General features: G+C 38.7%; 4 protein-coding genes across 4 annotated transcripts; 3 read left to right on the top strand and 1 right to left on the bottom strand.

The window, feature by feature from the left end:
• The first annotated feature begins 3,854 nt into the window (after nt 1–3,854).
• On the top strand, nt 3,855–9,779 carry ACTR6 (actin related protein 6). The gene is made up of 11 exons (XM_088532874.1): nt 3,855–4,072; nt 4,377–4,494; nt 4,822–4,890; nt 5,482–5,605; nt 6,269–6,404; nt 6,513–6,569; nt 6,976–7,074; nt 7,252–7,330; nt 7,893–8,064; nt 8,504–8,642; nt 9,439–9,779. The coding sequence occupies exons 1-11, from the start codon at nt 4,005–4,007 to the stop codon at nt 9,566–9,568; spliced, it is 1,191 nt and encodes a 396-aa protein (XP_088389000.1). The 5' UTR covers nt 3,855–4,004; the 3' UTR covers nt 9,569–9,779.
• Nucleotides 9,780–13,010: 3,231 nt separating this feature from the next.
• On the bottom strand, nt 13,011–24,192 carry DEPDC4 (DEP domain containing 4). Its single transcript, XM_088532872.1, has 9 exons — nt 24,108–24,192; nt 22,943–23,366; nt 22,073–22,224; nt 20,570–20,756; nt 18,576–18,802; nt 15,885–16,027; nt 15,544–15,669; nt 14,239–14,317; nt 13,011–13,228 (listed from the first exon to the last, which is right to left on the bottom strand). The coding sequence occupies exons 1-9, from the start codon at nt 24,190–24,192 to the stop codon at nt 13,011–13,013; spliced, it is 1,641 nt and encodes a 546-aa protein (XP_088388998.1).
• A 3,346-nt stretch (nt 24,193–27,538) lies between these two features.
• Nucleotides 27,539–57,596, top strand: SCYL2 (SCY1 like pseudokinase 2). The gene is made up of 18 exons (XM_088532871.1): nt 27,539–27,671; nt 28,665–28,869; nt 35,655–35,812; nt 39,216–39,360; nt 39,946–40,095; nt 40,651–40,872; nt 41,517–41,633; nt 43,841–43,966; nt 45,432–45,608; nt 49,304–49,426; nt 50,095–50,208; nt 50,617–50,749; nt 52,417–52,535; nt 53,755–53,855; nt 54,578–54,644; nt 54,772–54,861; nt 55,794–55,913; nt 56,305–57,596. The coding sequence occupies exons 2-18, from the start codon at nt 28,693–28,695 to the stop codon at nt 56,947–56,949; spliced, it is 2,784 nt and encodes a 927-aa protein (XP_088388997.1). The 5' UTR covers nt 27,539–27,671; nt 28,665–28,692; the 3' UTR covers nt 56,950–57,596.
• Nucleotides 57,597–70,356: 12,760 nt separating this feature from the next.
• Nucleotides 70,357–95,894, top strand: SLC17A8 (solute carrier family 17 member 8). Its single transcript, XM_010218635.2, has 12 exons — nt 70,357–70,457; nt 78,276–78,528; nt 80,111–80,229; nt 85,107–85,221; nt 85,572–85,659; nt 87,443–87,529; nt 88,408–88,547; nt 89,961–90,110; nt 91,754–91,886; nt 93,142–93,252; nt 94,670–94,797; nt 95,392–95,894. The coding sequence occupies exons 1-12, from the start codon at nt 70,357–70,359 to the stop codon at nt 95,728–95,730; spliced, it is 1,764 nt and encodes a 587-aa protein (XP_010216937.1). The 3' UTR covers nt 95,731–95,894.
• Nucleotides 95,895–108,292: the final 12,398 nt, after the last annotated feature.

The following is a 108,292-nucleotide window of genomic DNA, read 5'->3' as shown; positions in this document are numbered from 1 at the left end:
AACCAGAAGCCTTGTGCTAAGGACCTCATCCCTTCCTTGGTACAGAACATCTGGCAATTCTTCTCAGTCTGATACCATTTGAGACCAGGATGATGTTTATCAAGACTGTGGACTGATTCTCTAGCTCACAACTATTTGTGAGGAATCTTGTCAGTACCATCACCTGTCACCTGGACATGTTAGCCAGGAAGAGGAAAGAGGAGTTTAGCTCTCTTCCTTGCTTTGTGCTTTAAAACATTACTGTGTGGGATTATTTGCATCTTTGTTCTTGGGCTTCCCATCCATTGAGGAAACACTGCACTCCAGGAGAGGAAAGGAAGGGGAGGTTGTATGGCTGCACCATCACATGTATTTTTGTCATTGTAGCACCACTGCTCAGCAGAGATCACTTTAGAAAAAGTAGTCCTGATCAGCAGGAACGGCACAGCCACGTTTGCAGGGCCCAAAGACAAAGCCTGGCGTGGTGGGTGACAGGAGCACAGACATTTGCCCAAAGATGGACAGCCAGGCCCATAGCTGGGTCATGGAGAAGACTGGGCCCTCCCAGGCCTCCATGTCGCTGTCCTCTGCATTGAGCCTCCCCTGTCCATGCCCGGATCCCCATCTCAGCCCGGTCCAGGGCCATCAGAGTAGCGCAAAAACAAAACAGAATCCTGAAAGTCACAGAAGAATTAATATTTTTATTATTATTATTTTTTCCCTATTAACTGCAGTAGAAAATAAAGAGCAAATAAAATGTGATCTGAGAAGTTCTGATCTGTTTTTCATGCATATTTGCAAAAGGAGAAGTTCAGCCTGGCCTGGTATATATAATGCAAAAGACATACACACATGCAAAAACTCTTCAAATGCTGACATGCAAGGCTGAAGAAGTCTCATGGACCCGTTACTCAAAAGATAATCACAAAATATCAATGTTAAACTATCATAACAGGCAGTGTACAAGGCTTGCTACAATGAAGGTCAAATTCATGTCCTTGCTATGTTACTTTATTAGGTGTCTATCAACAGCAACAACATATTGTGTCACATAATATATGGTTGCACATATGGTGCACATATAGACAAACAGTGCATATGGATGTAAGCAATTCATTATCGTTAATGATGATAAATATATCAACTTTTGTTCCCAGAGATTTAAAGTATTCATATATAATCAGTCACTGTATATTAATTTAAGTGTGACTGTTGAGAATTCAACACTCCTGCTCTGTAGGTCCTAAAAAGGAACTACCTGTGAATTCAATACAATTTGTTAAAATTGTGACATATGGTATCTCACAGAGCTGGAGCTGTTATCTAGAAAAGAGAAGAGAAAAGAGAATTAAATTATCTCCTCTTTGTTTTTTCATGTTTAAGATCACAATAGAAAAGCTAGTAGTAGCTATAATGAATTTTTGTTTCTACATTCTTCTAAGAACTTTCTATTGTCAATAAAAGATTAAAATGACTTAAGAGTAACATTGTTTGTATATAAGCAGTTTCATATTAGCATTGTGAATACCCAAAGCAGTTATTACAATTACATGGTGTGTATCTTTGGGAGTTTAACTACAAAAACAGAATTTTACTATTATGTTGCCCATTTACAGGTATAAAATGAAAATGGCAACACTTTAGAGGGCTTTTGTTGTTGTAATTGTTTTGTATTGCGTTGTTTTGTTTTAAGAATCCAGAAACTCTTGAACTGGAAAATAGCCTTCTGGTAATTCCTGTGACCTCTCTTTAAAAGCCTAAGAAAATATCTGCTAGAGCAAGGATTAAGGGTACTTAATCATTAAGATACCACCGAGCACATGAGGAGGATTGATCTAAAACCAGATTGTTATGCATCCTGCTGAAAATCCTGGTTTATGAAAAGGATTTGGTATTTGCTAGGATAGAGTAATCATATAGAATTATAGTTATTTATTGCAGCCACCTCCGCAAAGTCTAGTGAGGTTGAGAACCTCATATGACATCCTTTTCATGTGGTTTGCTCCGGCTTTTGTCTTTATAAAAGACAAAAAATAAGATAAATAAACAAATAAAAAAGAAAGAAAGATAGAAATCGCCCTGGCTTTGTGGAAAAGTAGAATCCTGCCTCACAGCTGAAGCAGCATCTGTTGAGAATGTGCTTCCTACGGCAGCTGGGTCTCCAGGGCTGTTTCTCCTTCTAGTGAGACCTCCCAAAGCGCAGCTCATCTAGCTGAAGTTGAAAAGACTTTGTGAAGACTCTGCAGATGAACTTGCTTTGTGGCTTTAGCCAGCTGTCCAGCTGGGAGAGCAGTCCTTATGCGAGCAAAACCTAGCAACCTACTACAGCTCCCTTTAGCCCCTAGCCCTAATCCCTTGCTGTAATCCCTCACTCGAATCCCTAATCCTAATCCCAACCCATTGCTCCAAAACCACACTCTAACCCCAACCCCAATCCCTCACACTAACCACTCCCTACAATCCCATAATCCTAATCCCTTCCTCTAATTCCCAAATCATAATCCCTTGTTTCAATCCCTCGCTCTACTCCCCAATCTCAATACCTCACTCTAATCCCTCGCTCTGATTTCAGACTCTACCACATCTGCTTGTTCTATCAGCAGGGCACTCTGCACCATGGTACTCAGCTAGAACAGCAACCAGTGCAGTAACGCCCAACACATGCCAGGTGATACTGTGGGTCATGCTCTAGAAGTAGGTCTGTCCTATCGCCTTTTGTTACAATCAGGTGATGTTACCTCATGTTACCTGTTACAATCATGGATGGCAGAGCTGAATGCCCAATGAACAGGTATTTTTTTGGAAGCAACCTGCCAGGGCAGAGCCTTTGCTACTTATTCTTCTAGTTTGGGGTGACGTCTGAACGTGCAAAACTTGTAGATGCTTCTAAGTTGTATTCTGCACGGTGTATCTTCAGTGGCCATGCAGTCTCTGTTGTCTCTCTCATTCCTTTAGCAGTCTAAAAAGTCTAATAAAAGCCCACCACTACAGAGATGCTATCTGGCAACCACACGTGAAGCCCAAGCATTCTGTAGTTTGCCTTTTTTTTTTTTTTTTTTTTTCACACTAAGCCAAATAAGCCACTGTCCATCATCTATCAGTGGTCCTGGTCAGCTAGGTTGACAAGGTTGGTCTCACATGAGATCATCCCCCTGTACTTGGCGCTGATGAGACTGCACCTCGAATGCTGTGTTCAGTTTGAGGCCCCTCACTACAAGAAGGACATGGAGGTGCTGGAGCATGTCCAAAGAAGGACAAGGCAGCTGGTGAAGGGACTGCAGCATAGATGTGGAGTGGCTGAGGGAGCTGTGGTTATTAAGCCTGGAGGCGACTCAGGGAAGACCTTATCGCTCTCTACAACTACCTGAAAGGAGGTTGTAGTGAGGCAGGGGTTGATCTCTTCTCCAGAGTAACTACCGAAAATAGGACAAGAGGAAATGGCCTCAAGTTGGCCAGGAGAGGTTGAGGTTAGATATTTGGAAGAATTTCTACACAGAAAGAGCAGTCAAGCAGTGCTGATGGTGATGATGTGGATACAGTTGGCCTCGACGATCTTGAAGATCTTTTCCAACCACAATGATTCTCTGACTCTGTGGTTTTTAGGAAAGCCAGTTACACCAAAGGGCACCAGGCCGCGACGCCTTCGCTCCCGCCGCCCCCAGGGACACCCGCGCCCGCCAGGGGGCGCCGCCGCAGCCCCCCGCGCATGCGCACTGAGGTAGCTGGGCAGGCGCACGGAGACGGCTCTCCCCGACGTGACCCCGCCCCTTCTCTTTGGCGACAACTGCCGGGTCACGCCCGACCAATCGGCTGGCGTCCGCAGTGCCGCCGCCGTCATTGGCCACGTGACGGGGGCGCGTCCCGCGGCAGAGGCCGGTGCTGCGCGGAAGGCGGTTCCCTGCGGCGCCGCGAGTCCCATCAGGCAGCGCGCGCGCGGTGCCCTTGCGCTCTATGGTAACCATAAGAGACCCACGGCGGTGGCGGATCAATACTGGGACGGCGGCGGCCGTGGCGCCGTGGGCAACATGGCGACGCTGGTGCTGGACAACGGCGCCTACAACGCCAAGATCGGCTACAGCCACGCGCACGTCAGGTGAGGGCCGGGGCGGCCCGGGCCGCCTCACCTCTACCGTCCCCCGCACCTTCTCGGGCCGCATCTGCGCTCGCGGTGGCGGCGGCTTCGCGCGTCGGGACTGCCTCCCCCATTCCGCGAGCGGGGTGCCGGCCCCGCGTGCGCATGCGCTTTCCGCAGCGCCCCGCCCTCCCAGCCCCGCCCCTGCGGCCGTTGAACGGTCCGCGCGGCGGTCGGTACCGGCGCCTGGGGGCCGCCCGGGGGGATGCGTCCCGGGCCGGCCCTTCCGCGCGCAGCTCACGGCCGCCCTGCTCGCGCTCCGCAGCGTTATTCCCAACTGCCAGTTCCGCTCGAAGACGGCGCGCCTGAAAACCTTCACGGCCAACCAGCTCGATGAAATCAAGGACCCCTCGGGCCTCTTCTACATTCTCCCTTTTCAGAAGGTAAGGAAGGCGCCTGGTGAGACTGCTGCAGTGAGAGCTTCAAACCCGCTTCCCTAGCCTGCCAAGCAGAGAAATGTGTATAGGAAACATGAATTTTATGACTCCTGTGTTGAAGTAGTTAAAGTGCTGATGGCGGTATTAAGTGTATCATCTTCTTTAGTTACTTATCTAATACTTAGTTTTTAATATATTCCTTAGATATTTTTTATTCTCCAATTTCTTTGTAGTACCAGTCTACTGCTCATCATTTTTAGGTTTATTGTAACTCCTAACAAAGGTGTAATTATATTTTCTAAATAATGGTTTATTTTTTCCTGTTTATTATAGGGTTACTTAGTGAATTGGGATGTCCAGAGACAGGTTTGGGATTATCTTTTTGGAAAGGAAATGTATCAGGTAAGAACTGTTTTTATTGAAGATTTCTGTAAGCTAAATATTGAAGAATGGAAAGGTCATAAATATTTCAAATACTGAACAGATGGAGCTGTTGAGCTTACTCATTTTTTTTTAAGAGACGTTAGCTGGATTTTTATTTATTTTTACTGAAGAGAACTATGACTGAGTTCTGATGTAATTATCTGTAATGCTCAGGATGTCACATTTAGTTAATCAAAAAATAATGTCTTGATAAGAGTGCTGTTAGAGATTATTTACCTTTCTGTCATTTAAAGGATTTGGGGTATTTGGTGTTTCTTTACTGGTATCCCTTTGTTTTGTTAAAATCTGTAAGGCTGGTAGCATTAAAAACAGAAGCAGAGTACCTGTGAAGATATTTGTTGCTATTATGTTTTAATCCATTAATACACATGCTAAAGTTGAAGACTTTATGAGCTGTGATACAAAAATAAAAATAGAACTTTTAAGTCTAGCTTCTACAAATAGATCTAGCAAGTGGTAATTAATGATCTTTAATTGCTGCAATGTGTGGTAGTGGGGTATTCACTTCTAATTTTTGTGTAATGGCACTCTTAATGTATTTTTTCGCAGGTGGATTTTGTAGATACCAATATTATTATCACTGAACCTTATTTTAACTTCAGTTCAATACAAGAATCTATGAATGAAATCTTATTTGAAGAGTATCAATTCCAAGCAGTTCTTAGAGTAAATGGTGAGTGTGTTTCTTTCTAGTTTGTATACAGCTATCCAAATTAAGTGATATCTCTATTAAAAAAAATAAAGGAAATCTCTTCATACCCTTTCCTGGCCCTCTGCAACTAAATTAAATGTTTTTATATAATTTCTCTGTGTATTCTCATACTGCTATTTAAAGGCTAAGGGAGATCTAAGGAGAGACAGAGGACAGAGCCATTTGGATAATGCAGGAAGATTTGCAGGGAGATTTTTTACAACGTTTCTTTTTCCTTTTGTAAGGAAAATATTTTGTAAATATTTTGTAGTGTTATTATAATGAACTACACTGCATCATAAAAATTATGTGAAAATAACATCACAATGACCCTTCTGAAAGGGTTCTGAAAATCTTGGTATAAATCGCTCTTAAGACAGATTTGATAAACTGTGGTGTTTGCTCAGTTTACATGGAGTTTATGAGAGGAAAACAAGCATAGACCAGAACTCCAAAGGGGTTTGGGAATAAATAGCACTTTATCCACTGTAAGAACTAACTCATCTGGCTCTAGCATTCCATTTTAGGTTAAGTCTGTCAAATGCATGCAAAGCCTTGCCTGAACCAAATACTCTTTCATATTGATATGAATTCTAGAAATCATATATTAATATAAAAATCAATTTTTGTGTGTGTATGTTTCAGCTGGTGCTCTTAGTGCACATAGGTATTTCCGGGACAATCCATCTGAGCTATGTTGTATCATTGTGGATAGCGGATACTCTTTTACACACATTGTACCTTACTGTCGAAGTAAAAAGAAGAAAGAGGCAATTATCAGGTAAACTTTGTTGCTCGTTTACAAGAGTGGTGAGTTTGTTTTTGTTTTGTTTTTTTGCTATGCCTTTAAGTTAACGATGACAAAATATGTGTTGTTCCTTTTTTATAGGATCAATGTTGGAGGAAAGCTCTTAACCAACCATTTAAAGGAGATCATCTCCTACAGGTAGAGGATGATGGTCATCATTTTAAGACCTGATATGAAATAAGCCAGAAGCTTCTGGAGTTACCGTCATTGATTCTGTGAATTTTAGATGAAACTTTTGTTTTATTTATTTATGATTTTGCCAGCACTTTTGAAGTTGTTGAGGTCATCTGCATTTTCCCCTTTATGTCCTTGTATGTTTTCTTGAACTCTCAGTAGTAGATCATCAGATTAGTAGGTCATCAGTGTATCTACCAAATAAGTTATACAGTTTGATTTGACTCATACCATAAATAAAATTCAATAGAATTAGTACAGAGTAGCTTTCTGCAATTTGAGAACTTCAATTGCCTGTTGCTCGTGGAGAACAGTGTAGCTAATACTAAGACTTAGTTATTCTCCAGTAACTATTTTATCTTTTGTGTAGGCAGCTACATGTTATGGATGAAACACATGTAATTAATCAAGTGAAAGAAGATGTGTGTTATGTATCTCAAGACTTTTACAAGGACATGGAGATTGCCAAGTATGTATGCAATACTGTTACATATAGAAAATGTTGCCTCTGAATAATTTGTTGCACAAAAGAAAAATGTATATTCCGATGAGAAAAGTTTCCAGCCAAGCCAAACAAATTATTTTCAGAATAAAGCTGTTGGGATTTAGAATTTGTTATCAACTTTTCTATACTATTCCCTTTCAGATTGAAAGGAGAGGAAAATACAGTTATGGTAGATTATGTTTTGCCAGACTTCAGCACAATCAAAAAAGGATTTTGTAAGGTAACGAGGATAAGACTTTTTTTTTTCTCCTCCCCACTTTTTTTTTGTAAGAGTCTAGTCTAGTAGGAAAAAAGTCTCTTTTGTCTTTTCTTTTTTTTTCTTTGCTTGCAGCTTTGTATGCTTTTGCTGTTATAAGAGTTCCCCTTAACTATCATACAGCACCATTGTTTGTGTTTTCTTCCATAACTAAGTCTCTCTCTGAATAATATGTAAATATTTTGAAAGATAGAAAGTTCAGTGTAAAATTGAATTAGTAAGGGCATAAGTTGCTTCCAATTTAATACCAAAGTACTTTGAATAGAAGCGATAACTTCATTCTTAAGTATATGTGTATATATACACTATATATATGCTATATATAAAATAGAGTTTTCTTTCTAAATGATTAGAGTGAAGACTAGAAGGTCTTCTAGAGCATATTTTCAAAAGATTTGCTCATAGTAGGACTTAACTTAAAATGTAACTAATGTTTTATGTACAGCAGTGATAGGCAGTAAATTAGCTACTCAAAAATATGTTTATTTTTCCTAAACAGTGGTTCCTATTCGTGTTTTTATTATAGCCAAGGGAAGAAATGGTGGTAAGTGGAAAATACAAGGCTGGTGAACAAATACTTCGTCTAACAAATGAAAGATTTGCAGTTCCAGAAATACTCTTCCATCCTTCAGATATTGGCATTCAAGAAATGGGAATTCCTGAAGCTATTGTTCATTCCATTCAGAACTTACCTGAAGGTACAACTTCCTTTTTTTTAATTATTATTTTTAAACCATACAACGTGTCTTAGGAACTTAGTAACAAACATAGTGAGAGTACTATAGTGTAGTGATGTAACTTCTGGTCTTGTACACCCCGAGAAATGATAACTGCCTAAAAGATTCCCTCTTATGTAAACATAGGTTTCCTGCTGTTTAGTTATTTTCCACCCCTATCCCAGTTAGTCAGTGTAGACTGAATTCCTCCCAACCTTTCCTAATGCAACTAAAATACCTTTGATAACTTGAACGTAATTTTTGGTTTTAAAATACATTTCTTTTTCATTCAAAATAGAAGAAGAAAAAACAACTTGAAGGGATAGTAAATTAAGCATCAGCTATTTGTGTATCTATTGTTACAAACAAAAAATGGAATAAATAATGATGTAGTCTCTAACTAAAATTATTTATTTTCAAGAAATGCAGCCTCATTTCTTCAAGAACATAGTTCTGACTGGAGGAAACACCCTTTTCCCAGGCTTTAGAGATCGTGTCTATGCAGAAGTTCGATGCCTTACTCCAACTGATTATGATGTTTCTGTTGTTCTTCCTGAAAAGTAAGTCTCAAACAGCAGAACAAGCTTTGTTCTTCTGGCAGAATCAACAGAATCAAATCAAGTAGGATTTTTTTTTCTTGCTGATTGACATCTTTATTCCTTTTACTCAGCCTAAGTATCTTTTCAAAGTTGTACAAGAAGCATGTTTTTATTAAGTGATTTTCAGCTGAACTGAACAGATTAGAGACCACCTGCTTGTGTTGTACTTTGTCTAGTAAGTCTGATCTTTGAAACACTTGCAGATAAACTTAAGGCTATCACTAAGTGAAGCAGATATCCAAATACTTTAGAGAAGAGCTTAAATCTTTTTCTAAGAAAAACTTCAATTATATGAATTGCTATTCATGTAGCCCTTTTAGGAATTTGTAATTTGTAATAGCTATGCAAAATGAACAGTTGAGGCAAGAAAAACAGTTGACAATATTGAACTGTATAATACACATATAAAGTCTAGACTTACAAATGATGTAGTTTATGAAGCACTAAAGAGTAAAAATAAGTGGTTTAAACTCCTAATTTCACACCCCTTCATACATGTCTCTAGATATCACTGTGGGTCAGTTCTGTTAAAATGTGAAACTTCGATTGCCAAATCAAACTATTCAGCTCTTGAGCTGTTCGGAGACAAAATTATCTTGACAGTCTTTTCTAGTTTTATTAATGTTGTCTTATTAAGGCATGTGGTTAAATGCATGTCTTGTCTGCAGTATGTTTACTGCATACTTCATTTTAAGGGAGTTTACTGGAAACTAATGTTGTGTGTGTTTTTTTTTTTTTTTTTTTTTTTCTCCTCCAGTCCTATTACGTATTCCTGGGAAGGTGGGAAACTCATTTCTGAAAATGATGATTTTGAAGATATGGTAGTAACCAGAGAAGATTATGAAGAGCATGGCCACAATATCTGTGAAGAGAAATTTGATATATAGCATACTTAAGTATAGTGTTATTCCAGTGTTTCACCAAAAAGGAAAGCTTTCTGAGCTATATAAAACTTTTGTGGGTTAGGACTGTGTTTTAACTTTCCTTCCTCTACTTTGTGAAAATATTCTTTCAGGTTTAAATAAGATGTTAAAGTCTAAAGTTATGGCACATGTGTATTAGATTGTTGCATTTTCATCTTTTATTGACAGCTTCCTTGTATTCTTAAAGAGTTCTACAGTAAGAGCATGAAACAATAAAAATAGTGAATGCTTGTTCATATTGTGTGAAGTTATGGGGTTTTCTTTTCCCCATCTATTAAATTCTGATTTTCTACCATGAATAATTTTCAAGTTGCACTTGCCCTGGATGTTGCTCCCTTTAGAAAAGGAAATGCAGAAGGAAGCTCCATAAGGAGGATGGTAACAGTTAGTAGAGTAAGTAAAAGGAGGTAGATGGTAGATCCTGGGCCCAAACAAAGGAGCAAATTCCAGAAGGCTACCCTGGGCTTAGAGATCAGCAATGATGCAGGTCAAGATGCTAGTTACCTCTTTATGTAACTCAAGGGGCACTTGAGGGCCTTTGCAGACTTATGGGGGAGTGGCAGGCTTCTTGGAGGCAGGGGGGAAGAAGCAGTGAAGTTAGAGGAAGCTAAATAAGCTACTCAACTGCACTCTCCACCTATACACACCTTAAAATACAATCACTATTCACTTAACCACAGCTCTTTAACAGTGGCCTCTCTCATTACTACATCCAGGAAAGGGTATGGCAGGGCAAGACCAGACTAAATTGCTGAGGCTCAATCCTTCCCCTTCCTCACCCCATTTGTTAATGCTTTGGAGGCTGTGCTGGAGCTTAGGATCCTAATCTTGAGAATAGGGTATAATAGGTTTTATGTGGCCTCACAAAAGTGAGAAAAAGAACTTCAGGATACCTTCACTAAGCCTATTTCCCTAAATGGGTTAGAACTGCTTTTTGCACCACTGGTGCTTGATTTAGTTAGCTCAGGGTAGGAGGAAGAGCTCTTGAGAGCTCTACTTTCCTTGCACTATCAGTTATTTCATTAGTGGGGGTTCTCTTTTTTCTGTAAGGGACATTGTTACATGCTATATCATTAAAAGTTTTAAAAAGATAAAAAGTACATTTTCAAAATTGTGAAACTCCAAAAGCAGAACAGAGACATTTAAACACCCTATCTTCTGTCAGATCAGAGAGATGATGTAAAATAGAAACAAGCTTCAAAAGCTAAATTTAAATGTAGTTCCTCTGCCTATAAAGGGGCAGTGAGCATCTTGTGCCAGCCTGATACAGGATGACACCCCCTTTGAATCTTCAGTAGTCTTAGCCAGTTTTTGTCCTATGAACTGAAGCAGGGCTCAGAGCTGCTGTGAACCCCTTCTGCTGTTCACCTGAAGCATTTCCCTACTTTTGTCCCTCACCCTTATGAAAGGCCTATAAAAAAAATAGACAGGTTCACCACTTAAATCACGATTTATTACTCATCATTTAAATTAGTACAAAAAAATTCCAATCAAGTTGCCATTCCCATTTCATCAACCCCATAGATTATCACATCATTTTTCCTTGTTACCAATTTCAGTAGTTAGACCTAATAAAATGCTTGAACAAAACCAAACCAGACAGCAACAGACACAAAAGAAATGAAAACCTCATTCAACCATTATTTAAATACAAGAGGCATTTAACTGACCAAATACTTCCCCTGTTCACAATTTCACAACAACCACACTGCTGCTTCTGGGAGAGGGACAACAGGACACAACAACAACAAGCCACCACCAACAGCAACACAAACCCAACCCCCATTTCCCTACCCCCCAACCTCCCCACCTCCCAGTCAAAAAAAAGAATCCAGCTAATGTGGCTCCTGTAGCTACTAATTGCACGGAGTTTGGAAAAGACTGGTTGACCTGTGGCTTGTTCCTCCTCTAGAAGCTATTTCTGTATTTCAGACCAGCCAGGCACTGCTGAGAAACAAGTGTCTAAACAGCAGGTGGACAAAGGTTTTGGGTCTGGCACCTGACTGCCAGCAGGACTAAAACACTTACCAGGGCTACTTAAGATATGCAAATTTAGCATTTGTAAAAGAACAGCAAACAGCGCTTGTTTTCAGAAATCTTTGGTATCCTGGTTATTTGATCAGGATTTGAAGACCAGTGCAAGATGTAGAAGGCAGCTGGGATTACTTGATATCAAGAGAGGCTTCAGGGGCTCTTTGTGAACATATACAAACGTGTGATGGGAAGAAGTGAAAGATAAGACTCACTGTCCTCAGTGATACCCAGTGAAAAGACAAGCACCTCAGATGAAATACAGGAAATTCCACTTATGCATAAGGGAGAAAACGAACAAAACATTTTACTGTGAGTAGTCAAATCCTTAAAGTCAAAAGAATCGACCAGGTTGTCCAGAGAGGTTGTGGAGTCCTTATCCTTGAAAAGCCTCAAAACGCTATTGAACACAGCACCAACCAACATGCACTACCTGTCTCTGCTTTGAGCAGAGGAGGGCTGGACTATATGATCTCCAAGGATCCCTAAAACATCTCAATGATTCTACAATTCATGTCCTATAAAAGATTAAATGTTTTACATGATGACTGAAACAAAATCTCCATAACATTATGTTGTGTATTTCATGATTTGAATCAACACTTCCTTGCCAATGCTTATTCATCACTGTGTCTAGATACAGACTGACACCCTGAACTCACTAGCTTTGGGACAAACAGAACCTCATCATAGTGTTTATGGTAAATTGTCAGGTCTAGAGACACCCATCAAAGTCTCCTCATGCTGAATAGCCTGAACATCAAGCATAGCAGAAGACCCAAAGCAAGATTTAGATTTCTCAATTCCCTCTTCCCACAAATGTCTTCTTGAACTTGCTCTTAGGGAATTAGTAGCATAATTAGCAGCAGTTAAGTCTGTCTCCATGGGGAGGCGACATAAGCCGATCTCTCGCACTAGTCTTGCCCACTGACTAGCTAGGGGCTAGCTGCCCCTGATGCTTTTGACACTCTTCATACACTTCTAGGATACTGCAGGCACACATACAGTTTGAGAATCATATTATATTATGAACTAGAGATAAAAGGTCAAAAAATCTTGCAGATCCGCAATCCAAGGAAGGTTCTGAATGTTATCTTCGTTCAACTAGAAAACCATATCAAGAGAGAAGGAAAAAAGTGCCAAACCTGAACTCAAAGCAGCACAAGCCATGTGCCATTATTGAGTAACTAGATGGATGCATAAAAGTACTTTTTGTGCAAAAAGATTCATTAATTAGTAATTATTCCTCTTAACTGCACAGTAATTTGTGATAGTTTTCTGCAACTGCAGATTGAGATATAAGCAGAACATGATTTGTATCTAGAAGTAATAATCATGAGCATTTTTCATACACCTTATTAAGGTGCACCAATGACTAACCATTTACAGTGCAAAATTTACATCCAGTTTTACAACCACTACAGAAGTTGAGAAAATGGTATTTCTGAACTTCCTTAATTATTTTCTTTTTCTGCTTCAAAGGAATAGTGGAATCATTGTCCATTTCTTGAAGTAATGCCAGAAGATACTGATTCGTTTGTTGTTTTTGATCTTCATATTCTTTAGGTGTCAAACGCTGACAGAAGGTGAAGCCTTTAAAGAAACCAGAATGGCCAATTAAGTTTTGTACCTCATGTAAGAGTCTCTATGACTACAGAAGTTATCAGAAACATAGGTATGTCACTATTCCAGTTCAGATACAGTTACAGTTCTCTACAAAAGAGGTTAAATGCAGAACCCTGCATTGAGCATAGATGAACATATAAACACTAATTGCAAAAATAAAATTGGAAGGCAGTGTTAGAAGTGTGAGGTCACAGGTGATTTGTATGGGAAAGAGGTCTTCAAAATAAAGAAACGATACAACTCTGCAAAGAGGAGCCATCCAGAAAAAAAGCTGCACAAGACAAGACCTGCCATTTTGCAGTCATCATGCTCCTTGGGAGTGCATCAAGTCCATGGCAAGGCCAGTACGGTGCACAAATAAATGGCAGGGCGAAAAAAAATTGCCTCCATACCACATGTATGAATGAGAAGAAAAATAATTTTAATTCCAGTCACGTAACGAAGATCAAATGGCTTGTTTTTAGGCTATACTACAATCTAAGTCTGAGTTCTTAATAGCCTTTGTGCTAACCAAGAAACAGAAAAGACTTTTTAAATCTCTGAACAAAACCATCAATGTCTAAGCTCTAGACATCTATTAGTACCTCCGTTGAGCTATGAGAATATTAAGTACCTCATGGCAAAAGTCTAAGTCAAATACACAGAAACCAGGCTACAAGTAAGGCACTTCAGACAGTTTTTTCCTCTATTTTGAACTGTTTTCTCAGAAACTAGTTACTTAATGAAAACGTCTGTAACACGTTCAGACTTGATTACAGAATTCAGATAAACCTTGTTCCCCAGTGTTCAAAGTGCAGTGCTTTGCTTTACTTTAAGCAGCCAATTTAATTATTTGGTGAATTGGCTATTTATCTAGTCACTTCCATTTTTTTCTCACAATAAAGGATTGTATTCAATGTGAAATTTTAGCCAATACTGATTGTAACTAATTTTTATAGAAGTGTTTGAATAAGAACATGCATTATCATATAGTCTACCTGAATTTATATCTGCACCTTGTCCTTCCAGCAAGCCTTCAAGTCTCCTGCTAGTTAGTTCCAGAAGAGTTAAAGGAGTCTGAAAACACAAATCCCATAAAGAACAATCACAAAAAAGGCACCTTCTGTATTTTAAGAATCCATGGCTTTTAGATTATCCACCTAAGGCAACAAAAATTAACTGCTGATAGCCTTAGGTTTATCATATTTAATCAATTATACAGTCAAAAGCTTCATAAAATTGCAAAGTACACATGCATTCTCAATTATTTCTGAATTTCCAAACAAAGAAGTAAAAGTTACTGTCCCACACAAAGGCAAGAAATTATGAGCCTGACTTAGAGAACTTGCACAAACCCCAGAATTTTATCACTTAATACTTCCAAACTAAACTGAAGCTAACTTAAAAAATAAAACTCAGCAACAAAAAAAATCCTACTTCTAAATATCTTAACTTTAGCAGAGGGCAGAAATAGAGATGAATATCTTTGTACAAGAATTAGCATTAACATTTTATTGAAACCAAACGAATATTTCTGTGAAGCTTACTTGTAATGACAATGCTGTAAATACCTACAATATTGTACATATATTATGTAATAGCAAAGATAGTCTGAACTACTATTTTAGTGGTTTATTGAGAAATTTTGTAACCAAGAAAAGAAAAAGTAAAGAAATATTATCCAATTTATTGGTTAAAATGCAGAAAGTTAATATAAGATCTGGGAAGGCTGATCTTTTCATATATTTGATGAAATACATTGCAATGTCACTAAAGCAGGCAATAGAATATTTACATAACCAAACATGATCAAATAGGAAGGCCATTTCATTTTACTTATTTGCTTTAATTTAGAAGTTACTTTTTCAAAACACCTAAGGAGTTCCTGGAGTTGACAGAACTCTGAATGCATACTAAGACCAAGAATGTTTTTTGATATACAACTCAGAACATGTGAACAGATTTCTGAAAAACACTGCAAGACAGCCAGAAGTGTAGCAGAAAACTAGCAAAAACAAGGTGCCAAAAAGTTTTTTTTTTTTTTTTGATACTCAAAATACTTTAATGAAAATGAGGTGAATATAAAGAGAGAATATTGTATATCACAGATTGTAAAGTCATCAGAAAAGCATTCTCACGGCCTGGGACAACCTCTGACCCTGCTTGGCTATACCATATACCAGACTAACAGGTAGAACTTCAACCCCTCATTTCTGACCTCCCATCCCCATAAAGCCACTATGTGTTACTTTACATTAAAAGTGACAAAGTCTTCAAGGTAAGGAGAAAAATAATAATAATACCTTGAAGAGGTCAGAGTGATTGTCCATCAGAAACTGAACCAGCTGGTCTACCTGTGATTTTGACAATGTCTTGCTCTGTAAAATGAACTTTGTACACGTCTTGATGATCACAGATCTATTATCAAACTAGAAAAAGAACATAGATTTGGCATTATATTTGCTGCAGGGAATTAGCCAAAGATTAAATGTAACAGGAGGCTTTCAGTATAGGAAGAACATATTGAAACTTGCTTTAAAATAGATCACATTAGAAGGCAACAATAAGACTTTTTTTAACCCTTGACAAAAAACTATTAGCTTCACTATGGCTAGTTCCCACACTAAAGATAACAGATACGTACTTGTTTCTGCAATTTGTAGCCCTCAGATTCTGATGCAATGGCTATAAATGTCAGCAGTCTATGAAGTTCTTCTCGGATATTTGGTGCTAATAATCTTAAATAGAGCTGTGATGCCTCTAGAGCTTGTTCTGTTTTTCCTTTTTCTGCAATGGAGTAAAATAGCGTATCCAGTGCAATTGTGTTTTCAAAGTCAAGAATTTGTACTTAAAATATATTTAAGCGCAAAGTTATTCCTGGTTTATTTCAAAGCAGGTTAACTCAGTGTCTTCTAAAAAATCTTCTGAAAAGACTCCGTACAGTATATAATCCATATAACCTTAAAGCCCTCATGTATAGCTAGACACGTAACAGATAAGCTTGGAAAATATCTTCAACAATGTTCTGTGTAAAATGTAAAAGCGCTGAAGTGACATTTGAACTACTTGTGTTTCCACATTTATCTGTGTATCATAATCCAAGATTCATCTCAAAGCAATTGGTGAACCTGAACAATTTTGTCTTGCCCATTGCTCTGAAGCCCTCCCTTCCCAGTCTCTTTTGAAGGCATTTACAGAACAGCAATACTGTGGAAATAACTTTCTAAATAATCCTTTCCATTTATAATTATACAGTTATATGGATTTTGAAAGTGAGAAATCATCAAGAAGCAAATAAATTTGCTTAAGGCAACAGCAAGGTACAGGACAGATAAAATAGTATAAGACAAGTATAGTTTTCTGGCCTCCATCCTATTACTAGGACAAGAAATAATCCAGGATTTTCAGGGGTGTGCAACAGGCCACTTCAAAAAAAAAAAAAAAAAAAAAAAAAAAAAAAAAAACTTGGATTTAAATCCAAACAACAACAAACACACAAGAGAGTGAGGAAGAGACCTACTTGGAAAAGAGCAGACAAAAAGCAAGAAAGAACAGCCTAAGAAGGTGAGCAAAAAAAAAAAAAAAAAAAACTAGAGTTCAAAAGATTCTGATTTAATGGACCACCTGGGTTATTTTGACTGACTGCAATTGCCCATTTCATAATTAGACTAAACCTGATGTTCTGTTTATTTTAGGCAAGAAGGCACAGTAGCATGCTTTCCTACAACACATCTGCATGGTCACCCATCTTAAATCAACTTGCTTAAGAATTTAGGGATTTTCTCCATAACTATACACACTAATAACATGAAAAATAGAGTTATACAAAATAACATATAGCTCGGTACAAAAAAAAAAAAAAAAAAACCACACACCTCTGTACAAAATCTCCCTAAATTACTTGTGAAAGAATTCTAAATATGTAGATATTCATGGCTATTTTGAGCTGGAGTGAGAAGACCAGCACTTTATCCAAACTGATTGGACTGGATCCTAGCTGAAAACCACTGCTGGAATGCAGGCTGCTGTGCACGACAGCTGTAACCAGTCTCATATCCCTAAGAGGGCAAAGGGGATGTAAGCAAATTCAGCACCATCTTCCAAGCGTGGTCTAGAGAGGGCAAGCATACAGCTGAGACAAGACTTAGGAACTCAAACTGTGTCTCAAAAATGGGAAGTCATTTCCTAATGACAACTTTAGGGTTACTTCCTCAAGAAGAAAGTCAGTTAGAAACTGCTCACAAGATGTTTTTACACAAGTTAGAAGAAAGATATAAGAATAAGAAAATAAAGTTAAGAATAATAAAGAAAATAACCAGAAGACATGTTTAGATTATAAAAAGCTAATTAAATAACAAAAAGTGCTACAGACAACTAGAGCTTTTAACTAAGCATGAAGAATTACGGAACTCTCAAATTGCCCAGAGATTTTTACTGTTTTGATTCTCTAGTTTAGCAGTAGTCTCTTTTAGCAGTTTACATGTTTTCTATTAAAACTGCATATTTAAGCTAAAACATCTTAAATGTAAGGAAACACTTAGCAGAAGTTAGCTGCAGCTAAGTCAGTTATTTCAAAATAGCATTCTTCTCTTAGAACTAGGATATGTAATTTTGCCATAGGTTTTCCTTTCATGGCCCCTGTATTTTCACTCATTTTTTCATAACAAAATATGGTTAGTAAAGTTGTCTTTTGTATTTTCATGAGTGTTTGGACACAGCATCTACCTCTGCTCCAACTTTTACAAAAGACAACAGTGTTCCTATGCCAGCATGCTCTGAAGAGGTCTCTGAACACTAGAGTTTTCATTAATATTGTATAAGCCCTACAGTGCTGAAGTAGTAACAGGACCTAAGGCAGGATTAATCTTAAACTTTAATTAAACCCTTCTGCATTACTTGTGAAAAGCAGTGGGAAGCTGAGGATTATAGCCTGAATGAAAACTTCAACAACTCCTTGTATCATTCTAAACAATTATTACTTAATAAAATAAATCCATAACTGGAAGGTTTTGTAGGTTAAGTAAACCATATGACAGACTGATTTTAGATCTGTGTTACTGGTCAACTGTAGCAACAAGGGAAATTCTGACTAGACATAAGACTTTTTCCATAATGAGACTAGTTCTGTATTAGACGAGGTTAACCACAGAAATTGTGAAACCTCTAGCCTTGAAGTTCAAAACTCACCTGAACCTGACCCTGCACAGTTCCAATCTAAATTAAAGAACATCTGCAATAACATAGCAGATGCGATCATTCAACCTTGGTCAACACTTAGTATGTTTTACCCTTTAGACAGCTTTGATTCTTACTTTTTGTTCAAAGATGCTCTTACCTAGAAGTTCTATAATTCCTGCATGAATATCGAGATCCTGAATGTCAAGAAGGGAGTCCTTCTTTTGACTATAATATTTAATTATAACATCAAATAGAATCTTCTTGTAAGTATCCAGATTGCTTGGTTTGTTATTGCTTTCAGGTAACTGCTGACTAACCATCACTATGAACTGGTCTGGGAAATACTCCAAGCATTCAATTGCAGCATAAAGCCATTTGTCAAGCCTGCAGAAGGAAAAGTTATTTTTAGTGCTTATTTTAAAATGCACTATCTAATGTTATTTCACCCCTTAAAGAAAATCAGACAGAACCATGCAGGTACCACCATTTATTTGAGCCACAGCATTAACTTTGCCACTCATTAAGCAATTTATGTATTTTACTTCATGACAGTAGTTTGAAGATACAGATAACATGCCTGAGACGTCCGTATCAAAAGACAGCTGCAATCGCATAAGGTCAGTGACAGTCTTATGACATTAGTCAGATTCTCCCAACACACACTATGGAAAACCCAGAGCTAATCAGAGTGTAACATCCAGGGACTGGAATATTTGAGGAGGGAAATGATACAACCAGTCTGAAAACATGATCAATCAAAAAAATTTAAAACCTGGAAGGCTGTGGAAGTTAATAAGTAATTGGGGCTGGGGAGGAAGACAGTTCAAAAAGATTCTTACAAAACAGTCCTGTTGCTCAGCTACTTATTGTAGGGCCTGCTTGTAACATTAAGCCGTGTAGAAGGTCTTCTAATGTAGAGCCAATGGAAAATAGCTTTTCTAAAAAAGTCCCTATCCAAAGGTGAGTAAGATGACTAAGGGACTGGACCATCTCTCTAACGAGGAAAGGCTGAGAGGACTGGGACTCTTCAGACTGGAGAAAGGAAGAGTGAGGGAGGATCTCATCAATGCATATAAACATCAGAAGGGGGCATGTCAGCAGGATCAGGGCCAGACTCTTCTCAGCAGTTACCAGCAATAGGATGAGAGGCAACAGGCACAAATACACAGGAACTTCCTCATGAACCTCAGGAAAAACTTTACCAGGAAGGTGATGGAGTGTCGGAACAAGTTATTCAGAGAGGTTGTGCGGTCTCCTTCTCTGGCAATATTCAAATGCTCTTTGGACAGAACCCTGCGCCATATGCTCCAGGTGACCCTGCTTGAGCAGGGCAGGCTGGATTAGATGATTTCCAGGGTTTCCTTCCAATATCAACAATCTTTGATTCCCTTGCATTTTTTCCCCTCCCCCCCTTTTTTTTTCCTCCCAGAAACATTGTTTCAAAGCATGCCTGAATATATTCATTAAAACTACAAACTAAGCCAGAGAGATCGGCCCAGGAGCAATTAACAGAAACACTACAAAAATAGAACATTAAAAAAACCACTGAAAGCATGCAGACATCTTTACTTTTATATATCCTTCACATCATAAGCATGCTTCAGTGCTACAGCTTTGCTTCTTGTCTGGTACCAGTAAGAACAAGTAGCTTCTTGTTTTTACGTCTTCACAGCACCAGGATATGTGACTAAACCCCCTTGAGCCCTAGCCATTCTAACTGTAAAGATCCCTTCAAACAAACAAACAAAAACCCCACAGACCCAGAACAAATCTGTTCTTTTTTTTTTTTAATCTGGTATAGGGACCTAAGAGTGAAATAAAATTCTTCCAGTATCTGGAATCATTCAATGCTTGCAACATCATTTCTAATGTACTTGAAAAGCTTCATACATACAATCACAAAGACATAACTTTTGTGACCTCCTTTACCACTTTTGAAAAGAATCTAACAAGGGGAAAGCACATCTCAGTTTAAGATTAAGTTTAAGATTTAACACCATCCCAGTTTAAGAATATGAAAGTGTAACAAGATCTTATTTTGCTCACAAAACAGCAATCTTAAAGGGTGAAATAAAGTGTTTGCTAATTAACTTCAAAACAAACAAACAAAACAAAACAAACCACACACCCACACACAGATGTGTAACTTACTCAGGCAAATTTAGGCTAGCCATAACCTCTCTGTCAAGGAAAGTATTTGAGATCACCAGGTCCTCTTCTCTGCCAAAACACTCTGGTTTTGACTTCACTGAAGACACCAGAATATTTTCCAGAACTGGAACATCAATTAATTGCAGTAGTCGTAGCAGAGTTTGCTGTTCCCAGATATCTTCTATAACTAACACAAATAAATCAGAAAATTAAGCCACCCAGAAGTGCCATCTAATATAAAATTATTAACCTGTGTTTCAACTCAATCAAGAATCTTTTAAGTTTTAAAAGAAAGCAAAGTAACAATAGCTTGCAAGTTTCTTGGTTGGGGAAAGAAGGGATCAGAACACAGGTACAAGCAAGAAGACTGCTAAGACAGTATCTCTTCTATCATGTCAGATAGAACTAAGCTACTCTAGTATTTTGGTAAAATGTACAAAAAATGCAAGTGAATTGAAAAGAAACTGCTTAACAGATATTTAAGAAAGAGGCAATTTAATCTTACAAAAGCATTTCTTTTTCAAGTGCTATTTGCCAACCTACACAGCTCTTCCACAGTCCTACAAAGGGTTAATCCTGTTTCATGTCTTTCAGTTTACTTGCTATGCCCCTTTAACAATTTGATATTCTCTGCTAACTAATCATTAGTGACACTAAGTTTAGCACTCAGACAGGGGAGCAACAATTGGAAGAAATAATTCCATTTAATCGAAATCACGCCAGATGAGGAGTTGTCATGATTCTCAAATTTAGCCACTACCTGCCTCCCCCCATAAAAACAAAACAAAACACTGTCAGCAAACAAACAACTGTAAAAACAGGAAAAAAATAGAAATATTGATTAGAGATTTTATTTCTTACAGGATTAAGACCATATTTTAGCTTAAGTTTTCTCCATTTACTGAAGTCCCTAATTTGATATCTAAATCCTATTTTTATTGTTTTGCACAGTTATGTTCTTTTAAAGGTAAGATCGGCCAGCTAATGACCTTTTAAAAGTGTACAAGCTATGCCTGATATGCAATATTTACTAGTTTGTAGGAATTGTAAGTATGCATCCTTAAACTATGAATAAGACACTTAAATATTTAAGCATTCATATTTTTATTTTGGGAAAATAAAAATAATAGAAAAAGAAGCATAGTACCATGCATAAGCTGCACTCAGTTGGAACATGATTATATTCTAAGCACTGAATTTCAGTAAGGTAGCTGAAGTAACATTTTTAGCTTAGTATTCCTATGTATTATGTTCTTCCAATCTTTAGTATGAAAGAATGGACTGAAGCTCATCAGGGTGAGAAGAGCCTCTACTAACAGAGCAACCCCACTGTTTTTGGATTCACCCCCTTCCAAATGTCGGTTCCTGAAGTATTCAGAAGCAAGCTGCTGCATTACAATCAAGACTTAGCTCCTGTAACACTGAGTGCCCAAATAAAGATAATTAAAAAAGCAATGTTGTTACATTTAGAGCAAACATTTTAAAAAAAGCTTCACCACTCACCTTTTTTTGAGAGTTGTTGAGTTGGTTCACTAACCCTGATCTTTGGAGGTAAAGTTGGATAAATATTTATTGATTGAAGTAGCTCCTCTATCCACTTTTTATCAGCTGCTTCTAAGGCTAAGGGATTTGAGAGGGTTGTTTCACACTTCATCCTGACACAGAAAATAAAAAGACCAGATGTACACAACTACAATCAGTACACAAACTCTCAGTTTTCCACACCTCAACCTTAGGGCTTTATCCTGCTGCCAGGAAAGCAGCCACCTACGTTTTTTGGAAGGGGAAGGATATTGCCTCGAAGTTCTGTTTAAGAGTTTCCTTTCACTTGCCAGCTTCTCACCAGCAGTTCATTCATATCAGCGCTCAGGGGTCAGCTCTATTAGGCAGGCTCCATGTGACAAAAGGAAGACATAGCATAAAGAGGTCTAAAATTTGTTTTTTTTTTCCTTAAGTCTTTGCAATGATTATTTGATCAACACAGAAAACTGCACAAAGACTTCTAACAGGCCACTTGTTTTTTTATATGCATTACTATTCACTGAACAGATGTCAGCTGGTGAGGTCAAGAAACAGAATTATAGTAGGGGAGGGCAGTGCGAGGAGAGAAACAACAAAAAAAAATCCTAGGGCTATGCTGCTGTGCTAGAATGGATCTAGATAACAGTGGAGTGGTCAGTTTAACATTACAATGAAATGCTAGGTAGCATCCAAGATTCAGGCAAAAACATTTTCCAGAAGTGGCACACACTACTAGTTTCAAAGGTCTCCAACACCAGACAGGGCATAAATTTCCATAATTTCAAAAGGGAAAAAAAGCAAATAAAAACAGATGCACACACAAAAACACAAATCAAAGTTCAGAATGCTCACTTTGAATGACTTTTTGTCTTCTGCCCATAAATTTGTTGAGGGGACAAGCTCTCATTGTCTTTATTCTTTCTCAGAAGAGGAGTGATATCGCTATTCACAAATTTATAGAGACTACTACTTGTGTCTTCAAACTCCTGCTCTTTTTCATTCTTGAAGAAGTTAAGTTTTGCTCCAACTGGCTCAAACACCTTGTGATCCATCAGTGCTTGGCACACACGGATTCCCTTCAGTCGGGAAATATCATTACAGCTTAAGTACATGCTTTGCATAAGATGACTCAGTACTACATCAACAGCATTTGAACCAGTAAAACAGTTTTTATATGTTTTCAGATGCTGCCTACGCCTTTTGATTTCCACCTGGCTTTGAAGAGCATGAATAATGCTATTCCACAACTGAGTTGCTTGAAAAGGTCCAGCACAATCTGCAATACATTGAGATAAACATTTTTACAATTATGTGTGCTTTCATTTTAACATTTAAGCATACTACTTTACTGTGTGAAGTCAATATTATCCAATATTCTCCAGAAGCTAATGTTGATTTTACAGGAAAAAAAAAAAGTAGAAAATATTACACCATAAATCCATCCTTTAAGTTGACTTTAACCTGCTAGATAAGTACTAAGTCAACAAAAAGAATTTAGATTTTGCTTATAAAGAGAGAGGAATAAGAGGAAAGCTTTGTTGTTGTTACAACTGCATATTGCATTCTCAATACCACACCAGAGCATCACTACACATTGCTGAGTGAAGTGATCCAACACCTTCCCCACACTGTTTCTCCTCCACGTTCACCTCCAAGGTCAGCCGATGACAACCTGACACCCACAGTAAATTAAACGTCCCTGTTCCAATTTTTTCCTTTATTCTGAACACAAACCTAGACCCAGCCCCAAGCTCAGCCCGACCAAGCTCGCTGAGCAAAGGGACTCCTTTGCTCTCCTTACATCAACTTCTTCCCGCGCGCCCACAGGCCAAGGGCCTCCGCGCCGCCTCCTCCCCCACCCCCGGGCGCCGCGCGGCACTAACGGCCGGAGGGAGCCGTTAAACCCGTGGTCACGAGGCGATCTCCATTCCCCTCCCCCGCCCGGGAGGAACCGCCGGCAGCCCCAAGGCTGCTGCAGAGGGTAGAGAGAGGGGAGGAAAGTGCTCTCTGTCCCCACCTCGCCGCCCCGCGCTGCCGCCCCGCAACCCTAACTCGCTCCGACTGCGGATCCGCCTGAAACGCGGGGTCAAATAAACCGCCATCGCCGCGGCCGTTAGCGGCGGCGCTGCGTCACTTCCGGCCCGGCGCCCGCCCCGCGGCGCCCGCCCCGGCCCCGCCCTGCGGCGGAAGCGAAGGTGGCGCCCCCGCCCCGCCCCCTCTGCCCGTCCGCCGTCGCCGCCGCTGTCGCCATGGAGTAGCCGGCCGGGACGGGGCTGGTCGGGCCCGTAGCGACACTCGCAGCGCCGCGACGGGCGCCTCCCGGCCGCGCCCGCGAGCGGCGGCGCCGCCCGCGCCGCCCCAGGTGAGCGGCGGCCGCGCCGTGACCCGCGCGCCCGGCGGCCGCGGCTGCCGGGGCCTAGCGCGGCCTCGGCGCAGCGCCCGGCGCGGCAGCTGCGGCGCCATCGCCCGCGGGGAGGGACCGGCCCGGGGGCGCCGGGCGCCGTCCCGGCTCCCGCGGCCCCGCGCGGGCTGCGCTGCGGGCGGGCGGGCGGCAGGTCCGCCCAGGGGCCTCCTGCCGCGGGGCTCCCGGGCTCTCGGCGGCGGCTCAGCACGGAAATCAAAACAAAAAAGAAAATAAAAATTAGCCACGAAGGTGGCACTGAGCGCGCCTGGGTCGGTGCATCAGCAGGGGCTGTGAATTAATGATTTGGGTCGTATAGTTGCTTCTCAGAGGTGAGAGCTGAAGAATGCTAAGGATCGTTGCTTGGGTTTGATGCTGATTTCAAAATCAGTAGTGTTTTTGCCTCGTTTCTTCGTGCTGACCGTTGCTTAGTACCTGTCAAAATGGTGAGGTCCTCATCATGCTGACGTGTTGTTGCTGATGTGGAGGGGCATAAACGCTATTATTGATTGTTAGTGAGCTTCATGAGGACAACACAGTGATCGTAAAGCAGCTTTCCTTGTACAATTCATTCAGGTTTCATGTACTTGGTATCAGTATCAGCAATATTACGCTTCAAACAGGAAGAAAATAAAGTTAAACATTTATTGCATGTCCCGTGTTGCTTGCCTGGGTGCTGTTCCTGTGAAGACTATGCGCTCTGCACATTTATTACCTTTTAACTTGAAAGGGTAATTAGTTGTCACTGGGGGTGACTGACGTTACTTTATGATCTTGGCTTATTCATTTCTCTATAAATTGTAATTCATTTAAAAATAAAATAAATAAACTGTTTTTCTTAGAATTGAGAACTAACTTTTCATATATCAAAAATAGTTGATGCTATAGTTGATAGTTGAATAGAGAATAGTTGATTCATGGTATTACGGTTAGCACTCAAAATAGTGTTTTATATTTTTCTCATTTCTTGTGGATTTTCTTGGTATTGTTCCTGATGACACATATTGAGTTGGTACCGAAGCTGGTAACAACACAGATTTTCCTAAAGCAGGAAAGCTTTCCTAGCTTGCAGTAAGTCTGAACAGACACAGGAGGATTTTATACAAATGTACAGACAATGTTAGATGGACATAAACTTAGAAACCAAGCTATTTATTGAGAAATTAATCTCTCTGTACCTCTTTCCCTTGGCTGAGTGAATCAGTGGCTTGCACAGTGCCAGGCTGGGAAGGAACAGGTTGGACAGGGCTGCTTCCTCCCCAGCCCGACTTTTTAAATCAGAACCCTTCTGACAGTGGGATTGTGTGAGTGTTCTCACCTACAGTCATTTCCAGCCTTTTCGCTGCAGTTTGTCACCCACAGCAGAGGCACTTAGAATTTGGTTAGTAGCTGCACCATCTTTCCACCCTCCCTTTAGAGAAACTCTTCTTCCAACTCATACAAAGGCTTTTGAATGTGCATGGGAAGTTTTTTGTTGCACTCTCTCTGGAATTAATTGGGTGAAGCCTCTTTTCAGTATTGAGAATTGTAAAAAAAAGACTTTACTAGACTGATACTAGAGAAGGAATGTTATTAATGGCTTCGATGTCTGGGAGTAGGTAAAACACAAGGCAAATAACAAGGTTTAAAAATTAATAAATCTGATTTGTTGTTATCTTAAACTAGTTAGGATTGATTTTATACTCCTTTAGCATATAGAGTTTCCCCCATGGAATAGCTGCAGAATAAAATCTCAGAGGGTTACAGTTGCCTGTACCTCTTCTTCAGAATATTGCATGATGCTTCTTTTTCCCTGTTTATCAGGTTAATGAAAAGTTTCTTCATTTTGGGAATTTGGCTTGTGTCTAGTAGCTGTTTGGTCTTGGGCAGCACAGCTAAGAGTTGCACATATTTTATTGTAACAATTCAGAAACTAAAATTAATACACTAATACGGTATCACACACTGTCTTGAATCTGCTTGCAGTGATGTCTCGTTCTGATCCTCCTGCTGAAGCTGTAACTACTATTTCAGTTTTCAAGTTGAGCATATGCAGGACTGAGATCACTTCAACTGATATCTTTTTTTTTTTTTTTTGTGAAATTCCATTTCTTTGGTGAGACAAAACTCCTAGTCTGGTTCTCAATTTACAGGTTGTTGTGTCACCGTGCTTACATGGAAATGGGAGAAATGTGTACAGGGACACGGGATTCGTGTATTTCTACAGTTTGCTCTGCTGAAGATGGCTTATCACTGCAACAGTAGTCAGGATGAAGCAGCGTCGCAGTGTTGCTTCTAGCACTGTGCTAGAGTTTGCCCAGGACTAGGACTTCAGCACTGGAATGATTTGTTCAGTAACTGAAATAATTTTAAAGGAAATTAGTTTGCTAATGTTTATTACTTCTAGGAATCAAGTGTATCTTTCCAATATAATCAGACTTTATTTTCCAATATTGATTTCCAATGGAATCAGATCTGTTGTACCATGAGAAGAAAATGTGCGTGTCCCAAGGGCTCACAAGTGTGTTTGGTTTCAGTCAGGTCTGACAGGGGTGCCCGCTGGCAAGGGTAACATCCTACAGGTGTTGTGAGGAGCTGCAAAGAGGAAACAAACCCCATCGGTGTCTTCAGTGTGGGAAAAGCTCTGGCATAAATGAATAATTCATTAGACACCAGAGAATCTATGTAAGCCAGAAAAATACCTTATGAACAGTGGAAAAATAGTTTAGTTTTTACAGATACCTTGCATTAGATTAGAAAGATTTGGGAACTCGTTAGTCCTCGTGCTCACTGAGCAACATACAAGTTTCTTTTGCTTCTTTTGTCCTTGTGTCCATGACTTTGAAACCTGCCTCTTTATCACAGTGTAATCTTGTCTCTTCCATTTGGTTGACAGTGACGTTTTTTATTTTCCAAAGAAATCACTTTGAATTTCCTGGTGCATAAATTAGATATCAGTGAATCAAGTATGGGGCAAATTAGGCTATAAATGAAAACATCTCTGCATATCTCAACATCTTTGCTAATGTACTATCTACTTTTTTTCCTAGGTTGAAGAAATTAATATACTTCGCACCTTATTTGAAAGAAAATGAAGAAATGTCTTTAAATGTTGCTTTTGAATATACCACCTAATTCGGATTCCGGAAAATCGTTTCTGCTTGTATTCTCTTTTCATCTTTGCTCACACTAATAAGGAAGGTGAATATCTGTCTTTTTTCAGTATTCCTTTCTTGTCTCCATTCTTTCTTGCTTATCCTGTAACAGAGAGACAATATATAAATGGGACTTAGGCTCTAGAGCTTTTGCTAAGCACTGTTTTCTTAGTGCCATAGGTAAAGCAGATTTTTTTTTTTTTTTTTTTTGGAAGGAATTCTGGAAACTTAGGAAATAATGGAAGTGAGAGTACAGGGGAAGATGGGCTAAGTTGTAGGTAACAATGTTTTAGCTCTTAAGTTTGTAAAGTAATGTAAAAAGCTTATATAATCTTGCTCTAAAATAAAGTGTATAAAGACAGTTTTGTGTTCCTTTTCCCAGTGGCAACTGATTAGCTCATTATTACTTACATCAGATAAATAACACTGTCTGCGTGTCTGATGGGTAAAATAATTAGCTTGCAGCTTGACAGGTGTGGTGTAAGGAAATAACATGTTTTTAAATTGTCTTCTGTGTAATACACATCTGTACTCTTGCTGGTTGGGATCTTAAGAAAGCTTTTCTGTCTGAAAAGGTGTAGTTCTGCGAATGCTGAAATTAATTGAGGCTAGTTTCTTTGCGTATGACTCTCATGTTGACCGATTTTTTGCTGCACAAGGTAAAGCCTTTCCTTTCATGAGTACAGTTTATAGGCTCTCTCCTTTATTCAATCATCTGTTTTTATCAATGATTGCATCTTTCACTCTGTAATCTCCCTATCGGATCTAATGAAGGGCAGTGAACAGATTCAGAAGTTATCAAGGAGGTGGAGGAGCAAGGACGTGTAATGCCCAGGCATGCACGCACAGATATGTGTGTGCAATGTGAGCAAGTGTAACAGCAAAGCCTTTTGAAGAGCTGCATTTCCTTGTGTTAGTTACTTCTTTATCCTCTTGATTCCTTGGTCACATGTCCTGTAGCATAATAATTTGCAACATGCGTCTTATGTTAACAGAATTTCTGGGGCATTTGTGAAGCTTTGTCTTCTCGTCTTTGCAGGATAACACCTCGGTGTACACCTGGGACGATGGAGTCCATGCTGAATAAACTGAAGAGCACCGTTACGAAGGTGACGGCCGATGTCACCAGCGCCGTCATGGGAAACCCTGTGACCAGGGAATTTGACGTTGGCCGACATATTGCCAGTGGTGGTAATGGACTCACTTGGAAGATATTTAATGGAACTAAAAAATCAACAAAACAGGTGGGTTGTCAAGCTGAAATAGAACTTTGTAAGCATTAGATATCATGCTGCGATGCGACTTGCTAGGAAGCATTTAAAAACAAATTCCAATTGGGCAAGCTAATGGTAGGAGTAGAGAATGAGTGAATGATGTCAAGACCCCCAAATTACTGAAATAAAATGTTCTCAGCTCAGGTGATAGTTTTTGAAAGCCTTTACTTTAAGCTTGCACAGCTTGAGATAGAATTGCTTCCATGTCCATGGCATCCTGTTCCTTCCAGACTCTCTGTTAATTTTTTTCTGTGTTCTGTCCAGAAGCAGATCAATAATTATTCCAAGTTAAAACTGATCTAGCAAGAAGAAAGATACTTGGATTATTTCCCCAATTTGGGGTTGCTTTGTAGCTTTTTTATGGCAGTAATGCTGACCTTTTACAGTTTTAAATGATCATGATAACATTATTTGATTTCAGCAAATGCAACATTTATTTTTTTTTTTGTTCCTCAACTGTCACACAAAAATAGAAGGGCTACAAATGTTGTCACGTTGTGAATCAGCTTGCTACAGATGAACCAAAAAGAGGAGCACAAGGGAATGACTCTGTAAACCATACACAGTCTGTCACATGGTAGGAAAATACGATGTTGCAAGTGAGGAAGAACTATACTAAGCAGGATAAATAATTTGTGGTAAATGTGTGATCTGGTTGTCCAGAATTTGAAGAATAATCAAGGAAGCACCTGGTATTTACTGAATTTGCCAAATGTACCAGTTGGATTTTTTATTTGTCACATTTAACCAGATACAACATTAAAAGTGTGGCAATTTTAGTACTTTACCCACAGTCTCTGTGCACAATAAGCAGGTGACCTATAGGAGTCATGGCTTTGAGGATCTGAAGAGAAGAAAAGTTTCTTTCACTCTGGCTACTTGATACAGTTCATGTAACTTTTCTCCCTCTGTCATGTTTACAGGTTTGGAATGGGTGTTCTGGCCCCATATTCTGCAGTGTTGGGTTTAGGTGTTATCACCTGTCAGCCTGTATCATTTCTATAAACCCTGACTAAACAGCGTGTCTGTGTGCAATCCCCAGTCATTAGAAATACAGTGGCAGTTGTATTGCAGGGGATCTCACTTGGCTGGTGGTTTGACATGCAATTACCATTCATTATTAATGTTGCCAGTTAGGTAACATCATGTCAACATTCTGTCTGACATTGCTAAAGAAAACTACCCAGCATGAGAAATACATTTGTGGGGGATTATTTTTATTTGTTTGGTGTGTGCCTCCTGAACGTTATTTAACGTTGTTTGGCAACATGGAAGTGGTTGGCTCTCATTTTCCAAGTGACACTAGTCACTTGTAAAGTGTTGTACACATTTCCTGTATTGCAGACATAGATATTTAATTTGAAACTGCAAGTGCTTAGGGTGTTTTTGTTTGTTTGTTTCCTATAGTAAGTGTATATTGTGCATTCATGTGTAGATTCAGATTCATTTATAAGAATAGGGCTTTATTGCAGATAACACTTTGTGACAACACAGATAGTAATTTAAATCCTCGTAGCCAGGTATAACGGCTAAAGTTTTAATACTGTAGCAGTGGAACTGATCTGGAGTTTTTAGTTCCCAGGACAAATAGAAGTCAGCTTTCTTACAGAAGCTGTTCAACTGAATTTAGGATTTCAACTTTGGATTACTTTGGCTCGAATTTTAGATGAATAGATGGTGAAAAAATATCTGTCTCTAGTGAGAGTAGCCATGCATTTTGTTCTTCTTTTCAGAGTTGCACCTGATTCATGCCTTGTTGTTTTTCCTGGCTTTCCAGGCTTTTCCTGCCTTTCCTGGCACTTTGTGAGGAAATTATATGCACAGGTGCATATGATTGTATGCAAAAATATGCACTTGTGTGCATTTTTTGATGCTGGATGATAGTTGATTTGCCATTTGATTTGCTGTGAAATGCCGTTTTTGTTTGTTTGAAAGATTTATGAATCTTTCTAGTTGTATACATGAAGTAACATGTTTCTTGTTCTGCCCATCTGGGATTTGTTTGCTTAGTCTTTAAATGCATTTATATTTTTCTTGGCTGTGGTGGCAGTTGTCTTTGTTTGGAAAGTTCAGTCATAAAGAAACAAGGTAAGATCAAATAAGACTATTTTTGTGAGCAGCTCAGTTGTACAAAAACTATCAGAATTGAGTGAGTCTTGGATTGCATTTCTGTAGTACTACAGTCTTAATTCATGTTGTACTATATTTTGTACTTAATAAATTAGCATTAGGTAAATCAGCTCTTTGTCATTTTTGCTGTTGTCTGTATAATATGTCTGGAATTAGTATTTCCTAGTAGGCAAAATTAAAAGGCTAATTTGTTTCAGAACTGAGATATTGTGTTGTATACCTTAGGACTGAAATGAACAGATGGAAAGTAGGATTATATTAAAAAGGCAAAATTATTGAAAAAAAACACTAAACATGGAGGAAAATCTTCTCTGGCAAAAGATCAGAGTGATACTGGTATTCTATCCAATATTTTAATTTGGAGAATATTTTGCTTTGCATAGTAGGAGGTTTTGGTTAAACATCATGTGTTTGCATATTGAGTTGCATTTAACTATTCTAAAAAAAAAAAGTGTGTGCATATGGGGAAAACAGCTAGCAAATATAAAAGACAAAACAAATAAAGTTTCTAAAATCAAGCACTGGCTACTGTAAGATTTCCTTTGCTTTTTAGCTTATGACTTAGTCTTTAATGACATGATCACATTTTTTTTTTCCACAGAAGCACTACATCTTTTAGTTCACAGGATAGTTGGTGAATGCAGTTGTTCTTTTTTTTTTTTTTTTTTCCTTATTGTTCTATTTTCAGTCTTTGGCATTATCACTACAACCTATTCAAAATTCACTTGAAAACAGAAGAACTGGGTTTCTGTGATATTTATCACTATAGTGCCTGAATGTTTTAAGTATTTTTAATACACTTCCTCAATATGCATTGAGGTAGATAGGAAGAAATATTGCTCTTATCTTTACATTTTTATAGCTTTTAGAGATTTGTCCTTAAAAATATTTTCTAGCTTTGCTATCATCTTTATATCACACAGATTCAGGGTGCTCCTGCAGTTTTTGTACAGCTCATTTTCTCTTGGTAGCAGGAGAGGACACATGGCACGACTGTCACCTTTTCCTGTTTAGGAGTACAGGCCGTCAGGAACTAGAATGGAAGTGATGGGTCCCAACTTGCTTATATACACATATTATGTGCAGTATTTATGTTTTCCTTTCCTTGGTCATAGCTCATGTTGATAGTGTTTTTTTTTTTTTTTCCTCCCCTGACCAAGAGCAGAGTGGGACTTTTCTTTATATGGACTTTTTACTCTTTGCTTTCATAAGGTTGAGGATGTTTTTTTCACCTATGTGTGGTGCTGGATGAGAGGGAGACAGTGTTTTTGCTGTCTCTGGTTTATAAGGTGTTCAGCTGAGACATGGTTCAAGTTGTCAGTGTTAGCAAGTCTCCAGAACAGGTGTCTGTTTTGCACGGAGCGCAGATCCCATGTGAAGCAGGATTGGAGGTGGGTTTGGAGAACTGCCCAAAGAAAGCAGGAAAAGGAAATGGGGCTGTTTTTGGGGAGACAAAACTTTTATGAAGGGGTAGATCAGTGGATGACAGGTCTTAAGGACAGCGGTCAACACCCATCCAGTGAAATAGATGAGCACAAGGAGAACTGATGTCTACTTTTTTGTTGTTCAGGGTCTGGTCGTGTTACAGGTGCCTTAGTACAATTATAGCCTAACTAAACCATGTCCCATGTCTCATGTGGTGTGGACGGTTTTTAACTCCTGTTTGCACAAGTGCCAACAGTTTTATTAGTTGCATGCAAAACAATTAGAGTGTTGTTTAGTTGCTTGGTAAAATGATTGCAAAATTTACACCCTGCTCTTTTCTTTGATTCACGTTAAAAAATCTGAATTCTTGGCAGTGACTACAGGTGAATTCTTTAACAGTTTTATGTTGGTAAATACTACCACAGGACATGTCATAATATATGGCTCTCATAGTCACAACAGAGCTTTATCTTTCTGACATCTTTTTGAAGTAAAGGCCTACTGAATTAAACATAGCAGAGGTGAGGCACAAGGTGTGGATTAGATTGTGTTTGTAACACAACTGAGGATGAAATTTAGATCCCCTGACTGGCCAGTCTAGGACCCTAGACACTTGTCCCTACTTCTCAACCTAGTTTTGGTAGTAGAGCTACCGATATTCTGTGTTAAAACAAGAGCACATTGAGCAAGGTATGTTTGCTTCCTATCACATAATGAGTGGAAATGTTTATCTTTAAAGATAATAGCTCCCATTTTTTCATTTTCTTAGCTGAGAGCAGTTGTAGTTTGCTACATTTTAATCTCTTGTATGCTAATTTTATTTTTATATTACAAAGATGGAATTATGAGACAAGTATTTAAATAACAAATAGTTGTCCGCAGGAGGAACTCTCCCTTCACCCTCCTAACCTTTCAAACCTATGAAATGAAAAATGCAAAGTGGAAGCTCCTCTAAAACTTTCTATTAACTTTGTGTAAATGTTTGCAGGCCTTCATCTCAGTTGGTTTCCACAAATGTGATTACATCACCAGCAGATGGAATCCCTATAAGCTAGAGTCAGCAGTCCTTCTCTTTGGTTTTTAATATCAGGTTGTGCAAAACAGAAAAAGAAAAACAAGAATATTGTGTTTGTAAACAAAATTTGGCAGGGTTATTTGGTCCATGCAGCAAAAAACCCTAAAGGCCTTTTAATGTTCCAGGTGTTTTATGGTTTTAGTAATTACTGTGCAACAGAGAAGGTGTGTTTTAGGCCCTTCTTCTATACCAAAATTTCTGGAGACTTACGGGATTTAAAATATTATATTGTTGATGTCAAATTCTGCATATAAAAATCAATGTTGGTTATGGAATTTAATAGCCCATTTCAGAATGCCATATTTGAGTTATTAATATAAGAGCACATTTAACACATTAGTGTTAAACAAACAGAGATTGTGAGGACTCTGCTTTTTTCTTGCATCAGAAGCGTTATGTGAAAATTAGAATATTGAGAGCAAGTTGTCACACAGTTCTAATTAATTTTGATTCTTGAAATTTATAATTTACAATTATATTGTAAATTGTATTTGTCCCTGTAAAATCAATGTGACAGCAATCATCTTCACACCTCAAATACTTGTATAAACTTCATATACAGATAAATCTGGAGATGTAGAAATTCTGTCAAACTTCAAACAACCATGCAGTATTGTAACAAGCTCTCATAGAACTTATTTATAGCTATCATAAGATATTACAAATGTGGCTAATGTCCCCAGATATCTGTTTTAATTTAATTCACATTCTGCTACTTTTGACTTATCATTAAACACAAATGCTTTCAGAAGTGTTATATAAGTTTGAGATTTTGTTGTTGGTCACTTATTGCTCAATATATTCACACTTTGTACTGGAAAGTGTGTATTTTTTAAGTAATTGGTAAACATGTATTTGCCACCCCCTGTGACTGTTGGTTTTGTGTGATTGTTAATGTTTCCTCCATCACCCTTCAAGCCAGGACAGAGAGCTGATTTGTATACAAGCAGAAGTAGTAGAGTGGGTTGACTGAATTTTAGGTGTTCACTTGCTGACACTGTAATGAACCAGTCAGATACCTGCTGAAAAACATAAATCAATTTCTGTGTATCAAAGTGAATTCCTTTTTTCTGTAGCCTGTGTGTAGCTTTTCTTGAAATTAATAATGTAAATAATAATCAATAATATTCCCGGGAGATTTTAGTTAGAATAAAAGGTATAAAATGTGCTATACAAGAGCATAGATTTCCTCTTGGGACTGAAAACTTTGCACTGCCAGATTATGGTCTACTAGTTTTCAACATTTTTATTTATTGTTATTCATAATCTGGTAAACATACAAGAAAGTCTCAGTTTTGTTTCATGATAGAGTTTTAAATTTCTTTTTCCTTTCAGAGATAGAAGGTGGTTAATTTCCAGGAGTATCAGCTCCTTCACTAGTTTGTTTTTTATGTCCTCCCTTGAAACAACTTGAATTATCTCTCTTTAATGGCTTCCAAGATGTTACTGTAATCTCGTTGTTTATTTCATATCTACATCTATAATGTCTAAATTTCATATGACTTCCTTAGTTTCTTCCCACACAATTTGCAGAGGTTGATTGGAAATACTGTTTCCTCCAGAATGTCTTTTAACACATGTTCAATCATGTGTCCAAAAAAAAAATTTTATCATGGGAACAGTTTGATCATATTAATTAATTAGTCAGATATTGTTGTTTGACTATAAGTTATCTCTCAAGAAAGTGTAGTTTAATACAGATCATACAACCTTGGAACAGAAGACTAAGGATGTGGCTTAATAGAGCACCATATACATAATATATGTATGTAACGCTAAATGAATACATATATCCTCAGAATATTTTAATTGTTCATAGTTAATATAAATGCACTCATTTCCCTAAAAGCAAGCAATTTTTTTTCCTGTGGATGTTCTGCCTTGTCGCCGCATAGACAGCATTCATGCATTATTGCTTGTAAGGTAAGGGCAGTAGTACATTAACTCTTAAAATATATAATGTGGAGGTTAATTGCAGCCAGGAGGATTATGACTGTGAGAACGTGTATGTAACTGTACACTGAAATAAATTAGTGGGTCTGTGCTCTGGATGCGTATGTGACTGTGTGTAGGCTTTGCTTTTTTGTCATAGCTATACTGAGTAAATTTTGTTGCTTGTTTCTAGGAAGTGGCTGTATTTGTCTTTGATAAAAAGTTAATAGACAAGTTTCAAAAATATGAAAAGGATCAGATTATTGATTCTTTAAAACGAGGTGTTCAACAGCTCACCAGGCTTCGACACCCTCGGCTGCTCACTGTTCAACATCCATTAGAAGAATCCAGGTAAGTGGTACTGAAATTATGAACAGAACATTCTCAATCATTGTTTTGTTAATGGTTCTAAATATCTGGAGCATTTAGCACATATATCTAATGAGGTTCATTTATTCTGTATTTACTCACATAAGAATAGAAGTGATACAATGTGTTCTTGGTGTGGATCAAATCCATAATTTATTGCATAGTTTTAGGCCAGGTGCAACTACAAGACTACGCATATTTCTTACAGTATGAAAATTTGGTATTCAGTTAATTTCACTGTATCTATTGTGGCCACATAATGTGTTGTAAAAGTCCTCAAATGCCTTTGGGAAAGGGAGACAAAAGGTAGTGTATTTTTGTAGTGCTTATTTGATTTCATGTAAGATCAGTCACTAAGCACAATAATGGATTAATCTTATAGATTTATTATTGAGCTCTAGCAATGATAGTACAACACACTAAAATCAGACAAGCAAGTGTCTCTTGTTGAAATAAATATTTCTTGATTTGATTGAGGAAGCTTGTTAAAATCTTCAGGTTCTGCCAGCAAAGTGGTGTTTCTGAAAGGTGACCTAATAAATCTTTGCATACATTGCCTTTCGAAATTCTACATTTTTGATAGGTTCTGTCAATACATATGTTTCCAAATGTACCTAAGGTAGTTTTTCCTCAGTTTGTAGGAGCCAGGGGTACCTGGGGACTAAATCTGTCTTTGCTGTGTCTACTTTGAGAAAGATTTTTTTCATCAAATGACACTTGTTTATTCAGATATATCTCTTCTCCAGTTCTAAACAAATTTTATTGTAACAAGGATTCAAAGTTGTCATTAGCCCTCTGGTTCTGTGTACCCTTCACAAAACTCTAAGGCAGATAAATTAGGTAATTGAAAACAATTTTCAGTACTCTACAACAATAACTAGCTATTAAAGGCTAAATAGCCCCAAGCCTATCCAGTGGCTTGTGTGCTGGAAGTTACTGTAGTGATATTTGGGGAGTACATAATAGAAGGGTTTGCTCAGACTGTGCACATCACTGTGCAAGAGGATTGTAAGACAGCTGCATTGCTTTAGCATTTCTGAGGGGCTTTACAAAATGCTTCTTTTGGAGAAGCATTTTCATTTTTTTTTCCCATGTGTGTCTCCAAAGTGACATATGATGATGTTAGATGCTTGCAAGCCACTAAAAACAGGATAAATATCCAGGTGGTTGGGCAACCAACTTTCACCAATTTGCACTGGAGAATGAAAAGTGCTGACCCCTGTCAGCACTTGAACTTTGTGGTTTCATCTTTATATATTCCACTACATTTTTTTTTCTTTCTCTTCTAATTTGTAATCTTCCAAACTTTTCATTCTGCAGTGTGCTAGAGAAACAATTTAACAATTTATTCCCTTTTTGTGGGGCAAGGGAATACTTGGTGTGCCTGCACAGCTGCAGTAGATATTACAGGCCATACAGTACAGGACTCCAATGTGTACACAGCTTTTCCGCTATTGGCAGAAAATTTCTACTCAAAATATGTTAAGTGTGATTTATATAAACATTCTATATATTTATGCATATTACTTTGCATTAATTTTACATGCAATAAATATATTAAATATTTCAACACTTTGTACTAAATATTTACTATAAATATGTCTATATGTACAGCTTATCTTCAAATCCTTTAACAGCACAAATGAGTAATATTATTCTATATTTAACTTGTTTTTGAAGAAAAGAATAAAAAGCCAAATTATGACTCTATTCATAATGCCATTGGTACTTACTAAAAAAGGAGTAGTGTGAAGAGTCCCAAATATTTAATTTACTACACAGTCCATCTGTTACAGTTTTTCCAAAGCATATGCATTTTTTTTTTGCCATCATCTTTCTTTTTAACTTGTTTTATTTTTATTACATTACTGTGACTGTCATTTTGATGTTATTTAGGGAACTGCTTAAACTGCTACAGCATATGACTGACTCAGTTCTTCCAATATTAATTTGCTTTAATTGGATTTGCCCTGTCCTTCTGCAACTGTAGCGTGGGTCTTGATTGAATAAGCTCCCAAAGTAAAAAACAAGCTCTCTTTCATGCCCCAAAACAACCACAATCACCTAGTTTGCATTTTGAAGTCTGATTCTTCCTCATGATTAGTATAGAAATAAATTTTGTAAACATAGGTTTATTAATAAAAAAGATCAAAGTGGTGGAGTCAGCACAATGGGAAGGGAGAAAGCCAAGTAGTAGAAATTCCCTAGATTGGCTGACATTTATGAATCAATAGATTTTAATTTCAGTTGGTTTTCCTTCAGAAAGCTAAAGTGATAAATAATGAAGATAAAATTAAAGTTGTCTCCCTTAATCTGGATGAGTAATAAGAAGCTTACATGTTTCATCAGCTTTTTTTTTTTTTTTTCACTTCAAAACCCAAGCTTGTTAATTAATGAGATATGTAAAAACTAAGTGGTAGATTTTTGCTGAGGTGTGATGTCCTCTGTGGTATTTTTAAGGAATAAGTGAAAAGTCAGGCTCCTGTCTTCTTGCCTATAACTTCATAATTGAGAAATATATCTGTATTGCTGTTATTAGGTCTCAGTTTTCTGTGTTGTTTCTGGGGAAATGTTTCAGTGTTCACATATGAGATAAACATTCTTAAACCAGCTGTGGGTACTAACACCATTGCTGTCTTCAAAGAAAACTCTGGAACATCTCACATGTGACGTGCAGGGACAGCAGGGCCTTCCGTGCTGTGCAGGCCAGTTTGAAGGATGTTGATACATGGAACGGCGCTGTCTGTGCTACCTGGAATTGGCAACACTGAGACATGCAGTGTTTTCCGGGCTTGAAATTTTGAAGGCTTTCTTTTTCTTTTTTCTTTTCTCTCTTCTTTCTCTCTTTCTCTTTCTCTCTTTCTCTCTCTCTTTTCTCTCTCTCTCCCCTCTCTCTCCTCTCTCTTTCTTCTCTCCTCTCGCTCTCTCTCTCACTCTCTTTCTTTTATTTTTTATTATTATTTTTTTCCTTTTCTTTCCTGTAGAACCAGTCATTTGTATGTTTCCAGGATTGTTTTACTTACACTTTTCAAACATTGTTGATACAAAAAGCCATTTAACTAAACCTGTGATTTTTTGAGGAAGAGAAAAAAAATGTTGCTTCCATAGGCAAATTACAGTTCATACAACAGCTATATTTGTTAATGTGCTTCTTGTTGTACTTTCATTTTCAAAATAAAGGACTACACGTATTCATACTAACTTGGCTTTTATTAGTTTTGTTTCTGATTACAGTCTAACCACAGTAAAAGCTGATTCACCTTTAACCACAGCTAAAAGCCTGATCCTACAAGTTATAATGATAGAATTATTTGTTTGATATTGCTGGTTCAGCCCAAGACTGATGTTTTGTAAAGCAAATGGTTTTTGTTTGTCTCCTCTGTAGAGATTGCCTGGCATTTTGTACAGAACCTGTCTGTGCCAGTTTAGCTAATGTTCTTGGCAGCTGGGACAACCTACCTTCTCCTTTACCATCTGAAATTAAAGAATACAAACTTTATGATGTGGAGACCAAATATGGCTTGCTTCAGGTATTGCGCAGTCGTACTTTAAGTTTCATGTGCTTTTAGTATTAATCATAGTTTAATGATTTTTTTATAATTACATAGTTTAATCCTGCACAAACGTAGGCCTTATTTCCCTATCTTTACTTTCTAGTTTCCACTGCTCTTCTGTATAATTGGAAGGCCTTCTTGTTGCCTTCCTCCTTGCTTGTAAATATGCAGTGATGCAGAGGTCTCTCCATCTTCCTTTCCTTAGTCACTACTTCATTTTTTGAAAAGACCAGACCAACCTTTTTTTTGATTTACCCTTCAGGTGAAAACAAACAGTGCTACAGCCTATGCTACAGCTACTGTCACTTCCATTTGTGAGTCATTTTTGTACTTTACACTGCAGTCTAGGACTACCTGCTGATTACCCACCCTTCATACAAAATTATTAAGACATAGTCTAAAATTGACAATGAAGAATTGCTTCTTAGCCAATTTTTCTACTTAACCATGATAACAGGGAGAAAGGTTGTAGTAGTAACAGAAATTTTGTAAATGGCTGATGGCGTGTTTAGGGAAAGAATTAATCTGAAAGAATATGTATATGTATTTTTTAATTAACAGGTTTCTGAAGGCCTGTCCTTTTTGCATAGCAGTGTGAAAATGGTCCATGGGAATATTACGCCTGAGAATATAATTTTGAACAAGAGTGGAGCGTGGAAAATTATGGGCTTTGATTTTTGTATCCAGTCAACAAATCCATCTGAACAGGAGGTAACAGATCTTTATATTTGTCTTCTTGAAATTTCAAGCTCAGATCCATGTCTGAAACTGGTTTCACGAGCTTCAGTTTCAAGTTATTTAATCTGCAATTTTGTGGCAGAAAGGATAAGTATATAGCATATACCTGGACTGGTATGGTACTTTTGGTCATTACAAAAAAAGAGCCAGGGCTGGCTCAGTAGACTTAAACTAGTGATAATGTCAGGCAGATGCAGAAGCCTGGGCCAGTTTATCTGTTGGCAGACATGCTCAGGTTGTTCCAACCCCTCAGTGCCTGGTTGCTAACTGCTAAATGAATGCCTATCATAACTTGTATTTCCCTCTTACAGCAGAGTATTTTGACATTTTATAACCAGGTTTAACAGCATGGGCTAATTAATCTGTGTTACAGATAGACATGCTTATCAGTTTTGCCTTATTCCATTTCCGTTTTAGTCATAGTTGAGTTTGTGTGGATTGATTATCTTTTGCTGCTTGAGTCTCTTACTTGAATTGTTCTTTAAGAATCCCTAATCATTATACTTCGTTTTACTGTTCTCTTTGTAGCCAAAGTTCCCTTGTAAGGAATGGGATCCAAACTTGCCGTCCTTGTGTCTTCCAAATCCTGAATATCTGGCACCTGAATATATTCTCTCTGTGAGCTGCGAGACAGCCAGCGATATGTATTCCCTAGGAGCTGTTATGTATGCAGTATTTAATAAAGGGAAGCCAATTTTTGAGGTCAACAAGCAGGATATTTATAAAAGTTTTAGCAGGCAGCTGGATCAGGTATATCCTCTGTTCATAAATGTTCTGCATTGATTTTTCATATTTAAAAAGTAGCTGGTTTAAAATATATTTAAGTTTTTAGAGCATAGTGTCAGTGCTCCAGTGTAAACAGTCCTATAATGATAGCTTACCATCCATGCTATCTTCATAATAAGAAAAGATAAATGCTAGTAAAATAAGGGAAATAAGAATATATAGATGTATGCATATATAGAGAGGACTATGTGTACCAAATTTATCAACTACAAAGTTGATTTCTCACCTAGTTTCCTTGTACACCTTAGTAATGATGGGCACGTGTGAGCAGGGCAAACAGCATCAGACACAAGGCAGGGATCAGTGAATGATCAGTGTAAGATTGGGGGAGATTCCAGTGATTCAAGTGATTCAGTCAGTTTCCTGTATTCTCCAAAAACCTGCAAACAGAACAGTGAGAAGCTGTGAGTAGGGGAATGTGACCAGAAGCAGGTATTCTGCCTGGGGACAGAGGGAAGGCTATGAGGGACCAGAATCAATGGGGAGAAGGGAGGGATATTAACGGTTTGGGTAGGGAAGCCATCAAGTATAGCACTGATGTATATTGGAAAAAAGTTCTGTGCAGGATTTTCTGACTTCATGTTGCATGTGCTTAATTCCTTACGCAGCTGAGCCGTTTAAGCTGCAGCACTCTTCAGAATATACCAGAAGAGGTGCGGGAACACGTAAAGCTGCTCTTAAATGTTGCTCCCGCAGTAAGACCCGACGCAGATCAAATGACTAAGGTCAGTTCATGGAAAATAAGGCACATGCAGAAAAGAGAGAAGTAGTGTTTGATTTGTGGAAATAATAGAGCTATTTTTTCCTTTTAATCTTTTTACTTGAAATGCAAATATGTTTTGGACTTGAAATAATGATGTTAGCTGATGTCCAAAGTTGTCTTTATGTTGACCTTTTTCTATTAATATGAAAGAAGGATGCTGAAGTAGAACTTTGAGCGGTCACTTCAAGAGTATTTTTTTGCTTTCCACTACAGTCGCAGTATTTTCTGGAGTATATTCTTATACAATTCGATTTTTAAACCTCTGTTAGAAGGAAATTATAGCCATAAAATATCAAAGGTCAACAAATGTAAAGATTAACTTTTGGCTTATTGTTTATGGTACATTCTTAAATGTATAGAAGAATAATTGAAAATATATTTGGAGCATACATGCCATAATGAAACAAAAATTAATTGCAAATAGTCAATTTAAGTTTTAAAATGACTAACTCTTCTTCCTCCTTCCTGTTTGAAAGTAGATCTTAAAAGCATGATGCTTCTTTTGCCTTGTATCTTGTTTTCTTATAGCTGATAATATTTCAGGTTCTTGCTTATAGATTTGCTTAGGTAAGAGTTTTCTTATTTTTCTGTCATATAAAAAGTTTATGTACAAAGAGAAAAATCAATCTCTTAGCAGTTGGAAGAAATGAGGAGTGAAGAAAGGAGGGAGTATGAAGAAAGGAGGGAGTACAAGTAACATTTTGCAACTTATTCTGGAAGAGGGAAAGTAGGAAAATTGGCAAATATTACTCAGATATCAGCTCACTTGTTTGAGAGACTACAACAAATGTGAAAAGAGATGTCTATTAAGCATTCTTATTACATAAAGATCATGTTTATCTCTTTAGACTCATTTGTATGGTAGAGATATTTGAACTAGCTTGAGTGCTAAAAGCAGTCTGTCCAGGCCAGCATGCCATAAGCTAAAATGGAGCTTAACGCAGGCAAATTTACCTTGCTAGTTTTAAGTAAGGTGAATTAGGCCGTGTCCAATTCCATGCTGTCGTGGTTAGACTCCTTTTTGGTATATGAACTAGAATACAGAATTAAGTTCACATAGAAGAGAACTGAGTAGCTTGAATTCTCTGTTGGTAGCTTATATTCTGTATTGCCCTTCACCAGCTCACCTCTCTGCCTCGCAGCACAGCTGCATTATGTTTTTATAGCCTTGCTCTTTGCACCAGTTTTTCAACTGAAAACAGTTCAGACATGGTCTGAGACCATGCTCTGTCTCTAACCATGACAAACCCATGAGATTTGATGTATCCCTGCCTGAAATGCAGAGTGGGAATGAAGGAGGGATCTTACCCGTGTGGAACTTTTCAAACTTTTCATTCCAGTCTGCACAGGTCCGAGATTCAGCTACTAACTGAAAGCTGCGTATGCGAGGAATTCGAAATAGTCTTGGCATCAACATACATATTTAGCAACCTTCATCAATGTTGAAGCAGCTGCAGCACTACTGCTGTGATACACCACTGCTGTTGATGAACCTCTGGTGGTTTATTCCTGGCATGTTTATAAATCCAGCCTGTGTATACATTGTTACACAATACTGAAGAAACCCTGTCTTTGTTGCCAGCTGGCAATGCAGGTGAAGTAATGCAAACACGGGGAAAAGATGTAGAATATGATATATAAAAGTGAGCCTGCAAACATGCACATTGGAGAGGAATTTGTATAATGACCCATTTTTTTTGCATATAAATGGTTATTGATTCATTATAAGCTTCCAAAAATAGTAACCAGATATGGACATAACTAGCAGGAAATCCTTTTTTATATATATCTATATCCATATAATACTAAATAGTGTAATTATTCTTAGGAGAACTTTTAATCAAGATTTCTGCTTTTAATTCTTTTTGTGGATGAAAACATTATTTCATATAGAATAAATTAACACAGAAGAACATAATGTGTGTTACTGTTTACTTCTTTAAAATGCCAGGAAAATGAGCTGTCTTAATAATCAATCTTTATCTGTGTGTGTTATACTGCTTAGTAGGTAAAAATCTACTTTTATGGTTCTTACTTGCATCCGCTTCACTGTATAGATTTCCTATAGTGCATTGTAAAGGTACATATATATTATTACAGATGTGGAGTCTTTGTATCAACATTAGCATTGTCTTCCTCCAAATTATATGCGTTTAATCTTATTTTTAGATACCGTTCTTCGATGATGTGGGAGCAATGACACTTCAGTATTTTGACTCTTTATTTCAAAGGGATAACCTTCAGAAGTCACAGTTTTTTAAAGGGTTACCAAAGGTTCTGCCAAAACTACCTAAGGTATGTCTCTACTGTCGTGTGGAAATCATGAGTTAAAAATACAGCAACATCTTTTAATAATCTTAATTTGGGACTGCTGGATTGTGTGTATCGTGATTCCACACAAAACTGCCATACTCTGACTGAGACTGTCAGAGTAGAGGAATAGGAAGAGGAAATATGAAAATAATTTACGTGGAAATACCCCTCAGCTCTCAGTAATTCTGGAAGCAGAAAGTGGCATCTTGTGTTATCAGTATATGAGAGGAACCATCATTTGCCATGTTCTCTTACAGTTCATCCCACTTTGGGAAAAATCTTCTCCCCACCTACAAGTTTTCCCTCTTTATTTATAACTCAGAGCTTTTTGAAGTCATCCTGTCCAGCCTTTTCTCCGAATCTATATGTACGATTGCCTCAACTCTTTTTATAGCCAGGCAGTATTTTAATGTTGAGTGATGCAAAGTTGCCTTCCCTCAATGGATAAAGCACTTTTTTCCTGCTAGCAGTGCCCAGACACCTCAAAGGGAAATGTCTGTTTTCAAGAATTCTTTTGTGCAGTGGTAGGCATGATGCAGGTCAATATTTTTTTCCCTTTTGTCGTATTCTCTAATTTATATAAGACATAACGCACATGGGATGGAAAAATAGTGGTCATTTACTTTATGATAGAATAGCTATAGATTTCTGAATCATTACATTAATTTTATTTATTTTTATGTAAATTTTATTTTGAACTGTACAGTATTGAAGCACACTTTTATTATAGTCTCCTTTTTCATTTTGGAGTTTTTTTCTCTTGATCAAAAATTGTTGATGCTTTGGCATTGGGAGTAGATGGGATTTATTCCACCTTAGTCAGTCATAAACTGACTTAATAATCTTTAGGGTATTGGATTTTTGTTTTGTTTTAAAAGATTTCTTATGAGGAAATGGACTGTGCCTTGGAGGTGTGTATTTCTCTTCAATGTCTTTACAAGCCTTTCAGGTTGCTTAACTTGGATGTAGACATCCATAGTATGTATATGTGTATATATATGCATTTAGTCAGCTGAATCCCATCTGGGAAATTTGTAAGGAGTTTACAGTGAGGTATAGTAGGATTACAGGCACATTTAGTGAGTGAGAGGATACCTCAAAACTTGTCTTTCTGGTGGTAAATGTTTTTAGGTTGTTTTTAAAATAAATGTATGCAATAAGATTTTTATAATTCATATATATGAGTTAAAATTTTATTTTCTGCACAGTTAATAGCTCTTACTGGCCTGCATGATTGCTGTATCAGTTGTGTCTTGAATGCAAATAAAATAAGCAAAGCAGCATAGTGTGTATTGACTTGAGTATACTGTGAAAATAAGAACTCCGTATTGGAAATTGTTGGCTTTTGTGTTTCTGTATCAGGCTATCACTAAAGCTGTTGAGCTGAGATGATAATAACTTAATGCAGCACGATGCAACATGATAAATTCTTGTTTTTGTCTCTTAGCGTGTTATAATTCAGCGCATTTTGCCTTGCTTGACCTCTGAGTTTGTGAACCCTGATATGGTACCCTTTGTCTTGCCTAACGTTCTCCTTATTGCTGAAGAGTGCACCAAAGAAGAATATATCAGGCTTATTCTGCCTGATCTTGGTCCTGTTTTTAAGCAGCAAGAACCAATACAGGTACGTTTATGTTGTTCACATGACAATTTTTATCCTCAGTGCTTTTTATCTGAAAAAACATTGATTGGTTTCATTCCCTTTATCGAACTGTCACATTGTCCACCATCAAATCAACTTGTTTTATAGTTGTCCAAGCAGTGGGCCTTAATTACTCGTGCAAAGCAGTTTTTTCCAGCAGTTTCACTTAACGCTGCTATTTTACCTTTTTGTTGTTCTTGTTTTGTTTTGTTTTTGTTCTTGTGGAGCTTTAATTATATTTATGAATGAGAATAGATTAAAAAAAGGAAACATACAATTTATCACTCAACTCTATCTTTGGTCAGTTGTAGCAGGTACAGTTGTGAGCTTTTTGTCACTTATCTAGATTATCGTAGCAAGACTGTACAAAACAAATTTTAGCACATATTGTACCACTAACTAAACCTGTGATTTTTTTTTTTTTTTTAATTCCAGATTGTTAACAGTGGGATTTTGAGGTGGAAAAGTTCTCACTCTGACATTCTCTTAAGTGTGTCTTGTTTATTCATGATAATAAAATAGTGTTTATTGGCAGGCTAGATAAATTTGTGGAAAATTTTCATTTTATTTTGACAAGTGTACTGTGGTAGTGTCAATAGGATACCTGTTTTTTCTGTTGTTTACATTTATAAAAGCAGTGAGGCACTATTTTTACTATGAAGGAGAAAAGCATTTTCATCCTTCTGCCAACACCATATGTATGACAATACTTGAGGATTTTGTCACTAGGCTAGGCACCGTGCCTCGGCAGACAGCAAGGCAGCTATGCATTCCCTCTGGCTCACCATTTTTTACTGCAGACTGCTGTTATTTTTCTGCAGAGAACTTAAAGGGCAAGATAAACACTGCGGTGAACGAGAACAGTTTTTATTTCTGTGGTCTGGCAAACCACAGCAGAGAACTCTCAGTATACGGGAGGAGGAGGGAACATCTGTATTTGCAGATCTATTAGATTATTAGAATTAATACTATTTTTGGTATACCAGAGTTTTATGTTATCATAGAAAATGTGAAAAGGTGCTTGCTGACGAAAAGCTGATAAACCTGACGCTGTTTTGCTATTTTAATAGTGGATCTATAAGAGAGTCTTCATTCCAAAAGCCTTTAGATTCCTTTGTCTCAAGGCCATCTAGAGCCTAGGGGGCCCAAAGGCTCTTTTATTTCTTAAGAAATGAGGGAAGTATATATTTGGGGTTAGCTTATATAAAAAAAAAGAAGTTTCTGTACCATAAAGTATGATGTAGTCTGTCAGTTTTCCAGATACTATATATTAAATTCTCATGTTGACATTTTTGATGCACTTTAGGCAATCGCCCCTTGTTCAACTTTATTTTTATGGCCTTTTCATTATGGCAAATTTGCCTAACTAGTCCAGGGCAGGTTTCCAAATTAATTGCCAGATTAATTCAGGGAGAAAAAAAAAAAAAAAAAGAGTGCCATGTGATAGAATTTCTGATCTGATCAGTGGTATCAGAGGCACAAACTCCCTTTGTGCAAGGCAAAAGCTTTGTAACCCGTGGGGCAATGGGGAGGCTGAGGGCAGTGCATTGACTTTTCTTCCAAACCCACTCCCAAGCATTGTGCTTGACATTCATAATCTGTATGTCCACCAAAACATCCTGATAGTTGAGTTAGGAAACAAATATATCAGGAGGAGGCAGCTGTAATTCATTACAAAGAAATTGTTATCCAATGTTGATAATGTCTTTGTATAAGGCAGATTATACTAAGAAAATGGAATATTTAACTTCACATCACATCATGCTTTTGGGGTTAGCATAACGTCACTCATGTACTGTAACAACTTAATTAATTAGCAACTTGCTCTGCAATAACTTCCCCGTGTAGATGGTCCCTTAATTTATGCTTAGGTTATTCATAAAGAGTTAGCGTGCGAGGTACTGTGAATTCATATTCTAATTCAGTATGCCAGAATGTGTCCTAACAAGCATTGGGCTCTGTGTTAATAAATGAAATAAATCATCAGTATTATTGTTTACAGTACACTGCTGCTACTGCTTATGTATTTATAAGTGTTGTCTTTGTTATTGTGTCATCTTAATTTTTTCTTAAACAGATAAAAATTTCTTAGAATAGAAAAGAAAAAAGAGCGCACCAAAGCAGCATAAATTACGTTCTTGTTAAAGATACAGATGGTGAGAGATAATAAAAACAATTCAGATTTATGTTATCATATTTGAGAAGAATTGACAGCTAGAGTAGTGGATAACATCTGCCTTGTTCTGTGAAATCTAGATGATTATACAGTACTGTTTAGCTTACCAGCGGTCTATCCAAACAGCTGCTGCTTATTTTTAGCAAAGCTTTTAGTTGTTGAATAACAGACTTTATTCATCTCTTGTTTTTTCAAATTTGCAAAGACAAATCAAGTCTTCTCTCTCAAAACTCTCTGGCTAACCGAACGTAGAAACTATCATGTCACAGTATTATAGGGTTATAGTAGTTAATTTAGGTTTTGAACACATTTAGGACAAATAAAAATTCATTTCTCAAGAAAAAACACAAAATCTAAATTTAAAACTGGTCTGATCCATCTTGCCCTAATTTTGCCAGGTTTCAGGGTATTGCATTAGAGTCAGTGTCCACAGAATGAGTGAATGAATTAGAGACTGAGTGTGGGCACACACACACTCATGTCTGTAGATGGTTACATAACTATGAAAATGCAGCAGCATACCCTGCATTAACCATCCCTTAAAAGAAATTGATTCCCTTCCCTCTTATTTTTATTTTTGTTCTTCCAGATTCCAATGCAGCTTATTTAACATACAAGCTCTGTTTGCTACATGTTTTTATACTTAAAATCTTTCCTTCCAATGAAATATTTGGTTTTTGATTATGAATGTGATTATACCATGATTTTATAAAAGGAGTCTAAATTTCAATGGAGATGTCAGTGACATCTGTGGAAGTTGTCTCACCCCTCTCAGAGAGATAGATTAACTTTGGCAGTGCAGCTCTCCGTATTGAAGACTGAACCTGGATATTTCATTTAAAGTGGCAGCTTAATTTCAGGCAGATAAACATAAGCCAGATAAATCCCTCTTAACCTGATGTGAACTTAACCTTATGTGAAATTTTTTTTGCTTGTGATTTTTCATGTTGTGATATACTACCTCTGTGTGAAATAGAATAAAGCTATTTTGTGTCCATATAACAATGATGTTCTTTGCCTAAATTTTGATTCCAAATACAGAAGGAATCCAGCTTTTATAAGTGGATTTGCGATCAACTGCCTTGAAAACAGCATTTGATCCATAGTTTTTGAGGAATTTAGCCTTTTCTAATAATGATGTGTATATCAAGATTTTCTGTGGGTGGATTTTAACAGAAGACAGTGTTGTAAATAAGACTCTCAGTGTTGAAATAAGACTCTCCCCCCAGGCTTCCCCAACCCATTACAACTTCTTATTTCAAAAAGATTATTCTAAAACATATATACTTTGTTTGATCTGTATGTGCTGTTTCTAAAACGCAATAATATGTCAAAGTGTTTTTTGTCTTCCATGCCTTCAGGCAAGCAACATGGTAAGTGATCACATTTACTGAGTTACAAGTAAACTTCTGAAGTTTTAATGATACGGTGCAATAAACTTTACATGTTTGTTGGTGAAGTTAAAATCTTTTGGCTCCTGAACTGTCCTTTTTTTTAATAGATCCTGTTGATTTTCCTGCAAAAAATGGATTTGCTTCTAACCAAAACTCCACCAGATGAAATAAAGAACAGCGTTCTACCAATGGTTTATAGAGCCTTGGAAGCACCTTCAATTCAAATTCAGGTGCCATACTTTCAGCTTCTATTTAAAACTGGCCAGCTAATCTTTTTTCTTCAAGGAAAAAAAGAAAGGTTTGCTTTTGGAAGTCATTCTTCAACTGGAATTAGTTTTTTGTTAGCCATAAGCAGGAGTGTGTAAGGGAGGTAAACAAATAAATAATTACATAAAGAAAATTTGAATAATCAAATGTCACTTTGAGCCTTGCAAAGTCTTTCCAATTGTGCATGAAGTTTTTGTTTTTAAGGAACTCCTTGAGATTTTTCTACAGGAGGAGTTACTCAAGTATTCCTTGAAATTTGTGTTAATATTGCTGTCTATTTTTTGAGATTTGGCTACAGCTGGGTATTTTTTTTCCTTCTACTGCTTAAGTATACTTAATATTGATACACTGTTTTATCTTTCAGTGTTAGATTGTTCTCCTGCAGAATGTTACTGATAATATTTATTTATGTTCATTTGACCCATTTGCCAAGATTCCATCTACATATCATGATGTTTTCTTATTGTAGCGATTTCTGACTCTGATAGCTCCTTTCAGTGCATATGATGAGTCCTTCCTTAAAAAGAATATATGGAAAGAGTAATTGATTTTCAACTTAAATTATACTAGTATTAATTCTGTAGTTAATATGCATATTTCTTTTTAAATGTATATGGATTTTTTTTTATAGGAACTTTGCCTAAACATAATTCCCACATTTGCCAATCTAATAGATTACCCATCAATGAAAAATTCATTGATTCCAAGAATTAAGAATGCATGTTTGCAAACTTCATCTCTTGCTGTAAGTACCCTAATAATTTTATTTCTTTCTCAGTCTTCAGAAAATTGAAAATTACCTGCACTTACTTTTTTTTTCTGCTGTTGCTTCTTTACAGAAAAATATAAATAAATAAAAACCACATAAACATGCCCCAATTTCTTTTCAAGATTGTTTACTCTAAAAATATATGTTCCAGCACATTGTATGCTAACAGTGTTTGTCCTGCAGAAAAGCCAAGGTCTTGTGAGCAGTATACAGCTCTATATTTTCCTTTTATTTTTTTTATTTTGTTTATTTATTTAAAACTGGCCCTGAATTTTCAGCTGTGAGGGTTATAGTTCTGTAAGTACCTTGCTTCTCATCTTAAGTGTTATGTGCCTTTTTTCTTTAGGCAAATGAATAGTTAAGATGTTCTTTAATTCTTCATAGGTCCGAGTAAACTCACTAGTGTGCCTAGGAAAGATTTTGGAGTACTTGGATAAATGGTTTGTGCTTGATGATATTCTACCTTTTCTACAACAAATTCCATCCAAGGAACCTGCAGTGCTAATGGGAATTTTAGGTAACTAGTATTTTCAGTTTCTCCTTTTCTCTTTTGAGGTTGTAGTCTTGGAGCTGTCCGTGTAATCACTGATATTTTTTGCGCAGTGTAGCTAAAATGACTTGTTTCTCATTCTTAGGTAGGTCCCTGTTCAGTTACTGAATGTATTGCTGGTACTTCTGTTGCTAGTCCATACATTTGTAGCCCTGGGGGCCCAGCACAGCTCTGAGTGCTCTTTGCAGTTCTTGGCCTGTGACACTTTGGTGGTCTCCATGGCCAACCCAACCAGAGAGGCCACTTCCCTCAGAGCAGCTTAAAGGCTCTCCCCTGTCAGTTACTGTACCCTTTGCCAGAGCTTTTAAGATGCTACTGTTGCTTTCACTTACCACCCTTGCATGTCAGATGCTATGAATGATCATCTGTTATGAACCCATTGCTCTTCATTGCCTATTTGCCTTTTAAACACAAAGACAAGGCTGCCTTCGCTCTGTAGTGGGGCATGCTCTGGGTGAGATTTATGAACAGCCAACAGAGGCAGGTGGTTTGCTGCTTCTGGAAGGGAAGGCCTCACCCCTTGTGCTTCCCTGCTTCCACTCTGGCATTTGTCCACTCAGAATACATGCTTTTAACTTGAATGGGCTCATAAGAAGACCAGGTGACCAGAGTCGCCACCAAGGAGAGCTGTGACTCTGTTATCAAGTGTGGGAGGCAGTGACCATCTCTCTTAAAGCAAAGCAGTTGGCAGAGACTCTTTGTAGCTGTTGAGCTGGAGAGGCAGCAACCCTCACTGGAGTGCTGTAACAAGTATGTGATGGCAGCACTTTATTACCCTCAGTCATCAAGAATGCATCTGCCTGTACTAAATTAAAGTAGCCCTTGTTCCCTTCAGGCCAGCAGCTTTAATCTGTACTTGATGTCTGAGAGTAGGAATTTGGAAATGATGAGCTGAAGTCAGTTTGGCTACATTGGGTCCTCTTTTTTTTTTTTTTTCCAAAGTACATTGCACGTTGTGTTTGAAATCTTCTCTGGTTAGCCGGCAGCTCTGTTCTGATAGTCGCGTGGAGAGTGAGGAAAGTTGTGCTGTTCAGCATTCACCAAAAGTGACTGTTTAAGCACATGGGAATCCGGCTGTCAGAAATGCTGTAAAACTAGGAAATGTAACTTTGGATCCCCTGTGCCTCATTCCTTTTATACTGATTTTAAAACAGATAAGGCCTATGCACAGTGTCTGATCCTATGTATAGCACAGCCTTAACACCCTGAGCTTCCAGGTAAGAGCCTTTGGCAGATGCAGAGGGTGAGCAGCCGCTGAGGGTGAGCAACGCCTCGCTGAGGGAGCAGGGCTGAGAGGTCTTAGCTTGCCAATTTGTGGTAACTCAGTTGCTTGTGATGATCTTCTCCAAGACCCATATTCTTGTATAATAGACAAGAACAAACCATTGACTTCAGGGCTTCATTACAGCAAAGCGTTATTTGGGGCCTCCAGGACTTCTCAGTGGTTAGCAAAGTCTTGCGTTACATTTGTGTTGTGAACAAGGACTCATTTTTTCTGACTTTTCCATCCTGTTTGTGCTTGGCTGCACACAGAACAAATGTATGGTCAGATTGTCTGTACCTATAGAAAGTGAAACTTGCTTGGAGTGTGTTCACCTACTTTAAATTTACCAATTTTGTTATTTTAATGTCAGGTATTTACAAATGTACATTTACTCATAAGAAGCTTGGAATTACCAAAGAGCAGCTTGCAGGAAGAGTATTGCCTCATCTGATTCCTCTCAGTATTGAGAACAATCTTAATCTCAATCAGGTAGGAGCATGACTATTTTGCATGCTTTTAATTGATAAACTGGTAGAGAGTTAGCTTAAACCGTTGTCACAGAAGAACTTGTAGGTTTCTGTATATCTGTGTCTGCTGTGAAAAATTGTTCATTTAGTGGATTTAACTGATGAATACCATTGTAGTTCTAAAGTAGCATCAGTTGTCTATCTGGCTTTTGTATTTCTACACTTTTGTACTTTTGTACTTTTTCCATTTTTTAAATCTTTGAAAATTTTGAAGCTGCATTGCTAACATTTTCACTAGTAAAGACTTAAAAAAAAAAAAGTTAATCCTTTAAACTGAAATGTGTTTTTTAAATGAAGAAATGCATCACCTAACAGACTTGTGTTATGGTGGTAGCTGTTTTGAGTCCTTAGGTCAGAATTGCGGAGTTGGTTCTGAGATTTTAGGGCAAATTTGACTGCATCTGTCAACACTAAGGCAGCGACTTAGCCTTCAAGAAGTAATTAAATGTATCAAATTGTGAGGCTAAAAATACAGGAAATTAGAACAACTTTTAAGTGACTTGATCTTTTCCCTTCTTCTTGCATATTATACACTACTAAGTGGAGGTTACTATTGAGTTGAAATGTTAAATCTGGTGATATTGCTGTAGAATATGAAGAAACATAAGGAAAATAAAATGATTGTGATAAAGTTAGCAGGACCTTTAAAATGGATGGATGGTCCAACTTTTGAAATACACTGCGAAACATTTGGGACAAAATCAAATGAGATTAAATCAAATGAGAGACAAAGAATTTCTGGGATAAGAGTATACTGCCTTCCAAATACCATGCTGAAGAAGAATTACAGTCCAAATAAGCAGCTACATTACAGTCTTAATCTTTTTTTTTTCTCTTAGTTTTGTTTGTGAATATAACATACAGTGTTGAAGTGCAATCATGCTGGTCTGAATTAATTAGGAAATAGAATACCTAATATGATTTTTCTGGAGAACAAATCTTGGAATGTTAATTGTGGGGTTGTTTTTTTGTTTGCTTGTTTTGTTTGTTTGTTTTTGGTTCAAGTAGCCTATACTTGCCACTTGTAGCTGGGTATGTCAACCAAGGCAGTGAAGCTGGATTATATAAAATTATTTAAATGTACAGTTTATCTGACATTGTATATTATAAACTGTATTAAGCTCTAAGTGCTTTGATTCTGTCACTGCAAAATCCTGACTTCCTCTATGTTTCTTTTACAGTTCAATTCTTTTATTTGTGTTATAAAAGATATGCTTAACAGACTGGAGGCAGAGCATAAAACAAAACTTGAACAGCTTCATGTCATGCAAGAACAACAGAAGTAAGTATTTGCTTGTGTGCTAGGAAAATAGCAAGTGAGGTAAGATGAATTTCAGTTAATCTTTTTAGTAAACATGAGAAAAATCTATCTGCAGCCACACAAAATCTTGGTATTTCTCACTTCAGTAACTGGCAGTTTCCTCAGATAAGCATGGTTGTCAGCAAAGATTTATGAGTCTTAGAATGACAGTATTATGAGATCAGTGATTTTATTACCTACAGGCCTTTACACTTACATTGAAATGCATATTTATTTACTCTGGGTAATTTTGAAGTGAATTAATGAAACATAAAAGTTCATACTGAGTTCCAGTAGTTTGATTTTAGGCCTTTTGTGTAGTTATTAAGAACACACACCAAAGAGGAGAAAACATAAAAACGGCAGCTCTTTAGGCAAGGGTTTTTGAAGATATCTATGCCTGTTTTATGGAGGCTGATACAAGCTGAGGAAGGCAAGTTAACTTTGAGGCAAATTAATTTACTCTCTGAAGTCTACATTAGCCACTTAAAGCATTAAGTCAAACTATTTAAAAGGATAGTTAGATAACCTTTCTATGTTAGAATATTAATATTTTCCACTCTCCTACAGCTATTCTGAATATGGCATTGCTTTGATATAACATTTTTATACTGTTTATATGCAGAGAAATAATTTGTCCTGATGAATTAATATTGTGACTGTATAGTTGTCATTTTGTAATCTATATACTCTGTACTGTATAGATCTTTGGATATAGCTAATCAGATGAGTGTATCTGAAGAGGCAAGATCTACCAGTACAAATAATCAGGTAAGAGACAATATTTTATTGCATTAGTTACATTTAGAAGTTTTAAAGTCTTCTAATCAATATTTATCTCACCTTAAATTACAACATTTCAAAAAACGTATGATTTTGTTTCTTTTAATTTAAACAGATTGACAAGGTATTTGGTAATACTGGAACTGACCTTCTAACTAGTGGATCTGACAGAGAAGAGAACGAGTTATCATCAAAACAGAAAAAGGTGTGGGATTTGTGTTTGGGAGTTCTGTTATATGCATCTGTCTAGTACAAGGCTGATGGGCGTAAGAAAATATGTGTAAATATTTGTCATACTTGAGGCTTTAAAGGAAAAAATAACTGCTTTTGCCTAGCACAAATCTGAGTAGTCACATGTGAAAATGCACTGAAAATGTTTAAACCACAGCCTCGATTTTCCATGTAAACATGTCCTTGAAATTAGCTTTGTGCAAAATATGCATCAGTTGGAATTCTATATTAGTGATCATTTTTTCCTCCCTAGTTCTGGGTATAATGAGCTGCACTGAACTTCAGTAGTGAATTTAACTATAAAAATTAAAATGCTCAGGCAACTTAATTATAAAATTACAGAAGGAAATGAAGATCAAATGTAGAATTTTGAGCAGTAGGAATAAGATTTACTATCAAAATTAAAAGTTAAGTGAAAACAAGTAGTAAGTATGGGGATAAATAAAAGAAGCAAAGAAAAGACATGACTTGAAATAGCTTACCCTTTATAGGTGATATTCAGTTATAACATCCTTCTCACGGTTATTAAATTATTTGCGCTTGTACTTCTTTATCAAATGCCAGTTGGTGAATATTCATATCAACATACAAAACAAGCAGAACACTTTCTTATGCTCAGCATTAAGAAGTCAAAGCTAAAATGGTTTTATTATGATGAAATATCTATTTTTGATTTTTGCCCAGAATTTATCATTATGTCGCCTTTAATTTTGTATTTGTCTTAAGTGCTTTTTAACAGTATGGTAGATATAATAATAGATTTTGTGCTTAGCCACTTTATTTTTATATGAATGATGATTATTATTACCACGCACTGTTGAAGTGACAGTGCTATTTATTAAATAAAAATAACAACATAAATACTTATACTGTCCAGCTTATTGATAGTGCTTTCCCTTTTCAAAGACATCCCTTACACTTGAGGAAAAGCAAAAATTAGCTAAAGAACAAGAACAGGCACAGAAATTGAAAAGCCAGCAGCCTCTAAAGCCACAGACGACTGTGATAACACCTCCATTGAAGCAGGTGAGAGCTGATCACTACTGTTATTCTAAGTGTGGAAAAAGCATGTATAAAAACATTTTGTTCTGAAGATTTTACTAATTAAATATAGAATCATTTTGAGGGATAGGGATGAGGCATGTAAGCAGATGGGCACATTTGTGCTTGGTGTGTATAGTCTTAGTAGTGAAACTACATCTGAAGTAGTGAAGAATGAACTACATCTGAAGTAGTGAAGAATGAAAATAATGTAATTACTTTTGTATACAATTGCATTAAATGCCTAATTCAAAGCAATAAATTCCAGTTTCTTAAAAATCAATGCCACTTTTATATTAATTGCAGGAGCAGTTGCTAAAGATTGTTGCTAATGTCTCTGTAAAGAAAATGTTTCTAACTATATTGTGTTTTTCAGACAAAGGACTTGACAGATACCCTGATAGATAATATGTCATCTTTGACATCTATCAACAAAACTAAAGTTGCATCTTCAAACAGCTTCTCTTCTGTCCCTTCTGTGGGTGTTGGAATGGGATTTTCACCAACTGTTGACAGCACAAAGAGAAATGTAACAAATGGACTAAATACTAGTATGGGTTTTCAGACTGCCGGGTTCGGTGTGGCACCTGGTCCCACCACTCAGAATTTCTTCAGTAGTCCAAGCACAACAGGAACAAGCAAGATGAACGTTGCACCAACTGCCAATATGCCAAACTACAGTCCCATGAGTGCTACATCTGCAGTCTCTCCACTGGCACAACAAAACAGACCCCCAGATATGTCTGCTTTAGATAATCTTTTTGGTCCTCAAAAGCCCAAAGTCAGCATGAAACAGTTGGCTCAACAGAAGTCAAACCAATGGGTTAATCAGTTTGTACCCTCACAAGGGTCCCCAGTTGCAAGTGCTTCAGTCTTGGGACCTCAGATGAACATGATGGGACAGCCTGGCTTTGGTATACAGGGTAATCCTTTCTTTTCTCCTCAGAACTTTGCACAACCAGCAAACACGATGACAAACAGCAGCTCAGCTAGCAATGACTTAAAAGATCTTTTTGGGTAAAACGTCCTATTTTCTTCTTTCGGTGGTTGGTGTGATTTGAATCATGGGTAAGCTGATTAACATCTTTTTTGATTAGGAAAAGTATGACTTGGGGGAAGTTTCCACTCAGCAAAATAAATAATTTCACACTAGAAAACTGTTTTTACATTGTCCTGGTAATGTAGTGGAAAGCATAAGTGCAAAGTCATCCTGTGTCATAATTTTCCTGTCTCTTTACCCAACTTCAGAGCATTGGAGGTAGGATGTATATATTCACTGAAAAAAATAAGCTAAATGTTTCAAAATTACTCAGAAATGTATTCAATCAACTCCTGCATTTATGTGAAGTTTTATTTCCTAATTTAATTGAAAATTGTTAAGGGGTAATAATGCTAGTATATACAGTTTTAATGCTATCCTATGGATCAGTCTTTTCAGTGTGCTAAATTCAACTCTCGATGATTTTTGTAGCCTGAATTTGGCACAAACTGTCATTATGCCTTATGACAGTATGTGAGAAGTAAACTCGTGCTTCACCCGAATGTTTTGTTAGCCATGTTACATAGAAATACCTCTAGTCCACAACTGTACAGCAGGCTAAGCAAATCAAATATTCTGACTTTCTTCTCTATGAGGAAATTAGGATTAATGTGGTAGTTGACTACCACAATACTTAAGAGGCATAAGAAATGATTTTAAAAGGTGGTACAAATCTAGGATAGAGGAAGAACATTGCTCCAGAAGACAATACTGGTTTATGTCTTGTTTTATAACATCAGACCATAGTTACCAGCCCCTGTGCCGCTTACATGAGATTTTAGAATACTTGATCACATTTATTATGTATTTCTGTGTTTTGGCTATTTTGGTATTGCTTCCAGCTATTATGTTTGGGGAAAAAAAAAAAAAGATAGTTATGGAACATCTCTGAAAAGATCCAATGCTGACCTCCCCAACTTGTTACAATTTAGTTGAATTACACAGAAATATTTTGAATTACTTCGTAGTTTTTGGATTCCAGTGGGAGGACGGAAAAGGATTGGCTGATAGAAGTTATTGTTGCACACGGTTGTATGAGAAAGCAGATTGCCATTTATTGCCTTGATTAGAATAAACTGTTACTTTTTAATTTTGTTTTAACTCAAGTCCTTATGAAGGATAGATGAATATGAAGTGAGTTCTGAAATGCAGATTTGTAAGCTGTAGAATATGTGGTAAATACACAGATATTTCAAATCCTTTTTATTGTATTACTCCAAATTTAATAAAGCTCTCCAGAAAACCAAGCAGTAGTTTCTTCTACTTCCCAGCAGGTAGATGTTCAGCTTGCCCATGATAGAATCTCTGCTCTGTCAGATATTACAGTTGGGTTTTAACTTTCTCTTTCCTAGGAATTTCAGGAACTTTCTTACATAATATTTTGAAGACTATAGCTGGCTATTTTGAGAAGGAAAGAACTAGTTACCTTTTTTATGGAAAGCCTACCTACTTTATTTTTCAAAGCCTTTCACTGAAGAAATTGTTCTTTCATTTGCTGCTTAAGAAACCAAAGGGCCTTATGCTGTAAATGTGAATTGTATTTTGTTATATTTCCACGATTCTCAGCATTAAGTGTATTTCTTAAATAATTGTTTATGTATTATAGCTCTTGCCTTAGTCATATTATTTTAAGATACCTGGGACCAGTGAAATTGTGGTTTAGAAAACAATGCCTAACACGTTGTGATGCTTATATGTTCTTAGTATTCGTGGTAAATGTTGTAGGTTATGTAAAGATACCCATGTAACTTAAATACAATATTAGAACTGTTAAAATATTATTTAAATTTAGATCTACAGTTACTGGTACTTTACACTCTGAATCACACAAAGTCTTTTTTTAATGTCAGTTTTTGAAAGCTACACTTTTTAAGGTAATGTAAGGCAAAACTTTGAACAATTACTTGAATCTGTATTCCTCTACCTTATTTGGAAAACTAAGGGTATATTAAAATAACACATCTTAGGACTTGACTGTGCATTATATTAATATATCTGTAGTAAAAGCAGGATTAAACTCCAATTCCCCGATCTGGACTGTGAATATTCAGAGTTGGATTTGGGTGCAACTAATTGGAGGGAACAACAGTTAACTACAAAATTTTTATCCCGTTTTATATCCTAGACCTCTTAAATGATGCGTTTTGGGGGTATGCCCTTTTGGCATGGGCTATTTGAGAATACAAGGTATACGATGCAGGCTCAAATGCAGAGGGACTCTTCTGTGAGTGGCAATGTGTTAGAGTAGGATCTTTTATCTGTCTCAAGTAATATGAAAATGTTTTGTATTTTGTATTTCAGAACATGATTTTGATTCAGAATGGCCACAGTAGAAGAATAACATCAGAAAATTGAAAAGGGCACTCATGGAAATGTTATGAGTTTTTTTCCAGTTATCTGAAAATAAAATTTGAAAAAGATTTCGGTTGAAATCAAAGGGCCAAATCCATTTTCCTTGTAGGTACTCCGTGCTTAGGCAGTCAGGAAACTGTAGGTGTGTGAATTGAATTATTTCTGCTTAACTTAAAGGGAAAAGAAGTTGCAAGAGGTAACTCACCAAGGCCGCCTGCCTCTGGGCTCCTGCTGCAATAGCTTTTCCTTAGGAAACCTGGTCCAGTTGATCTCTCCACTTGCAAATTGTCGTTTTGAGGTTCTGCAAGAGCCTGGAAGATTTGCGTTGTGGCCAGAGCAAATTGCAGTGTAGGAGAGCAAGGGCTGTACTTCAAATCCAGTGGGAGGTGGGGAATGAATGGGAGGAAGAGACGATATTATAGAGTAGGGACATTCCAGAGGGCCCTCTGTGCCTGGACTTGGATGGGAAGCAGCCTTACATCACGACCATGCTCTTTCTATTATTTGATTTTTATCTTTTTCCTTGCTGAATGCTGAAGCAGAGGGGCTTGTTTAGCCCTAATGCAATACAGAATGGAGAACATGTGTGGGAAGTTATTATCCAGTCCGCAAAATTGTAAATTCTTTCCCTGAAAAAAGTACCTTAATGTAAATATTATAGTGCCCTGAATGAGATCATAAATTATACCAAATCTCTGCCTTTTTTATTTTTAATTCAATTATGTTTAGAAGAAAGACGTGGAAGCCTGTCAGGTTGTCTCATGATGTTACAGCCGCTCCACCCTGGGCACCAGTATCATCTTGAGCTGATCCTCGTTAGCGCTGTAGATGGGAGAGCAGCTGGGGGCCCAACCGCAGCCCACTTGCTTTGCCTGGTGTTTGTTTGTAAAGGGTGGATAAAAAGGAGGAGGGGGATCAGTTCCCTTTTTTTTTTTTTTTAACTAATTTAGCAGTGCGTACCACAAAACGAGACGTGCAAAGGAGAGAGATGAAAATAGCTGCACATCCTAAACATAAACGTTAGTTGTCCTTTGGCTATCCTGGTGTGTAACCTAAGTGAATGCTTTTATACTAACCCAGTAGACTTTTCCACGTTAAAATTGTTAATTCAGTGGGTTTTTTTTTCTTTAAGTATGAAAGTCTCTGAAGCTTTTTTTAAAAAAACTAATTTTAGCAAACCCACTAATCCTCTGAATGGATTGACTTGTATTAAAGAGGCTTGAAAAACCTCCTCTGACAGGGCTGACTGAGAGGACCTTGGAAACGACTGACTTGCTGATTAGCTTAGGAGCCCCGGGCTCCTCAGGGGAGAGAAGGAAGGAGTGAAATGGCAAGTGTCATTCCGAGGAAGGACGAGGGAGCAGGTTTTTCCATTCCTTTTCGCACACGTCCTGTGAATAAAGTACAGAGCAGCCTATGGAAAAGTCCAAAGATAACCTGCTTATTTAGGAGGACAGCAGCACCAGAGGAGCCTTTGGAAAGGTAAGGGAGTCCCTCAATTATAGAGGAGGGGGGGAAGCTGAGGGGACAAATTTTATGGGGAAATTGGATAGGATTCACTAGTTTTTGTAAATGGATATCCTGTATCTTTCTCCCTCAGCTGCAATGTGAAACAAAAAGAGATGCCTCGTAGGAGTGCTGTGGCCTTATAGGGCTGCCCAAATGTTGAGTACCCCAAATGAACAGCAGAATTTTTGATGTAGAGGTGTGCAACTTTTCCAGCCTTATCATTTAAAACATTCCTTTTTCTGTTAAATTTTGTATTGCTAATAACAACTTTTCCACTTGTTTCACAAATACCCCACTAGCCTTTAAAGCAAGAAAAAAGTGTACTAATTTTTGTACTGTAGCCTCAGTTGCGTGTATGTCAGCAACTAGGAAGGTAAGTGCATGTTTAGATTACAGGGTAATACTTGATTCAGTTACGCTGTGTCGGGAGAGCAAAAACTAAATGAGAAGTTAAACCTGAGTCCAGTTTTACAGGACTTCCATACACAAAATGGTTTATGTGATCCTTTTGTTAAGTATTACAAATGTATATGCTTCGTGCATCCATATCTGCATGAGTTGAACAGAAAAGGAAGGTTTTTTTTTAAAAAAACAACGAACAGTGGATCTCTCATTGCAGATGAAAATTTTGGACTTTAGAATGACCTTTGTTCGTTAACTAGGAGTTTTGTATTTGGGCGGGGGGGGAAGTGTAGGGGTATCACTGCTTTGTGCCATTTCAAGTGACAGAAGTGATGGAGAAGGACAGCAAGGTTGCGTTGCATATGCAGCCCTTTTTTGGTCTTTGCTAAAATAAGAGTTATGCCGCCTTTTATATACTCGTTGCGAACTTTTACTCTGAAATATTTGTGAGGAAACCAATGTGGAGAATTTGAGAAGCGTAAGCTAGTTCTCAAGTGAGGCCCTGCCTTGGCTGTATCCTCCCACGAGGTTTTGACTGCTGTCCAAGGAATTACCCAAGGCACTAAAGCTTCGGATTCGTGCACCAAATCCCCTCGAGCCCCAGGCCTCTCACTTACATCAGCAGAACCAATAAGCCCCGGAAGCCGCCTTGTCTTTAAGTTCTCTGAAACGGTTCAAGCTGCTGTACAGTTTTTTGAGATGAAGTTGTAAATCGAAACTGCTTTAATGTGTTATAGTGAACTCAGGCCTTGTGCAAAATACTTGTTTATTTGTCTAATTGTACGGTCTCTATACTAGTGGCAGCTTTATGTTTAGGTTATAAAACGTTGAAGTTCTCCTGAAACGTATAAAGTGATGTTACTGTGATTCGTAACCAGGACTGTCATAGCATGGCATTAGTGTATCTCTGGTTTGTTGGACAACTCTTCAAAATCAAATTTATTCTTGTAACAACTTTTAAATCAGTTACTTTAAAACTATGTAAAAGCTACAGTGACCATTTCAAGGAATTCATATCACTTTGTACTGTGAATGAGGTTGCCTATGGAAATAAATGAACTTTTCATATTTTCATGTTGGAAGACATTTATTTTAAATTTCCATAAGATTAACTAATAATAACTTATGTGGAAGACTTACATATGACTTTATATTTTGTTTGAGAGAGTTTAACCTGCAGTAAATTCACTTTGAGTTTATTTCTTCCAATTGTTGCTGTCTGAACATCTGTGGGAGTGCATACAGCTGTCATGAAAAGAGTAAAGGGGTTCTGGGGGAAAACTGACTTACTAGATGTCTCTAAAAATGGCATTTATCTTTTCTGGAAGGGTTCTGACCCCAGAAAGGTCTGACAAGGTGGATGCTGATTTGTTAATCATGCAAAACCTACTCTCAAACGTACAAGCCAGGGATTCAGTTAAATTCCTCCCCATGCACAAACCTGTGATAAGTTCAACAAATCTATTCAGCATCTGTAAAATAATTTAGTATGTATTTTAGGCATTAATTTTAAACTAGAGCCTTTTTTTGATCTTTTACTTAGCAAAGCTCTCCTGAACAGTATCATGGTGGCACTAATCCTTTGTTACTGCAAATTATAGCAGTTGTAGACACAGAGCAAATACTCATGATTCTGGAAGCAGTAGAGATTTAATTAATGGCATTCTTGTGTTTACCTACATATTCTGATGCTTTTCTTAGGTTTTTTGCTTATGCCTTAATCATCATTTGGTGTTTTTTAATAGAATTTGTTGAAGTGTGGTAAAGAGTAATTGTTCGCAGAACAATTAAAAAACCAGGTTTTACGCTGTTCTGCAGTAATTAGCCATGAAAATCAAGGGTAGTTAAAGAAGAAGCTTCTTTTGAAAGTGCTCACAACATCAATGATAACATTTTTATCATTGACCTGACAACCTAGGACTTTGGAAAGTAATTGTATATAGTTATCACAGATGCAGTTTTTCTTGTCTGTCTCCCTAATGTTAGCCTAAGGCCATGGTATGTAAGAATAAACACCAAAAAAAAAACTTCAAAGAGCTCCCTTTTCAGCAGGTGTCTTAAGAGCCAGACACTGTCAGAAGAAATGACTGACTGAATTTCCTTAGAGAAGAATTGAATATTTAAAACTAGAAAAGATGTTTCTGCCCCGCCATGCTGATAAATAGATGCTTGCCTACAGCTAACTGCTGTGCTGAGGTCACAGAAGTGACTTCAAACAATTGCAAATGAGTAAAAATGTTAGAGAAATAATAGATAAGTCCATAGGTAGAACAATAAACTTTTATTTAAACAATATCTCCCAACACAGCACTAGATAGATTTCTGTAAGATTTACTAAAAATAACTGTGTCTTACAAAATTGCACACAGAAAAAATGGAAAAAAAATCAGAAAAAAGACACTAAAAAATGTCATTTGTCATTTTCACACTTTTATATCTGAACAGAAATCTTAAATGTAATTGTCCCTCCCCAAAGACTTCATGCAACAAACACAGGCTTTATTTAGTTACAAAATAGAAATAATCTGAAGTGAAAATATATTTTATGATATTTGGAATGCACAACACACCCTTCAGTGGCTAGAGATAGTTCGCAATATGGAAGCCGTGCTCAACGCTTTGATCTGTTGTATAAAATTAACTATGTAAATATTTTTGTGTGCATTTGTGACTGGATAGATACTAGATTTCACTCCCACAGTTCAAGTGATTTCAATGTGAAGTACTATTATATTTTCATTGTTATCGCATGCGGGGTTAAATGATTGATCATTCTGCTTTTTTATCGTTTAACTTGGCAAGCAGGAGACTATTTAAAACCAGTTAAAATGTCTGTCGTTTGACTCTACATCTGTGCTTTGTTTCCTGATCAGTTGGTTCTTGCCGATTGACACCCGCTACAGAAAACACGTCCGCAATGAAATCTCTTCTTTGCATTATATTCATTGCAAACTGGGACAAACACCATGTGAGCTCTTTGACTGTTTAAACAGGCACTGTGGTTATTACTTGTGTCAGTCAGAACATTTTCCTCATCTTAGAGGAATTAAGGAGTGGGAGGCCTGTGCACAGGTAATGGGAAACCTGTTGCACGTACGTGTTTTGCTTCCAGGGCAGCGGAAGGGGGGACGGGAGGGAGCCCCTGCTGCTCTGCTGGAGCGTCTCTGCTCAAGCAAGACGCAGGCCGCAAAATGGAGGCCCCGGAGCTGGGCCGCCCACGCGCTCCTTCCGCAGCTCCTCCTGTGGTGGCGCAAGGCCGATTAGCGCCGCGGCGGTTAAGTAACCTGGATTATGGCAGCGGATCCCAGAGTGGTGTGGGCACCACGCGGAGCAGCGGGGAGGATCCAGGGAAGGGCTGGGACATGGGGAGAGGAGGGTGACGGCAGCTCTCTGCTGCGTGCCGAGGTAACCTCATAGTGATAGACTCAGTTTTCCTTGAAAAGGGTCCCCTGCCAACCTGCTCTGCTCAAATTTCTACGTTGCTGGGCCATAAAGCGCTGGCTGCTCTTGTCTCATAAAAGAGCTTAATTGGCTCTGACAACTATTGTTAATAAAGAGCAGCTGCCTGAGCTCAGATTTAATTTAAGCGCAACCCGTGTATTGGCATTTTTCATCTCTGCATGTATTGTTCCGTTAGAAACGACTACTTTATTAGATTGAGTGACTGTGATTGGGATGGTGAATAAATTGCTCATTTTTTTTTTTTCCGGATTTGATGCCACAAATATTTTCTCGTGAATGGTGGGTTAGATGAATTCAGTATACAAAACATCATTAATTAGAGATTAGATACATACAAAAAAAAATCAAATCTTTGCGTTTAAAAGCTAATTTGTTTGTACAAAAGTAGTAGTAGTAGAGGTTAAAAGGGCAATTCTGAACCATGTATTAATAGTCACTATGTCCTTCCAGATTTTGAAGCCGATAAACTGCATTCTTTTTGTTCTCTTTTATTCATGCATCCTAAGGGAAAATAGTGTTTTTACTTCTTCAGTCTCCCTCTGTTTCTTAACTTCAAATGAACCAGTCTTTTAAAATGGAAGTAGAACTGATCTTCTTTAGGCTCTTTTCAAAGAAGCTGCAGATGTGTCCTGGGTGTTTACTTAGGAATTTCAGTGATTCTCGTAAAAACGTGTGCTATTTGAATTGTTTAATTTAATTAATAGACTGCAATAGATGACAGTATATTTAGTCGTTGAGATATGTTACCGTTATTTCAGATATTGATTTCAAGCACTTATTTTGCCCATTGTAATAAAAAGTTGACTTGCCATTTTAAGCTATGTTTCTCCATATGCCGTAATCAAGCTTTAAATGGGAAGGAGTGACATGAAAGTTATTCCAGAATTTACTTTATTCTGAGATAAGTAAGCATTTCTTGGGGAGAGAAGGGCTGTAGAGGGTGATGACTTCTACTAGGCACTAGAGAAGCCCAAGAAGGCGGGTTTTATAAATTCTGCTATCCACTTAATGAGGAAAAGAGACATGACAGTGTATTTTAATTGCCTGCGTGATATAATCCATTGAAGTTATTTGGTGTAAATCTCTGTCCTAGATAATAATTAATGTATTTATAATAAAATATTATTATTAAGAAGTCTTTTAAAAACTTTTTAACATAATTCTTCCAATTTAGATAATTATTTCAGAGTAGCATGGCGTTTAAACTTAGATCCTGGATCTTAACTTTCAAAATTATTTGCACTATGTAATAAAACTACCATAAGGTGTCAGTATAGCCCAAGCAACTAGGTTATCACTCCAGAATTTAAATTAACTTCAAACACTATAGAAATGTTTTAATCCAGCTATGAGATCTTCCTTATAATGCTTCATGAAAGTGAAAAAGTCCCTATTTTATCCTAGAGTAAGTGCAGATGCACAGAAATCATCATAACACATCAGGGTTTTTTTTTTTTTTTTTTTTTTGGCCAAGTGTATAGTCAAAAGATCTATTGATTTTTGGGAAAGTGATTTCTAAGATGTAGGACATTCCCATTGCCTTAATAGTTTCCAGTATGGAAAACTATGAATAGGAATTCCTATTTTGATGATTGGTTTATTTCTTGTTGGTATTCTCTATTTTTATTTAGGATTTATATTTAGAATTCTCTATTTTCAGTTTTTGGCCATATCAGATTTCTTTGATATCAACTCCCTGGCAGGAAGACATGGGTAGAAACTGCCCTATCCCAAAGAATTTCAAGTCTAATGAAAAAATATACTTGCCACTTAAGCAGACCTTTGCACCTGTAAAGTGCCAAAAGAAAACAGTCTGAGAAAGTAACGCTGCCTCAGAGGAAACTCGCCCAGGAGCCTTGATCTTGGCCTCTGAATCCTAAGCTCATGTCCGAACGCGCGGGGACAGTGCTGTGTTCCCAGGGACCTCGTAGCTGACATGAGTGCCAACCAGCTGATGATGGGGTAAAGTTAGTGATCTGAGAAGCATTATCCCTTCGGTTAGCCTTTAAACTCTGCAGAGCTGGTACTTGGTTACCTGATGCGTTTTCAGTCACACTTCCCTTTAGCATAGCTATTTCTGCCATGGTCTACATCTGTGCTCTTTTTGTGTGCGTGAACATTTTTTCCTAGATTATTTACTGTACCTGCACTTATTTTTCTTGGAACCACAATGGATAAAAGTCTCGTGAAATTCACTGCTGACCATTCTTGCCCTGAAATTGTTGTTTTGTCCTGAAATAGTTGTTTTCTCCTGAAAACAACTGGTGGCTTAGTTCTGCCCTGCCCCTGAAGCAGTAAGACGATTAGTAGCAGCTCACTAGTAGCAGGGACATTATCACATTGCCTAGAGCTGAAATGAAACTGGTTAAAAAGCACCCAACTTATTTGACTCTGAACAACTTCCCTGGCTATACTAATATTTGCACTTACCTGGGCTTCCACTGGAGGACCCTCCACAGCCTCTGTTTAGGGTGGAGGTTGACCACATCATATGAGAAAAAACAGTTTTATTTTCATTCAGCAAAGACCTCAGAAGGTTAAACTGACTTTCCCAAGCTCTTAGAGCCGGAACACAAATGACTGCGAGGATTAAATATTTATAAAGAGCTCATATTTGACAAACATTAGCAGAAGGGGCTGCCCGCAATGCTGTCTGAGGAAGCGTAGCGAACAGCAATGTGCTGTTTACGTGACACCTGCGTGTGAATTCTGTATGAAACCCAGCCTGCATTGGAATAGCTGATAAAATTTTCCCTTTAAATGTGGCAGAGATTTCATCCCAACTATTATTAAAAGTATTAAAGGAGCTTTAAAAGTATTCTTTAAAGCTTTTCAATAAAAAAGACCATAACAAGGTAGAGCAGCTCTAGGTGAACATTTACAGAGGCATAAGCCTGTACAAGTTATTTTTATATCTGCGAGTTATGTTTATTCCTATATCTGACATTCCCAGAATTCATAGCAGGTTGCTGCAATCCTGAAACTTAGTAATGTGTGCAAAAATTAGTTATCAAAATATTTTTTTTTGGCATTAAAGCTGTTTATAAGGTTAGGTGCGAAACTATATTTATATTATCTCCTTTTTTTTTATAAATTCTTTTTCTTTGCTGAAATGCAGAAGAGGTTTGCAAAAGAAAAAGGAAAGTTACTCCATAGTCTGAAGAAGTCCTCAAGTTTGCTTAAACAGATGAAAAACACGTGAAATACCACAAAACTACACTTTTACTGTGTTCTTAGTTTCTACAGAGAAGTCGCAGCATGTTGTAGTAAATTCAGGCATCGCAGCCACTCTCACATTTTGTTAAATGTCTTCATTGTGCTCTTATCCTCAGAATGGCACATTTTCTGTACGTGCATTTGATGAACTTCCAAGTTTTCTTGCAACTCCTTTTGTTCTAGAGCACCCAAGGTATGTGAGAGCAGAGCACTATCCATCTGCATACTAGTATTATGTCTGTATTGAATCAAAAATACAGCTTTAATACAGATTAAATAAGAGTATTACTAAAGGCCTTTGATTGTATGCATCTGTAGTTTTGGCTATAGCTACAGGTTGGTTGAACCACGACTAGCTTAATTTTGCAAAACGCTTTTTGGAAATGCTGGCCTAAATCATGTTGTGTCCTTGACTTAGAGCCCAGCTTGCAAAGAGCACAACGTTCATGTTTCACAATGTGTGTTAAGAAGGGAAGAGATGTAGGATGGAGAACTACAATGGAAAAAAATAATTTCCTCGGGAGAAAATTAAAACATAGAGCTAAAGCAGGAAAAAAAAAATAATGACAGCTAGGGCCAGTAGGGCTGTCCTTAAGTAGGTCTTATTAAGGGAGACTAGAGCCTTCCCTATCTGCTGCTCTAAAATAGGTACTGGGATTAGTCACATAGGGGTTGCCATCATCTCATTCAGCAAATCCTTGTTGGGAATCCTGCAGAACCCCTATTTCCTCTGGCCCAGCAGAAGAGCAACCAGCCTCTGCCCACAGCTTCCTAGAGCCAGGGCACCTGCCTTCTGGAGAACCTAAGGGAGAAGAAGGAGAAGGAGGAGAAGCAGCGCTGCCCTCTTCTAGCAGCCTCCCTGCAGAAAAGGAAGAGTTACTAATACCTTTTCTGTGGGCTATTGGGAAAGGGCAGTGAATTTGAAGCAGGGCCACTGCCACAGCACATCAGACACGCAGGCAGGAGGAAGATGGCAAAGGGTGAAGAGAAAGGGAGAGCTAAAACCTGCTGTGAGAAGTGGATGGTTCTGCCGTGGATGCAGTGGGAAGCAATTGCTAATGGCAGCATGTCCAGCTGTGAGGGCAGCATCCCCTTGCCAGGTGCTATTTAAGATATATGGGAGAGCTGCTTGAAGGGTGCCCAACTGCAGGAAGGAGGGACGTAGGCTGTTATGTTAAATGCAATGTAAAGAATGCATAGGTAAGTGAAAAAGCACTACATTTTGAGCATAGATCCTTTCCTGTTTCTTCTCCACGTCATAATCTCTTTAGCTAGAGCAGGACCCAGAAATCCCGACAGAAGGGCATATTATGTTCAGCCAGCTACTGGGAAAGAGGGATTTTGAGCATCACTTTCACCTCCGAGCTCCCTGGCTTTCAAGGCGAACTCCTTGCATCGGAATATGCACCATTCCCCGTTTGGAGCGGGTTTTCTCTGTCTGCTTTCCATGGTGCTGACCTTGCTTCTCTCTCAGCCCGTGTGCCAAGGCCTGGGGCCAGGAGTGGGAAATCAGGAGGAGTTTCCTCCTCTTGCCCAGCTGTAGACACAAGTGCCTTCAGGAGGAATTGCTCTTTCTCTGCTGGTACAGAAAGTCTGGGGAGACCGAGCTCCTAACACGAGCTGTGGGAGATGGTTGCCAGATGGCATCTGAAATGGGAAGGTGCCATCACCCAAACCCCATTGCCAAGGCCTGGCCAAAAGCAGCCGTGCTCCCCGCGAGCCCAACGCGCGCGGGCGTGCTGGGCGGGCGTGCAGGCTGCCCCTGCGCTGGCATTTTCACTCAGCGCGTGTCCCCCACAGGGGCTGCCTTTGCAGTTAGCCTGTCAGCCTGCCTTTCCTCACGTCTCCCTGCGCCAAGGTGCCCATGTGCCGGCCTGTCCGAGGGCCCGATGTTGTTAATAATAAATGTCCTGGCGTCGCTGGTGCTTCGGTGCCGGGGGCTCCCCTGGGCGGGAAGCCGCGGCTGGTGCTGCCCTTCCCGCGGGACAGGATGCGCTTCCTAAACTTCTCCCTTCTCCCGGGGTGCCGCTGAGGCGCCGGTGCGTCCGTCTGCCCGTCCAGGTAGGGCGCCCGTTCCTACAGCAGCCCCTCTCTCGCCGGGATGGGGGATGGATGCCGGCAGGCGGGAGGAGGAGGGAGGCGGGCGGGCGCGCGGGAGGATGAGAGGCAGTGCCAGGCTGGCCCCGGCGCAGGCGGCGGCCCACGGGGCCCCGGGCCGCCACCAAACCCGCGCGCGTCACCCCGCTGACGTGCCCGCTGTGCCAGGGCCGCTCTGATCCGTGGTTTCTTTTTTCCCCCCCCTTTTTTTTTTTTTTAATTCTTCTTTCTCCAGCAACTGGTTGCCGGCGCGGAGGTCAGCGAGGCGCCCCGGCTCCCCGGCGCTGGGCAGGATGCCAGCAGCGGTGAAGTCTCGCTAACGTCAAGGCATCTCTCCCGGCGACGGACAAAATGCCTCTCGAGGGGTTCGCTTCGCTGAGGGAGAGGTTTCTGCCGCCGGGGAGGGAAGGGGTGAAGGACGTCGTCAGCCACTCGCTGGGGCAGCTGCGCAGGTAAAAGCCGAGGGATAATCCGCGGGCGGGCGCCCGGGTTAAATTAAATTGATTTCTTTAATTCATTCGAAATTAAAAAGAAATAGAGCACAAGGGACAGCGTGACTATAAAACAGAATTGAGAGTTGCAAAGATCAATATGTGCGTGCAGGTGGTGAGAGACACCTTACTGCAAAGCAAAGAAGTAGAAGGAGCAGTAGATAGTTGTACATTATGGTTTCTTATTTTAAACAAAAAGAGGTGAAAATAAGCTATGAATTGGCATTCTAATACTATGAACATCAAGAAAAAGTGTTTTGATTAAAGATGTTTTAAATAGATAAATGTGAAAAATTCTCATTTTTTTCTCGCAAGAGGAAAACGGACGTTTTAATGCGAATTAATGTCCCCGAATGACTCTGAGGCTCTTGAAATTAGATTTAATGTTCCTAAACCACTCGGACCTTTTGTAAAATCTTGTTTTGAAACATTAAGAGAAAATTTATTCAGTAGAGATGCCCGTGTATGTGCCTGTGTGCTTACTGATGCTAGGGGAAATTGGAAGTGAAGCAGGCAAAGCAGCTGTTTGTTAGCATCCAAGCAAGGGAAAAGATTAAAGATTTTATCTTAATCTGCAAGTTTACAATACAACAAACAGCAAGACTTCTCTTTATGGTAAATAAAAAATACTCTATGGTTTCTTTCATAAAGGAAAAAGAGATTGCTCATCTAATTGGAAGGTTTTTTTCTGTTAGTAATGGCCACTGGCTACGTTTACTTCTATAATCAATAGATGATACCCAAAGGGTCCAGGGGCATTTTTCGTATGTTTGATGTCAGCTGTTGTAAATGTTTGCAATGATCAGGCCAACTTTTCAACTGAATGTACTTCCTTTCATATCTGTCCCAAGAGTTGGTTTTGGGAATACTCTTCTCAGTTAAGAAGCAATCCCTAACCTGTTTGACCATATCTTTGTTCACAAGAAAATGTACAGGCGTTTACACGTATTACACAGTTTACAGCACACATATAGAAGGAAATAAGAGGGTGTGCTTTTAAAGAAGTTACTAATATGCACTTTTACATTACTAATTACACTGAAAATTTCTATATTGAGTGAGTAGAGTCCCTGTTGTCTGCATAACTTTATTTATAGTCTTATAGACAAAACCTGGAATTTTACTTTTTGACTTTTGAGAAACTCCACAGAAATCAAAGGGAGTATTTTTATGTCTCACTGTCAAATTACATTATTTATTTATTTTATTCATTAAGTTATTTGTTTATGTTTATCATACATGCTCTTTGCTGTGGTTTTTGCTAGCATTTATGGCCAAATACATGCAGGGTTTATATTTAGTGAGTATGTAATGTAGCAGCACACTGGGTTTGTTATGTGGAAATGCCGTGCAAGCTTTGGATTATCTGGATTATTTTCCTCTTGAAGCTGTGTATCAAGGATATCGTACTGGTTCCGCTGTAGCTGATAATACTGATCTCCAACTTGAGCAACATTGCTACCGAGTCAAACAAAAGCAAAATTGAATTGAGATGCAAGAAAGTCTGCTGAACTTGATTATTTTCTATTTTTAAACATAACTATACGAATGCCTTTCACAGATGTACTAGCCAACAGAGAAAATAATGCCAAGCAACAAAGTTGTTTTTACTATGTCTATAATCAAATCTAAGTAAGAGTTTAGCAATCTTTTAGGAATTTTTCAGCTGTATTTGAAGATTTCCATAAGGAATGAAACATGTATGTGTTTAACTTGAAGTTCTTTTTCTATAGTTTAGCCTAAAAACAAGTGCAACATACTTTCTGCATTGGTATATATGTGTAGAGAACTGCATATATTACACGCCCAATTTCAACCTTGACTTTGCTCTTGATCCAATCCTATCTGCTTCAGTATGTTGTAAATCAGCAAGGATTTTGGCTTCTCTCCTAGAATTTGATGGATGATAGATTATATTAATGCACATTCTTGATTAGATCTTTGAGTGTGATGTTATGGACTAGCATGTGCGGAGATGTGATCAAAATCAGCAAACAGGGAAGAAAAATACTTTTTAGCCTCCCTAAAAATGACAAGTTTTGGTCTTCCTACCACATTTCCCCTGTCTTGCAAATACGAAGGTAGACCCCAGAAGCCAGTATTTGACAAGATCAGTCACCAGTTACCAGCTGCTCTATAGCGACTGTCCACAGACAGAGTCTAATGCTAAAGACTAGGACCCTCAGATTATTTGGTGAATGCCGCAAGCCCAGTCATCCCACAAGAGGTTCCTACAAGAAAGGTGGCTCGTGAAGGGGAGGCAACAGAAGAGGCCTGAGATGTCTCCTTCGTTTAGCCTCCTGCAGGCCTTCTGAATTCAGCAAGTACGAGCACTCTGGGATTTCACTTGCTTGGTGTCTACACAGGAGAAAAAAAAACCAAAAACCAAAAAACAAAAAACATGAACTAAAATTAAATCTCAGGCTCCATCTACCCTGAGGATTTCAGCAGTCTTTGACCAGCCAATGGCACTTGCAGGCTTATCGATGAAGAGGGAAATGACTAAATGGGTTTACAACTCTTTAATATCATCACTAAGGTCATATGGGTCACATCACACAGCTGCTGTGTTTAGCCCGATCCTGAAAAGGAGAGCCATGCTAAAAACCGCAGCATGCAGCTGGGTCATTTACCCTTACATGGCACCAGGCAGCTCCCACCGCTTTGGATCACGGCCTGAGACCTCTCAAATTTCCCTTTGCCAAAGAGCGCAGCAAGCTTCATGCACCCCAACCCATATGGCCCTGCAGACACAATATGGGGTGCCCAGACCCCGCTGGTTTGCGAGTCAGGCAAAGCCCCTTGCAGGGAGGTGCTGGCGAAGCGGCCCGGTCTGCACGTGTGGTGTGTGGACAGACTGCAGCGCTGCCTGTCCCCCTGGCCGTGCAGCTCCTCCGAGACGCGCTCTCCCGGTGCCGATGCGCGTCCTGGTGCGTTTGCGCCTCACAAACCTAATGCGGAAACGAACCGCGGAGCTGCCGCGCTTGCTCACGGAGCGACTTAAAGAAGATTTGCCAGTCTGCCCTGGGATTTAGTACTGATGCGTCAACTGGAGGATTTGGCATAGGCTGTTTTCACCTGGACAAATCCCCAGAGAATAAACAAGATCTCAGAAGACTGTATCTAAAATGATAATTTTAGATAGCCTTTGTAGAGGGCTCTGCAATTGTGCCAGGGAGTGTTCTGTGTAGTGACCGATGCTGGAAGTTTAGGTATGTGACTGGAGCATGATATATGTGTGTAAGTGAGTGAGTTGATGCAGCCTGTAAAATACCCTGTAAAAAATACTCTGGAATGCATTGTAATGCATAGTAGGTATTAACACGAGTGCTACTGTAGAACTGCTGTGATTTTAATCAAACAAAATGAAGTGGCTTAATTCCGCTCCACCCACTTACATAATTTGACGACATAGATAATCCTTATTCTAAAGCACTTAAATACAGTTTGTTGAATGTATATGTGTTCCAAGAATTTTCATTAGTACTGATTTGAATTTAAAAAAAAAACTTTTATTCTTCCAAAATTCTGTATTAGAACCATTCAATAAGGAATAAAAACAAGGTCAGCAGGAGAAATTTGTTTATATTTTTCATGTCCAGTTACATAGTGTAATAAGTAAAATACAGAATTATTATAGGATAATTGTATATTTATATACACATGATATTTCTCACTTTTGACCCAGAAGATGGAATGCATAGCTCTTCAAATAACCTAGGTTTTCTGACTTGCCAGTTGTTGTACATTTGATTAAAAGAGCAAATTAGATGATGTAAAGGACTGAACATGTTCAGGTGCAGCAAAATTCTCTCAAGCTTTAGTCAGATAAATTAGAAAAAATTACAGACTGAATCAAAGTCCCCTTCATCTTTGGGCTACAAATGAAAGTCTTCCATGGCACTATCAGAATGTGTGGACCCCCTGGAATATCTATTTCTCATCTGTTTAGGATGTTATCATGCCCTCATTGTATGTCTACACTGTTCAGCAAAATAAGGTCAAAAGCAAGATCCCACTCTGGCTCCCTACAAGTTGGCACTGCTGAATTGTTAGTTTCACCCTGCCTCCATTTTCAGATTGCTCTGGCAAAATAGTTTTCTCCAAGACAAATCTGCTAGAGGGAGGCTAACTTTAGGATTTAGGGATATGAAATATGCTGCTGGGATTTAGGATTATGGATCAGTTCTCAACTTGTTTTTCTTTGTGTGTATTGGAATCCAATAGCAAAACCCTCTCCATGTAGAAGCAGTGCTGGACTCACATGGTGCTACTCCTGGCTCACTGGCTGCCACTTTAAACAGTGAATCTGAAGTAGAAGGATTTTTCATGCCTATGTGAATTGACAGTCAGCTGAAAATGGCCAGGCTAGAACAGATGTTTTGGCTTTGCGTGATGCATCTGATCTTCACCAGCTGCCCTAAACAATGCACCAATTAAAATAGAATCACTCTCAGTTAGAAATAGGGATTTGTGAAAGTGTAAAAACTTGGGGTATTGTGCTTTTATTTCAGTCAATACTTTAGATTATGTTAGAGGAAGACAATGGATTCACTGCTTTTGCCTTTTAAATAACTTTTACAAAGCTGTAGCACATCTAATAAATAATAATTCAATTGCCTTTTCACTTCTTGTGGTCTTCAGTTTTGATATTTTCACATTTTATTCAATTTAAAGCCAGCTATACAACTTAGGAGAGCATGGAATGTGTGGTATCTTCTTTGTAAAGCACCTTACTCAAAAACGCTACTCTCTGTACTCATTTTTGAGTACAGCAGTTTTGTGCCAGTGAATCATAAGATCTCAATTACTTTCTATAATACCTCAGACATAGCACATTTTCTATGTTATTTTAATATGAAGCTTTCACTCCAACCTGACAATGAACTAATGATCTGACTTTGAAGTTAGTACTGCTTTGAGTTAGGGGTTAAATCAGATACCCCTGGAATTTCCTTTGGACCTAAAATGTTCTGAGTCCATCTTTTCTTGGAAATGCGAACTGATGGTCTGTAACATGCATTTTTTCCTGTTGCTAAGAATAGGCCTGAAGCAATGGTTTTAGGATACGATGTAAAAAAAGGGAGTAAGATAGCAGGTAATGCACTAGACAGCTTGTAGCTCTAAAGCTTAGGCTGAGATTTTGAAGTGAAATTTCATATTGGATAGATGTGGTTATAGGAAATGTACCAGGATGCCATATGTACCATCTATATTTGTGAAACCTTTATTATGGAGAATTATCCATTGGATTATAGGTGATATTTTAGATTTACAGCAGCTCAAGAAAGCTGTGGTTTAGGCAATGGTGTTGTCTCACCAGAAGACCCATCTAGCTTGTGCATAGATCAGGCAGGTGTAGACTATCCATATATGGAATGAATATGAATATATGAATAGAGTGTATTATTTGTATTATAACATAAACTAAGAATAGCTAGACTGAAAAATCAAGCCACATATAGTGATTAAATGCAAAGTCTTCCAATACTGTTTGCTCTCATAATTCTGTGAGAGACTGTATGAACACTGCAAGCAGGCAGATGTTTGTTGATGCTGAGTCAACAACATCTTAAATAATGTTTTAGTATTGCCTGTACAAGTGACAAAACCTTTTTCTTACATGAATCTAAAACCAACAAGTGGAAAAAGTCATAATATCAAGCCAATCTATAAAAGATATGTTTTGGTCTGCTATAGTTTACTAGCTTCAAAAGATTTATTTGAATATTTTATTGTGAAAAAGATACACCTGAATTTCACTTTTACCTCTCTGAACAGAATTTTTGTCTTTGATCTGCATATTTAATTACCCATGAGGGAATGCTACACTGTTTAAAGAAATGTAGTATGTTCTGTAATGCCTGTTTAGCATCTCTGAAGTTTGTCTTCTACCCACTTCATGATGTTGATTAGTCCCTTCTTAAGTACACAGACTGATATCATTTTGAGATATCTTTATAATCAATATGAAAACATTATTTTTTCTGCTGTACAAATGTAAAAGCATAAGCAAAGGGTAAGCATGGCAGCAGAAGAGTGGTTAAAACACGCTTCAGGCCACATGTATGAAAGAAGGAAATAAGTTACTCCTTATAAGAAAAGAGTTAATTAAACTATTTCATCATCTAATACAGCAAGATGGGCTTCGCTTAGATAAGGTGACTCTGCTTACATTTTCATAGTACTGAAAGTAGTTCTGTAGTGGACATGAGAGAGGGGGATCCTGGGTTCAGCGCTTCAGAGCATGGGCAAAACCAAAAGGATTTGTAATGTTACTGCTGATCATCATCTTCCCTTAATAAACACTTTAAGCTTGCAAGTAGTGTTTAGTGGGCTCTTCATGTATTCAGAGCCAATAAGTGTTTCATTGTGTCAGAAAGCTCCTATTCTGCATTTAAAATAGTTGCATAAAATGTTAATGTTGGGAAAGGAAGAATTGAGCTTCATTCTAATGGTGTGTGTGTTCAGTTCTCAATGATCTGATGTTTCCTATCATCAGAGACATTCCCTGTTCCTATAGCACAGGATGTTAATACCTCCAATCAGATTGGGAGCCCAGATTAATTTTTAATTGCACTAACATAGGAGAGACTTCCGTAAGTGCAGGAAATAGTGTTGGGCAACGGTTCTACGGATGAGATCATTTGCATCATAAAACATTGGTCCAGAGTGCTCCCTGCATCGGCAGCACCAATTTGCCTGCTGTAGGAGCCCCCTTTCTAGCACAGGTGATCCAGGGCTCCCAGGGCAGCATCTCATAATTTAGACACCTATTTGGGATTTACAACTCTGCCCTTCTCTTGGTGATATTTCTGAACTGTTATATGACAAAAAATATCGAGCTGGTACCTCATGGGAAGCTTCTTTCAGAGTAAGTGAGCAGGGACCATTTGTTCCTTTCCTGAGTGAACAGGAAAGCCCTCATCACCCGGCCTTTCTGCTCTGTTCCTCCCCAGCTGCACTGCAGCTGCTAAAACAGAATGGTTCCCAGTTTCAGTCTCTCCTGCTGAGGAGAGGTGAATTGAGAGCCCTGAAAGTTCCTGTCTTTCTTCAGATCTCATTAAATATTAAGTATTTTAAACAAAAGTGCAACACACTGAACAATAGGAGTTGAGAAAGTTCATTTTGCAATGACCTTGGGGTGAGAGGTTTCAGAGAAGAGGGGACATGTGGATTCAAATCCCTACAGGCAGAAAGGTCTTAGCCTTGCTCTTTCAGGTCTCAAAAGAGTGCTGTGATGTCCAGGCCTCTTTTCCCCTTCAATTTAGCCTGATTTTTGCCAGGTGAAAGCAGTGAACAAAACTTGTAAAAGCAGGTCTTGCCTGAGCATGTTCTGGGCTTTTCTGGAAACCTACTGTCAGCTCTGGTGCAGCTGGTGGACCTAAGCTCTGGTGGACAGTTGTAAACAGAAATTATGATGTATTTGTTCATGTGTCTACAGACATGCCAGCCAGTAGAATTTATCACAGTTTCTGCTTGCCTCAGTAGAGTTTTCACAATTACTCTCACAACTAGCCTGTAAACAGTCCTCCAGCTAGCTGACCAGCTAAGTAAGTGGTTTGGGTCTGCAAACTTGAGATGTTCCTCATGAAAAAGTGTTGCTTTTACTCACCCTCATGGCTTGCCTGATCCTAACTCATGACAACATCATGAGACAAACGTCCAGCAAGCAGACGATTTTGTGTCTGTCTGGGGCATATAACTATCTATCTACATTTCAGCAAGTCTTACTGACAAAGCGAGGCGTTTTCATTTCATCTGTCTTAATCCTCTTAGGAAAATTGATGGCACCAATGTGGAGGAAGATCACATTGAACTGACTGAAGAGGGGAGGCCTGTGCAGGCCAGCACCCCAAAGCCGCCGCTGTTCGACTGCTACTGCTGCGGGCTGCCCAAGCGCTACATCATCGCCATAATGAGCGGCCTTGGCTTCTGCATTTCTTTTGGGATCAGATGCAACCTGGGTGTTGCCATCGTGCAAATGGTGAACAACAGCACGGTTTATGTCAATGGAAAACCAGAGCTTAAGGTGAGGAACTGTCTGTCTTTCACTATTCTTATCTGAATCCCGCTGCAACATTGTTAAAGTACCACTATTGAAGGATTGTATATTTTAGATATAAAATTCCTCCCTATATCTCTCATATTACCCCAATAATGTAGGGAAATGCTATTTTCCTGTGCAGATCAGAAAGACACTTATTTCTGAGTTCCCATAGAAGTGTAGGTGTTTAATTCCTTTTTTAGACCCCTAAATCACACTAAAAATCTGTGAGATTTCTTCCTGTCTGTCTTCTTTGTCAGGGAAAAAAATAAATCACACCAAGAGCAAGGATGATTGAATGGGGTTTGTGTCTTCCTGTCTCTAGCTGCCGTCGTATGTAGCAACAATGGTTCCTGCCGGGCACTTTTAAAATATTTTTTCCACTTTTTGGTATCTTGGGGTAATAGCCACAAAAGTTCTGCCAATGCTAACTGTTAAAGAAAAATCACTTTTATAACAGTTTTTTTTTTTTTTGACATGAACTGCCACATGATCAGTGTTGCTGATTTTGCAAGAAGAATGGCAGAAGGTATTGAGAGACTATTTTGAAGTAGGCAAAGTAGTCTCAGGGAAGTGTGCCGTGATGCTGCTGCTAGAGAAGGAATGATTCATTGCTCTATACAGGATGGGGTCCACTCCATTAAAAGCAGTTTTTGAGAACCTTTAGTGTTTTGAGTTACCAGTGATGGCAGGAGAAAAGGTTAATACAGTGCCGATTGGTGTATAGACATTTTTTGGAGTAAAATGCCAGCATATTTTCAAATTGGAGTAGAGGTTTTATCGTTCACAGTAGATGATAACAAATCTTTAAATATGCATCTGAGAAAATGCCTGTTCAGTGCATGTCTTAGCTCCCCAGGAAACTTGTCAGTTCTGCTTTGGTAGAGAGATGCTATTTCCTGAATTCCTTTCTGGAACTTTATGAACTTGAGTTTCATTTACACTTGTTCTAATTACTGATTAATTTTGGATACTGGTATAACAGTAGACATTTTTCCATGTTATTAATATAAGAGATTAATAAAAAAGACCCTTAACACAGAGGGTAGACAGTCCAAACTTGACCCTTATAAGAAGGGTCTGGATATTACAGAACCTGCCTGACCAAGCAGCTGATCAACCCAAGCATGTTAGCAACCTTGATAATCATGAGGAACCTGATGTGCCCACTGAAAGACATCAGCACCTTGTTATAGCACAGAATAGTCAGGAAAGCAAAGGCTTCATTTGTTTGAATTATTCTTCTCAAAACTAATCAACTCATAAAGCAGCAGTGACAAGAGGCAAAGATGAAGGCTTGTGAAGTGCTTCTAGTGAAAACTCTATCTCTCTGTCTTATCATACCCAATTAAGACAAAAGTTAAGTTTTGTTACCTGTTACAGGGAAAATTGCTTGGGAATTTATCAGTCTTCTGCCCTAACTGGGGGAATCCAAGCTCAGCAGCACCAGTACAAAGACAACCGTCTTGATGTGGAAGATGGGGTGACTCCTGAGTGACTCCCATGGAATCATTATCTTATAATTAACATCCTTCATCCTACATCATTTTTACTGTTTCATTTACAGAAAGCCCAATTCAACTGGGATCCAGAGACAGTGGGACTAATACATGGCTCTTTTTTCTGGGGTTACATTGTGACACAAATTCCAGGAGGGTTCATTGCAAACAAACTAGCTGCCAGCAGGTAAGAGCACAATAATCCAAAGAACTAAGATTCACAATCTGATTGCTGTGTTACACTGTTTGAATGATGATAACCAACATAATGAATAAATGTGTCTCAAGGATACACACCTGAAATTCAACATGCAGTATCTATGCCTATAACCACAACTGCAAACGGATTCCAAATACAGATCGGATGCTCCCAGTTTAGTTTGTTCATCTGAAATTTTTGTGTATTTCTTGACTTCTAAACACTTAGGCCTTCTGGTGAGTGCTTGGAAAATATGCCTGGGGTTTCAGACAGCTATTTGACAATTGTCATTCAGAAGTCACCATAATGTTTTTTACCTCAACTTAGCACCAAAGGAAAAGTTTCTAACTAAATTCTAAACTTTTTCTTTCTTTTTTCCTTTTTTTTTTTTTTTCTAAATCACTGGGCATTTAGGAATTGCAGAACTATTTATATTCTGAAGACATAACTCCACACTCATACAAATGTACATCCTGACTGTGGCTGGATATAGTACTGACATCTATGGTTAGGTTTGCCTAGAACTTTTCTAAGAGCTTCATGCTATCTGCATGGCAAACTCTGAGTATCTGTATAGTTTTCTCCCATGCTTACTGTGTCTTTGGGCTGGTTATTTTATTATTATTTTTTAAATCAACTATTGAAAATGTGAGTAAAAATGCCTAATTGCCAAAAATGCTTTTGCTTTGAGCTTGCTTTAAAAATTATTCAGAACTTGGAATACAGTCACAGACACAGAGAGAGGGAGCTTGTCTGAAGGCAGCTGGCTGTGAATAAGCTGTGCTTGTGAAGGAGGTTTGGGATGTACAGATAGAAAAGAGGGTTGGTACTCATGCCATCCTCTGTGAGCATGAACTGACTTATCTAAAAACACTTTCATAATTGGAAAAAAAAATCCTTAAGAGCAGTTCCATTTTATTTTGCCTAGAATCAAACTACTTTGCTCTGCATTTTGCAAATAGCCATGGGGTTCTGCCTAATGGTTCTTCCCTCCCTTGAATGTCCTTATGGTAATGACTTCAGGACATTCCACAGAATTGGAATGTTCCACAGAATTGTCCAAAAGCTCCGTCCTGACTCTCCTCCACCAAATCTGAAAGTTTCACTGAGTTCAGTTTGCATTCCTCCTTTAATACCACTAGCATATAATTTTCTTCATTTCCCTACCGGACAAAAGTGCCTAAACAGTTTCTTCCTACCCAGTAAATCAAACAAATTGGCTATGTTTGATTGTTTCCCTAACCATTCTAATCTCTCCATCGACTTTTGGCAGCAGAAGGGACCAAAATATCATTCCACAGATGCACACACACTGTTGGCTAAATAATTCATCATGTTATTAGTTTGGTTTTTGTTTCCTTTATTTTCTTACAAACAATGAAATCTATCATGTTTTCATTCCAGCTCAGATTTATTCTATCAGATGACTATTTAGTAGAAATTGTATTTGCATACCCATTGTGCATATGCATAACAAGTTACATTTCTGTGCCCACAGGACTTTCATAATATAATAGCACCATACAACAGGACAATACAGATGTGACTATCATAACTGGGTTTAGCTGGAGCTGTGACTACCGTAACTGGCAGTTTGCTGAGGAACAACAGTGCCCACCCGACTGAGCTCAAAGAGAATTAGGAATCAGGCTCAAGTCTACAGATTTGGCTAACTCCGTGTTTTTCATTTATTCTTTGTTTACCCAACGAATTTCAGCTTGGGTGGATTCACCTCTGATCCTGAATTTCTGCCTCAGAGGAGAATTATGGCCTTGCTAGGATATAAGGCAGGGAGCAAGGAACTCTGGAGCCAGTCTCCAAAGCCAAACACCGAGGAAAACAACTGCTTTCTTTTGTCCTAACTGAGCACTCACAATGAGATGTGTTTTTTTATTCTCTTATTCACATTATAGGTTTAGACACAAGCTTTTTTGCCATATGTTTTTAAGCCATGCTCACTGCTTTGAAACATTGAATAGGTAGTGATCCCATTGGCATTTCTCTAATACAAATATGTACAATAACATGGGGTTCAAACAAATCTCAGAACAGCTGAAAATATTGAGCACTTTGTAGTTTTGCACACAAGAATCTGACACCATGTAAGCTCCTTTCTACATTTGCCCAAACTTGTGTAGACCTTCCTTTCACCAAAAAATTCATGAACCACTTAGCGATGATGCTCCTTTAACTTGCTGCTTTTCTTCAAAAAATGATCCAAACGTAACGTTGTCATTAGTTGGTAACAACAAAAAGAAGTGAAACATGAGGCACCTCCTGGTATCAGCTGGCAGTAACAGTACCCTGCTGAGCAGAGGCGTCCGCCACGGAGGAACTCTGCTTTGATTCCAGGGTGGCAGCTGGTTGGGATCAGAGCTGTGCGGAGAAAAGAACACATGAATGAGTGAAAACACCTGAACACCTGGGCTATTTTTCTTGGCAAGGTGGAGACCAATGTATTTGAGATAAAAGGCAATGAATTGCTGGAAGGATGATGGAAATAGTCTTACATAGTAGTCATCTTAAGTAGTAGCAAAAGAATGACTAATTCTAGCTTAGTACAAATGATGCATTTACATGGTAGGCATACGAAGAGCTGGCATGGAATGAAGTAGCAAAGACTGGAGACTCAGTTTTCAGAGCTATCTGTCTGGATGATAAACCATCTTCTCTTTCTTATGGCATATTCTTTCACTTGCTTTTTTACTTTCTAGAATTCCCTAAGAGTGTCAATAGCACTATCATAGCAGATCTGATATTTCTGTTAGTAGCAAAGAAGATGCAAGGTGCAAAACTCTTTCCTTCACTGCTCATAATAGGCAGCTAAGTAATACTTATTTCTCAGCTGAATGTTTACTTGGCTTTGAAAGCAGTCTCCTAAATGTCAAGATATGATCATATGATGCTTTGTATTCCATTTCAGATTATTAGATTGCTTTCTATATAGCTCCATTCCATTGTCCCTTCCCTCTCCTAGCCTACCCAGCCTCTTTTGCTTTTGTGTTCATCTGTCAAGCCTTTTCTTGTTATTCAGATTATGAGCTGTCCAGGCAGGGACTATTGTTTTTGTCAATAGCTGCACAGAATTTAGACAAGTAGTGTTGGCTGTAGGTTCTCAGGACTATAATGCTGATACTAATACTACCCATAATAATTCCAGAATCAAAAGAAAAAGAAAAAATAATATATATAAGTAATATATTTCTCAGAAATACATTTTCTGAAAGAGACTGAAATGTAAATTACCAAAATTCTTACTTAAAACAGAAAAGAAAAAAGATGAAGCTGACAATAAAAGATTTGTAAAGGTTTAAATATTTGGTAACACATTATAAAGAAGTATACATAATAAGATTTGTGTGTGTCATTTGGAGAAAAATCAAAAAGAACAGAAAAGCCACTAATGTCCATATTCACAGAATCACAGAATCCTTAAGACTGGAAGGGCCCTCTAGAGGTCATCTAGTCCAACCCCCCTGCACGTGCATATGATCACTCATATATCAGAAACAAGTTCAGTGTGTCTTTTCCAAATGACAAATGCATAGCAAGCTGATACAGAACTTGCGAGATACTGCTAAATGATTTCTAAAGGGGTTGTTGGTGTTCCTAATGATTGTTCCCAGGACTTTCTTTCTGGTTTCCAGTGGTATTTTCTGTGGTACAAGTCCTAGATTTCCAGATATTTCCACCTTTTCCCAGGTACTTTTTCCCATGCTGTGTGAGCGAACTGACCCGTGCACAGAGGGCTGCTCTCGTCCTCACCGCAGCATCAGCGCTGCTCTGGCAAGCCCACGTGCTGTGCTATGTGGCTCCTGCCACACTGAAATGATTGCCCTGTAGCCCGGTTGCCTGTCACATGTTGTCGCTGTCGTGCATTATTCATGCAGCAGGGTAAGGTTACACCACTCTTCGGTTAGGCTCAAGAAAGCCCAGGCCCCTGAGGGGAGAACTCCTGTTCAGACTGAGCTGAGTGAGGCAGAGCTGCCTCAGAGTACTGGGTTGTGGCACCATGGACATCTAAGTGGCCTGGACTCTCAAGGGTGCTGCCTGGATCTGTTACCACCACTCAGAGGTTTTTCCTACCTATTTTCCCAACACATGATAAGGTCTGGGAAACTGCAAAAGATTTCCCAAAGACACCTGGCCCCCCATGTCTTCAGAGCCTCCATTGACTTGCCCCAGGTTGTAGGAGATGCTTTTCCCAGACAGAGAAACCAAGAGTTTACATCACAGTATTTTCACAACAAAGTATTTTTCACAACAGCTCTTTTGTAGTAAGCTCCTTTCTATGTCACAGCTGCATAGGATATTTGTTGGTGTTATCTCAGGAAGTGGTGTTATAAAGGAGCTGATCTTAAACTGCACTTTAACACATATACTAATATATATTAGTATATGTATATATATATAGCACATACTAATAAGTAGTACACTCTTACATTTCAGAGAAGCCCTTAATCTACAGTCTAGGTGATTTAAGTTAAAACTTATTCATCTAACAGGATGTAAGCACTTTTCAACAAGGAAATGCCTTTCAGTTCAGAACTTCTATAAACAGCATTTTCACTGTTAGCCTCCAGTAATAACAAGAATGTCTATTCTTCTGAAACAAATAAAAATCCAATAGTATTATTTAAGTAGGTATGAAACCCATGTTTCCTCAGAGAAAAAAAAAAACACTGACTTTTTGGGCACTCATAGCCTCATGTACAATAAGGGAACATGATTATTACTTTCATAAGTATTTGAGTTAGTAGGATAGCAAGTATTTGTGACTGGCCATGTGGTTGTACCTGAGAAGAGCATCTCTTCTGAAAAGTAGATAATAATCTTATTTCCTTTTATGTTATTTTTTTCTGAAGGGTATTTGGAGCAGCTATTTTTCTAACATCTACACTGAATATGTTCATTCCTTCTGCAGCAAGAGTACATTATGGTTGTGTGATGTTTGTAAGAATTCTTCAAGGTCTGGTGGAGGTAGGAATACTCAGAATTTTGGTATTTCCATATATCTTTTTTTTTTTTTGAGTCTTGATTCTAAACTGTCATAACATACTTTGTCAGCTTTTGTGATCAAACTAGAGTTTTCCTTGTTATTCATTTCCTTCACTGGCTTTATCGATGTATATTTCCAGTTCAGAAGTTTATATAAAGACATGTCCATGGAAAGCTGCTTTCCTGTAAAACATAGTGCTTTTTACAATGATTAATTTTTAGTCATATTGATTGATTTATAATTTTAAGCTAGGCAGGCTGACAGCATCAGCAACTGCTTAAAGTAGGACTGAGGTCAAAGCAAATTGTATAATGTGTGAAATGTCTGCTAGGGTGTCACCTACCCAGCCTGCCATGGGATGTGGAGTAAATGGGCTCCTCCACTGGAGAGAAGCAGGTTGGCAACCACTTCTTTCTGTGGTAAGTTGTCAAACTTATACAGTTTACATAAACATATATAGTTTGTGGTTCTCCTCCATCTGTGATTGCTATTAGGCATATTTTATTCAATTGTGATTTACAAGAGAAATACAAATCCTCTGCCCTCTGCAGCACCTGCCCACATACTCACTCAACTTCGAGTTCAGGATCCCGAGAATCTTTTATATGTTTATGTATATATATAAAGGGTTTTAAATGATAAAGGGATGAAATATATATATAATGAAATATATGAATATATGAAATATATATATATGTCTATTTCATTCCTTTATCATTTAAAACTAACCACCAAATGATTCTCATAGTAAACTAAATCAGGCCTAATGGTGTCAGATGAGGGAAATAGCTTTTTGTATTATCTTTAGGGATTCCAATTATTGCATGTATTGAATTGACTCCTCTCATCAAGTGTGCAGTAAAAACTATACATATCTTTTAAAGTATCTGAGTACATCAGGCTGCTCATGCTTATTGAAATAGATGTGACTCAATTTGTTGCTGTTGTGCTTCGCTCTGTTTTGACTTATGTTTGGACTCATAATTTGCTCTCTTCTTGGGATATTTTTCCAAAGCTGACAGACAGCTCTCTTAAAGATGCTTTATGGGAAATTTCAGAAGACTTTGCAGAGAGGAAGCCAGTGGAAATATGAAGCAAATCAAATTCTCTCAATGCCTTTCCAACTTACCTAGCCCTTTGGCAACAGACTTAAATATTGTATTGAAATGGGAAGTGGGAAAATGCTGACATTTTAAGCCTTTTTTCCTCAAAGAGGATTCCTTCTTTTCCCTTACAGTTGTATTAGTAAAAAGCAAAAAAAAAAAAAAAAATTTGTATTTTAATCATTTTTCAAGTACCAACTTTTGAAAAGAGCTGCCCCTGTGGGTCTCTGTGCTGTGACTGTTTTTTGATAATAAGGACTATTGAGCTTCACACACCTTTTTGGTCTGTTCAAAAAACAAGAGCAAAACATGAGAAAAAAACTGTTTTTCAAATTAGAGAAATTTTATTTTTATTATAAACAATTCCAGGATAAAAAGCCCGACTAACCCCAATGCTATCTCTGTGAACACCTACATAGCATAGAGAAAGATCCATCCTGAAGCTCAGTGCTCATTTTAGTTGCTACAGATCACACTTTTTTTTTTTTTTAACTTGGAAGGTGAAAAGGAACAATAAAAACATTTGGAAACATGACTTTAACGAGATTCCTCTTTCTCCAAGCATTTTCATGCCCAGGGCTTTGTTGTTCCTGCAGGGATGCTGCATTATTGCTGAGTTATACAGAGGAAGGAGAAGGGTCACTGTGAACTGTTCCACTGAGAAGCATTTCCTAATGAGTTAAGCAAGGCATTCCTGTGCATTTACTAGCAGTTTTTGGTTAAAAGTGTTCTTTAACAAAACATGTAATACCATCAAAAGCACAGGCATCTCATTTCCTGGAATAATTCAAAGCAACATGTGAAGCCAATGACACTGTCTTGCACTGAAACAATGCCCTAATTGCATGAATTTTCCCCTTTCCCTGCACAGCACAGTGCCCATGCAAAATGAGCCTCCTGTTTTCCCAGCAGTGAGGGCCAGTCCTCCTTGCTTGAGCAAAATGCAGGTGCCATCCTGTTCCCCATGTTCACAAGAAACCACGGTGGTCAGAGCCTCCCTCTGACTCTACCGCTGTGAGCACTGGAGTGGGCTATCTGATGCAAAGATGGGACTTTCTGAGCATTGCTGACGTGTTTTCTCAACCCTTTTGTCCCTCAGGGTCCTATGCAGGTGCAGTGGTGGCCATGCCATTGGCGGGTGTGCTGGTACAGTATATAGGATGGTCATCGGTCTTTTATGTTTATGGTGAGTTGCCTGTCATAAAGGACCTCTGTGATTAGAGTGGTACTGGCATCAGTTTTGTAGAACCTGTATTTTAAGGATGGAACAAAGTTGTTCTGGGAAAGGAGAGGGTTTGCAAATAGACATTGCATTCTCTGCTTATTGAAGCTTCTGTTAACTTTCATTTTGTCACCTATTGTAAAATGCTTTCAAATTCTAACAACAGGCTTTGGCCCATGGTCACCCAGTGGCAGGGCTGGGTGCAGTGATGCTGTGAAGGTGGCTCAGAAGGAGGGACACCCCCCGGCACGTGTCCCAGAGCGCACACTGCAGCACACACTAAGGCCTCTGAGGCCTTCTGTCCGGACAAACCTGCCCTGGATGGCCCTCTCTTGGTGACAACAGTGCCCCTTCAGAGAAGAGTTCCCTTGTGCTGGTTGGCTCCAAGGCAGTGTTGCAGTATCCCAACACTCCCCTTCAGGGTACGAGCTGGCTCCAGACCATGATCCCTGCCTCACATGTGAATGACCCAGTTAAGATGAGGAGCTGGTTTGTCTGGAAACACAGGCCACACCATAAGGTTTGCCATCAAAATCTCCCTGTTAAGTCTTTTTACACAAACTGTGACCATGTTATGATCAGTCTGCTTTTATCTTTCCCCAGGCCCCTTATAAAGCTTTGCTTTTACCTTCTCTCCACGTGACATTTACTATGTAGTAGGAGTAACAGAACACTCAGGTACTATGCAAACAGGCATGCAACAAATGCAGACTTGGGTATCATTTCTTCTTACTTATCTGAGCATATTTTCTCCTCAGATTCGGCTAAATTGGCCAAATGAGAAATAAACGGTAAGGCCTGCAGCTGTGTGGCTTTTAAAACCAAACTTTTCTTTCCTCCAGGAATGTTTGGGATTGTTTGGTATGTGTTCTGGCTGCTTCAGGCCTATGACAGCCCTGCGATACATCCAACAATAACCAGTGAAGAGAGGATATATATAGAAACAAGTATAGGAGAAGGAGCCAGCCTCGCTAATGCAAGCGTAAGTTGAAAAAAAAAAAAAAGCTTTTCAGTGACTAGTTAATATTTATGAGCACTTTGGACAAGATCTGCTGAAAGGAGGCTGTTTGCTGCATAAAAGTATCAGAAATTTCCTGTCAAAAGTATCAGATATTTCCTGTCAATGGGTAGAGGCTTATCCTTTTTTAAAGGCTGCAGAATCAGGGTCATGCAGCTGGACTGAAAGAGTTTAGCAACAGGTAAAAATTCTTTGCTCTTTCAGCACTCAGCTTATAGACTTCCATCACCTGGAGAGGGAAATGGAGTGAGGAGAGAGGGGAATAGTTCACTGATCTGTTTTTGAATAGTTATCAGGAGTACCCTAAAAATACTAATAGAGATACCTCAATAAGAAACTGGCTCCAGATGTTAAATCATCCAGCTGCCTTTTCAGTTCCCATTAATGATGATGAAAATTCTGAGGGCTCTGCCTGGGACTTCTGGCCTGCTCCCACCCACAGCAGCCAGGCTCAGTGTTTTCAGATTCTTCCCCTCCCTCCATTTTTTTTAACACTTAAAACTTAAAGAAACTTAAAATTAATTTTCATTAAAACTTTATATTCATATAGGTAACTTGTTTTTGCTAGTGGGGAAAACAAGGCAGCTAGTTGGAGCCATGCCCTCATTCCAGGTCACAGTTTTGCCCTTCCTGTATAGTAGATTTACTGGAGTGGACCCTAGTACCACTCTCATGTGTTTGCACATGACAGTGCTTGCGCTACACAGCTACCAATTTAAATAAGGGGAGAACATCTATGTGCATTGCCATAGTTACACATTTTACTTAGCTTCTGGTTTGAGTTCTAAGTGAGCAGGACTCTGAAGTGCTTTTGTTCCTGTTATATGGATTACTGAAGTATAAATAGAAACTAGAAATGCCAAAAGCAAGAGATATATATGAAATATCCTACCACAGACTTATTTTGCTGAATGAGATGAGTTAGGTTGAAGCAGGTACCTGCCTGTTGCTGAGATACTGCATGTTGCTTAGTCTGGAGAATTCTTTTTTTCCAGTCTTTTCAGTGGAAAGCCTCAAACTGAATCATGCCAAAGATTGGGGAACATAACAAGATTTTCTTTAGTTTTCTTTGGTTCTCTTAATGATGCTGATGTTATCACAGTAATGGAGTTCCAAAAGACCTGGTATGGTTTAACTGAGCACAGCAATAGTAGTACAGTAGGCATCTTAAACATCAGATCTATTCAAAGGAAGTTTTCCTACCTATCTTTCTAATACAGGAGATCTCTTTCATTGACTTACATTATAAATGATTTGTAGCACAAATAGGATGCAACCTAGCGAAGCCAGTTGCAGTTCTGAAACTAAAGGTGAATTGGGCTGTCTCTTTATTCTGCTTACTCCCTACTCAAAAATGCCTTCATTTTTTTTTTCTAGAAATTTAGCACTCCCTGGAGGAGATTTTTCACTTCAATGCCAGTTTATGCAATCATCGTGGCAAACTTCTGCAGAAGCTGGACCTTCTATTTGCTCCTTATAAGCCAGCCTGCTTACTTTGAAGAAGTCTTTGGATTTGCGATAAGTAAGGTAAATGTCAAAGCTGAAGCAGTGGCCTGCAGACCTCCCCTCAGGAGATGCAGGATGCTTGAAGATCCTCTGATCTGTTTGGAGTCATTACTGTTGATTTTTTGAAGTAGTTGGGAATGATCGACTTTCAGAGATGTGATAGACATGCTTAAGTTGCTAGGATCATATTCTTAGCAAACAAGAAATACAGAAAGAGAGTTGATAAAAAGTGGTCTTTTCCAAGTTGCCTTGGAAAACAGAGTTGATAAAAAAGAAACACATCACAAAACCCACAAGCTAGGTAAATAAGAACATACGGTTTAGTACTGGCGGTTTAGCAATATTTGCAATATTGTTTTTCATCCTCATCATCTTTTTCTCATTTTCATTGCTTGACCAGCATTGAAAATCAGGGGTCAAATTCTGTATGAACTGATATTAACTGCTGCTTCATTAAAGCCAGTCACACTTCCTCTTCAGAGCATGAAAAAACACCAGAAAGTATTTTTTCCAGAAAATAGAAATATTCCTCAAAAAAAATTTGCTGTATCGTAACTTATTTCTGAGTAAGTGTAATTCTGAAAATTAATAAAAATCAATACCATTATCATTATCATTTGGGTACACGGCTATGCTCAAATTCTGCAAAGTGTTCATGAGCGGTGACAATCTGAACGGCCAAGTGTAGTGCTGGTGTGAAGAACAGGAGAATTATAGAGTTACATCTCTGTATACATCATTATAAAAATGCAAAATTGTTTCACAGTTAACATAAGGAGATTTCACATCCTATCAAATAAATTCAGATTTCTCATTAAATTACTTATTGAAAGAAAAGTATCTAGTAGGTGACATGCTGGTCACCAGAAGTCTGCAAAATGAGGGCTTTTGGGGTATCTGAGAAAAATACTAGTGCTGACAGAAGTAAGTGCCCTTGTCAGAAAATGAAAGAAGGTGAGCATCAATTTGTAGACCCTAATCCCACAAAAATAAAAGACATGCATAACTTCAAATGTATGATTAACTAACCATTCCAGAATTTTGTTGTAGTTTCCGATTTTTTATGCTCCTGTCCATTATTCCATATAGAATGTGCAGGTGCTGTTTTCATTTATATAGTGGCAGCAAACGGGGATAAGTTTCTTTTGCAAATCACAGCCCTTTCAGAACATGGCTACTAAAAATTTATAAAAACTGATGAAAACTAAGATATAGACATCTAGTATCAGAACATGTTGTAGCACAGGACTGTGATGTCTGCATAAGTGAACAGCATTAAAGGTAGACACTGAATAGCAGGGTATTGCTTGACATTTCTCAGGTGTGATCCTTACATGCACTCTGGCTTTTCCTGGGCCATGGGGAGAGAATCTTGTCACACAATGTGGTGATGCACAGTCCTCCTGTACTCAGAGATGCCCAAACGGGAGCCCGCTGGAGTGTCTCAAGCTCGTAGAAGTCCCTAAAGATGGGACAAAGGTAGGTTATGGCCACTTAGACCTTGGCTGTTCGTCCTGTTGGAGGAAGAGCCCACAACCCTCCCACGCTAGGATCTGTGCTAAAAATGTGTCTGTTGGGAAAAAGAGGTGAACAAAAAATAGCATTCCTCTCCTCTTTCCTGGAAATCCTGAGGACATGAGCAGTAAGCGCTTGTCTCATTGCAGGTTGGCCTTCTGTCTGCACTTCCTCACATGGTCATGACAATCATTGTGCCCATTGGAGGGCAGCTGGCCGACTTCTTACGGAGCAGGAAGATTTTGACCACTACCACTGTAAGGAAGATCATGAATTGTGGAGGTACTGCTGGATTCTGAAAATACATGTTTCAGTTGTGGGCTGCAGTTGATTCAAATTTCATAGTTTGGCCATATGATTAATTTTAACAAAAGGCAAATTAGCTTAGATTGCATTTGGAGTCGATTAATCTGAAACATTTAATGGGGAATAGAAGAGCTGATGTTAGGTGTCCTCATGCTGTAAATCTTCACCCACATGAATAATCCTTATAGCATGCAAGAAGCCTTGGTAATAATTAGGAGGGCAATAAAGGCTGACAGATGAGTACTGTGATAAATTAGGCCTTGTCCTGCAAATTCATACAGATGTACAGTGGAGCTGGGAAGACTCTTCCCACTGGATGCAATCTAGCACTAATTGACCATGTTCCTGTTTGTGACTTTTAGCAGTTCCCCTGGCAAGTCTAGACAGGTGGAATAGGAGAAAAATAACAGGATGAAAATGCCTTTTAGTCAACATAAAGTAATTTGTACCTGGTTCAGCCACTGAACTGAAAAATCAATGATATCTATATGTAATTAAAAGATGCTAAATTAAAACAAAAATTTCAAGCACGATAGCCTGTGGAATCACTCTCTGCCAATTCCCAATTTATATTATTTAAGGATGGCATAGTCTGCCTAAAAAGAAGAGATGCCTGCAGGTACAGATGCCACACAGCATTGCTATTCATCTTCACAAAGGATTCTCAGATTAATTATATTTTCAGGGGTTGTTTTCAGCAGCATTCAAAAAAAAAATAAGCAGAAGAATTGCTCTGCTAATCATTAGAAAATGTTAATTCATAATGACTGTGAGCTCCCTGTGACACTCAGGGATGTCATATCATATTGATGGTACACATGTCTGAAAAATACTTATTTGTTCCATTTACCAAGAACATCTCACATCACTACAGCTGTAAAAAATTGAAGGGAAGAAAAAATTTTCTTCTTTCCCTACCATGTTTATGCATTTTGTGAATTGTATAGCACTTTGCACAGACTCATTTTCTTTTTTCTCTGCACTAGTTACTGAATTAACTTCCTCAGTTGCTTGGTCAGTTACATAGCAATGCAGAGAAAAAAAAAGTACATTTTCAAACAACATATATTAAAATATTTATGTGAATCCGCAAGAATGGCAAATTTGTTCTAGAATAGCAATGACACTTGAAAAGATCATTGAGTCATTTAAGTCCCTATTTGCCTAGACTGTATTTGTATTTCCCTGACTTGTAGTAATTAGAATGTATTTTATTGTATTTCATTTGAAGGCTTTGGGATGGAAGCAACCTTGCTTTTGGTGGTTGGTTACTCCCATACAAAAGGTGTGGCTATTTCCTTTCTGGTGTTAGCAGTGGGATTCAGTGGCTTTGCAATTTCAGGTAAGAGTTAGTCTTATTATTTATTTTATTGGTGGTTTTATTATTAATAAGAACAGTATTATTATTCTGTTTGATCTTAGCATCTAAGCAGCTGCTTATGGGATGTTTCTGATTTCTTTCTATATTGGAAATAATGTACTTCAGTTTTCTATGAGGTGTGCCACAGGCAGGACACGAAGCTCTAGGAGAATCTGCTCTTTAGTGTTTCAGGTTTTCAGGCACAAAGCTGATGAGCTTTGTGCTGTTCAGATTCTAATAAGCATTTATTAGTGGCAGTTGTGTGTTATTCTTCCACAAACACAGTCCCTAAAAGGAGGTAGGGAGAGTTACTCAGGGAGAACACGAATACTTGCTCAAAGTATATCAGCTGCCAACCCTAGCTGCCACTTTCTGCTTTGTAGGCCAATTTCATATCCACTGCATCCTACTCTTCTCCAGAGTAGCTATTTCTACCCTCTTCATGAGGCTCAACAGTGTCACACTGACTTTTTCAGCTCTGTCAGTACCATTGCTATTAAAAAGAAAACTTGTTATTATGAAGATGGAAGGCCATCAGTTGGAGGAGCTTCAAAGAGATGGATCTACAATCTACACCAAGGAAAGAGAATTTTGCTCACTATAAATGACATTTTGTCCCACCTCAGTAACTGAAGTGGGCAAAGTAACTGACAGTCTTCAGTGTTTCAGGCTTATGTCCATGGGAAGTAGTTCTGCTGGTCAGCTGTGAAGTGCTTACAGGCCATTTTCCTTCAATCTGTTTCTATCGCAGTACTCAACATTTTATTGTATTTCAGCTCCTAGAATAGGAATTAATCATACTTTCTATATGACCATCATATGACCCATATGACTGATTTTCATTATGTAAAGCATGATAATTGTCCAGGGTGATTTTTACTGTTTATTAATTTTAAGGAAATTATGTATCCGATAGATAAGATACAGTAAGAGTAATAACATTTTCCTACTGATTTATATTCTGAGTACTTAGCATGTTGTTTAACTGTTGTTTAAAGTACTGGAAAGGATGTTTTTCAAACATTGCTACCTGAATGAAAATGATATAAGAGTTTAACAGACATGAGGCATGGCATTCATTCTTTAAATAAAAATGTTTGCCAAGTGCTTCATTTCAGTGTGAGGATAGGGGATATATAGGTGCTTTAAATTGCCAAGAAGCCAAAAAAAGCAAAATTGGTCCTAGTAGGGAGGAAGGAAAGGATTTTGGAAAAAAAAAAAAAAAGGAAGAAGAGTTGCAACATATATTCCATTGTTCTTCAAAAGAAAACCACACTTTTATCTGGTAGCTAAGGTATGAGGTTACCTGCCTGTTTCAATCTCCTTCATAGGAGGCTATAGAAAGATATGTTGGGCTGTCAGCACAAAACAATACAGTTGACTATTGTCTTTGTTGTAGGATTCAATGTGAATCACTTGGATATAGCCCCGCGTTATGCCAGCATCCTGATGGGAATCTCCAATGGTGTGGGGACACTGTCGGGGATGGTGTGCCCGCTCATTGTTGGTGCAATGACAAAGCATAAGGTAACATTTCTCTCTGTTTTCTGGGAAAAGGATTAGGTTAGGGGACAAAAGTTAAGCCACTTCTAAGCTTCCTGGGAACCTTATTTCACCATCGGTTTCTGCAGCTGTTTTCTGTTTTTGTTGTTTGCTTTAAGCATTCACTTTTACAACAGCACTGGAGCCACATTCTCAGCTAGTGTAAACTACTTATCTGTGTGGGGAGATGTTATTTATACCATCTGAGTCTGATGCTTAAAGGACTTTAGAAACTTCTCTGTGATGCAGCAATCACTGGGTTCTAAGCAATCACTGATCTGTTGGGATTAGCTCAGTAGTCAGTGAGATCCATGCATTTCCAGCCCCATGAATATTTCACGTGCCAGAGAGAAACTTCACTGGGAGAAAAAATTAATCCTCTTCTTCTATTTTATTAGCCATTGTCATGCTAAGATGGAAAAAAAAATCACAATGACTTTCATAAAATGTTGTATCTGTAGCATCAGGAATCAAACAGAGATCATAGTCATCGTTCAGTATGTGCTAATCCATGGTCTAATTCATATATTAATATTTCTTTTTACTGCAAACCTAATGAGACCTATGCCATTCTTTCAGACCCGAGAAGAATGGCAAAATGTCTTTCTGATCGCAGCCCTGGTGCATTACAGTGGAGTGATATTCTATGGTATCTTTGCTTCTGGAGAGAAGCAGGATTGGGCTGACCCTGAAAACCTCAGTGAAGAGAAATGTGGAATAATTGATCAAGATGAACTTGCTGAAGAAACAGAGATGGACAATGAAACTTTTGTAAGTTCAAAGAAAATGTATGGTGCTACCAGTCAAAACAGCGAAGTACAGCAAAGGGAGTGGAACAATAAAGAGCAAGTAACTCAAGACATGGAAGAACAGACTTCTTACCATTATGAAAATGGAAATTTTCAAGATCTGTCATAATACTTGAAGTTGTAAGGTTCGCATAGCAGCTACTCCCAGCCTCTTCCTATCCCAAATCAGCCAGTATCCGTATTTATTTTCTTATTCAATCATGTAACATCGGGCCATATGGCTGGATATAAGGAGTAGTGATTCTCCTTTAACAGTGTGGAAGAGGGCGCTTAGCGCCGGAACCGAGAGATGTGACATTGAATTCTGGCTCTGCCATGGGCTCTCCTGCAGAGGACCTGCCTCCTTAGGAGACCTTCCTGGTGCCAGGACTGCCCCAGGCTTCTCATTCAAACAGAGACAGGACAAGGCAAGGTCATGTTGGATGGTGGACCCGCAGTGAAATGAGTGCACCTGCTGGGGTGCCAGTGGCAAGGGAGACAACCTGGAGTGGCCCTGCCAGATGACAAACGCTTTCCCCTTCGTTGTCCTTTTAAGAGTCTCGTCATTTTGCATCTGAGCTGTTTGCAGCATGTGAAACCGCAAGCGCGTGCTCAGAGATCAGAGTGGAGGGAAAAGCTGATTGACAACACGGAACTGCCACTACATACATACCGTTAGGTTTATACCATTAGCTCTGAAAAGAATATTTTTCCATCATCAGTGGAAGAAGGAACTTGTTGCAGAAGTGACATGATATTGCTTCAATGATTCCTTCACAGTGATTGATAGTCTGCTTTCCAGGCATAGCCCCCAGCATCTGAATAAGACTATAAAATGGATACTTGTGAGATCTCTCCCCCTCCAAAGATTTTGTGCTGGCATGAAAAAAAATTTGAATACAAAATCATCATTAGTGGTGCAATATTATTAATCCTTTTGAAAGAAAATCATAGTCCTGCTGGGATTAGGTTTCTAACTTAAATAATTATTGTGAAGTAATTTAAATATATTTTTCTAGTATTACACTGGTAGAGTTCCTCACCTAAATCCCAACAGTCCTTATTTAGGTGAATGAGCTAACTTACACAACTAAAGTCTTTAGTTCTTAATCTATAACTTTTCTTCATTGTTGCCTCAGTCTCACTGTTGGTACAAAGCACATTCTGAGAGTTAGCAGAGCATCTATCTCTAGAAGCATATTTATTTTCCCATCAGCATATGTTTGATAGCATAAAGTGGCTTTAGCCTTTTTCTACCATTTTTTGAATCAAGCGGTGGAGCATGCATCAGACATTTAGCTGCATCTCAAGGACTCATCATGGCATTATACTGTTTTCAGAATGGAATTTCAGTAAGCTATAATTTAATTTGTCTTACATTATGATTACTGTCTCATTAAATTCAAGTGAAAACTATCCTGTCTAGACTATGATGTTCTTTGTGATGTTTCAGTAATATTGTTGTGATGTACCATATACAGCCACTGTGATGCACATGAGATCAGAATGTTTCTAACACTCATTTTGCTGTTTTGTTGCAGTACAATTGAGTAACATGGTGGAATTTTGCTTGTACTTTGATTTGAATCCATGGGTGATTTATCTTCTCTACAAATGTAATTAAACAGGGAGATTAGGAAGTTAGCTATTCTCTTTTCATGCCTGGTTCCTTTTCTATCCAGCAAAATCCAATCTACAAGGGTTTGTATGGATGAGAAGAAGAGCGACTGATCTACTGGAATGAATAGATGAATCTCTAATATGACTGGAGTAAAGATCTTTCAATTGGCATCAGCAGATAATTTGAAGATACAGGCATTGCTACACCTTTGACATAATCCTACTTTGACACAGTGCAGTTTATTAATAAGATACTCAGAAAAAAAAAACTTATAGTTTTAGACTGAGCAGAATATTTTTCAAAATTCTGAGCCTTAGTTTCAAATTGAGTTGCTTATTTCAGTAATTGCGTTTAGAACTGACATAAGAAAATATCTTCTTTACAGCAGATTTTGTCTAAATTTGGGATCTAAGTGACAGGAATTCAAATAAAATGGTCTCACTGGGCTATCAAAATAGCCAGATCAGCTTCTGTCAAACTATTTTGCAATGTTCACCAAGTTTTTTGAAAGAGATAGACCTTATTGCATATGCATACACCACACTGCTTCTCCTTCCCACTCCGCTCATGCATATAGTTACTACAGGAACTGTTTATATGCAAATATTATTATGAAAGGATTTAAAATAAGAATTTGTATAAGTATAAGCTGGCAGGGAGAAAAAAGGAAGAGAAACAGCTATCTTTAGTATAGAAGTGACCACATGAGAGAGGAGTCACTGTCCCTAGCAGTTTTGACGAACCTTGTAGATGAGGCTTAGGGACATGGTTTAGGGGCTTAGGGACATGGTTTAGGGACTTAGGGACATGGTTTAGCAGGTATGACATTGAAGGGTTTACAGTTAGACTTGATGATCTTAAAGGTCTTTTCCAACCACAATGATTCTATGATTCTATTTTAGAAGCAGAAATGTTTTCTGAGTAGTGACAAATGGTAACATTCCCCCCTTACAAAGAGGAACACAAAACTGGAGAACACTGATGTTATTACACAGAACAACAACCCCCTGATAATGTGGGAAATGGTCAATCAGCACAAGACAGTTTGGTTGCATCCGTGCTGGCTGTAGCTGCTGTTTCTCACCATTGCAGATATGTGCGACAGAAGTTAGAAAGGACTCTCAGTAAAGTGAGGAGCTCAGTCCAGCAGAATCATTTTGTATCCACCAACAGATGGCACTGATCTGGTTTGATGAAGGTTGAAATGTATTGCATAAAGTGTAAACATCAGCACCCGTTGAAAGCTAGTCTTTTTTTCCCGGAAATCTTCATTCCTTAACCAACTGTATGGTCAATGCAGTGGTTTCTGCAGTTCTGTATGACCAAGGATAGAGACAGCTTATTGGAACTGAAGAGGCTTCATAACTGCAGTAGTGCTGTATCTCTTTATCTGAACTGGTTTCAAATAGCTACTGACATGGATAAGGGTGAGAGGCCTAATCTGTCTCCTTACAGCATGATAGGATATGGAATATGTAAAAAACTGGGGAAACAGCATATCCTCACGTGACTCCTAAAAAGTCATGGCAGTAATGCTCAGGTCACAGCACTCTGGGAACAATGTTAAGAAAGAAGCTCTGGATTTCCCTCTGTATGGCCCATTTGGGCTGTATCAGAACTTATGGTAACAAGAACTATTCCTCTCAGATCCTGGGTGCAAATAACTTCTTAAATGATGTTTTTTATAGGGAAATATTTTTTTGGTGAAATTTCATTTCTTGCATTATTTGCATATTTTTCTGTCCCCAGGTCAAAAATAATTTCTCCATCTTTTCAAATCCACCACTCATACATTTAGCTAGATTTGAATCTAGCTTTTATTCATGCTGAGGGAAGCAAAGTTTGGTGAGTTTTTTTTTGGAAAAGAAATCTTAAATAAGCTAGAGGAACACCCAGCTCTCTATAATGTAAAATATCAGAATATATAGGCCACAGGATAATAATTTAAGGTGGTAGAGAATAAAAGAAGAGTAAGTCCTTGGTGTATGTTGTTCAGCCTGTCTACTGATCTTTCTTAAAGAAGTTTCAGCTATTACTTCCTTGATAATGGAGATTTTTCTAGTAGTTTAATGGTAATTAATACCTCCTTTGCATTCATGTAAGAGTCAAATGAAGTATTCCCTCTAGTGAGAAGGAAGTGACAAATTAATGACAGAAGCAATGAAAATTCCTTGGAGTAGGCTGATGAAATATCTACACTTATACAACAAAATAATCACTTTGTTCAAGAGAGTATACAGGCATTTGCATAAAGATAAATAAATATATATATAACAAGGATAATAAGGACATCCAGATGTTAGCAAAGTGCCAGGAGGAGTCTGATATGTGTAACTTAATTAGTTTGAAAGTAATGAGGTAAAATTCATTCAAGTTCATGCAAAATGTGTCTGAGTGGTTCCAATTACTCTACTTCTGTGGTCAGCTAGGTACAGAGGTTTGGACATTACTTTAAGAAACCACTTTAACCAGAAAATTTTGTAAAAACTTAATTTCTTATCCTATTTTTCTCCCTATTTTCTTTTAAAAAGGAGAATTCTATTTAGTTACAGGCATTTTAAAAGAAAGGTGTCAGTATTTCTTGTAGAGAAAAGACTAGAAAGGGGAAAACAGAAAAAGAGGAAAAAAAAGCAAGCAAGCTGTAGCTGAGGGTCACTGCAGACAGAGCCACAGAAGGATGAAAATTCAGCATATCTCATTTGTGAAAACAGAACAGGGTGTTCTCTAGATTTTTGATCTAAAGCCTAAAAGATGGGTCAAGACCTAGTATTCTGTACACTCTCAAAGTCCAGGGAATCTTACTTTGGTCTTAATTCAAAGCTTAACCCTCATAAAATCATAGGAATAATAAATGGAGAGATTTGAAAAAATCTTGTTCTTAAGTTACCCAAATGCTTATGTTGGGTAGGTAGCACTTTTTCTGCAGCTCCTTATGTACATGCAGAAGTCTGATAGGCTCTTGTAAAAAAGATTGGCTCCTATACTTGCATGAAATAGTTTTTAACCTTCAGTTGATAACAGTGTTTAGAAGTGGCATGAAAATTTGTTCCTGTTTTAATCTCAACATTTTTTTTCACTGTTTATACTGTTTAGCATTTTTACAGCTCTTCTAAGTGCTAAAAGACCTTCATGTAAGACCTGTAGTAAAGTAGAGTTCTCTGTGCTGAGCTATCTTTTAAATAATATAGCTAAGGGCCAACACATTTCTTCCCAGGAACCTACCATTTAAATATTTTAAGTCTCCATAATGAAAAAGCTAGACGAATTTAATTTTTGTTCACACTGATTTTAATTAGTATATTGGATATTTGCAGCAGCCAACAATTTACATTTGTTTATGTATAAGACCATGGATTACTCCGTCTGCTGAATAATGCTTGCTTTTGACCTCTGCTTCCCTACCTTTTTTAGACTTAGTTCTACCTACACAGAAAATTTAGGGCTCTTTTAAGCAGGTCTATTGGCTGTTTTAGTAAATATGTGTTCAGAAAACACTGGAACTCTGGAAAAATAAATTTCAGAGCTGTGGCTGCCCAGAGGTATCTTACGGCTCTTCAGAGCACCAGGAAGACAAGAGCTTTTGCAAACCAGGAAATATTTAAAATCTCTAATAAAAATATCTGGCAATCGGAGTAGCTGGCAGTCACTGCCAAATGCATGCCAGGTGCTTTCTCTCTGCTGCGCAGAGCTGTAATGAATGGCAAGAGAATTAGTCAGAGAAACTTGCTAATGCCATGATTAAGATAAGGGGAATGGGACTTTCTCTTGTTTTAGGGAAGGGACTTTGATCCGATCTGCTGGTTCCTTGTCCCTCCCTTTCAAAAGAAACTGTGCATGTCCTGAGAAACCCAATCTGTCTCCTGAGAGTGGCTAGTTGTGCAGCCCGGCCTGGTGGCAATTTGCCATTGGATGGAAATGGTTTACGGGCTTCTGCTGATTGATGAGAGCCAAGGGACAAACATAGTACTAAAGGGTAACCTGCATAAAAAAAGGAAGAAATCTGGCATAACACTGTTGGATGATGCAGGCACAGGCAGCTTGGAATAGCCCCAGACCATGAGTTTTCTTCTAGCAAAAGGACTGCAGTAAGGTCTGTCCTACAGTTTTTCCTTCCCCTTTCCCAGCTACTCTGTATTGTCTGTAGGTTCACATGTTATGGGCTTTGGGCATAGTGAAGAAAGGGCTACAGTTGCACTGGACCTTATCCGAACTCTGTGTTCCCTTGTTTTTCATGTGTGACTTCTTGTGACCCTTGCTAACTCATGGACTGGTACGTGAGATCCTGCAGCTGCTAAAACAGTAGTAACAAAGGTCTGATTTTCAGCAAATTCCACAGTTCTTTACCAGCAAGAGGGACATTGTAGGCGGTGGTGCACGCTCGCAGGAGGAACTGCAGCGACCCAGTTGTGGCGCTAGCGGAGGTGTTACCCTGGCTGGCCGAAGGTCAAGGCCGTGCTGGCCTGCTCTGCTGCAGTCTTCTCTGGCCATGCACAGAGAGGAAATGTCCTGCTTGGAAGGGCTCAGAGAGCAAAGTTCCCGACAAAGCTGGGAGGGAACCAGCAGTCGAGGTCTGTGTTCCCTGCCCTTGATGGCTGTGTTGCCGAGGGGTGGCTCAAGCAAGAGGGTTATCTAGCAGTTCTCAGGGTATCCTGTGTCTTTCAGGAAAGAGATGGTTTGGGTTCATGCAAGTTATTGGGAAACACTTCCCCAATGTTTTAAAAAAAAGAGTACGCCTCCTCAATGCCTCACCTAGTTTGCTAACAAGTTGTTCTTTGGCTTGTGTCAATGGTTGGAACTGGTCTCAGAGGACACAAGAAGTTCAAAAATCAAAGGATGTTTCTGTGGGCTACTAAATCACTTCTTTAACAACTGAAGTTTGGCAAGCTGTCCAACCCAACATGCTTCACATGTGAATTTCTTCCTGAGAAGGATTTGGTACAAATCTTTCAAAGGAGCATCGTTTTTACTTCAAGAATATTTTCAGCTCTGCTTACTCAAAGAAATTGCAACCAAGCTAATGATGAGCTGCTGAAATCAATTACATGTGAGCACAGTTAGACCTTCAGCAGCCAGCGTGCACCCTAGAGTATGACTTTCATTTATTTCGTGATAATATGTTTTCTTCAGGGAATTTTTTTTTAATGTTTAATTGGATTTCCCCATATTTCAATTTGTGTCCTGCTTTTTGTCTGTTGCTTGGAACCACTTGGAAGAATTTGTCTCTGTCTTTTTACTCCCACCCATCACCTACTTATACGCATTGATAAGATCCCTCTGAGACATCAACTCCAAGATGAACAGTTCGAGTTCTTTCCCCCATGACTGATGCTTCAATATCTTAATCATCTTTATGACTATTCAGTAGTCTAGTTCTAGTATGTCTATGTCTCTCTTGTACTGTGTGGTTCTGGGCTGGACATAGCACTTTAAATATGGTCCCACCAGGGATGAAAAGAGGAGGATTACCCACCTTGACCTGCTCTAACACAGCCCCGGATGCTGTCGGCCTTTTTTGCCACACGTGCACATTTTGCCACACATGGCTCTTGGTCAACTTGGTGTCCACCAAGATCCCCAGATCTTTTCCTGCAAAGCTACTTTACAGCTGGTCAGCACATAGCATGTGTTGGTGAATGGACTTATTCCTCCCTTGGTGCAATACTTTGTATTTCCCTTTGCTGAATCTCATGAGGATCCTGTCTGACCATTTTTCTAGCCTCCTAAGATCCTTCTCAATGGCTCACCCACTCACCAATCAACCTCTCCTCCCGTTTGAAAACTTACTGAGGGTGCACTCTGTCCCTTCATACAGGTCACTGATGAAGATAAGTTGACTCCAGTGTCCACCTACGGGGTACACTAATGATTGGTTTCCAACTGGACTTTGTGCTGCTGATCACAACTATTTGAGCCTGGAAGTTCAGCCAGTTTCCATGCCACTTCTCTGTCCACTAAACTAGCATGAACTTCCTCTCTTTGTCAACAAGGATGTTAGGGTGTTGAAAGCCTTGGTGAAGTTGAGATAAACATTCACTGTTTCTCCTTGTTCCAATAAGTCAGCCATCTGCATCATAGAAGGCTATCAGAGAAGGCTATCAAGTCAAGAATGATTTCCCATTAATAAATCCATACTGACTTCTCCCAATCACCTTCTTGTCATTAATATGTTTAGTATGTAATGGTTTCCAAGATTATTTGCTCCATCACCTTCTGGGGATCAAGGTAAGGCTGACTGGCCTGCACTTCCCTGGATTCTGTTTCTGGGCCTTTATGAAGATAAGACTGACTTTTTTTTACAGTCCTCAGGAAGTTCTCCCATTCACCATGACCTTTCAAAGATAATCAAGATTGGCTTTGCAATGATATGTGCCATATCCCTCAGAACTTGTGAGTGCATCCCATCAGGGCCCATGGACATGCATATGTCCAATTTGTTTAAATGCTAAGTTGATGCTTCTCTGTTGTGGGTAAGTCTTCCTTGCTCCAGAATTTCTCACTGGTCTGAAAGATCTGCGACTTTTGAAGGCTGGTTTTGCTAGTAAAAAATGGCAGAGAAACTTGCTAATGCCATGATTAAGGCACTGAGTAAAGCAAGCATTGAGAACATGGGCCTTTTCTGTGTCATTTTTCTCCAGGTTCTCTGCTCCATTCAGCAGCTGGCCCACTTTTCCCTGCTCTTCCTTCTGCTGCTGCTCTACTTATAGAAATCTTTATTTTTGTACTTTACATACCTCACTAGATTCAAAATCCAGTATGCTCTGCCTTTTCTAACCTCATCCCTGGATGCTTGGAGAGTGTCTCAGCATTCAGTGTCATCTGACGCTGCTTTCACCTGTTGTATTCTTCCTTTATTTGAACTATTTGAATTTAGTCAGGAGCCTCCTGTTCATCCAGGGACAGGCCTGTCAGGCCTTCTGCCACTCCTGGTTGATTTCCTGCTCATCAGGATGGACCATTCTTGAGCTTGGAGGAGGTGATCCTTGAAAACTGGCAAGCTGTCCTAGAGCCTTCTGCTCTACACATCTGTATCCCATACAATTTTTCCAAGCAGATCCTGAATAGGCAAAAATCTGCTTCCCAGGTTGTTAGGGGATCCTGCTATTTGTCTTGCTCCATCCTCTCAGGATCCTGAACTCCACTGTCTCATGGTCTTTGCAGCCAAGGCTGCCACTGACTTTCACATGTCCAACCGTTTTCTTCCCTGCTTGTCAGAAATAGATCCAGCAGAGCATCTCTTTTTGTTGACTCCTTGATTATCTGTTATCAGTTATCACCCCTGCGTTCCAACTTGGATTGCTTGTGCCCACTGTATGGTTCTTTCCACAGGTACCACGGTGGTTCACATTCCTCGGGAGGCCCATGGCTTCTTCCCTTTGTCAGAAGAAGACCTCGCCATAGAATCATAGAATCATAGAATGCTTAAGGTTGGAAGGGACCTCTAGAGGTCATCTAGTCCAACTCCCCACTGCGCACACATGGTCACCTAGAGCACGTGGCACAGGACTGCGTCCAAGCGGGTTTTGAAGATCTCCAGAGAAGGAGACTCCACAACCTCTCTGGGCAGCCTGTTCCAGGGCTCTGTCACCCTCACTGTTAAGAAATATTTCCTTAAGTTCCTGTGGCACTTTTGCTGTTTCAGTTTGTGGCCATTACCTCTAGTTCTGTCGGTGGCCACCACTGAAAAGAGACCAGCACCATCCTCACTGCCTCCCTTGAGGTACTTATAGACATTGATCAGGTCCCCTCTCAGCCTTCTCTTCTCCAGGCTGAACAGGCCCAGCTCCCTCAGCCTCTCCTCATAGGGCAGATGTTCCAGGCCCCTGATCATCCTTGTAGCCCTGCGCTGGACTCTCTCCAGCAGCTCCACATCCCTCTTGTACTGTGGAGCCCAGAACTGGACACAATACTCCAGATGCGACCCCACCAGGGCTGAGTAGAGGGGCAGGATCACCTCCCTCGACCTGCTGGAGACGCTCTTCTTAATGCACCCCTGGATCCCATTGGCCTTCTTGGCCACAAGAGCACACTGCTGCCTCATGGTCAACTTGTTGTCCACCATGACACCCAGGTCCCTCTCTGCAGAGCTGCCCTCCAGAAGGTCAGTCCCCAGCCTGTACTGGTGTCTGGGGTTATTTCTCCCCAGGTGCAGGACCTTGCACTTGGCCTTGATCTTGGTTGAATTTCATGAGGTGATCACCACTGATCACCACCCTCTGAGCTCTGCCATCCAGCCAATTCCTAATCCACCTCACTGTGCACTCATCTATCCCATACTTCTGGAACTTGTCCAGGAGGATGTTGTGAGGGACAGTGTCAAAAGCCTTGGTGAAGTCAAGATAGACGACATCCACTGCTCTCCCCTCATCTATCCAGCCTGTCATTCCATCATAGAAGCCTATCAGGTTAGTCAAGCAAGATTTCCCCTTGGTGAATGCATGCTGACTACTCTTGAGCACCTTCTTGTCCTCCATGTGCCTGGAGACAACAGCCAGTATGAGCCGTTCCATCACTTTTCTGGGGACGGAGGTGAGGCTCACTGGCCGGTAGTTACCTGGGTCCTCCTTCTTGCCTTTTTTGAAGACTGGCGTGACATTGGCCTTCTTCCTGATCAGGCAGTCTGCATCAGACACCAACCCCAAAATCCTCCATGCTGGTTTGCTTACTAATCTTGTCTCACAATCTCTCATCTGGCTCCTCATGCATCCCAAGGCAGAGCTCCAGGCTTCTCATCTCTCTTTCACATAAAAGGCGATTTCCCCTCTTTCCCTTCCTGTCCTGTTCTTCCTAAAGAGATTCTTTTAACCACTCCTGTCATGTAGGCTATACCACTATGTCTCTGTTATGACAGTGTGATCTTAGCTCTGAAACTGCACGTAGACCTCTAATTCCTCCTGTCTTTTCACGATGCTGGTGAAAAGCATTCAACTTATTTTCCAGCAGGATCAGAGTTTTCACTCTCAAATATGAAAAATGGAGGCACCTCAAATTTTAAAATAATTTCTAAAAATCTGGGCCAGGATGTAGATTACTGAAATACTGTTAACCTGTGATATTAAAAGGAGTGGGTACAGGAAGATAGCACATTTTCACAACTCAGTTATAGCCTTGAAATAAGCCAAGGTCAGTTGTGAAGGCAGTCAAGGTTTCATTTCTCTTGAGCACCAGTTGGCTGGCATTCCTGCTAGAGAAATCATTACATGCCTGCCCACTTTTATTGGCAATCACAAAAGAGAGCAGAAATATATCTGGGCTATTATACAAAAAGCTTTTCAAATTAAAGAAGTGAGTATTATTTACAGAACAATATATTACGTCCAAGACGCTTAAATTATCTGGTTAGTTACTGTTAAATTCCTGGAATAAACTGACAATATTCCAAACAAAACTTTATCAGCTTCTTTGCAATACAGTCCATTTTACTGGCATGCTGTTCAAAGGTTTCTGTTGCAACTCATATTTAGGAGAGTTACGTAAAACTTGATGTAGGAATGAGTGACAAAGGTTTTATTTATTTCATATTATTATCTGTTGACTTTTAAAGACCTAAGTAACAAGACAGGTTAAACAACGAGTCAATGATTAAACTGATAAAATGAGCATCAACGACTAGTCTTAGAGAGCTTTATAAAGTATAAAGTATAAAAAATATAGTTTTGTGAGCTGCAAGTAAGTTGAAGCTTAGATTTGCAGCTGTAATTGCATTTTTCTGTTTTACTGCTCACTTACAGATTCTCATGTTTACTAATGATTGTCTTTGTCAATTTATTTTTATATAATCTTTTATGTCAGAGAAGAGGTGTATGCTGGGAAAATCTCATTTTTGCATCAACTTTACAACCCTTTACAATTGGGTTATATTTTGCCATATTTTCCTAAAATATTTTTTAAATGTTCTTTGCTCAGGAAGACTTTTTTGAATATAGAAGGTATCATGCTACAGCAATGACACAGAAATTTCATGTAGTTCAATGTTACAGTTCATTATCGCATTCAGTAGCAGTCCCCTCACTGGGATATTCTAAATTTGAGTTATCTGTCTTGGATTAAGTTGAAAGGGGTAAGTGCAAGGGATAGCTTTCCTTGGCTTTGTATGCAAAAAGCTACATGTGCAGAAAACAGAATAGAGTTCCTGGATCTGTGCGTATTTCCAAGCTGATATCACATACACACATAAGCACGTACGGATGTTTTTTCTGTTTTCAAAAAGTTGCTGAAATGCATTTTTTTCTCCTACAATCATTTCTTCAGGAACATGTGTGCTGCAAATTAATGACACAAACAATTGGAAATACAGAGTCGCCTGAAAGTATCTGGGCTGAGTAATTTCCATGTAGACACATAGAACAAAATCCCATGCAGATGCCTTCTGGCAGCATGCATTACACAGAGGAAGTCATCAGTTTAATAGTGTAGCCTGTGAGAACATCTTCAGTTGTATCTAATAATCGTGCTGTTTTGCTGCATGTGCTACCTTTGATGACTTCACCAGCGTCTATTTTTGTGTCTATCGTCAGCAGATATTATAGGGGAACATCTATTGGAAAAGGAACAGGGCAGTTTTACCCCTCTGTTTTCAGTAGCATTTTCTTTGTTATTCACATGTACACATTTTGTTTCCCTTGAGTAGAAATAGCAGTACTTGCACAAGTACAAGTATACCCATTGCAGCCAAAGACATTTCGCTTGCACGGTTGCTGCAGCTTTTGTAACTTTAATGTCTTCTTTTTCCATTTGCCACTGGGATAATGAGTCTCTATATCTAAGAACTGCAGTTTTTGCAAATAAAAACTGCTGGTGGAACGAAGGGACTGATCCCACTGTCTCTGGAGGATTAATTTCACCATGAGTTGGTAGCTGAGTCCCTGTAACTCACCTTCTGGGTGCATAACTCCTTTGCTCAGGAGGGAATATCATGTATGAGGAAAGGCTTGTCAACGCAGAGTTACATCATGGTCCCTGAAGAAATTCTGTGGAAACCTGAGGGAAAGGCTGGAAATCTCTAATGTGGTCCTGTCTTCATGAGGAGCCAGTGCAGAGAGAGGAGCGATGGTGTATGCTGCTGGGTAGGTGA

The sequence above is a fragment of the Tinamus guttatus genome, unplaced genomic scaffold, assembly GCF_059628265.1.
Source record: "Tinamus guttatus ecotype Peru unplaced genomic scaffold, ASM5962826v1 Tinamus_guttatus_pri_ptg000472l, whole genome shotgun sequence".
NCBI classification, from domain to species: Eukaryota; Metazoa; Chordata; class Aves; order Tinamiformes; family Tinamidae; genus Tinamus; species Tinamus guttatus.
This window is presented reverse-complemented; position numbering and strand designations above follow the sequence as displayed.

Coding starts and splice junctions, on each gene's coding strand:
- ACTR6 (XM_088532874.1), top strand. CDS start 4,005: ATGGCGACGCTGGTGCTGGACAACGGCGCCTACAACGCCAAGATCGGC. Junction 4,891..5,481: donor TTGGAAAGGAAATGTATCAG/GTAAGAACTGTT, acceptor ATTTTTTCGCAG/GTGGATTTTGTAGATACCAA. Junction 7,075..7,251: donor AAGGACATGGAGATTGCCAA/GTATGTATGCAA, acceptor ATTCCCTTTCAG/ATTGAAAGGAGAGGAAAATA.
- DEPDC4 (XM_088532872.1), bottom strand. CDS start 24,192: ATGGCGGTTTATTTGACCCCGCGTTTCAGGCGGATCCGCAGTCGGAGC. Junction 22,225..22,942: donor AAGACAAAAAGTCATTCAAA/GTGAGCATTCTG, acceptor TTTCTGTGTCAG/GATGAAGTGTGAAACAACCC. Junction 13,229..14,238: donor AGGTGCAGATATAAATTCAG/GTAGACTATATG, acceptor GTTTCTTTAAAG/GCTTCACCTTCTGTCAGCGT.
- SCYL2 (XM_088532871.1), top strand. CDS start 28,693: ATGGAGTCCATGCTGAATAAACTGAAGAGCACCGTTACGAAGGTGACG. Junction 39,361..39,945: donor CCAAATATGGCTTGCTTCAG/GTATTGCGCAGT, acceptor TTTAATTAACAG/GTTTCTGAAGGCCTGTCCTT. Junction 50,750..52,416: donor AGTGCTAATGGGAATTTTAG/GTAACTAGTATT, acceptor TTTTAATGTCAG/GTATTTACAAATGTACATTT.
- SLC17A8 (XM_010218635.2), top strand. CDS start 70,357: ATGCCTCTCGAGGGGTTCGCTTCGCTGAGGGAGAGGTTTCTGCCGCCG. Junction 87,530..88,407: donor ATCGGTCTTTTATGTTTATG/GTGAGTTGCCTG, acceptor TCTTTCCTCCAG/GAATGTTTGGGATTGTTTGG. Junction 93,253..94,669: donor CAGTGGCTTTGCAATTTCAG/GTAAGAGTTAGT, acceptor TCTTTGTTGTAG/GATTCAATGTGAATCACTTG.